We start from the raw sequence: 144,179 nt of genomic DNA on the forward strand, positions 1-144,179 counted from the left end.
GCTCAGCAAAGACAAATGTAAAGCCCTGTACTAGGGAAGGAAAAAGCCCTGCCAATGATATGGGCAGGAACTGGCAATTCTGCTGAAGATGACCTGAGACAGGCAGTGGAATTGGTTGCCCAGAGAGACTGGACTGTCTCAGTCCTTGGAGGTTTTAAAGACTCGACCAGATAAAGCCCTGAGCAACTAGTCTGACCTTGCTCCTGCTTTGAGCAGGAGGTTGGACTAGAAACCTCCTGAGGTCCCTTCCAACATAAACTTCCCTATGATCCTATGATAATGTAGTTAAAATTAATTCAACTAGTTCCTACAAAAGAAGGTGGGAACACTATTCTTGCTAATTGCTGGTGAAATAGCATATTTATTCACCTGGCAGTAAAATGAGATTATTGTCAGTGGGTTTGTGAACTATCATATTCATGGTGTCTGAAAAAGACTTCATTAACAAAATGTCACTTGCCTTTATTATTGCAAAGGTAACCTTTTGAAAATGAACTGACCATGAAGTAACACAGTTGTTTTATCTGGAATCTGCAGATAATCTGAAATAATAATGCATGACAGCACAAAATGCTTCTATTAATCTCTGTGGGATATTAGCAGTAAAGCCCAATGATGGCAATTTGTATATAAGCATTGTTAATTATTTAGTATTACTTAAAGTTCACAAAAGAGTCAGTTGTATTATTAAAATATACTCAGCCTAATGAGTGACAATTCTCTACTATAATTGATGGCTTTTACTGTAACAGGCACTGAGTAATATATTACACTTAAAACTATATATTGTGATAATAATAAATGAATCTTAAAACTATGAACCACCTTGGCTGAGGGTATAAGACCTTGTTGGTGGATTTATGGTGATTTTAGCCTCTCACTAAAGGGACTACTGGACTTATAAAGACTTGTCCTTTAGGTTTATATAGATGTGGTACTCACTTGGGAGTTAGAAGGACTTGTTAGCAGTCCCTTCTCATCTCTGATGCCATTCTATAAATTAGCCACAGGAAATTTCTTTCAGTACTTTCATGTTCTTTCATTATCTAGCACAAAAGGTAATTTCACAGAAAATCAAGAGCTCCAAGACCTGCTAACATAAGGACATCCTGAACTCATTAAGCTACTGCATCTATTTTCACAACGTCTGTAGGAACATTGGATGTCATGTGGTCTTGAGGGCCATCTGTTGTTCACTAGATGTAATCCTTTGTTATTATTTACCTAGTGACTGAATTTTTTTGGTCCCTTTGTAGAGGTCCTCACAAAGTAAAAAGCCATCCTTAAGTAAAAACTCCCAAATCCTCTCTGTTTGTGCTTTGACCTATGATAATATTTGCAGAGTGATAGCTTTGAAAATCAGCATCTCGGTACCGGTTGTACAAAAGCAGCACGACCATCTATCCTCCTCTGATGACTCTCTGTGAAACGGGGATCACACTGTATTGCAAAAAAAGTCTGCTTGATCCTCTAATTCCTTCAGGAACCTGCAATCATATTTTCCAATATCTATATGTAGTAAAAAAAATACTTTCTGTTTACAAATACCAAATCCAAACCACAAAACATGCTTCAGTGGTAACTGTAGCATTCCAAAGTTTAATCTGCCCAAGTAAAGCAAGGACCCTTACAGTCTTTTGTAAAACCCTTTCTCTGAAGGTTTTACAAACACACTGTCGTGATCTGTTTGTGTGTATTGTGGGATACAGCCTACAAAACCAGTTCATGTAAAAACTCGTGCTAAGAAGTGTTGTCAAGCTTTAACCTTGTGTGACCCATCAGCAAATACATTTAAAAGAAATAGCCTCTGGTTAAAGATCAGAGAACATAAAACATTTTTTTTTATCAATCTGAACATGAATTTACTTTCCATTTCTTACTTTCTACTTGGTCTGTGATTTGTCTCCATGCTTCAGCTGAATATTTTTTGCTGCTGCATTCCCGCGTTACAGGTGCGTGCTGCAGGGTGAGAGCAGCAGTCCCTTCTGGGAATGGCTTGGGAATATACGACCTGGAGGAAGCATGAGCATTTGTGAAATTCTGGAGACAGCAGAATGAAAGATGAGTTGCTAAATCTGACACTGGCTGCTAAAACGAGCTGCTGAACAGCAGAGAGCAAGGAGCAGGAGCAAGTGCATTTCCTAATGGATTGCTGCAGAACTTCTGGGCTTTTTGTTTCTACTAATAGAATAGAAACCTAGGTATGTCTCAATGTGTGGATGTCCTTTTGTTTATTTTCGGAAAAGAAGTGTTAAAATAGCAGTTTTGAAAGCAACAGTTTCTTTCTAAAGGTGGTTATATTCTGTATTTGTCTGGGGTGCCTATTCCAGATCCCTTCGGTTGATAATGCTGCATCCTCCGTTCTGGCATCTGTGATATGCATTATTTTGAAGGAGCACGGCTGGGTGCTGGACTGTAATTTCTCATGCAGCTAGAATCAGATCCATCAGTTCATTCGAAGGTTAGGACCAAGACCTTAGAAGTGGCTGGGGAGCTAATAGACAGACTGATGTTCCTGCTGCGTTCACAGAGGCTTAAACCCGTGAGAAAAGGGTCAGGCACATCCATATTATTTTCACCTTTTGCGTCAGATGCTGTGGTTTGCAGTATTATCGTTCAGAAATGACAAAGAACGGCTCTCTGCTGCGAGGTCCTCATGCCACAGAGAGCTGTAATGAGCTTGTGATGAGATGGAGATAAGGAGGACTTTTTAGTGATTACTGAGACAAATCTCAGAGATGTACTGAGCAAAGGGTAAGTCTTTGCACCACCCTCCATCACTTAGGTATCCTGATGGTATAATGTAACAAGAATTCAGTAGGACAAAAAGGTCCTAAACGCGTCTTACTAGATTTTCCTGTCACTGTGTATCAGAAACTTTTGTAATTAGTCAGCCACTAGCAATGATTAATGACTAGAAATACGGCTAATGGGCAATAGATGATTCAAAATCAATGTCAGGCAAGACACTGTGATCTTGGAAGTTTTGGGCTACAGAACTGTCCAACTGCAAAACGAGAAGCAAATATTTTGACTGTGTGTTCATTGAAGAGCTCCAAATACATGGCTGGAATGTAAATGACGATGAGAGACAGTGAAAAACAGGAGAATATTTACCTTGGAGTGCAGTCCTAAACTGAGATTTAAGTTTCCACTTCTCTCTTTTATGATACCTACAGTATATTTATCTTGGTATATATTATGTGTGTGTATGTGTCCATACATGTAAGTGCTCCAGAAAGAAATCTTTCATTTTGGTTTTCCTGGAAGCATCAGTTTTTCCGTGTTGAATCTTACCATAGGTAATATATATCCAGGTATTAAAGTAACCGTGGCAAAATAATAATAATAAAAATCTAAAGACTCCTTCTGTACCTCATTTACAGCTCTTTTCCAAATGTGTTGTTATGAATAAACCATTTGCTTCAGCAAGCATACGCTCTGCAGGATTTCAGATACAAGAGAATTAAAAGGTCAGAGAATTACAATGCGTTTACTGCATCCTTGTATGACAGCAAAGCTCATTACTATTTGCCGTGTTCTGTCCTTCTTAATTAAAGCATCAAATCACACGTACAGTCTGGAGCAGCTCGATTATAAAAGGTCACTTCCATCAGTTTATTCCTGATTGGTTTATTAATTACCAGCCTTGACTCTTCATTCAAATCAGCACTCTTTCCTCAGGATAAAAGATCATATTACCATCATTTTAAACAAAAATATACTGTAAACATTTAAAAAGAAAGCTTGTACTAAACTTGGTTTTGATGGAACTACGATCTCTTGTACCACGAAGTCTGACTTTTCACAGGTGACCACCTGCGAATTTCAGAATAGTTCTGTTACTGAACCCCCTTTTGTCAACAAAAGGATAGGAAAAAAATGCTGCAGACTGATTTTTTTTTTTTAAAGTTTTGTAAGGTTATTTCAAATACATAGCTTTCATCCATGGTTTTCAGGTATTTTTAACGGGACCTCCGGTGGTTCTGTTGGCATTTTCTCCTGAGAACATTTTGCTTACAGACAAACCTGCTGTATTGGATCTGCTGGTGTGCTTCAAAGAGGCCGAAGAACTTTTGATGGTAAGATCTAAAATGGATTTCCTGCAGAAACAGCGAAGTTGTGTGGAGACACTGTGGATGCTGTCAAAGACACGGTAGGAAAGCGGGGGCTTACCCTTCCTTCCTTATTTTAAACATCTACTTCAGCAATCTGGGTGCTGCGTAAACCTGAAAGCCATCAAGAGCACCCTCCCAGTTTGTGGCATTCAAGGTTCGGCTTTATTCACTCCAACAGCAAGCTCCCTTTCCATCTAGCGGGGAACGGCGGCCCGATCCCGCTCCACCGAGCTGCCCCGTCCCAGCGAACCGGAGCCCAGGCTCGGCTCCTGCCCCCTCTCCCTGCCCCGCCGCCGCCGCCTCGGCCTTCCTCGGGCCGGGCCGCCCTCCCCTCCCCGGCCAGGCCCAGGCGCCGGGGCCCTGGGGCGCGTCTCACGAGCTTTACCTGATCCTGAGAGGCAAACGTCATTTAAAAAAAACCCCGACCGCTTCAAGTTTAGGCGCGTGATTATCTTCTCAGGATTCAGCCTGAACTGCTCCCAGCCCACGCCCGTTCCTCTCACGCTGTCGCGACATGGTTTCAGTCACACACCGGCGACCGTGACGGCCGCACCCCGCACTGCCGCCCCCGCTGAGGGGAGCCGCCCCTCGGGGGCGCCCTGGAGGCGGGGGCCGCCCACCGCCGCGCCTCAGCGGGGAGGGGAGAGCGGCGGCGGCGGAGGGGCCGGGCCGGGAAGCCCGGGCGGTGAAGGCGCTGCGGGGGTCGGGGCGGGCTCGGCGCAGCGAAGGGAGCGGCTGTGAGGGGCGCGGCGGCCCCCCGGCGCCGCTCCCCGCCCGTCCCGGCTGCGGGTGCGTGACACGTCCCTCCGCCCTGAGGGCGCCTCGTCGCTTCGCCGCTTTCCCCGCTCGGCATTTCGGGGGTCGCTGGGACCCCCCCGGGCGGCGGCGGGGGGCGCGGAGGGCTCTCCCCGCCATGGCCTTCACCTTCGCCGCCTTCTGCTACATGCTGTCGCTGGTCCTCTGCGCCGCCCTCATCTTCTTCGCCATCTGGCATGTGAGTACCCCCGCCTTCCCCGGCGGCGGGGACCCTGAGAGACGGCTCCAGCCCCGGGGGGGAGACAGGGACGGTGGCGGGCGGGGGGCCGTGCTGTGAGGGGAGAGGGGGGCAGCAGGACGGGCTGGGGAGCCGAGGCGAAGCCCCCGCTGCCGGCGTCCCGCGGCGGGAGCGGGCGCTTCCCGCGCTTCCCCCGCCTGCCCGCCCCGCTCCGGCGGCCGTGCCGGGACGGACCGCGCCGTGAAACCTCTGCCTGGGTTATTTTATTTATCAAGTTCTAGCGGCAGTGCTCCCGTGATAGCTTATGAAAATGGGTGCTGCCCCAAGCCGTGTGCGTGCGGAGAGCTCCCTCCGCTGCGGGCTCTGGCTGCGTGGAAAGGCGCTCCCGGCCCCGGCTCCGGCTGCGGTAACGCGTGGGATCCCCTGGCTAAGAGCCGCTGGGTTTGTGTTGCCTGAGAACGGAGCCTTGTGAGGGGGAAACCGCCCCGCACCTCATGGAGCAGTTGGGTTGGTTTACCTTCAGTAATTGCTACGTTAATAACTTTTTTTTTTAAAGGTCGGATTTGAGTGTGGAACTTCCTCATCGTTCTGATGCGTGAGCCAGCTGGATGTTGGAGTCCGGCGTAGTTAATTCTGCTCCGAAGCGGCGGGGCTCGTTCCTTGCTGCGGACCGGGTGGCTGTGGTGGGCATGAGGGTGTTTATTTCCATGCTAGTGAAATTAATCTTATGCACAAATTGTAATTCTTTTAAAGGGTTATTACATGTTTCAGAATTGTTCATGCTATGTATGTGCAGCACAGGTAGCTTCATGCCATAAACATTCGGGGTGGAACAGGGTAAATTGAAAAACAGAGCAAGTCTCATGAATGCCTCTACAGATATCTGATAGAGTAAGATTAAAAAAACCCCTCCTTCAACTAACAAGCAAGGGACTTAGACTACTAAACAGAATTTATGTTTATTGAAACTAGAGTGAAGCTGTTACTTTGTTTCTTTGCCACTCACTCTGTTGTGAGAGCTCTTTGAAATGGAATTGGTTTGAATTCTTAATGGTGCAGTTACAAGTTTTTTCATATTAAGGAAACCAGAAAAGGGTGATGGTAATGCCAAGTACTGTAGTGATGTCAAGTACTGCAAGGCTGAAAAGGGTGTCTAGCAGTCAACTACTGGGCTCCTGTCCTCTGAGAAAAGAAGTTGTGAAATTTAGATGTTTGCACATGTTTTTGTCCCTCCTCTTCCCCAAACCTTTAGGTCCCCAAAAGTGAGAATTCTGCAGGTTCTTCAAAGGGTTTAAAGTTAAAAGTGTGTTTTACTCTGAATCTCTTGCTACAACTTAAACAGTTATTTTCTTCATTCCTATCACAATTTTGATGATATTTTTATATATTTGAAGTCAGTTACCGTGTTGTCTTTTTCCTGGACTGAAGTTGTTGTTATCTGAAGACATAGTACTTCTAGCAAATCTGGCAAATTATTCTTCCATAAATCAGTGTGATTACTGCAAATTTAGTGAAACATTTTGCAACTTTGTCTGCAAACTCACGGAGAGCAATCCATTAGTTCTAGAGCTCCATAAGACGCAACTAGGAAAAGAAACCTTTTCTCAATGGGCTTATGTTTATAATGCATGTTTCATACATCTGTTGAAAAATTGTTGAGGGATTGAAACTGAAAATAGCTTGAAGTGCTGTTCTCTTGTGATAGAGCAAGAACTGGTACTGTCTTTTCTTATAAATAGGTAATAATTCTATTAAAATACGTTGTTTGTGAAGGTCATACAGACTTAACACCCTGCCAGAATAAACTTTTAAACATACCTATTACCCACATATACAAGTCACAAGGATTTTTATTATCCTTTCTATAGGAACTGTTATAATCTGTTTCTTATTTCTTCTAAAATGTGGTGTAACATACATAGCTTAGGTGTTGAGTCGTAGGAGTTTCTTTTACCTTAAACAGCTAATTGTGTAAATCTTCCCAAGAAACAAAACTCCTGCTCCTTCACTGTGACTTGATCTTTTCAATGTAATGTACTTGTAACGGGCAGTAGATAAATAGGTTCTCATAAGGGCAGTGGAGGATTTTAATAATTATATTTTCCTGTTAAAATGTTTTATGTTGCATTTAAAAAAAACCAAACACATTCGGTTACTAAGAATAGGTTGTTGATTAATCTGATCGTCCCATCAGTTTGAAAGATTTCTGAGGTTCTAAGATGGAACAAGAGTTTATATTTTGTAAATTATTTTAAAGCATAAGAAAAAACTGTAGCATATGGACTTGATATTGTTCTAACCTGAAGCTGGCTAAGGTTTGGGCAGTTATCTGGAATGAATTAACAGTGGATCACATAAAAATCTCATTTTCTTCCTGCTGGGAAGTCAGATTAATTATAATTTGCATTAATATTGATGTAATAGGTTCAATAAAAACCATGAAGCCAAAACAAAGGATAAAATGAGGATTTTGATTTTTAGAAACTGGTTTTCTGATGCCTTTCCTCTGAGAAGCTAAAGGCTCTCTATACATTCCTGTGCTCTGTACTCTTTGGGGGCAGACAGAATGAAGCTGGTCAGAATATTTTAAGGGAATTGTAAATAAAATACAGAAACTCCCTCAGGCATCTGGAACATGTAATGATTTTTTTTTCCTACCTCTGAGCTATCTTCTTATATAGGTTGCCAGTGCTGTCTGTCAGGATAAAAAAAACCCCAAAAAACAATCAGATGCTATCAGAAACATTTGTTACATTAAGATAAATCTTGTGCATAGTTTATTATCGCTGGAATTTCACTCACACATATTGAATGAAAGAGAAGGGCTGAAAAATTGAATTCTACATGTACTATGTAGTACCAATACCACTCTCTGTGGTATGGGAGTTTTTTAAGCATTTAGGTTGTTCAGTGACCACATTACCTCTATCTGTAATGACACAATATTAGAAACATCACGTAGAAGTAGATATTTTCGTGCCACTGTTGTGGAACAGTGCTAGAGAACTTAGTAGAGAATGGTGACCTTTCTGCTTGGTTTCTTCTAACCAGCCTCTGGAATTTAATAAAACTTTACATTCCGATTGTAGAATTATACAGGCTGTTTCAAACAACTCTTGTTCGGAGTAAATGTAGCAGTGTGTATTAGTCCTTTCAAAATCCAGGAGAACTTTTCCACCTGAGGTCTACAAATTTTCCCTGAGTTTGAATTTTCATAAGTATACACTTTGATATGGCTTTGAAGCCATATTAGCCAAATGTGTATTGGCTAAATGAGACTGTCTTCAAAAGAAGTTAGCAAGCATCAAAATGTTGAGTGAACTTTGAGTGAATACCTTGTGGGGGGAAAAAGTAATAGATATTTTAGTAGATAATATATAATTAGTAATAGAATACCTGAGTACAGTTGATAAGGGTGTATACTGCGTGAGACTGTTGTTGCAGAAATGCAGTTACGCATGCGTTCTGTTTGCTTTACTACTTGAGGTATCACTAAATGTGTTTTGGCCAAGGTGTCATCTCATCTGGACTAAAGCAGCTGAGCATATTTTGGGGACATTGTGTGATTCAACTAACAGCAGAATTTGATCTACTAACTACTTAGTTTTATATTCTCATCTGATCATGTTGTAAACTCAATAACAGACTATGTGGTCTTCTTACTGATGATCACAGATACTTTTTTTTTTTGCTGTCCTCGGCTCCTGTTCTTCTGCATAAACAGTGTGTTACTTATCAGTTTTACTCCATTCCTAAGCTATCTTGAACTAAGATTTAGCTTTCTGTTAACATTTCACTGAGCTATGCCAAGTCTGTCTTAACTCCCAGCAAGATTTGACATACCACATTCATTTCTAGTGCAGCTCCACTGATTTCAGTAAAGTTGTGTCTGAAGTGAAGTTGGCTGAAGGTGACCAAATTGTGGTTTGTGTGTCATCACTTAAAATGTGACATGCTTGTATGGAGTCCCACAGCACTGTTATTCTCTTCAGATACATTGGTTTTGGGTAGTCTGAGTCCTTCCCTGTTTTAATATTTGAAGATGAGATTATCTGCTTTGAGATTTATTATTTTAGGGAAAGCTTTAAGAAAAGAGCTTTGCAAAGTGTTCCATTTTATACTACTACGGTAGAACAGTTCATAAATACCAAGAACATTACTGTTTAAAAAAATAATTTCTGTGGTCAGCCATCTCTTTATGAACTCATACCAGCATGTCTTTGAATGTGTGTGATTGCTTCATAACCAGTAGTACTTAACTATTGTCAGAAAGTATTAAGAATATCATGCCAGTGAAAAAAATAATAGTGCCTGCCTGAGAAGTTATACCAAATTTGATGGGCTTTTAGAGTATTCTGATATAATTGTGAATTCAAATGAATCTGGGAACAGCTCTCTGGTATGGCAAGAGTCATATACACTGAAATTGGTGACAGTTACTTGAACCAAGCGTAAGAAGAATAAAGCAGCAGAGCGTGGAAATTTTTTTATGTTTTATGCTCTTCTGCCCCCCAACACACTTCTTTTTCTTTTGAAGTGTGAGGATAGTATTAATCATGACAAACTACCTTCATATGACTTTGGCCTGAGTTAACAGTTACAGGTTCATAGGTACACTTAAAAACAGTGGAGAGCAGTGATTGAACAGAGTAATATAGGCTAAGACTGAATTTTAGTTTTAAATTAAAGCATCCTTTTTTGTGAAGACCAGAGAAGGAAGCTCTTGGAATCTATGTTCTATGCTGTTTCTGCTGTTGTTGGTTGTGTGCATTATGCTTAGCAGGCAGCTTGAATTATCCATGCCTTACTTTCTCATTTCCTAAGTGAGGATAGTAGAACTGAACTCCAAGTACTACATGTCATTTGATTTAACATATACCCCCAAAATGCCTTTGCTTTCTGACAGAAGGTGCTATTCACATGTAAGATGTTGCCACTTCTGTTATTTGTCACTCTACTGTCCTGGTGGTGTGGACTGTATTTTATTAGCACTCAAGTTGCAATAGTTTAGGTAAAAAATTCAAAAGCTCTCCAAGAGTGGAATTCTAATGAGTTCAAATGTGGAATTTGGTGAGTGCTCGGTACCTGACTCACTTAGGCTTCCTCATAAAATTCCGAGCCTAATTTTTGATAAATTGTACAACGTTAATTTTAAAGGTAAATAAAAAGTACACAAGAACATCATTTAAAGCTTAGGTTGATAGCAAATTCAGTTGAGCAAAGCACTTCGGTCACAAACTAGGTGCTTGTCTATTGATGTTCTCTGTGTATCGGTGTCTCATTGTTTTTGTAACTTTGGTTTGGAGGATAGCTGTCTGTCTTACCTGAAACCAGTAGAGAGATCCATAAACTCACTTGAACCCATGAAGCCTGCCAGTCAACTTAATTTAACTTCTTTACAATGCTTTAAAGCCTGTCTTGACAAGAAAGTAATTTCTTCTTACAGACTTGTGGTCAAGCTTGAATTTTCTTTCAGTTATTGAAGTTCAGTGCTATCCTTTAATGAGTCATTAATTCAGTTCTCTGAGAATGCTGGATAATTATGTGATTAAAAATAAAATCAGATTAAGAATTGATGAACAGGAGCACAAATGCTGTTGCTGTATGTCATACATATTTCTTGAAGATATTTTTTTCTTCTCTAAGCGGCTAAACACGTTGTCCCTGAAGGTTTCATAGTCATGACAGCTTAAGGAATGAGTCTGATATTTCCATCTTTTTAAAGACGTAGCACAACCAGATTGGTCTGGCTATAACATAGCTTGACAGTTCCCTTACAACTTTTCTTTCAGAAGTTTGTCACATTAATGCTAACAGACAGATATTAGCCCAGGAAGCACAGGCTGTGGAGCAAATTGTGTTTTATATCTTTGGAAAATAAGTATATTTCAGTTTAGTTACCTTGTCATGCTGAAATAATAATTAAAAAAATCATAAAAGTCTTTGGGCTCTACCACAGACTTAAATGCTGTGGAAAGATTAAATTGAATCTCTGTGTATGCTTGAACTGTCATGATGAGATTTATTTGGAGAAAGGTTTTAAATTGTGAGTGGTTGCCACAGGCTGTAATTCCAGATGCTTCACAAGTCACATTATCTGTGTAAAATAGATTATTCTGTGGAATCTTGTGCCTCCCACAAAAATGTGCAGAGAACTCTTTAAATGTTATTTGGTTGTCACATATCTGAGTTTTTTTGTTTTGTTTTTTTTTTTTGTCTAAAGATTAGTTGGAAAATCTACTTGCTAGAGGGATTTTATATCCAAATTGGTAAATAATGCATTTCTACTGCTTTTTTTAAACCACTATGCTTGTTAATAAGCAAGGCAATATCGCTGTCATATTTTATTAGACCGTTGAGTACAACTCTCATATTGAGTCTGAGGCATGAGGTTATAGCTCTTGTTACATATATATGTTTATTCGGCCACCACATACTGCATTAAATCACACTTTAAACATTCAATTCAACCCTCAGATGTCTGGCTTAGTTGACTCCCCCCACCCCAACATAAATATCCTTTTATCAAAATATTTTTCAGAAAGAGGAAGAAGCTCAGCAGAGAATAAGAATATATTCCTTACACATACTAGACCAAAAACATCAATTTGTGACCATGATGCTATGCAGAGAGCAAGATGCAATTTTATTGACATAATAGTTCCTATGTTCCTTGATAATGATTACAACTTCAGAAATACCCAGTTCCCGTTAAAAGAAGTAATAAAAGGTTCATAGAATAATTTTGATTGGAAGGGACCTAGGAGATCATTTAGTCAAATCTCTTCTTCAAGGCGAGCCTAATTTCAAAGTTAGTCCAGGCTGCTCAGGGCCTTGTCCAGGTGACTTACTGAACTCTCTGTGGGTGGAGAGTCCACAGGCTCTCTGGAAACATATTCCAGTACTTTATTACTTTCACTGTGAACATTTGTTTTCTTACACACAGCTGGAATTTCTCTGGGTGCAACTTGTGACTTTGGTTTCTTGTCCTCTTCGTGCATGTACCTGAGTAAAGCTTTGTGCTGGCTTTTGTGTAATCCACCCCAGGAAATTGAATGCAGTAATGAGGTTCTGCCATAGGCAAACCCACTTCCCTCAGGCTCTCCTTGTACTTCATGCACTCAGACTTCTTTTGTCCACCAGAATGGGCAGGTCCTTTTCTGCTGGGTTGCTCCCAGGCAACCCACTCTATCCCAGGTGCAGGACTTTGCCTTTGTCTTGGCTGACCACCATGAGGGTCTCGCTGGTCAATTCCTCCACATTGACAAAGCTGCTCTTAGTGGCAGCTATGCCCTCCAGTGTGTCAGCTAATCTCCCCAGTCTGGTGTCATCTGCAAACTTGCCCCATCTGTCTTCTCTTCCAAGTCATTGATGAAGATGTCAAACAAGACTTGCTCCAGTATCGATACCTGATGAACTCCACTCCTAACTGTGCATCAGTCAGACTTCAAACCAGTGACTGCTACCCTTACAGTCTGATGGTACAGTTTTTCACCTTGTAGCATGGCCATCCTTTCGCCCCAGTTTGAGTACAGAACTTTGCTGCCGGGACACAGCATCTTCCTCTTACTTAGTGTTTCATTGTGCGCCCAGGAAAATTCCAAGGAACATCAGTGCACCTTGTGAAGGCAGAACAAGAGTCTATATTTTTGCTCCACTTCCCATTGAAAAAGTATTACTATATAAAGCAAGGATTTATTTTAGGAGTGTTATTGTGAAAAGTTACATTGGAAGGCACGGAAATAAATCACAAAACATTTACAATGGAAGCAGGTTTTCTCAGCAAGATACTGCAGGAGTGCTGAACTTGCAGCTCCAGTTTTGATAATGTGAGCATATGAAGCAGAACATAAGGAAGATGAAAAAATAGTGCCTTCATTGAGTTGTCCCATAGCACGCTGCTTGCAACTCCTCACCAGCACAATAGATCATGAAAAACTTGGCTTTGGCCCTTTTGTATTTCTACGCTTTTGTGGGTCATGTCATATTCTAGTTATCAGCGGTAGATTTTATTTTTTTAAGTACAGCTGGAAGTCTAAGGTAAGCACATCACTGCAGGAACTGAAGTTTAAAAAATGAAGGAGATCTACAGTAAAATGTTGATAATTACTAAGTTACAGTCCTTGCAATTCTTTGATAACAGATACTGTGCGAGTGCCAGGCATTGTTGATACAAGCACCATTTTTTTTTGGTAGAATGACATTTCATTTTTGAATGCATTTTAATGCCAACCATCTTTATGCTCTGAGTCACTCTTTCAAGTGTTTGATTGTTCAGTCAATCTTCTGTTGCATTATTATTTTGTTGCATTAAGGCTTCTGGCTAAATAGTTCACATTGTATCACCATCTAAGTATAAACTGCCTTGTACATTCACAGAATGGGCTTTTATAAGGAAGCATAATGAAGGCTCCACTGAGATCAATTTGGCTGCGTGCGCTTCAGAATTGTTCTTCACTCAGTATTATATAAACACTATTATCAGACACTTTAGAAAATTGATTTGCTGATCATTTAAGTGGCAGGCCTGTTGGAGCTGTGCTGAAATCTAATCCTTAGCCTTAATCATGCTCTTGTAATTAAACTAATGAGTTTCATAACAACATAGGTGAACAGATGATGGTGCTTTTTGGGTTGCTGTTATTTTACTCGCAAAGTTTGATCATTTTTATTGGCTGCTGTATCCTTTCCTCTTGCCGTATTTCTGCAACCACAGCTGCATTGCTGCTGTATTGCTTCACCTTGCCTTATCTCTGCAAATACAGCTGTGTGGCTGATGGCCATTTCGTGTACTTTGTGTGTGTCTCTTGGCCTTGGAGTTATTTCCTCCAAGTTATGCCTAGCTTCCTGTTGGGAAAAATGGAAAACTTGGGAAGGTCTTGAATCTGGTCAGACCTGCCTGATGCGGCCTGCATCAGAAGAGCCCCTGTTCCCCTGTCCTGCCTCTTGCTGGTCCAGCTGGGCTCCTGCGGTGTCACTGGGAGGCAGGACACACAGGTCTGGCAGCATCTCTGCCTGCCGCAGCATGGCGGGCTCCTTTCTGAGACAGCATTGGTGGGACTCCACTGCCGAGTGGCTAATGAGGAAGAAAAATGGTGTGGAAAGGGGGGAAGGAGGAGTCCAGGGAGAGAGATGTGAAGGAAAGAGCAAATGAGAGGAAGAAAATACATGTGTGAGTAAGGGACTAACAAGAGGGGAGATTAAGAACACGGGATTCTTGTTTGGGAAGGAGTTGTTTGAGAAGAGAAGGCTGCCTAAATCCAGAAGGTATGGTTGAATTCAGGTGGTGGGCATTTCTGTGTAGTAAGTCTTCTGTGTGGGTATGATGTAATATGTGACATGGTTGAACAGATTTTTTAAGCAACAGAACCCAAATGCCCTTATGTGTTTCATGGATTTTGGTGAATGTGAATATATCACTGCTGGTGGTAGTGAGATAGGGCAAAAGAGGTAGCAGCAGTGATGTGAAACCTATGAGGAAATGGAAGAGACCTCAGTGTAAGAAGTGTGGGGGGGAACGGAAGGTAATGCTTCTCCCAGTCAAGTATCAGTGTAACTGAAATTAAAAATGTAAAAATAATAACTTGTAAAAATATGTAGGAATCTTTGAAAGCTCAGGAGTATAATTAATTGTGGTGTGGTGGTAAGATTGGAAACTTGCTTAGAGACAGCACTAGCCAGCTGTCCAGTCTCTCATCCATGACTTTTATCTTACTGATACTAAGAAAAAAAAAAAAATCTTCTCTTGATGTCTCATTCTCTTTCCTCCTTCTGTGGAGTAAATCTTTTTTCTAGGTGTATCTATTCTGGTATGTTTTCCCATCTGTTTACAACCCTTTTCCTGAATTTATTGTGCAGAAGCATCCTGCTTATTCTTAGCTTTGGGATTATCAGCTTCGTGCTGTTAACTAATAGAAAAAGTGCTTTAGATGCTTGTGGTAATAATTTATGGAGATGGAGCTTTGTGGCTTTAATGTGTCTGTGTCTTTCTTTTCTCCTATCCCCCATACTGTAGGTTTGATGAGAAGAAGAAGGTGAGTAGAAATGTTGCATGGGAGCACATTGCATTTAAGGTGTGGTAAGTTAGAAATTATTTGTAATTTTGAGGAGAAACGGGGACAGAGGAATATAGCCGGTTATATTGCCTCCATCCAGAATTAACCTGCTATCAGTCCAAAGTGACCAGGCTACCACTCTTCTGCCGATCTTCCACATCTGGCCAGGCTTTTGTATTGGGTCTTTCACCAGCTCAAGTCTAGCTTGTCCCTGGTTTGGTGTGGAAGAAGCTGGGTAGTGCAGAATTTGGCCTATGCAAGTAGATGTACATATTGGTTGCAATGAATCTGTGATACAGAGGTTGTGAGAAATATCTCTTAGTTGTTTCATTCCTTATTGTGCTTTCTTAGTTGGTATGGAGTTTTGTACAGAGAAGCAAGGGCAAAGCAGTACTCTCTCTTGTGCCGAAAGCAGAGCTTCCCAGCCTCTTTTGGGTGTGGATAGAAAATAATGCTGTTTTCTTCTCGCCCTGGTTGGTTTAGAGGTCTGCAAAGCAGTTTATCTGCACTAGCCATTACCTGAATCAGAGCCACAAACCTGAGGTCACCATCTCAGCTGTAAAGCTTGGATCCAAACTCGCATAATTTGCTCTTGGCCCATTGAAGACATCAAGACCAGGGTTGAAGCTTTGGTGTAATTTTTATACATCTGCTTGTTCAATTTATCTGCAGATACTATCTTTATTTGCATCCTTTCCAGGACAGAAGAAAAAGATGGTGCAGGAGTCTGTATGACCTTTGCTAGGATGCCCTTTCTTAGCTCACTGAATGTGTGGCCATGACTGGGAATCCACACTGTAACAGATTGTTAGCTTTTCAAGACAGTCCTGACTATCAGTTCAAATTAGTACCTAACTAACAAGTGACAGTATTACTGATACAACATGTCAATTTGTTGTCACTGGTGCTTTGTGGTAACTGATCTTGGGGTTTTGGTGCTGAACTGAAGAAATTGGAAGCAGCTAGATACTGAAATGTTTAAAAGGTTTTGATCTTGTTATCTAAATGGAAAAACCTGTTTGTTTTAGGAAGAATCCACACAAAATACTCCATTGCATGTAGGAGGAGGAGATCATATGCAGGGCAGAATATTGGCGGCATGATTGTGTCGAAGGTACAAGGAGCGTGGGAGATTAATACTCAGTTCCCTTTGCAGCAGAGATTTAACCCGTATTTCCCATTGCCTGCAAACGTGCATAGATTTTGGGCTGTTTGGGCTGGTGGGAAACATTGTCAAATTCTCTTAAGTTTTTCTTGGTAGGAGAAGAGCATGCATACAACCACTTGAGAGTGCCAGCCTCAGATTTGCTGCCTGTGGTTCAGACCCGGACATTAGCTTCACCACTGACCGGTAGGGACAGGCGTCCTGCAAGGTGGAATGGTCTCGCATTGTATAAGATTCTTGTATAGAAAAATAAGAGTAGGTCTCTTGGCTCGCTAATCCCTTAGTGAAATGTGTATTTATGCACAGTAGCATGATACCAGTGGTGGAAATAACACTTTTATGCATGTTTCAAAAAAATGAGTACCCTGATGGTTCAGTTTCTCTTGTGAGAGACAGAAGACGTGATTTTTATGTCAGCTGAGGCAGAATTGTTTCTACCACACTGAATGTAATTAAACTTGAGTAATGCATCTCAGTGTACATGCAAGCTTTTTTTTCCTGTTCAGAACAATGTGGTGTATTCACTGATTTTGTGGCTAATTGAAAATATGGGGTTTTTGTTAGTATCATTAACAACTGTTTGTGCGCCTTTGAAAATAAAAAAAGTTGAGGAGTGTGTGTGATTTGCAGAGTACTGCTAATTTTTGAACTGTTTCCCTGTACTGAATGCAGTAATGTAAGGTTTAGAAAAAAAAGAAATTCTGACAACAAAATGATGAAATCCTTTGTGGCAGGAGGGAAGCGTGGCAGTCTGGACTTAACTTATAAATTCCTCCTCAGCTTGAGGTCTGTTTTGAAATGTGTTCTAGCTGCAGGGAGCAAAACTATTAGCCTATTTAGAAACAGGCTCTGTACAGCTATATTAGCATCATCACTCCTCCACAGCTTGCTTGCTTGTCTTCCTTCTCTTAATGAACTGCAGTTTGTATGTGCACAGCTGATTTTTAGCTGGCTGCATTTCAGCTGGTCTAGACTGGAAGACAGTGAGTGGGTATAAATTTGTGGTACAAGCACAGGTAATCCCTGGAGAATAGGTGGGACATTTGTCTCTCTTCTGAAGAAGGTTGACATCTCTCAGTTTTGGTATACCTGGGGAACACATTTTAGAAACCTGTGTCCAGAATCCTGTTGATATCCAACTGCAAGGAGAAACAGTTTTACTGGCTGAAATGATTTTAAAAAGCCCATTTCATAGCAGATGTAGAAATCTGTCAATAGATGTTTGTCAGATCATCCTTCTGGGAACATTATGCTTGCAACAGTTTTGCAGCTGCTGAGGTTTTTTTAGTGGTTTTGTCAAAACTAATAACAAGTGAATTCTTTACATTCAGAAATCAGGTTGCTTTTTCAAATTGTTGTCTGCAATGTAGTAATAATAACCACTAGCTCATGGAGATAGTAACTTTCCATTCAAGCACTCAAAGCTCTGTACAGTATGGTTGTATTCCTGAAGATAAATTTCTGTCCTTTTCACAATGTGGATGGGGTTTTTCGTTCTTGTACTAATAGGTGGGCTGTTTCAGGTGATTGCCAAGTAATTATTCTTAGTGATTTCTGCTGCACTTCTCTGCAGACTTGGAAATCTGATTTGGCATAGCTGAAGCAGTACTAGCTTTTTGTTCATTTGTATAGTTTTTATTGATGCAGTGGAATACGGTGGTCTAACTGTACAGACTGGTACATTTGTACACGTGTGCCCTGAGCAAGGGAGCCTTCCTCTATGGATTTTCATCAATATTTAGAGCAGTGTAATTATACGTCTACATTTCCATAGGTAGATAGGAAAGCCTTTTGAATCATGTTTGCAGAATGGAGCTATGCATTTTTAATTTTGCATGTTGGAGTTTCTATTGGAAAAGACTTAGGATCTGGCTATAATACTTGAGAAATTACAATAAGAGTTTCATGACTCTTAAGTTAGCTTAAGCTTCCAATTAGAGCCTAAAAAGTTTAAACCATGTTGGCCTAAATGTGGCATCCTTTTACAGCCTAAAGAACTTCAGTAAAAAAAATGAAGACTAGATGCTCAGGTGTATGTTTGTGCAGCCCTGGATGGAGTCACGAGAGCTTTGTTTGCATTAGCAATTTAGATTTCTGCATGGAGAGTTGTTTAATAGTGGCAACATATGTAATTCCAGTTACATAGAGCAAGGAAATGCCATACAATTGTTGGTGTGAAGTCTGACAAATAGAACAATTTTCTACCCTTGAGTGATTTAAAACCATTTGCAGTCTTAATCCGAAAAGGCACTGCTTAAAGCAATGCTCTGCTCTTGAGATGAACAACAGTATGATAATCAGACAGAAATGCATAGTTTCACTTCTCCTATGTTATTAGTCTACTGACAGTATTCTGTTTCCCCTGTATGGTGCAGCAATCCAGAGGCTTTGGTGGTTCTGCCACTGATTCTGTAAATCATTTAATTTCTCTAAGCTTCATTTTTGCACCTGTATAAAAAATGGAAATTATATTTTCCTTGCATTTGTTAAGGCCTTCATTGCCTTGAAGGGAGATTTATAACTGCAAGGCAATGTTATTTATTATTGTCTACTTTTATTAATGTGGTGAATTAATAAGTGTAACATTAAAAAAAGTAAATACATTGGGAAGAGATAAGAGAAGAAAGGAATACCTTTCATCTTGTTTTCCTCTCTGCACTTTATTTGGTAGTGGTGTTAAGGTTCTTATCAAAACCAGCATTTCAGATACAATAGTCTAGGAAGCTGTGGAGTTACATGGGTAGGTATGATGAAAACCAAAGTTTGAGCCATTTTTTTCTTTTGTAATAGCAGATGTTTAACAAAAGGATATAGAGAAAGAATAAAATATGACAAAAAGGAAAAATATTCCCTGCCTTTTGAGGCAGGTTGCCCACCCGTTCATGCAATTTTGAATAATCTTTCTAGAGCTTTTCTTACCACTGAAAGTCAGGGGGTGTGATTTCCACTAGAATTAAACTTGACAGTGCAAAGATCACTCCAGATTATTTTGCTTTATATCCTGCCCTTGCTTCATTGATCATGTAACTGCAACTTCCAGAGTGATTTAAGCCTCACTTTAAATATATTTAGGATGCAAATTTGCTCCAGTATGGCAACTTGAAATACCAGGCAGGTTTGTGGCTGAGATCATGTGGAGAAAGGCAAGGAACTGAGTCATATGAGATAACATTGAGACATTGACTTATACACTCATCTGGCTATTGGGAGGTGCTGTTACAAATATCGGCTGGATTTCGGAGATAAGCAGTTAAAACAGTCAAATAAAGGGGTGAGGGAAGGAACATTGTCAAGGATAGGCAAGAATTAAAGGTTTATCTTTGATACTAATGTGCGACATGGAATTGCATATTTCACTTATTAGGATAATATATCCATGTAAAATTACAACAGTAGTAATGTTGAAGATGAATGACAGTTTTTGCCTTTGTGACTTTAGTACTTTTTCAGGGCATGTATGTTTAAACTTGTAGGTGTTTTGCAGTAGAGTGCCTGCTATAAAGAGACAGAGTTACTGCATCATTGGTGCATGTCATTGGGAGTGAAGACTGTATTCTGAAAGCTTGTGATTTGAACCAGGAAGACAATGTTTATTAACTCTGTCAATAGGTTCCTTATCTGAAGTACAGACCCGCACAAATACTGTAGGTATCTGGCCTACAGGGCTTTTCTAACACCATTCTCCTGGATCTGAACTGCTACCTAAAGAAGCAGATTTTAGTGCATCTTTGGGTTATCTTTTGAAGTAAGGGATATTGAAGTCCATAAATAGCAGTGGTGATATCTGCTAGTGTAAAACTTTCCAATTTCTAGATGGTGTACCAAATTGTATTCCTAATTTGGAAGCTCCTGACTGTTGAGACGGTTCCTACACCTGCCATATATGAATTCCTGCAATGTGGCTTTGATGCAGGGGTGTAAAGTAGAGCTGTGTCACCTCTCTGCTCAAACAGTTCCTAATCAAACTGAAGCTGTTCAGATGCAGTCATATGGGTAGCATGCAACCAGCTTTTCTTATCTCTTTGGCCACAGCTCGGCTGGGTAGATTTCCCTGCTGTCTGAGTCGTCTTCAGAGGAAGTTGCTGCTGCTTTTCCTTGTCAGGGACACCTCTTCCCTTGGGATGCAGTAGCAGGTACAGAGTTCGTTTTGGACTCAGTCCCTGCTTAGGTTGGCAAGGGCCAAGTGTGGTGCAACCTCACCCATCGAGAGCTGAGCCTGCTGGATAGCCCGGTGAAGCCCAAGACAGGAACCTTCTTTTGCCGTTTCTTGATTTCTCTGCCACTCGTTATTGTGCTATCACATTGTGGCACTTTTCTCAAGTTCATAAGAGTCTTTCTTCTTCTTGCTGCTGTTAGAAGTGAGGGGTTAATAATACAGGGATAATTTGGTATATGTAACTAATATATAAGGAATTTCTTAAAATAAATTTGGCAAGAAAAATGTTTAGACTTTTTCAAAAATGAGATTGGTTAGCTCTAGTTTCTATTGGCAGGTGTCAGTGTAAAAAGCTCCAGACACCCAAGAGTTAATGCACTATTTTAGGAAAAAAATGAAGTAGAGTTTTAGTGCCAGTATCATTTAGCTCTGCTATTAATTCGCATACAAGGGATGTAATGCATAAGATTTGTGTGTGTATGTGTGGGTTTGTATGAATGTCAATTAGCATGAGCTGGGATGGAGTTTCTGCTGAATTGAAGACAAATGATTTTGGAGTCATGCCAATTCTGATGCAAGTTCCTGCAAAATAAACTTTCTCACTGTACTAAGTACCTGTTGTAATGAAGCAGTCTTGGCAATGATATACATGGTTTGTTATCTGTGCAGTAAATTTGAAAGTTAGGAGAAGGCTCCCAACTTTCACTCTGCTGTGTTCCAAGTGGAGCAGTGAAAAGGGAAATCATATGACTCCTCCCTGTTTTAAAAAGTAAGCTTATTGTATTTACCACTTGGATCTTCTGATGTGGTGTCTTTAGAAATTGGGGTCTGAAGCTGGCAGCCCAGGAAGTCCCCTTCAGTTCTCTTTCCTGGATTCTGTTTTGACAATTAAGTGACAATAAATTAATAACATTTACTGTCATTACTGTTTCATTATAGGACAAACAAGAGACACTTTAATCTAGAAAGTAAGAGAAAATGTTTCAATCTGCACTAAGCAGTCTGTTTTCTTTAAAATAAATACAATGAAGTATTGAATTATGTCATATAATCTGATTTTCCTGAAAATAAATTCCAAAGCAAAAATTTAGTGTTGGAATAACATTTTGCTTTTTGTCTTAGTTCTAGAAATTCTTTCAGAATCAGTTTACTGGAAACATTGGAAACATTTTTCTTCTGACTTAGAGAAAATACATTCTTTTGAAACTCTGATATCTACACCTAATCCTCCTCTTACTAAAAATGAGGATGTGATTGCTTGTGCTGGTTAACAAAGTGCTAGTGTGCAGGATCATTGGTAGGTACTCTTTCTGGATGAAATAGGAGATTAAAATAGACCTATAATGTTTCCTTGAAAGTTTGTATGTTTCCTGACTTCCATGTCTTGGTCAAGATGTAGCTTAAGTCTTACTTTCTGCTGCATTAAATACTCTAGTCCTTCAGTTTCAATACGCATTTCTTCATTTCCTTCTCTGAACTGTTTGCATAATACTGGTAACAATGGTTACAGACCAGCTGTATGCCCCCCCAGTCCCTGTAAATGCTAGTGAATCTGTACTATAACACGTTTTGGATCCCCGGCAAATTGTAGGTTGTTTTATGAAGAACTCTTACTTTATTGGAGATCTTTTTACATCAAAAAAGATAGTCATTGGAGGCACGAGTGAGAACAGCTTTGTAAACTTGTAATATTGCACAGCTCCAGTGTTTCAAAGTCAATATACTTCAGTATCTGGCTTGCTGATATGTGGAGTTCACTATGAATAATTTTGTGCTCTTTCAGTGGATCATATATTGAGCTTGTGAACCTGAACATGAAACAGCTCTGAGGCTTAGCCTCAAGTTGTGTCAGGGGAGGTTCAGATTGGATATTAGGAATAATTTCTTTACTGAAAGAGTTGTGAAGCATTGGAGCAGGCTGCCCAGGGAAGTGGTGGAGTCGCCATCCCTGGAGGTGTTCAAAAAAAGGTGTCGCTATGGCACTTCAGGACATGGTTTAGAAGGCAGCGTGGTGATGGGTTGATGGTTGGACTTGATGATCTTGGAGGTCTTTTCCAACCTTAATGATTCTGTGAAAACCTTCATGAACTTGAAGTACAGATCCAGTACTGAGTACAGACCACTAGTGTTAAGAATGTGAGTGAGTAGCACCATAAATGCTGATCTTACTAAGTAAGTACAAAATACGAATATTAAAATTTAAAAAGTGAAAAGCAGAGAGTTATACTGATCTGGAGATTTTCCGAAGAGTGTGAAAGTTAACCGCAAGATTTAGAACAGAGATTGTTTTTCAGCTGCCTTTCAGCATATACGACAATGCTGTGCAGCACCAATGTTTGTTTAGCCTATTTCATTTCTCCTGAATTAAGTTACTGTTACTGAGCAGCAACAGCCTACTTTATCCTCTCTTCTGCAGACAGAAAGTGACTTATGAAGGTGTTTTGATTTGGCCTGGATAAATGCCAAGTGCCCACCAAAACCACTCTATCACTCCCCCTCCTCAACTGGACAGGGGAGAGGAAATATGGTGAAAGGCTCGAGGGTCGAGATAAGGACAGGGAGAGATCACTCACCAATTACTGTCACGGACAAAACAGACTCAACCTGGGGAGAAAAGGAAGTTTAATTTATCACCAATCAAATCAGAGTAGGATAATGAGAAATAAAACCAGGTCTTAAAACACTTTCCTTCCATCCCTCCCTGCTTCCCAGGCTCAGCTTCACTCCCATACCTCTAGCTCCTCCCCCTGAGCGTCGCAGGGGGACGGGGAATGGGGGTTATGGTCAGTTCATCACACGTTGTCTCTGCCGCTCCTTGTCCCTCAGGGGGAAGACTCCTCACACTCTTCCCCTGCTCCAGCGTGAGGTCCCTCTCACAGGAGACAGTTCTCCACAGACTTCTACAATGTGAATCCTTCCCACAGGCTGCAGCTCTTCACAAACCGCCCCAGCATGGGTCCTTCCCATGGAGGTGCAGTCCTTCAGGAAGAGGCTGCTCCAGCATGGGTCCCCCATGGGGTCACAAGCCCTGTCAGCAAACCTGCTTCAGCGTGGGGTCCCTTCCACGGGCTACAGGTGGATATCTGCTCCACCATGGACCTCCATGGACTGCAAGGGGACAACCTGCCTCACCGTGGTCTTTCATTATGAGTTGCAAGGGAAGGCTCGCTGCTCCGACATTTCGGGCACCTCCTCCCCCTCCTTCTTCACTGACCTTGGTGTCGGCAGAGTTGTTTCTCTCACATCGTCTCACTCCTCTCTCCTCACTGCCATTTTACCAAGTTTTATTTTTTTCTTCCCTTTCTTAAATATGTTATCACAGAGGCATTACCACTGTTGATGATTGGCTTGGCCTTGGCCAGCGGCGGGTCCGTCTTAGAGCTGGCTGGCACTGGCTTTATCAGACATGGGTGAAGCTTCTCGCAGAAGCCACCCCTATAGTCCTCCCGCTACCAAAATCTTGCCACACAAACCCACAACAGAAGGGAATCTGGGAACTACTCTCTTGTTGCATGTCTACCCAGCGCCAGGTGTTTTAAAAAGTGAGTCAGCTGATAACCCCTCTGTTACAAGGAAATGCAGGTACAATCTAAAAGCTTTGTGTATATTCTTAACTGTGAGACTGCAGCCTTTCCATGAAGTTAATTTTCTATTTAAGTAATAATTACAGAATGTTTATAAAGTGCATATGCACACATTCCAAATGTTTTCCCACCACTGCACCTTCATATTTTTATTTTATGCCCTTTTTTGAGAAGCTGCAGGAGATGACAGAGAGCAACAGCAGACTGTGTTTTTTGCAGTAGAAGTGAAGTTCTGTCTTTTCTGTCTTCAGAGGCATTGAAAGCTGTGGTGTGCAGCTCAGTGGGAATCAAGATGTTGTAGGAAGACATTGATATATTACGATAGAGTGTGACATGACAGCTGAACACTGCTTCCTCTGAGCAGCTAGCTCTTGGTTTCAGGGCCTTAAAAACCCCAGCCCATCAGATGTTTATTAATGTTTAGTAAAAAAGAATAATGACCAATACACTCAAGCACTGGCAATTAAAAAAAAAAAAAGATACTTCTTGTAATAGCACAACCTGCATTCCATCTTTTTCCTGCACTAATGAACAAAAGTAGGCCAAATTGCTCTCTGGTGTACTCAGGTATAGTTTAGTATTGTATAACAGGATTTGTTAGTATCACAGGCAGAATTTTTTTCCCAGTAATTTGATTTCATTTTTTTCACCTAGCCTAATGTCAGCACTTTATGGTGTTCTTAAAAGAAGATTGTCAGGTTGATTCAGACCTGGTTTCAGTCATCTGTGATGCTGTCAGTGCTAAATTTAGCAAGAAGTGGTCCTGGTGAGGGGGAGGAAGACTAGTTAAAAAGCAGTTTAAATCGCATATCTGCATTACTTGATGTGTCATTTATGACCTGTGGGCCATATCAGACTATAACATTAATAAAATCATTCTACAGTTAACACCTCTTATGGTTTATAGGGAATTAGAAGACTATTGAAAGTATTGTGACCAACAGCCACTTAAGCTGAAATGGCCATTCTCATTGGAGATTGCAGTGGAGGTGTCGACTCAGAGGAGCCCTTCTGGAGGATGAAGGGTTTTACTTGCTGTGTTTAGGTTGCTTGGTAGCAAGAACCAGATCAGTTCAAACAGAAGAGAAAGAGGGAAGAGAAACAAGCATCTTTAACAAATGTTCACCAATGTCAGCTAAATTTCTTGTTCAGATTCATTTCATATCATGAGAAGAATTGGGTAGCAAAAATTGTTCTCTCAGTCCACCATCACTTTGTTGGTGTCACCGTTCTCTGCATCTATCTGTGGACTCCACTTACTCCATCGTGTCAAGACAGTGACTTATCTTCCATTTGAGGTCCTTTTGCATTCTTACCTGACTTGCTCTCACACATTTTTTCTGTTGCTGCTGCTGTTCAACAAAATCCAGCAAAGTAACTCACCCAACTTGCATCAGCATGGTTCAAACATAATGGATGTTCAACACTCTTTCCCAAACACCATAAATATGTCTATACAGCAGTTGATGGGCAGGCATGAAGTTTAAGAGCACAGCATGTGCCTAAACCTGTCTACCCTCTGTCCATGTGCTGACTTGCAGACAGCCTGTGAACTGCGGGTGTCGGTGCTGTGAAAGCTTTTGTATGAGAGTGGAGGGCCAGACAAATTGTTTAAATGAACCATTAAAGGCAGGTTCTTCAAGATGGGATTGTGGTGCATTGACAGGGTGGTGGTGAGGAAGCATATGTTAAGTGTTACCGTTCTGTTCTGAGGTTAGTGTGTTTGTCATCAAGTTCTGTTTTATCTTAACTTTTCTAAGATGCCGATAAGAAATAATATCCAACTTCTTTGCTGCCACTGAATTCACACCCACGCCAACTCTACTGCCACCCTAAAACATCACAGTCTCAATTAAAATATATTTCTGGAAGAGTTCAGTGATTAAAAAAAAAAAAGTATTTTCCCTAAAAATGAGAGCTCATAGTTCGTTCCAAACAAATTAATAGGTGCATTTTTCAGTTTGATGGTGCATAAGCATAGGAAGAAAACAAAATTCAGGTTTAATCTTATGTCGTACTTCATTATTGAAAGCTGTTATTGCCTGGAGAGACGAGCACAGAGTGTGGGTAATGAAAACAAATTTTATAAATACCATTGCAGTTGTAGCTGTACTGAAACATACGTTGTCATCACAATCTCATCTGTTCAGTATGTGTTTAAACTGGAGCAAACTCCTCGCTAACTTACACTGGGAGTTAAGAGATTTGCAGATGGTGTGAATCACCAGGAATGTGCAGTATTTTTGTAAACCTTTAGTTTTATTAGGTGGATAACACCCTCAAGTACACTTCTATCAACAGACAGAACTGTGGCTAGGGCAGTGGCAGAACAAACTTCGTGCAGTGTTTTGCAATGTGGAATTACAGGGAAAGTTCCCCAAGTCAGAAGGTAGTTCAATATCCATTGCCTATTCAATCCCTGGCCCCTTTCTGCAGTAATTGTTAATGTAATGTAGTAGTTTATTGCTAAACACAATGTATTTTTTTTCTGATATATCTTTGCAAATGAACAGAGAACTTTTTTTTCTTGGAGTTTGTAAATAAATACCAAATGGTCCTTATTCTATTCTAGGAAGCTGTGTCCCATATTAATAATTACTAATAGAAATAAATTACTTCTCTGTGTAAGATCACACCTGGATGTTCCAGAGCATTCAGCAGCTCTGATCGGTTGATGTATGGGAAGCAGGTAGCTGTACTACATCCAGCTGAAGTAGAAACGGGCAGAAGATTGTTTCTCTGGAGTATGGCCAGAACGCTGCACCTCCTGTGAAAGCATGGTCAAATACTTAATGGAAGCAAGTAGTTATTTGCTTTTTTGTAGGGCAAAATGACAACTCCGTTCACGCATGCCCATGGGCATTAAACTGCTACAGGAGGCTAGTTATAATTGAAAGAGGAAGATGTCTCCTAATTAATTATGTAAACCACGCTGCAGCACAACCCAGCCTTTTTTTCAATAATACATTATAATTTGCTGCACAGTTATGTTGAATATTGAGAGTAACCACCAATCTTAAGAAGCTGCAGCTTTGTTTCCATTGTTTCTCATTAGCAGTTTTACAATTAGGACACACAGCATTGTGAGATTTTAAATAAAAACAACACAAAACCCCATGCTCCCCCAAAACTTCAGGAGTTTCTTTATATTCCTTCTAATTGTGAGCATGCCTAATGTTATGTTTTCACGCTTTTCACTGTGACTAAGAAATAGGAATGTGCTTTTTTTTAAATTAAAAGTGTTATCTTCATGTCATCACTGGATTTCTATTCCTGAGGATTTAACAAAATACAAACTTGTATGGAGCTTTTAGGAAATAAAATAGTAAGAATTGAGGAGGAGTTATTTCTGTCAGCCTCCTTCCAATGAGACACTGAAATTTTTACTGAAGAAACTTTCCTCCAATCATGTGTGCTTGATGCCAGATCTCAGTCTGTTTCTTGCAGGTATAGCAGGAATGTCTCTTAACATTGTCATAATTTGCAGGCATCCCAAAAGGCTTGTCTCTGGGACTAATGTATTTACACTTACTAATTCCATGAAAACAATGTGCTTAATACTGTCCGATTTGTTTCAGTGCACTTACATATAATGCAAACATAACATAAAATAAATTGCATGCCAGCAAATAAAGAGTAGGTTTTTGACTACAGAGTTGGGAATGCTGAATAAAAAAAGAAAAAGCAAAAAAATGAGGAAATCTGTATGTGTAGTATATTTGAGACTTATCTCTTTTCCAAGCTGGCATTTAGGATTTCCTCAAGACTTAGCTGCATTAGTTAAGGCTATCTCAACAGAAACCTGCTATAATGGTTCTATTTTTCAGAGCGACCTAGTTCTTTATCTAAACACGATTCAAGGTTATCATCTTATCTCTGTGTTCAGTGAATCTTTAGAGGCTTTCCTGGACTTCTTGAAGGGGGTCCATCTTATGATTCCAGTGTTAGGGCTCCTCATGGTGATGTCTCAGACCAGTCTTTCCTCACAGCATGAGCTGGATCTTGTACTGGCTTTCATTTCATGATTTTCTCAAACTCCAGCGTGCTGTTAGTGACTACCAAAAGGAAGAGCACAGCACATTCACTCTTCCCCTGTCCTCCGTTCCCCAAGGAAATTTCAGCTCGTCTCTACAACAGAAAAAACGCTGTAACCACTGTACATTATTAAAAACAGTTGTCACTCAAAGCTTTTAGCAGTTTTCTATCTTAAAGCTACATTGTAAGTACTAGTGCAGTGAGGCAAAGAGAATTTCAGGGAGATGTGTGGGATCCCAAAGTAAATCAGTGGCATAGCTATGAACAGAGGCAGCTCTCTTACCAGTTATAGAGCCATCCTTCCCCCTTTCTGTCAGTGCTGTCAGTGCCGACGTGATACCCAATTGCAAACAGAAGTGTGTGTGTCTGACTCGCATGGTTGTTACCCTCTTAACAGTTGGCCCAGCTTGAGAATATGAAGACCTGTTCAAGAAGTATTAAGCATAGAGATGTCATGAGCCTTACTGTTCACAATTCTACTCTGATCCTCTCACAGTTTCTATTATTTGCTCTTTCACCTTAGCCTAAACATCTGTTACAGACCTAATTCCGAACTTGTAGAGATACTGCATCCGTGGGGAGAAATGCTTCACTTATAATCATGCTTTATAGTTCCCTTTGTGGTTTGTTCTGGCACTTTGACTTGTCATAGTTGAATAAATTGAATTCTGCAGAGTGCTCGTGTAAAATGCCAGAATCACAGAATCACAGAATAGTAGGGGTTGGAAGGGACCTCTGTGGGTCATCTAGTCCAACCCCCCCGCCGAAGCAGGGTCACCTACAGCAGGCTGCACAGGACCTTGTCCAGGCGGGTCTTGAATATCTCCAGAGAAGGAGACTCCACAACCTCCCTGGGCAGCCTGTTCCAGTGCTCCGTCACCCTCAGAGAGAAGAAGTTCCTCCTCATGTTCAGACGGAACTTCCTGTGCCTCAGTTTGTGCCCATTACCCCTTGTCCTGTCACTGGGCACCACTGAAAAGAGCTTGGCCCCATCCTCCTGACACCCACCCTTCAGATATTTGTAGGCATTTATAAGGTCCCCTCGCAGCCTTCTCTTCTTCAGGCTGAACAAGCCCAGTTCCCTCAACCTCTCCTCGTAGGGGAGATGCTCCAGTCCCCTCACCATCCTCGTAGCCCTCCGCTGGACTCTCTCCAGTAGCTCTTCATCCTTCTTGAACTGGGGAGCCCAGAACTGGACACAGTACTCCAGATGAGGCCTCACCAGGGCAGTGTAGAGGGGAAGGAGAACCTCCCTCGTCCTGCTGGCCACACTCTTCTTGATGCACCCCAGGATCCCATTGGCCTTCTTGGCAGCCAGGGCACACTGCTGGCTCATAGTTAACCTGTCGTCCACCAGGACACCCAGGTCCCTCTCCGCAGAGCTGCTCTCCAGCAGGTCCACCCCAAGCCTGTACTGGTGCATGAGGTTGTTCCTCCCCAGGTGCAGGACCCTGCACTTGCCCTTGTTGAACCTCATCAGGTTCCTCTCTGCCCAGCTCTCCAGCCTATCCAGGTCACGCTGAATGGCAGCACAGCCTTCCGGTGTGTCTACCACACCTCCCAGTTTGGTGTCGTCAGCAAACTTGCTGAGGGTACATTCTAACTCTTCATCCAGGTCGTTGATGAAGAAGTTAAACAAGACTGGGCCCAGTACTGACCCCTGAGGGACACCACTTGTCACCAGCCTCCAACTAGACTCAGCGCCGCTGATGACAACCCTCTGAGTTCTGCCATTCAGCCAGTTCTCTATCCACTTCACTGACCACTCATCCAGCCCACACTTCCTCAGCTTCCCCAGGAGGATATCATGGGAGACTGTGTCGAAAGCCTTGCTGAAGTCAAGGTAGATAACATCCACAGCTCTCCCTTCGTCTACCCAGCCAGTCATGTCATCGTAGAAAGCTATCAGATTGGTCAGGCATGATTTCCCCTTGGTGAATCCATGCTGACTACTCCTGATAACCTTCTTTTCTTCCACTTGCTTCATGATGGCCTCCAGGATAAGCTGCTCCATCACCTTTCCCGGGATGGAGGTGAGGCTGACCGGCCTGTAGTTCCCTGGGTCCTCCTTCTTGCCCTTTTTGAAGATTGGAGTGACATTGGCCTTTCTCCAGTCCTCGGGCACCTCTCCTGTCCTCCAGGACCTCTCAAAGATGATGGAGAGTGGCTCAGCAATGACATCCGCCAGCTCCCTCAGCACTCGTGGGTGCATTCCATCGGGGCCCATGGATTTGTGGACATCCAGATCGCTTAAGCGATCCCTCACACAGTCCTCCTCGACCAAGGGAAAGTCGTCCTCTCTGTAGGCTTCCTCTCTTACCTCCGGGGCCTGGGATTCCTGAGGGCCAGTCTTAGCACTGAAGACTGAAGCAAAGAAGGCATTCATTAGCTCTGCCTTCTCCGCATCCTCCGTCACCAGGACACCCGCCTCATTCAGCAGCGGCCCCACATTGTCCCTAGCCTTTCTTTTGCTGCTGATGTAGTTGAAGAAGCCCTTCTTGTTGTTTTTGACATCCCTTGCCAGCTTCAATTCCAGGTGAGCCTTGGCCTTCCTCGTCGCATCCCTGCATGCTCTCACTACGTTTCTGTACTCTTCCCAAGTGGCCTGTCCCTCTTTCCACATGCCATGCACCTTTCTCTTCTGCCTGATCTCCGCTAGAAGCTCCTTGTTTAACCATGCAGGTCTCCTTCCTCCTTTGCTAAATTTCTTTCTCAGGGGGATGCATTGCTCCTGTGCATGGAAGAAGTGTTGTTTAAAAAGCGACCAGCACTCATGGACCCCCCTGCCTTCGAGAGCCCTGGCCCACGGGATTCCTCCCAGTAGCTCCTTGAAGAGGCCAAAGTCAGCCCTCCTGAGGTCCAGGGTTTTGATCCTGCTTATCGCCCTGCTTCCTCCACGCAGGATCCTGAACTCGACCATTTCATGGTCACTGCAGCCGAGTCTACCTCCAACCTTCACGTCCTCCACCAGTCCCTCCTTGTTTGTTAACACAAGGTCCAGCAGCGCGCCTTTCCTTGTTGGTTCCTCCACCACTTGCATCAGAAAGTTATCATCGATGCTCTGTAGGAACCTCCTGGATTGCACCTGCCTAGCTGTATGGTCTTCCCAGCTGATGTCAGGGTGGTTGAAGTCCCCCATGAGAACCAGAGCCTGTGACTGTGAGGCTGCTTGCAGCTGCCTGTAGAAGGCTTCATCAACCTCCTCCTCCTGGTCGGGTGGCCTGTAGTATACACCCACCGTAATGTCACCCGTGTGAGCCTGTCCCTTAATTCTAACCCACAAGCTTTCAACTCCTTCTTCACTTGCCCCCAGGCCAAGCTCAATGCATTCCAGTTGCTGCCTCACATATAGAGCAACTCCCCCACCTCTCCTTGTTGGTCTGTCTTTCCTAAAGAGTCTGTAGCCATCTATGACAGCATGCCAGTCATGCGAGTTGTCCCACCACGTTTCTGTGGTCATTTAAGTCATTTAAGACTTATCGTTTTAAATGTGCTTCAGTGTGATGAATGCAGCGTTAGAGTGGGATGTGGAGTAGTGCTTAGATTTGTGGATTGTAGCTCTAGGTTTTATTCTCAAGCCTCTCACCAGACTATTATATGAATCATGGATAGGCCATTTTCAGGATTTCTGCTCCTGCATGGCATATCTGTAAAATGAATGTGCTTTACCTATACAGCAGGTCTGTGTTGACACCCAGTTGGTTACTTTTTGGACAGCTATGCAGCAAGCATACTCTAACATGTCACAGAGTGGTTGTTGCACTCGTATACTAATTAACAAACTGCTACCTTTCACTTACGTCATATTTTTGTTGAGAACAAATACTTTCCTGGGTTGTAAATTGTGTAAAAAGGAGTCACTGTTTTAATGTCTATATATGTGGTGCCTGTCATAGTGAGCTTTCATTCCTTGGGTGAAGCAAGCAGAAGAAAACTTTTTACTAGAATGCAAACATAAAATGAAGTTAACAGCATGCTTTGAGATCTTTGAATGAAATTTAGTGGGGGTTATTACAGCTGTTTTCTTTCCAATAAAACATTATCAAAAATTATTATTTTTGGGGGTATTTTTATCTGCTGTACTTTAAAAGCAGGCAGTAATTACCAGTGTGTCTCAATCCATCAGTTAATGAAGGAAACTAAAGGACACAAGCAGAAGACATCTCTCCATTAATGAGGTCTGAAGTAAGGTTCTAAAACCTGACAGAATTTAGGAAGGGCATGTTTTGCTCTAGAGTGGTTTACCTTTTGAGGAGTTTGCTTGATAATGAATAGCGGCTTAATAATTAAGCTGATACTAATCCAGAATTAATATCTGAAGTGGGGTTAACAACTAGTAAAAAGGGACTGTTGTGTATGTATGAAACCTGGAATAGCATATCCGATGCACCTCTGTGTTTTAGGCAGCTAATGACTTTTTCCATCAAGTCTAGAGATGTATTCTTTTGTGAAATGGTTTTATGTCATTTGGAAGTGTGAGAAAAGAATTCTAGCTGATATGAGGGAAGAAATCTGGAAAGCAACAATGCTGAAAAGGCTATAGATAGGATTTTACAGAGTGACAGATTAGTGGATTCCAGGTGTTGTATGCAGGATTATCCCATGTTTTGTTTTAACTATTTAGTTGTGAAAGGAGTGTGTCAGGGAAGCTAGTTTCCCATGTTTTCTCTGGAAAGGGAGGAAGGGAGGTGATGCATAACTAGTCCATAAAGGAAAAATAAGTGTTTGAATGAGCATTTATTACAATATTTGAAAAAAATGTTTTTCAGATAATCGCCTTTGATGAACTTCGGACAGACTTCAAAAGCCCAATAGATCAGTGCAACCCAGTCCACGCAGTGAGTACAACCAGTGGCTTGCTAAGCAGCAGCTACTAAAGAAAGGGAGATGCACTGAGCTGTCAGTGAAAGTATGAGTGCAGAAATGAATGTAGAGTCTTTTGTGAAAGCTGATTTATTGGGCCAGTCTTAGGAAGCCAGATGGCAACTCTGTATGCTAATAAATTTCCTTTTTGCTGAAGGAGGCAGGAAAAAAATTTGGAAGTTCAAAAACTGAAGGATATATATTGCAATGGTAATGCTTTATTTTTATCTTTTTATTCTATGGCATAGGTTTTCCTTTTTGAAATAATTTGCTTTCTCTGCCTTCAAGCATGGGATGACCACCTTCTCCCATACTGTTTGTATCAGTGAGTCAAAAGCGTGAAGGGATTTGACAAGAGGTGCATTCCAAGACCTCTCTGTCCCATGGCAGGGCTGTAAATTCTCCCATGATGTAAGAGTAAATAACACATTCTGCTGCATCTGCTGTGGAAAAGGTTGAATATCACCCTGGGACTGTAAACTCAGTTTTATCTAATGAACCAAAATGCAACCCAGATTTAAGCATATGAAAATTCCTCTCTTAATTAGAGAGAATCTAGGGTGATTTAGCTGACTACAGTTAAACATGCATCAGATTTGTACCACCAGAACTGAGAGCAGAACTTGGCTCCCCGTCATCTGGCTGGGAATTACAATGAATATGACAGATGCTGAATTTGATCTCTACAGAGTATCAAGTTATTGAATTGTTTGCAAATGATAACCAGATTCAGTAGCTAGTACTTTGCCATTTAACCTTGTTTCATAACTCAGTAGAGGATTTGCAGTACTGCTTAGACCACTGATGATTTTTAAATGTAATCTTTATGTGAATCTTCGAATAAGATTTGTTTACTGTTCACTAACATATAAGCAAAGAGTGAGAACAGAAGAAAAAAATTACATTAAGAAGTCATCTAGAGGACTTCAATGGAAGTAATCTGATTTTGAATTCACTTTATCTGTTTTTACTTCCCATCTTGAGAAATTCATACCAAAAAAAGTGTATTTATATGTACCAAATCCCAGTAATTTGTTCTCTTCCTAAAACTTGTAAGATGCTCTGTGGAGATAATTTCCTCTGATTGTAAGATGGTAATGGAATTGGTCTCTAGGATAAAAGAAGTTAGTAAGTCCTTGTTTCAATCATATTAATGGTGTTATCAAAAAGTTAATCATAGAATTTCCAGTAAAACACAGCAAAGTATTCTGTGATCAGTTGACATATTTGACTATGAAACTCTGTGATAACTCAAGCAAAAATCTCAGATTGCTTTTTTCTGCACAGTAAAAGTGTTGATGCCTTTTATATTGACATAAAAGGAAGATTTTTAGCAGGTATTTCTTATATCTTTGGTTAAATGTATTTTCCTTTTTCTCCTATGCATAGTTGCTCCTGCCTATATTCCGTTTATGTGGTGGTGTAGTTTTCTTTATAAAATTGTCTGATATTTACTCATGTCTTTTCCACAATGTTTTCATGACAGAGGGCAGAGCCTTTTTGACAAGAGAAGGCTGTATTAAGGAGAAATCGGAGGCAAAACTGATGGCAATACTGAGAGTTTAATTCAAATTTCCTGGTTCACACTCTATTACCTACAGTTCAAAGACAGACTTCCTGCTTCTCCAAGGCCAGCTGCAGTTAGGCATCTGTATTCTAAAGGGAATTGAGAGAATTATCTTTCCCCCTCCACTTACCTCCTACTAAAGACAAGAAAGATTTTTGCAGCTTCACAGGCACATCCACACATGTCCATTCTCGTGTTTGCAGCCATGAGTTTAAAATTCCTGAATTTCTTTTAGATCACAGACACGAGAGAGAGGCATAATATTTGTCTGGTGCCTATCAAGCTACCACTGTCTCATTGTCTTTCCAAAATAATACTTCTTAAAAAAAATGGCTTAAACATGGGGACAGGAAAAGAAAGGGGACATTTCTTTGGAGAATAGAAATAAAACTCAAACTTGGAGCAAATTGAAAACATTTGAAAAGCAAAAAGCTTAGGGGAGAGTTGGCTTCTCACATCGGTAGATTACATTACCTCTTTAAAAAAGATGGTTGTTCAGAATATTTTTCCCATGTCCAAATGAAAATGTTACCAGGTAGTCTTCTGAGGACAACAAAACCCCTCTCCCTTCTTCAGAGTGACCAACAGTAGAAGCTTTCACAGTAACTCCAGTGATGGGGTTATGCAGAGCAAAATCTGTGTTACTAGTGAATTTCACATTAGGAGCCGTTATAAAGAAACCTGTCTTTGACTTGTCTTCTTTCTGCGGATCAAGCTTAGACCATCTTTTGAGTCACAGTGCTTAATTACAGTGACTTTCAGTATTTATGAATGCGTCAGCATGGATTCACCAAGGGGAAATCATGCCTGACCAATCTGATAGCTTTCTATGATGGTATGACTGGCTGGGTAGATGAAGGGAGAGCCATGGATGTTGTCTACCTAGACTTCAGCAAGGCTTTCGACACGGTCTCCCATAACATCCTCCTAGGGAAGCTCAGGAAATGTGGGCTGGATGAATGGTCGGTGAGATGGATTGAGAACTGGCTGAATGGCAGAACGCAGAGGGTTGTCGTCAGCGGCACTGAGTCTAGTTGGAGGCCAGTAGCTAGTGGTGTCCCCCAGGGGTCAGTACTGGGCCCATTCTTGTTCAACTTCTTCATCAACGACCTGGATGAAGAGTTAGAGTGTACCCTCAGCAAGTTTGCTGATGACACCAAACTGGGAGGTGTGGTAGATACACCAGAAGGCTGTGCTGCCATTCAGCGTGACCTGGACAGGCTGGAAAGTTGGGCAGAGAGGAACCTGATGAGGTTCAACAAAGGCAAATGCAGGGTCCTGCACTTGGGGAGGAACAACCCCATGCACCAGTACAGCCTTGGGGCGGACCTGCTGGAGAGCAGCTCTGCAGAGAGGGACCTGGGTGTCCTGGTGGACGACAGGTTAACCATGAGCCAGCAGTGTGCTCTGGCTGCCAAGAAGGCCAATGGCATCCCTGGGTGCATCAAGAGGAGTGTGGCCAGCAGGTTGAGGGAGGTTCTCCTTCCCCTCTACACTGCCCTTAGTGAGGCCTCATCTGGAGTACTGTGTCCAGTTCCGGGCTCCCCAGTTCAAGAAAGATGAGGAGCTACTGGAAAGAGTCCAGCGGAGGGCTACGAGGATGATGAGGGGACTGGAGCATCTCTCCTATGAGGAGAGGCTGAGGGAGCTGGGCTTGTTCAGCCTGAAGAAGAGAAGGTTGAGAGGGGACCTAATATATACTTACAAATATCTGAAGGGTGGGTGTCAGGAAGATGGGGCCAAGCTCTTTTCAGTGGTGCCCAGTGACAGGACAAGGGGCAATGAGCATAAACTGAAGCACAGGAAGTTCCGTCTGAACATGAGGAAGAACTTCTTCCCTCTGAGGGTGACGGAGCCCTGGAACAGGCTTCCCAGAGAGGTTGTGGAGTCTCCTTCTCTGGAGATATTCAAGACCCGCCTGGACAAGGTCCTCTGCAGCCTGCTGTAGGCAGGGGGGTTGGACTAGATGACCCACAGAGGTCCCTTCCAACCCCGACCATTCTGTGATTCTGTGATTCTGTCTCTTGTTTATAGCAACATTTCTAGGACATGTCAGATATTCTTCACTACTGAATTAAATTCGAATATCACATACTGCTCAGGCACCCTCATGGTGATAGAGGAAGGGCTACCATACCAACTTCATAGTTGTTTTTCCCATTCAGAATTACCTTGAAGCCAGAGGCTGGGTACCTGAAAACGCTCTGTGGTATAGATTAGCACCATTGGATAGAGCCACGAATGCTGACTTAAAAAGAAGTTGCAGCCTCTGGCTGAAGGCTGACACAGACTTGAATCCCCAGTTTATATTGTTACACCCAGTAACAGGTGAAATAATGACTTAATGGGACTTTGAAATGGCTAAATAATTTGCCTTGCAAGCAGTAGGTAAGAAGTGAATACTGTTGTTTCGGATTAATAACGTGTTGCTTCCCTACAGCCATTTATTATGATCTTGACCCACTGTAATTGTAGTATGTTGTCTTTAATTTATAGCACCAGCTAACCTACCTTTTCTCTATTTCTTCTTGACAGAGAGAGCGGCTGAGAAATATTGAGCGTATTTGCTTCCTCCTGCGAAAGGTGAGCATAAACTAGCCTAGAATTTGTGAAGTTTATGACAATTAAAGTCATCAAGTGGCAATGTGCATTCATTTGCACTTTGAAATGATCCTTGCACTCCATTGATGAAAGGCTGCATTCTACTGCAGAAGTGGAAGTCATGATGACCTTGTAAGGACAGAGTAAGGCAAATTATAAAAGGTTAACATAATAGAGGATTTCTGGATAAGAACTGAAACTTCAGAACATCAGCCCATTAATTCTGGAACATGCTTTTTGAAGGTGGTGAATTGTTTTGCAGTTGCAGCTTGAGGTGCTTTTATAACCCTGTCAGCTGGTAATAGTGTTGTAGTACTGGCTTTAGAAATACCCTTTTTTTTGAACAGTGGCTTACTATTTGATAAACTAAACATTTTATTAGCTACATACTTAAAGTTTAAGGTTTTTAGTTGGCTGAGTAGAAAAGTTGATGTAATCCTTATTTTAACTTGACACAAAAGAGAAGCTGAGTGCCTCAGTTTCTGAGGGATTTGGGGGAGCTGATAAACTGTAGGAGTGATATATTCATGGGTTACTCCTCTGTAGCTTGAATAAGGGTTTTCATAAACATTCTTCTCCTGACTCTGTCCCACTGAAGTGAAATAATCATAATTCCAAACTATTTTATTCTATGTGTTTAAGTTTCTATAAATTGCCTTCAGCAGAGTAGTAATGGAGGCACCCAAATTATTCTGCATTTTTGCTTAAAAGGTCATCACTGAAGTGTGGATTGCTGACTGCATCCTAATCAGGCTAAGAACTAATTTCAGTTATGCTTTTAAGAAGCTGATGACTTCATCCTTAGAAGTTTTGGGAAAGCCAGTGCTAGGGATAATTGGTTTGGGGTGATCCAAAGATGTAACCATGACTCCATGCAGAATCTATGAAGTGTTGTTCTCTGGTCGGTCAGAACTTGAATTTTATCTGTTTGACACCATTATGAGCACGTGACTGTTAGGAGCCACACTTAAGTACTTACTTAGCCTGTTTATGACACTAAGGATATGAAAATAAGAGAAAATACTTGTCACCAATAGCTTGCCATTTTGTCAAATAGGCAGCCAGCCAATTTCAAGCTGTGTCCCAGTTTCTTTGCTGTGAAGCAACTGGTTAGTAGTAATGTATTAATATATGTGAGCCTCATGGGAATGCCTTGCCTGCATTTTTATTGAGCCTCAGCCTCACTGTGAACAGCAAAATGGAGCATTTTGGCTAATTACAGACTCTGTATTCATGAGGGGTTGGCTTGCTTCTGGTTCACTTAAACAGTTTGTTAATGCAGCCTCTTCTTCAGAGTTCTTTGGGGACACATTTGTTTTAATTGAGAGATTATATGCAGGAAGAAGAAGGTGCAATAACTACAGAGATTTGTAGTCCTCAAATCTGATAATCACTAAAAATAGCTGTAGTTTAGGTAGCATAAAGGATTCAAATTCTGGAAAAATGGTAAAGAATTGAATGCCAGCTACATAGTTACAGGAAAATAGCAGTTAAGATGCTGTCAGTAAGCACTAGACATATCCTTCTTTACAACATTGTGTGGCTTTAGGTCTGTTTCTCTTTCTATGAAACAACAATCTATCTGTTTTCCTGTGTCTTGAAGTCAGGCAATTCTTTTAAAGGGTTTTGAAAACAGTGATATCTTCATATTTATGACATTAGAACTTAATGCTTAAGATCTGATATAAGTCTGTCTTTTAGAGAGGTTATAGGTAGGCTATAGAAATATGTTCATTTTACCCCAGTTCAGCTGGGTAAAAAATTGGCTGGATGGTCGGGCCCAAAGAGTGGTGGTGAATGGAGTTAAATCCAGCCAGTGGCCGGTCATGAGTGGTGTTCCCCAGGGCTCAGTTTTGGCGCCAGTTCTGTTTAACATATTTATATACGATGTGGACAAGGGGATGGGGTCCACCCTCAGTAAGTTTGCAGATGACACCAAGTTGAGTGGGAGTGTCGATCTGCTCAAGGGTAGGAAGGCTCTGCAGAGGGATCTGGACAGGCTGGATCAATGGGCCAAGGTCAATTGTATGAGGTTCAACAAGGCCAAGTGCCGGGTCCTGCACGTGGGTCACAACAACCCCATGCAACGCTACAGGCTTGGGGAGGAGTGGCTGGAAAGCTGCCTGGCAGAAAAGGACCTGGGGGTGCTGGTTGTCAGCCAGCTGAACATGAGCCAGCAGTGTGCCCAGGTGGCCAAGAAGGCCAATGGCATCCTGGCTTGTGTCAGGAATAGTGTGGCCAGCAGGAGTAGGGAGGTGATCGTGCCCTTGTATTCGGCACTGATGAGGCTGCACCTGGAGTACTGTGTTCAGTTTTGGGCCCCTCACTACAAGAAGGACATTGAGGTGCTGGAGCGTGTCCAGAGAAGGGCAACGAGGCTGGTGAAGGGTCTAGAGAGCAAGTCTTATGAGAAGCAGTGGAGGGGACTGAGGTTGTTTAGCCTGGAGAAGAGGAGGCTGGGGGGAGACCTTATAGCTCTCTATCACTACCTGAGAGGAGGTTGTAGTGGGGTGGGTGTTGGTCTCTTCTCCTAAGTAACTAGCAATAGGATAAGGGCAAGTGGCCTCAAGTTGTGCTACGGGAGGTTTAGATTGGATATTAGGAAAAATTTCCTTACTGAAAGAGTGGTCAAGCATTGGAAGAGGCTGCCCAGGGAAGTGGTTGAGGCACTGTCCCCCGAGGTATTTAAAAGACGTGTAGATGCAGAGTTTAGGGACGTGGTGTAGTGGTGGAATTGGCAGTGTTAGGTTAATGGTTGGACTTGATGATCTTGAAGGTGTCCTCCAGCCTAAACAATTCTATGATTCTATGATTATATGCTGGTTTTAGAAGGGGTTCTTGGGGATTACTAAATGGGCATACAGTAAGTCCTAAAAATCTGACTCCAGCGGGCAAATGATTTCTTAAGGATGGATTTTCGGTTTTATCTCCAAAGTACTTGGAGCAGATTATTAATAAACTGTGACCAGTTATGTGGTATGTCACCAGGTGTTACATATTTTCCAAAACAGAATGGAGGATGTAATTGTTCTGCAGCCAGGCATTTTCTGATGTTTGGTTTGGCAAAAATATTTACTATATCATTAAAACAAGTAAGGATTGTGTGAAATAGATATATATGGTGCTGGCATATGTATATGCATGTACAAATACATCCCATGTTTTTATGGTGCTATAGAATTAGATCAACTTAAGTTTTCTGGTTGCTGGAGAATGACTAATTCTGTATAAAGAAGCTATGAACTTTGTATAGCCATGGTCAAATCTCTTCTATCCTGAAGTAAATGAGGGGAAGGACTTGTTTTCTGAAGTCAGCACAAAGTGAGATTCTCTCGAGATACAGGTATCTCGTTTTGTTCAGTGATGTTATTTTGGGGGCTTTGTGTATGAATTTGTGATCATATGTGTGTGCTGTAAACTGTTGAATATTCCATTGTGTGGACATTGGTGTGTCATACAAGTGTTGCATGATTCACATAGGATATACGCTAGTATTGGCGAATGCTGCGGAGTCTGTATTTGTGCTATCTTTGCTAAATTGCCTTTGTTTCTGTAAGGATATGATTACATGACATACTACAGTGCTGTACAGGGGTACGCAAACTAGTTGTGAATGAGCTGTCCTGAGCTAGTGGAGGCAGTACAGTATACAGCAGCACAAGCTTCTTGGGCTCATTAGCCCTGCTGAGGAGTAGGATAGGTGAGATGTGCCATATAGGTCTACCGTGAATTTTGAGATCAAATATTTTGGTGGGATTATTAAAATATATTCAGTTAATGATGACAGCAATATTATTTAATTGCAATTGCAGTTGTGTTTCAATAAGTCTACCTTCCTGACTGATTGCTGTTGGATATACTTATTTTAGCACTAAGAAAAATTAGGAATTTCCTAGATTAAAACATGGTGTGCTTCATTAATCAACCACTGTAATATTATTACTTTACCTTTAGGAAAATTGAAATTAAGTTGTGATTAGGTTAAGCATTGTAATTTTTGAATTAATTTGATAAATCCTTACTAAGGAGGAGAGTTGAATGAACTTGCTTCCTCCTCAGGGAACGTATTTCAGACTTCAGTTTGTTACAAAACAATGCCAAAAAGTGTGAACAATAGAAGTGTCCTTTCTCAAATTATCAGCAAATACTCGTTTTTAAACCCCATTAAGCTAAAGTAAGAGTGATTTATGAACAGCAGAACTGGAACTTACCTTGGAAGGACTTGAGGTAGATAAAAGAGAGGCTTTTACTCATTATCCTACTGTAGTGGAGCATTTTAATTGAGTTAGACACAAAATTCGTAAAACTGCAAGTGTAAGAAAATATTGTATCCGAGCTCAATCCTTTTTCTTGATTTTTATTTGGGGTGTTTTTTTGTTTGGTTGGTTGTTTTTTTGCAAGCCCTGAAGGGATGATTGGAAGAGAGCAAATTCAGCAAGAAATCTAACCGCAGGCAAGGTGACATTAATCTCAAAGATGTTCCAGATGAACTTGAACTGTCTTGAAAAATACAAATACACAGACAAAAGACCCTGCAGGGGCAACTTTTGAATAACCAAACTCTAGCTAGTTCAGCACTCCAATACTAGCAGTAGGAACAGTAGATTGTAAATCAGGAGCTGGGGTTTTCAGAAAAAAACCCCAAACCAAACCCCCAAACCAACGACCAAAACCTCTTCACCTAACCTGTTTTGAAGCAAGTTTTAGCGTTTTAGTTAGGAGGTTGGGGGTTGCCAACGCTTGGTCTATTCTAGTACTTCTGTCACTGTGGTTTCTGGTGGAGCAGCATCTGCGATGGTAGTGGTGGAAATTTATTCTGTACTCAATAGTTCTGGTGTTTACCAGATTCAATTTTGGTTTTTACTACTTTGCAAAAATAAAATCTATCTTTTATATTCCATAGTGTATACTCTAATACACAGCACAATAATGTTTTACTATATTTACAGATTTTCATAAATAATGAAAATAAATGTTACCTTAAAGAGCAGCTACAGAAGACATTCCATTCTGACATCATACTGTAAATAAAATGTAAAACCTTTATCATAATATATAATTCCAGACACCTGAGTGTCTGCTTACAATTTTGTTCTGGTATGTTTCCGTACTTTAATATTCTGTAAAAAAATTAAAAATTACTTACATGGGTGAAAGTAACAGTAATTCAGAGGCATGAGCAATCAGAAGCTTAAAGGGTTGTGGGTTATCACCACAGGTTCAACTGTAGTTAGACCATTCCAAGGAAGAAGATAAGGCTTGATCCTGTGTTTGTGTGGTGCCTGTTTGTCAGTGTTGAATGCACATACTCAAAGCTTGAAAAACCCCCACGATATGTTCAGTGAAACATTACTGAGCTCATTGGATCAGCTAACAGGAAACAAGTTAGCTTTTTAGCTTTTCCTTAGTAGCAGATAAAAACAGTATTTTCTGACTGTGTAGGTTCTTCTGCTTTGCATTTAGAGAAGTATTATGGGAAATCAGTATTTCTAAAAAGTAGCCCTGTCTTTCCTTGTTTATCCTTATTCAGCTGACTTTTTTTTCCTGCATATTTTGGGTGAAGGAGGCTAACCAATGTGCACTAGAGTAGTTGTCATGTGAAATAATTTTTGTACTTTGACTTTGTTAGATTCCAGACCTCCACCTACCAGTAGCTCCCACCATTCTCTGATGCAGCAGCTACAGTGGACATACCCCTTTGAAGGGTGTCCGGTGTCACAGTAGCTGACTTGAATCGACTGATTGTATTCTTTTCTTCTTGATAAATTTTCTGGTTATTATGATGATTACTTTTTCCCTTGTTCTGCCTTGTAGTCACTGGCAAGCCTGAGATAATGTGACGAATTTTAGGTATGTGTTTCTGGATATGTCAGTTGATTGCTTTGGCATGGATTTAGGGATTTACAGATGTGTGACATTCTTTTAGCCAGTCTGCAGGCTGATAGTCATTAGCAGAGTATTTCTGTAAGCCTATAGCATGGTTCATTAAAACACTTAATGTAAGGTTATATAAGCAAATTAGCAAATGTGATGTATAATCACAAGGAATTTTTAAAGTGGTATATATCCATCATATGTAAGAAGGAATCATACTTGCTTCCTGAGGTTGAAAAATCTCATAGGCAGAAACTACAGCAATAAGACAATTAGTTTGTTGCAGAACTGGGAACAGCAGCAATAGCACTACAAAAGGTAAAACTATAAATCTTTCACAACCTCAGTAAAGTTGTTATATTTTCTCATTTAGTTACACTTGACAGAAAAATAAAATGTTGCAGCATATCCACACTAGAGAGATAAGTCTGCGGGGTAAATACATGCTACGTTTGTGGTATGCATTATATTCAGAACCTCCTAACTGGTAGTCAACATTTTGTCTTTGACGTTTAGGTGCTTGTGTTATCTGAGAGGAAAACAGAATTCTTAGTCTAGTCATAAGATATTTTTGGACTATAGAAATAGCAGTAGTATTCTGCCTCCCAGGACCAAGAGGCTGATCTTTCCAGAGTTCTGATGAACTGCTGCTATAACAAAGATTGCAAAGGGAACAAAAAATGGCACCATGTGACATTTTTCCCCATTAATAGTGATTGTTAGAATGATGGAGCACATGAACTTTCTCCACTCTGATTAGAGACCAGAGAGTTCATCTTTGTTACTGATTTCTCAGTGCATGTTGTATTTCTTGATGTATCTAATGCTCTTGCTTTTCATACCTCTTCAATATGAGGTGACATCAATGAGCTGACAGCGTGCACTCGCAGCCCAGAAAGCCAACCGTATCCTGGGCTGCATGAAAAGCAGCATGGCCAGCAGATCAAGGGAGGTGATTCTGCCCCTCTGCTCTGCTCTGGTGAGACCCCACCTGGAGTCCTGCATCCAGCTCTGGAGCCATCAGCACAGGAGAGACATGGACCTGTTGGGAGTGGTTTCAGTGGAGGGCCACAAAAATGAGCAGAGGGCTGGAGCACCTCTCCTATGAGGAAAGGCTGAGAGAGTTGGGGCTGTTCAGCCTAGATGAGAGAAGGCTGCTGGGAGTTCTTATTGCAGCCTTCCAGTACTTAAAGGAGGCGTATAAGAAAGATGGGTACAGACATTTTAGCAGGGCCTGTTGCAATAGGACAAGGGATACCAGTACAGGCTTGGGGTGGACCTGCTGGAGAGCAGCTCTGCGGAGAGGGACCTGGGTGTCCTGGTGGACGACAGGTTAACCATGAGCCAGCAGTGTGCCCTGGCTGCCAAGAAAGCCAATGGGATCCTGGGGTGCATCAAGAAGAGTGTGGCCAGCAGGACGAGGGAGGTTCTCCTTCCCCTCTACACTGCCCTGGTGAGGCCTCATCTGGAGTACTGTGTCCAGTTCTGGGCTCCCCAGTTCAAGAAGGATGAAGAGCTACTGGAGAGAGGCCAGCGGAGGGCTACAAGGATGGTGAGGGGACTGGAGCATCTCCCCTACGAGGAGAGGTTGAGGGAACTGGGCTTGTTCAGCCTGAAGAAGAGAAGGCTGCGAGGGGACCTTATAAATGCCTACAAATATCTGAAGGGTGGGTGTCAGGAGGATGGGGCCAAGCTCTTTTCAGTGGTGCCCAGTGACAGGACAAGGGGCAATGGGCACAAACTGAAGCATAGGAAGTTCCGTCTGAACATGAGGAAGAACTTCTTCCCTCTGAGGGTGACGGAGCCCTGGAACAGGCTGCCCAGGGAGGTTGTGGAGTCTCCTTCTCTGGAGATATTCAAGACCCGCCTGGACAAGATCCTGTGCAGCCTACTGTAGGTGACCCTGCTTCGGCAGGGGGGTTGGACTAGATGACCCACAGAGGTCCCTTCCAACCCCTACTATTCTGTGATTCTGTGATTCTGTGATAAGGATTTTAAACTAGAAGAGGGTAGATGTAGGCTAGATATGAGAGAAATTTTTTTACAGTAAGGGTGGTGAAACGCTGGAGCAGGTTGCCCAGAGAGATGGTAGACGCCCCATCCCTGGAAATATTCCAGGTCAGGTTGGATGGGGCTCTGAGCAACCTGATCTAGTTGAAGATGTCCTTGCTTGCTGCAGGGGGGTTGGACTAGATGACCTTTTAACTATCAGGAGATCCTTCTTATTGAATGGGTGGAAGCATAAACCCGCATCAAGAGACAATGTGGATAACTTCTGAAGAGTTAACATAGAATTAAGTATATAGAAAACATACTGCAGGTGTCCAGGTAGTTAGTCAATACTTTGTCTCTCTGTGACTCAGAGCAATACAGAAGCTTGTACCCAAGCACGTATTGCTGTGTGTAAAATGATTGGAAGTAAATACTACATATTCTTAGAATTATTTTTACCATCTCAGATGCTTCACATGCACACCCCCCCACCCCCCATCTATGCACTGAAATTCAGTGTTTCAAAAGAGAGTTGGTTTATATCAAAAAGCTTTCCGAACGTCCCTGGATTTAGGAAGGGTTTGACTTCCAGTTTGATGTTCATGCTTATCATTCATCTCTAAGATTGAACAACAACGAAAGCAGCTGTGATAGCCCTCTGTGGGCACTCTCAGTCCCTCCTTGACATTGACAGCTTGGAGCAATCTCTGTTTATCGCTCTGAGATGAACAACATGTTGATATTCAAGCACAAACCCATGCGGAATAGACCTGGACTTAGATATGGATTTAAAGTTTACAATTTAGACACCATTTAGATGAAAACTGTGTAGTTCATTGTTGGCGGTTACGACCACGTATGTCTGAATTGGTGTAGAGATTCCCAGTGAAACTCAGGAGATGTTACAAAGGTCAAACTCAAAGTAGAATGAGGGGAAAAATACAAGTTTTTGATTAGACAATTCAGCACATGCCTTCATAGCACTTCACTTGAGCTAGTAATGCTTTACTCCTTGGAAAATTGTCATTTTCTTCCCTTTGGGCCTGGCCATTACTGGGAGAGGACTGTGTCATGAGGGAAGGTGGCAGATACATACATGCAAGAAGTTGGGGTGGCTTTTGCTTGGATCACAGTTTCATTTCCAGTTTTATCAGGGTCTGAACTTTGTATTAACTGGCCTGATAAATAGTATGAGTATGACGCAGTTGTTCAGTAATCCTTTTTTTAGAGGTTTAAACATATGATGTGTTATGGAGACTACAGTGATATTCTGAATTAACATTATCATACGAAAAATCTTCACATTTTACAAGTGTCTTCAGTAAATTCAAAAGAGTGCTTTCAGGATGTTGTATTTGTCTTCTTTCTGGAAGAAAATGCAATACAGGAGCAAATCTTTTGTTATGATTAGGTGGATATTCTGCTGTTGTATGTTTTGCCACTGTTTGAGTTTTGCATTCTTTTTTTATTTCCTTGGTTGGATGCTTTGATCTTTTAAAGACCCTGTTGTACTTCAGCCAGAGATTCCTTTCAGCAAGATTTGGCTCTCCTTTTCTATTATGCTTTCATTAGTGTTTGTCTTGCAGCAATGCTTCCAGACTCAGTAAAGAATAAAGCTTTATTGTGTAAGGTGCTACAAAAACCACATGGTAATAAATATGAAGAGCATTTGTTTATACTCACAAGTCATGTACACAACAGGAAAGGAAGGTTGCACAGCTGATCTGGTGATAGAAATCTTGTTTTCGGAGAGCCTACTTAGTTTTCTTGTTAGCAGGCATAGTTTGAATCTCTTAGTTTTAATTGAAGCTAAAATTTTTGCTGTTTTTGAGGGGTCTCATGGTTCATGGAGTTAATAATTGCATGTAGTCTTCAGTCTCTACAGCAGCTGTTCAAATCCAGCCCACCTGGAATCGGACTCAGACTACTGTAGTCCGACTGATGACTGTTGGGAGTAAAATTATCTTGTGTTGTATGCTTAGAGACTTGTGATGCTTGCTCTACAGAAATACTAGTAAACATAGACAATATGATGAGATAGATCTCTGTCAACATCCTAGTGAGTATGAGCTGCACCCCACTGCTATAGATATGCACACATAATTAGCTCCTAACCTGCCTCAGAAGAAGTTCTGGAGTTTGCATGCAGGCACAGGAATTAAGGATATTGCTGTTTCAAAAGCATTAATTAGATCTGCAGATTTTGTAGGACGTAAGCTTGCCATGCTTTACGAATCCTGTCAGCTAGGACTTGGACTGTCAATATGACATCTTTCATAAAACTAAATTCATTTAAATTCTCTTTTGGTTTGAAGTGACCAAAGACTTTTTAAAGTACATTAGACTCTGAGCATGTGTGAGAGACATAGAACTGTAAAGTTTGTATTTCAGTACTCGCTACTTACTTGAAAAGTACTGCTAAACGGCGGTTGGATGATAAAGCCAACTTTCTTCTGGCCTTCAGAGTGGCTCTGACAAGGTAGTTTTATATTAGGAATGAGTAACTTTTTACACTCTTAGGATAAAATTGGAAGTGAGCTAAGAAGGTATTAGTGTGCAATTTGTAGTTTAATGAAATTATGACTTACGGATGAGTTATTTGGTACAGCATCTCTTATTAGTGGAAAGAGACATGAGAAATTTTAAATCTCCTATTCATGTAAACAGGGAGGCTGTCCATTGGACGAACAAGTGAAAGAAGAATGTCGCTTGACAGGGGAAGTGCAGATATGGGAAAAGCAAGTAAAATCTTTTTAACTGAATTATTGTACACTTTTATTAGCCATGAGTTGGTTTAACTGTTTTCTGCAGTTTGCCTAGAAGAGGACGGAGTTAACATATTGATAGCAATTCACACTTGATAGAGATTTTTTTTGCATCCGGAAACATAAGGGATATAATGATTTTCCCTGAATCTTGCAATATAAATTTGCAATAAAGGCCAAACTTAGACCTTTAGTACCTTTGTTGCTGAGCTGCCTTTTTCTTTTTTGCACTTTGCTGGGAAATTCGCTACAGATCATCTAAAAGCTTCTCTCCTTCCCTCTCTTAAGTCTTTTCTGCCTACTCTTTTGTTACATTTGTTATATATGAAGTGTGGAATGGCATAAAATGAAGGTATGCCCTGTTCAGTCAGTCTCTTGGGCACTCAGATAGTTTTAGTTTCATCAGAAAGAGTGAAACATGGCATGGCAGCTCTTCTGCAGAGCTGACAGTAGAACTGGGACCAAAGAGCTGGCAGTATTTATACTGTATGCACAATAATCCCATAAATGTTGTTTGACTAGAGAAACTGCATCTCTTCTTCACACTTTTTATTTTATTGTAAATACATAGGGTTCATATTTACTAGAAAGATATTACTATTGCAATAAAAATACTGAACGTAATCTGTTCTGTCCTTTCTTTGTACAGTACCATATCTGGAAAGAAAGTCCTTAAGACAGGACTTAAGAATTTAGAGGAAGTATGGTATTTCTGACAGGCAATTCATTCACTACTGACACTCATTGATTATGTGTATTGTGCAAGCGCTACTTTTAATCAAATTTACAAGTTACTGAGTTCAGCAGTTTTCAAAAGTTAGAACATAACAATTGTTATTTTTAGCAGTTGTTACCTAAGGACGTCTGTGTGCTTACCTAAGGGTAATGAAGAGATACATCCTGCTGTGCCTGCACAGGTGTTCAAAACAGGGGTAGATCATAAGGGGAGAAGTTACAAAACTATTGCAGGAGTGAAGGTTTCAAACTTGTGACTCAGTCACAATTTGGTCCTTACCCCACTTTCACTCCAGGGAGGAACTAAGATTCACCAGTGTGATGAGTGATGGAAATTGAAACGTCCTTTGAGGGGAGATATGTACGTTTTTTCATAATATTATTACTCATGAAAATATTTACATATAAAACTATTTTGGGTTACCCAAGTGTATTTTGCTGTTAATCTCATCTTTTAAATTATTCAATAATCAAAGTGGCAAACAAAGTATCACCCTGTAGTAGACGATCTCTTCTTGCCTTCTTCCAGTACTCTTCTGGAGGATATGTAAACATATGTCTTTACACTATCAGAATATCACAAATAACAGTAGAATAAGGCTGAAGATGCAGCAAAAATGTAGAAGAGTAAGTGTTGCCTGTAATGTACTCCTGAGAGCAGTGTACTTCTCAGCTGCCTGGGGCAATGTAATTTATGCGTATGTTCCTCAGAGCTGTGTTGAAGCTGTTGACAAAATATGAATTGCTAATTGACTGTATTTGCTGTAATTTGGTATGCAATAAAGTAAATATTTGCATTTTAAAAAAACTAAAGAAATCGAGGTTAAAACAAATGTCACTATTACGTGTAGCAGAATGTTCACTGTGGATTTAAGTCAGGATCAGACCCTATAAAGCCTCTATGCAATTACAAAAAGCGATATAATACCTAAAAATAGAGTGCAGTGATTTTATATCATACCTGTTACATGGATGAAAATTGTTTCTGCTGGGAGTTAAATGTCCTACCTTGCATTTCGATGCTGATGTTTTCAATAAACCTGTTACAATAGCAGAGCAGGGATTGTCTTTACCATGTCTGCACTGTACCATATCTGCTTCCTTAGACTGACAGCCTTTACATCCCAGATATGGAAACAGCCCTTTAGTGAACACTTAGTTTTCAGCATTTATGAAACTGTCAATCTTAGGCAGACCCCCGGGAGCAGGCCTGAGGGCCCTTCCTGTGCCGTGCAGCTGGCTGAACTTAATTTTAATGATCACGGAGATTTCTGCATTCATAGGCCTGCCTGTGAAATGAGGGGCTGGTTTTCTAGATCCTAATGAACAGCTGTGGTACTAATTGTCCTTCTCACCAGTTTTGGGTGAGTAGACAAAGACAGCATGAACTCTTGGAATAACCCAGCTGCAGGGTGTCCTGGCTGATTGTGTCTGAAACACAATAGTGAGGTAGGGCAAGAAAGCATTTGTTATCCTGTTTCGTGTCAGTGTTGTGAAAATTAGAGACGTTCACACTGCAGGGTTGCTAACCCAGCTCCTGTTACTGGTTCTGAATTAACATTAAAAAAAGAAAAATTGTGAAGATCTCTCCTGATTCCTGCTGAGTGGAAAAGAACAGTTAGCAGAGGAGATACACTTGTAAGATCACAGCACATTTGTCTTAAGGACACGTCTTCCAAGGACAGGGCACTTTTTGAACTGTGTTGGTGCCCTGCAGGACTTATAGTGGAGAAGTCTTTTTTTAAATCCATTTCATAACCTCTTTACCTGTTGGCTGTTATGACCTTCTGTAGGCTCTGCAATACAGAAATATTTATAGATATTCTTGATGAATGTTCCATAAAGACCTGATCTTCCTCTGTCACTCTTGTTAAAGTTATTACTTGTATTATGACAAAGTTTAAATATTCTAGGCATAAACGAGCTCCAGTGGAATCTATAAATTTTAGATATAATTATCCCCATGTTGCAGAAGGCAAAAATGAGACAATGAGAAGTCAAATGATAGGCCTAAATATAGACGTGTTTAGTAGCTGTTATGGAAGGAGCATCCAGAAATCCTGTATTTTAATATTAGATCTGGTACTGTGTTACAGATGGATATGGAGTGCTTTGTGAGAATGATAATTAGGTTCTTTGTGTTATTCATTTCATTGTCTGGTATTTGTGCCTTGGAGTGACATGTTCACATCCACTTAATACTGTTTAAAGAAATTCCAGTAGTGCATTAGAATAATGAAATTTCCTTTACAAAGCATTGGCTTTGTGCTGCTTTGCTTCATTGTGATCCTGAAAGGTGGAGGAGTGAAAACACAGATGTTATATCCTTTCTTTTATTTCTGCCGTTTAGTTGGTCCATAACATTGTGTCTTGCATGCATGCACCATTGTTCTCCCTCAGATAAAATGTAAAGCTGTGTATTTGAACTTAGTAGGATGTTCTTTTGATGATCTGGAATCCATTTTCCAGACATTTTCCTTTCAGCTGGTTGCACACATTTACGTAGCAATCTGCTAAATATTTCTAGAGGTTTGCATAACATGGTTTTGAATTACTTAAGGTGCTTTGGTTGTAGGTTTGTGTTATAACAATTTTAACTATGCAACTGAGTTTGTAAGTGACTGCTGCAAGTGACTAGAGAACAGAGCTTGTTGAGACACGAGCAAGTGTGGATTTTAACAGGAGAACTGAAAGAAATTGAACGTGAAAATTTGGACTGAAAACCTTAGTATATTTACTGTGACAGCATTGTATTGAGCTCTAGGGCAGCCTTTCAGAGGAGGATTTGGAAGTCAAGTAGCTCAAATCATTTAAGGTAGATTAGAAGGATACACTAGCAAATGTAAGTAGGAAGCCTTCCTGTATTTGAACAGTAAATTTAGTGTGTTTCATGTGTTTGATCAATGCAAGCAGTATGTTTAAATCTGTTGCAAATGTTAAGATGCATGATCTGTGTATTTAAATTATACACAGTTGACCCTACTTCTTTGGTTTGTACAGCAGCAGGAGGAAACAGATATGATTTGTTTCAATGTGTGTACATTCCACCTATGTGCGCAGTCTGGGCTCATGCACATACCACTGCTATTTTTCTGTGTGCGTCTGCTTTCTTCACTTGCTTGCACTACACTTCTGACTTTTGTGGTCTCTGTTGTTCAATTAGAAGAATTTCAGAGTCATGAAATAATTGTCTCCATTTGGTCTCACAATCTCTTTAACTCAGCAGCTGATACTCCTCAGTACCCCAGGTTAGCTCTGGTGGGCTGCATTAGGATGGGAATGACAGTGTAGTTAAAATAACTCTTGTGTTCTGAAAACCTTGGGTACATCTCCATCCCATCTTTCCCTGCTACTGATAAGGACAAATTCAGTATGTCAACTTTAGCAAGGAATATGGAAAAAAAGCAGCAAAGTGAGCACCTTAGTGACAAGCTGCAGCTACCCTTTAGTGGAAGTGGGCGCAGCAGCACTGACTGCTGCGAAAAAGAAGCATGATTCCATGCATGCACGATGTTTCCAGTTTCTTGTTGCTTTTAGGTGGATGGAAAAGGGCTTGTGCATTTGTCAGGTGAACAACTTGTTTCCACTTGGATAATCAGCAGAGCTCTTACATTACATGAAGGAGATACAACCTCCATTTCTCTTCAGTTTTTTTCCTTGCCATCTGCGGGAGGAGAAGGCAGGCATTAAGAAGGGAAGTTGTCTCAAGCCTCTAACAGCGTAATAAAGACTTTCAGAAACCCTGGGAAGGGTAGAGTGTCTGATGGCTGGCAATTTCTTTCTACAGTGTAAAATCTGTGGTTACAGTATGGAGGATGGTGTGCACAGATGGAGGCTGATGTAGACCCATATACTTTTTGGGGAAGAGACAGCAATTCCAAGAGAATTACTATTATTTTGTTGCACTTAGGAGTATTAGTCCTAAGCAAAGTGCTGGAAAGAAGCATGAAGTCTTGACATTTCAGTGACTAAACAGTGATTGGGAAAACAGTTTGATTCGCTTGTTACAGTTGATTTTCTAAGCATGAGAATTTAATAGTGCTGATGAAAGGAGACTACTATTCCTGCTATATCATCTTCCCAGTTTTGGTTTCTGTGAGGTATTTTATGTGCCCTGTTGACTGGCGACGCAAACTCTGAGTCATTCCGTGTAAAAATGATACAACGTTCTGTAAAGCAAAATTACATTTGAGAAGGAGGTATCCATATGTGATAAACAGAATAAGGAGGAAAAGTACTGACAGAAAAAGATGGGTTTATCTTTTGTATAAGAACAGCAGAATATATTTAGCAAATAGGAAACTGAATGAAATTATTTTATACTGAGCTTCCTGAGAGATGCCCTTCTGCAGCTGCAGTCTACAGAGGTCTTTGTATTCCTGTAAAGACAAAGAAACTTTTGACAGGTTCTTCAGTGCTTGTTTTACCATTCTTCAGTTCAGCCAAACCTGGATGTCTATACACAGCAAAGCCTGCCTTATTTTTCTTTTTTTTTTTTTGGAATTAGAGGGGAAGAATCTATCTACATGTGCATGTATGTGTGTACTACTTTGTATGAGGCTGTATTAAATATTTATGGTGAGATGGTAATGATATGAGTATGATATCCACCTAAGATTTTACATATTAAATGCAAATGATGGACTGTGAATAAGGATTTTCAATATTTACAGGTTTACTTAAATATATGTATCAGAGCAAAAATTAGAAAGGTATAGTAGTTTCCTTCCCTTGCTTGTGTTACAGAAAAGGGTGTTCCTAGAAGCTGACTTCCTTTTCAAGCTTTCCTGTGGTCTTCCACAGGTGAACGTCAGCAAACAGAATTTCTGGTGATAAATTTGTAATGCCATTCATTGGCTTGGGACTCGAAGTGGCCAAGTTGCAGCCCTTAAGAATTGTGCTGCCTTGACAGTCATCTCTTGTGTTCCGTAACCATCTTGAGACTTCATCTTGAGCAGTGTCAGAAACCAGAGGTAGTTACCTGAATCGGGGTGTTCCTGATTCAAAATAGAAGTATCCTGTTTATATCCTAACATATTTACTATCTGACAGCTTCATTTGCTCTCCCAAAAATGAATTGAAGGTGTTAGTTTAATTCCTTTTGCACAGCTGTCTGTGCAAGCAGTTGACTGCTTCAGCAGAAACGACAAGGATTGACTGTTGCTTGTTTCTCAATCAGCTTTCTTCTTTCCAGGAGCCAAATTCCATGTTTGCTAAAGTTGGTTGAAAGTTTCCACTGGTTTCAGAGGGCATTGTGTAAAACTGCAGGATTATTCTTAGAGCCAAGAACTGAGGCAATGTTATTTTTTAGTTATTTAGTTATTCAGCTGTTCAGTTTACTTTTCCTCACAAGTCTCGCTGTTAGTATCTTTCTGCATTTTATGCTGTCAGTTCTCTTGCCTCCTTTTAGATTTGGTCTCTTAGGTAGATTGCCTGAATATAAACTGTAATTGGCTTTGCAGGCTGGGCTTCTTTGCATGATTTCTCTCAGAAACTGTGATGAGCACTGATCCTTTATTTATTTATGTCCACAGGAAAATATCACTCCAAGAAAGGGGTGAAGAGACATGTATGACCTATTTGTTGTTCTATCAAAAGCATAGGCAGATTTAATTTATACCAGAAACTGTGACTGGAAACGAAGTCTGTTTCTGAGAGTCCACCGCTTCCTTTGTGTCCTTTCTAGCTTCACAGCAGAATTTTTTTTTCTTTTGTTTTTTTATACACTGCGTAAATTTTCACTATGGATTTCCTTCCCTGATATTACCAGCCAGCCCACCGATCAGGCACCAGGGTTGTGTTCTTGCTAAATTCATGGATTATGTTGGAATCAGAAATCAAATATGTGATAATGAATGTAATATGCTTTTAAGTGTTGTGATGTTTAGTGGGTAGATGTACATCACGAAGACCTTTCGTGTCTGCAATTTGTGATGAAGATGAATCATTCTTTGGGGAAAAGTTGTAGTCATATTGTAAATCACATTCTAAAAATGAAAAAAAAATCCAGCAGTGATAAATAACTGCCATCTGGAATCTGAACTATGTGATTGTTATGATTTGTCATCCACATAAGATAAGCTTTTGAGAATGTTTAAGTTGAAGGCGTAGACACAGAGATACCCAAATGTATTAATTACTTGAAGTAGTGAAGTTAAATGAAAGTGAAAAAAATACCTTCCATGTGAGGTGGAAAGATTCCTAGAACCAAGAAGATGGAATTAATTGCAGCACAGCTGTATGGGAATAGGTAGGCATTGGGAGTAGCTGTACAGTAGGTTTTACATTGTCCTAAAACATAGGGCTCACTTTAATTATTTGACAGATGGAAATGAATTTACATCAAAAGAAGCCCCTCAAATGCTTTTTGTGATTTCACTTGTGTTGATGAAGCTCCAAGATGCAGCAAGGGATGTAGATGAACTGTGTATGGGATTGTCTAGCTTCGAGAAAAATGTGCTGCTGGAAATTAATCTCTTCTATGACTTGAATGAAGAAGAGAAATAGAGATTTCTGAGAAAAGGCATTGGAAGTAAATGAGAGAGGAAAGCCAGCTGAGAAAAGGGAAAGCAGAGAAAAAAGTAAAATACCTTTAGAAATAACTGCTCTGAATCAACATCACATAAATTTCCGTTTCTGCCAGCTGCCCACTCACTTTCTCTTTTAATAGAAAGAATCATCTTGGGTCTGAAACGAGAAGTGTGAGGAGCCATGGGAAGCTCAGGAAGTGTGGGCTAGATGAATGGACAGTGAAGTGGATTGAGAACTGGCTGAATGGCAGAACTCAGAGGGTTGCCATCAGTGGCACTGAGTCCTGTGGGAGGCCGGTAACTAGTGGTGTTCCCCAGGGGTCAATACTCGGCCCAGTCTTGTTCAGCTTCTTCATCAATGACCTGGATGAAGAGTTAGAATGTATCCTCAGCAAGTTTGCTGATGACACAAAAGTGGGAGGAGTGGAGGATACACCAGAAGGCTGTGCTGCCATTCAGCATGACCTTGACAGGCTGGAGAGCTGGGCAGAGAGGAACCTGATGAAGTTCAACAAGGGCAAGTGCAGGGTCCTGCACCTGGGGAGGAACAACCCCATGCACCAGTACAGCCTTGGGGTGGACCTGCTGCAGAGCAGCTCTGTGGAGAGGGACCTGGGAGTGCTGGTGGATGACAGGTGCCAGCAGTGTGCCCTGGCTGCGAAGAAGGCCAGTGGGATCCTGGGGTGCATTAGGAGGAGTGTGGCCAGCAGGTCGAGGGAGGTTCTCCTTCCCCTCTACACTGCCCTGCTAAGGCTCCATCTGGAGTACTGTGTCCAGTTCTGGGCTCCCCACTTCAAGAAAGATGAGGAGCTACTGGAGAGAGTCCAGCGGAGGGCTACGAGGATGATGAGGGGACTGGAGCATCTCTCCTATGAGGAAAGGCTGAGGGAGCTGGGCTTGTTCAGCCTGAAGAAGAGAAGGCTGCAAGGAGACCTAATAAGTGCTTATAAATATCTGCAGGGTGGGTGTCAGGAGGATGGGGACAGACTCTTTTCATTGGTGCCCAGCAACAGGACAAGGGGCAATGGGCATAAACTGAAGCATAGGAAGTTCTGTCTGAACATGAGGAAGAATTTCTTCCCTCTGAGGGTGACGGAGCCCTGGAACAGGCTGCCCAGGGAGGTTGTGGAGTCTCCTTCTCTGGAGATATTCAAGACCCGCCTGGACAAGGTCCTGTGCAGCCTGCTGTAGGTGACCCTGCTTCGACAGGAGGGTTGGACTAGATGACCCACAGAGGTCCCTTCCAACCCTGAACATTCTGTGATTCTGAAGTGAGTTTCCTATCTTAGTGGGTTTTAGCTCGCAATGCTGAGTAATGGATTTGATCTCTTTAGGGTGTATAGATCATATCAAAATGGTAAAAGCAGCCTTTTTCCGAGGAGGCTCCTCCAATACAGAAGTGAAGCTTCAGTAATAGCTTTATTGTTTCCTTGCTGAATGCATCAGTAATAAAACTTAGTTCTCTTGAACAGACATTGATTTAGTCTCACAGTGCTTCTGTGAGGGAGGCAGTAATATGATCTACATTTTTTTTAAACAGAAATCTGGAGCACCAGCTAAGACAGTAAGTGATTTTTTTCCCATGCCTCTCAACAAGCCCCTGGAGTATAGCCATGGTTAGAACCTGGACAAACCTGGCACTGCATCTTGTGCTCATTACTCCTAGCCAAGCTGTCTGTCAACTGACATATGTCTAGGGACAGACAGAGACGCACAGGAGACTTGCAGAGATGGTTTGTTTTCTGAAAAACTGCTTAGGTAACTAAAATTGAAGAGGTGTTTTACTGACATCTATGATTTCTGTTCCTTTCTTTTTAGCTCGTGTTGCCGGAGTACTCTATCCATAGTCTCTTCTGCATCATGTTTTTGTGCGCTCAGGAGTGGCTCACACTGGGGTTAAATGTTCCTTTGCTTTTTTATCACTTCTGGAGGTAAGCCCATCTTTTATATGCTGACTGCTTGTTAGCCTTATTTGCCAGCTCAGCATATATGCAGATTGTATGAACTATGAAGTACGGTGATAGGAGTATGGCTGAATATCTTTTGCCTAGAAGCTTTTGCCTAGAAGCAGCTGAAACATACATTTCCAGAGAAGAAATAAATATTTTTCACGAACATTTAGGATGGGTAAAGAAAGCACATAATAGTAAAAATGTGGCTTTAAGTTACTAACTTACGTAAATATTCCAAAGGGTATCAGGATGTCCTCGCCAGAACTGAATGAAAAATTTGAAATGAAATAGGCTGAAATCTGAAAGTGGAAGTTGATGACGCTCTAAATACTTCACAGATGGGGAGTTCACCATAAGGCAGTTCATATCTGAAAGATCTTGGACCTATTCATTCAGCCCTAGCAAGGAAACCTTTCCATTGGAGTTGTGAAATAGAGCAGGTGGACAGAATTTTGCTTCTCATCTTCTTTGGCAGCTTTATGCTTTTTTTTTCCCAGTATAAAATAAGTTGTTTCTTGGTGTATGGTAGGGAATTTCTGTTCTGCAAGAGAAGTCTCTGTCAGAGACTCTTGGAGTAGGGATTGCAGTAGATGAAGAGCTGTTGTCTTCACCCTGCCCATGTGAAAAAGTGGAGAGTGCTTCTGCTCTGGATCTCTGCTGTGTGCATATGTTCACTGAGGGTCTTTGAGAGCTGATCAGGTAAGACCTGCTGTTGAGCAGCTTTAATGTTTTCTGGACAGGCAGTGCAGCTGTATCTTCCTTACATTCTAGTGGAGAATCAGCCTTCTTTTGCCTCTGAAGATAACCAAGAGACATCAGTTTTTGTGGCTGTCAGTCTGGAGTCTTCACTAGTTTTGCATTTCCACATTTGTAAAAGCACAGATGATTTTTGCCTGTCAGGGTCTCTTTGTGTTACAAAGTTACGTATGGCAGCAAATAGCTCTTGTTGTGAAGTAGCTTGAAGAATAATACTGTAAAGAAGGCAAAACCGTTATCTCAACCAGGAACTGAAAAATAGTAGCTTTTTTACACGATTTTCTGCAAAAGGCTAGTCATATGCAGAGTCATATGACAAAGTCTATTATTCAGAAGTTAGAGTCACAGTATAATTCCCAGAAAGCTAAATGGAGTGAAGCTACAAGTCCTTTTCTCACTATTGGTTGGGTGCAATAACAATAATAATGTTTTATGTTGCTGTTTTACTAAGAATTAACAATCAAAGTGAGACAATAATACTGATTTAAAAAGTTAAAAAAAATAATTGTGTTTTATGTCCAAGGTGAAAATGTTCAGACTCTAAATAATGGTATCAACCTTTGGAGACAACTTGTGATTTTCTTTGTTTCCATGGTTCTCCGTATGCTTTTCTATAATTACTCCATGATTTCTGCTGTTTTAACCACAGACCAGTGTGAGTTCATTGTGAAAAGTTCTGCACAAAACCATGGGAAGATACTGTGTAATATCTTCATCCTGATGAAGATGACTAAGCAAGGTGTCAGCTGTGGTCTCTGTAAAAGATTTTGCAGGGTTATTAGAGATTGTGAATGGATGTGACTAATATCAGAAAGGAGGAAGGGAGGAAGACAAGGTTATTATGAGAACATTTACTTTCAGAGTTTGCTCCTGGTCACTTGTATGTGGATTTTATATCTATCTATGTATAAACAATACCAGCAATCTTCAGTGGTTACATTACTGTTTCAGAGCAACAAGAATAACAAAGTTTCATGTGATTCATGCTGATCTTAAAGCGGATGATTAACTTTGAGGACTTCATTTTTTTTGTTTGCTTTTGCTTTTTACTGCAAAGTAACGGGGACAAAAGCTTCTTTGTCAAAAATGTTCTTTTGTCAGGATTTTCTTAGACATCCAGTCATTGCTGAGAATAATTAGAAGTTTCTCCTATGTAAGAAGGAAAACATTTTTCAATTAAAATTATTCGGATAATAAATTTTTGAGCACTGCTACCTGTAGAAAACATTAGTCAGTCAGCTCTTATATTACTCCATATTGACTTTTCTCCTTTTCAGAGTTGGAGAAACTGAGCTGTCAGTTGGTTGAGACTGTCAGCTTTCATCATGTCTGAAATGAGTTGTGTAGATGCAGTTAAAGCCCAGTAATCCTTCCTGCATGCTGTGATCACAAGCCACCATATATTGTCACTCAGAATATGTAAGTTATTAGTGAGTAAACCAGAAGTAACAATATAGGAAGGGGGAAACTTTCAATCTAAATAATTAATAGAACACAGAAAGTCCACATTGATGAATTGCTTGATTCTGTAAGAATGGTCTGCTTAGACTAACGTCCTGATTTTAACAATGTCCAGAAATATGACGCTTGAAAAAGAGAGGAAAATTCCTCCTATATCATGGAAGATGGTTGTCTTCTGAGCTGGTGATCAGGAGGGTGTATATCTGTACATATTTAATACAGAATGCTACAGAGTCATTCTAGATGTCTTTTCCTGCTCTTTCAGATATTTTCGTTGCCCAGCAGATAGTTCAGAGCTAGCATATGATCCACCTGCAGTCATGAATGCAGATACCTTGAGTTACTGTCAAAAAGAGGCCTGGTGTAAGCTAGCTTTCTATCTCCTTTCCTTCTTCTACTATCTGTACTGGTAAGTCTGGTCATTTCACTAAGGAAATAGTAGCTGCTTTTCATGTGATATGTGAAATTTTATTTAGGAATGACTGGTAACCAATTGGCTCATTTCCTTAGTCTTGTAAAACTTGCTTCTGATCTGGATTCAGGGAACCATGGCCACTTACAGCAGCATGTGCTTATATCTGCTGACACCTCAGTACAGAATATTAAGTGTTTTATCTAAGGCCTGAGTCAGGCCCCAGGGCCAACCCAAGGTAAAAATTTTTGTTCCTCTGCATAGTCTCTTAGGATGGATGAAATACCAAATGTTATGATAATTATATTATATCAAATAAAAATTATAATGTTATTGTGATTCAAGAGAATCATAAGAAAAATACTATATCTACTGGTGTAGTGATGCTCAAGATAGTAAGTAAATGGGTAGGTAGACAGTGGGAAGCAAAGTGGGGTGCACCATGCCTGTAGTCATTCCTACAGCCTCCCTTTCATTACAGGGTAAGTCTGTCCATGGTCCAAACCCCTAATTTAAGTACCTTCTTGAAGATCTATACCCCAATTGTGTGTTTTCCCCCCTGCCCCTTTCAGCTGTCATATGTCCTTAGTGCACAGTCACAAATGCCCAGTGCAAGAGTATGTGAGGATCCTATTTAAGGTAAGGCCCTGGCAGAATCTCTGTGCTTTTAGTCACCTCTGTAATCACACCACAAAACTATTTGACAACAAAAGTTAAAACACTTTAAATTGAGGTGTTGTTTTATGATGCCTTTCTTCTGCTCCTTCTTCCATGATGCATTTACATAGAATGCCTCTTGAAGCCAGTCTTGCATGCACTAATCCCTCTGTAAGGCAGGTTTGTACGTTAGTAGAAGAAGATAAATGTTATTTCCCCTGTGGTCACTGGTCCATTATCTGTTCTGTTGTTCCCCATATCTTGAGAAGTCATTGCTGCAGGTTATTGTTCTCAATATTACTTTTAAATATTATTGACAACAAAAGTTTTTTGTCCGTGCATACATGTGTATGTGCCTGTGTCTGCATACATGAGAGAGAGAGAGAGAGAAAGTAGAACAGCACAGACTCACAGAAGCTGGTAGGTGCCTAGCTCACACTGAGATCGATGGGGCATGAGGATCTGAGCAGGAGTTTATCATCCAGTAGCTTTATGGGTTTGGGCCGAGCACCTTTGCCCACTAGTCCTCTTCATGGTGACAAGAGTGGAAAGCATGGCAGTTATGCTAGACAAGTGCTGTTGGTAGTGCAAGGAGAGATGGCAAGGTGTGGCTGGAGAGAGAAGCATTTTTAAATCCACATTTTTGTGCTGGCTAAAGGACCCTGTCAAAGTCAGCTATGTAGTGTGGTCTAGCATTTCTGCTGGGACTCTACTGTTGTGCAGCTTCCTCTGAGCCCTGCTTCCTTCATTCTAAAATGTGGTCATAAGCCAAAATCCACTGCCTGGTGCTAAATAAAATAGTGTTAATGATATTCAATTTTGCTGTGCTTTCCTGGGTATTGTCAGAATTAGAATTGCAGTAGAATGGAGCTGTGGCAATATACTGCGATTTCTTCACTTTTCAGAGTTGCATTTAGTATGTATGGATTCACTCCAGCTGGTGTCTGCATTTTATGTTTCTTCTACTGCATGGAGTTTTTTCCAAAGGAAACAAAACAATGCAGTTTAACGGGAAACTGTGCTTGCCCTGCCGAGAGCTGCTGGTTGAAGCCTTAAAGATCACACACACTAAAGCAAAATGGTTTTGTTTCTTCACTGTTCAAATTCAGACATCAGACTGCGCTTTAATGATCTCATACACAGCTTGTGGTACAGTAGGATGTTGATAATGAATTTGTTATTTCTTGAGTGCTTTTTGATACCCATCTTGAGTACACCATCATTAAGATGCTTTAGAGAGAGAGAAAGAATTCAAAGGAACGAATAGGCCATTACAGTCAGACCTGAGGAACAGACAGTAAAGGGTTATAAAAATCAAAGTGCTCTGTATGCTTCAAAAAGATACTTTCATATTGTGTCTTTCTTTTACATTCAGCATGATCTACACTTTGGTGAGCTCTTAACTGAAAGATCATCATTAAAGACTGAAAACAACAAAGGCTGGAGGTGCAAGGATGAGTGAGCCAAGTGAAGCATGATAAAAAAAAAACAAAACAAAGAGAGGAAAACTTTGAACGCAAGAAGTAAATAGAGTACATGAAAGAGAGACCCAGCAAGAAGAAGGAGAGTACTATGGGAGAATGGCTGAGTTAACCAAGTTTATCTCTTGTTTCTCCATGTGTTGCAGTAAATAACTTTCAAAACCCAAACAAAAAAATGCAACAAGGTGGGCCAAGTTACACAACTATTCACCTCTCCAGGGATAGCGCTGCTTGGTTTAGTGGATTCATTGTAAACTATAGTCCCTACTGTCTTCCAGGGAGCAAAGTTTTTCTTAATGACTATTGTGGACTGAGGAAGCAGAGGAAAGATCATCTTACACAGAAAGAACAGCTGTACAACATATTCTGAAAATGAGCACTGACTGGAGTTCAGATAAGATGTGTGACTGTTCTGCAGGGATGTTCACATGACACTAATCAAACAGGGATGTCAGATGTAGTGGAACTGTTTTTTTTTCCTCACCCATAACAACAATAACAAAAGAATTTGAAGTTGCAGTGTTCTGTTTTCTAATGATATGCTATTCCTGTAGGTGAACATCCAGTATGTTTCTGTACTTCATTTGTGATGCACCAATAACATACAGTGATATGTATAAATACATTGGGTTTGTTCTACTCATGCCAAGCACTTACCAGAATAGTGTTGCTCTGACTGAAAAAAAAAAAAAAAAGGTAAAAGCTACATATACTACATATATCAAGGAGGCTTGTAACATAGGTATTATATTCATCACAATGCTGGATAACAAAATACAGGACCAGCTAATCGTGGTCTGTAATTCTGTTTTGCATCTTTATTTCTGCTATCAAATTTAAACTGAAACAAATACGCAGAATGTTTTTGTCTTGTATGAGGTTCGTATTGAAAGATGTTAAATTTTTTTATAATTTAAGTTTTAAAATTTTATCATATGATTCTCACTTAAATTCGTATATATGGGCTGTATATCTTCATATATATGTATATCAAATATACATCTACATAAATGCTCACAGTCTATTTGTATTTTAGCCTAATCTGTTTGATTAACAGGTTGAAGCCACCAGGTGTCCAGAACTGCTGCTAAATATAATTCAACACTGAGCCTAGTGGAGCAGGGCTGGTTCCCCAAAGTCACTAAGGTATTTCAGTGCAGCCATTGGTGCTCTGGGTAGCAGGCAAGCCTGTAAGATCAAGACTAACACCAGTGCATGCACAGAGACCGCTTGGATCTTGCATTGTGGATGAGCTAATAAGGTATGTTGCTACCAGAGATGCTGCAGAAAACAGTGCAGAGGCCCATCTGTACCCCAGCTTGGTTACAGCTGGTCTTGTTAGCACTAGCTCATTGCTGACCCTGCCAAATTTGGTCTGGCTATTGAGTGCCAATAGATTGTTCCTCTGCCAAATTCTGAGGACTTTTTAATCTGGGCACAGGACTTCAGCAAGAGATGCAGTCTCACATTCAGTACTGCCTCTGTGCTAACATACCCTGTTTCAGAGCATGGTGCAGAAGCAGTGGCTGAATGGAGTCATCTCATGTCTGGCAAGATGCAAACTGACCTGGAGTTACTGCATGCGTACAGTGCCAAGACTCCTTCTGGCTTGATCTGGCTGTGTTAACAAAATTAAACCCTGTTAGCCTGAGAAGCACAGGTGCAGCATGCAGACTGTCTATTCCTGGACCATGCCAACTCCCAAATCATGCCTTGGCATTGCTTGGAAGAGTGTTCCCTGGATTGCACAAAATTATGGCAGGGGTCATTCCAACAATATTTTGATGATCTAGTTGTTCCAAGTGCTGACTTTCTTTAATTTACAAGTACAGACATAGCTAGTAGCTCTTAGTGGATGTACTTTAGCTGCTTACAACACAGCTTTCTCAGTTCTGGAAGCGCACAACAGGGCTGCCAAATCAGGTTACTTGGGAAGCTAATTTGGGCTGTGATGGTTCATTAGTTTGGGTTGTGTACGCTACAGAAGTGGCTAAACTGCTCTTGAAATCACACTGATCTGGCAATCAATACAGATGTAGTCACTTGGAGTGTACTTGAGATACAGACTTTGCTAGGTTGTTACAGAGGTCGCTAATAAAGCTTTGCTGCCGTGGTATAATTAACGCACAACCCATAAAAAGCTGACAATTGTCTGTAACCAAATTCCTGCTTTACATCCTAACTAAAGCATCTAATTCTACAGAAGTATAGGAACTAGATTCACAAGAGCAAATCGCAGTGAATAACTTCTAGGTATCTTGCTATCTCATAGAATGCTCAACTGTGAGCAGGTCATTGTATCTTTCCGTGCATCTCCCAGGATGCACAGGAGGTGGAAAAAATTTAACTCAGTTTGCTACATTCCAGATAGGTGCTTTAAACTCAGTTTCATTAAAAGGCTTGTCATCTTTTTGTGAGGCTGGATGGGTGAAAGTATGACCACATCTTGCCTGAAAACACACAATTTTCAAATCCTGAGATTTAGCCATGAGCTAGACTGCCAGCAGGTGAATTGCTTGCCTGCTGAGCTGGGCAGAAACACTGTGAGTTTTTGTAGCTGGCATTGGCATCAAAGTCTTGACTTCACACGAGAGGCACTTACATCCGTCGGTCTTCTGAATGTACCTTCAGGTGACTTCAAGGAGATGATGCTTGAATGGACTTGCTAGGTCATTTAAAAGAGGTTCTGTATTTCAGGCAACTTCATCAAGATAGTTATTGAACTCCACTTGAAAGCAATACACTTAGTTTGATCCCACTACTGCTATAAGCAAGCGTTTCAGTATCTCACTGCTCTGGTACGAGAAAGCTTTTCCACATTTCCAGAGTATATTAGTTCTTGGATAATTTATTCCACTTGCTTTTGAGCCAACATTAGCCTAAATGCACCTTTTCTCATAGTGCTTCAGACCCTAATATGTGGAGAGCAGTTCTTTTCAGCCTCCATTCTGTTGGAAGTGAATTGTCTCTTTTTTCCTTCCTCCCGCAGAAAAGCTCTCCTTTCTCCATGTTGTCTTTAAAGGATTTCTCTGTTGTCTTTCCACTGAAGTTAATCTATCTTAAGAGTGGATGGTCACAGCTGTTGAGAGTATGCTGAAGAGTAACTGGTCCTTAGTATGAATGGACAATGAAAGTTAACATTCTGAGTTCTTACCAGTCCTTATTGAAAAAAATAATTCCACTGCTCTCAATAACATTTTGTTTCTCTTCAAGAAAAATCTTAAAGTCAATGGAAAAATTATTTATTATGAGGATACTTTCCCTTTCATTGGATTTAGTGAAGCTTCTCCTTAGCAAAAATAACTTATGAAACTGGCCAAGGCATTAATTGGAGGAAGTGTTTGGTGTAAGACATGTATCTCCAACCCAGAGGCTGAGGAGTAATGAGACCTTCTAAGGTGTCTGGCAGTATCAAGAAGCTACTAATGCTGTGGACAACAGAGTAAGATACAGCTCTCAGCACGTTTCTTGCTCTGTGTTGTTACCCAGGTGGGTTGGAGGGTTACTCTAACAGACTACCACTGCTTGGCTGCAGTCCAGCGCTAAGCTGTTACCTGCTGTAGTGGCAGGTACCATATTCACACTGGTACTCAAATTAGTAATTTTCTTACAGTGACAGGGTTATCTCCCTGGATTTGTCAAAGGGTACAAAAAATCCAAAGTCTTTTTTCTACAGTGAAATAACAGGAAGTGTGTGGTTACTGTAAAAAGTCCAGAAATTTACCCTGGATTCTTCTGTGTTGTGCTGTGTGGTCTGGCCTCTGAACAGCTGTACCCACATATAGTGGGTGTTCTCAAGACCAGATTTGTCATGTTCTCTGTTAGACTTGCCAGCCATGTAAGAAGAGAAGCAGCACAAATAGAATAAGGAAGAATGAGGGATACGAGGTATCTGTTGCCATCTTAATCTGTGGCCATATGTCTAGCTAAATACAAGCTGAGCATACTTTGACCAAAGCCAGAGAAGTAAAGAACTGCATAGCTGTTGGTGAAGGACAGAAAAAATGCTGTAATCTTTTGTCACAAGGCAGTCTCTTCCCCATGTCGCACTTTTAAAGGAGAAATAATCTGTGGTATCCCTTTTGTCTCCAGTTCCTCCTTGTTGGTTGGTGGAGGCTAGAGATTTCCTCCCCAATCCTGCTCTCTTCCTGCTGCTTTTCCTGGAAGGGTGAATGTCATTACTTAGGAACAGCAGTTTTCTTCTCTCACATCCTCTGGTGATACAGGTAAATCACATAAGAGTAATAAGAAAACACGTCATTTCCCTTTGCTCCTGTGCAATGAACACATGCTTCAATGAGTATTCATTTTCCTCATTTGCACTATCTGTAAAGTGAGAATGGTGATACCTAGTTAGTGAAAAAAAATTTTTTTTTTTCCATGACTGTTGAATCTGCTTATAGGAAAAAGGTAGGAGATGGGAAAACAAACTGTGAGAGGATGAGACCTGGATGAGCTGCTTACCAAAGGTGCTGGCCTGTAGCTGCCTGTTACTGGAAGCTGAAAAGGCCTTAAGAGGCAGCCCCACTGGCAAGGTGTTGCTCTGCGTTTCTGTCTGTCCTATTTATAGTCAGGTAATTGCAGCAATGCTGAATAAAATTGTTGCTGCTATGACTGTTTCAGTTTCAAATCCAGCAAATCAATGCTGATAGCAGAACGCTTCGCCTACAGATAATTAACTGCACTTAAGCTGTCAGAAATGTTTTTCCATCTGTTTCCTTGGGCCATACTCTTCCTTTTGCACTAACTCACTGAAAGTGGAAGAAAAAGTTCTTCAAGGTACATCTTCTTACAGAAACTGCACTGAGATGGTTGTGATCTGGCACTGCTGTTGGAGTCATGATTACTCATACATTAGTATGGGTAATGGCTATCGCTTTGCCTTTCTCCATTCTGTCTCCACAGAAATATTTTTGTAAAAAAATTTTTTTACAGGGCATGATCCAAAATACTTGAATTGACTGCAGATTTTCTGTTGTTTCCAGTAGACTTCAGTTAATGTCCATTACTCTAGAGCTGCATGGGAAATAGGCCCACACTGGAAAGTCCCTAGAGTTTTGCTGGTAGAGATTCTGTCTCTTAGATCTTGGTATCACATCCATTAATATAAATGAATTATATGAATGGAAGAGGAGCATGCAATTCAGAGGGATAAGTGTAACATTTCAGTGCTCGTGCCAGACTGTCACAAAAAGTTTTACAACTTGATAAAAATCATGGAAATAATTGGCTGCATGGAAATTAACGTAAGTCTTATCTCTTACTTCATGTAAGCCCCACTTAGCATTGTGCAATTTCCACCAAAAGGTCAATGGAAACGAAAAACAGAAAAAGGCCCAAATAATTTTAGTTAATAAAAATGTTATTGGATGTTAGATAAAGCTTGGATTGTTATGAATAGAGCAAGAGGTCAAAAGGTTGAAATACAGCAAGATATTTGGGAAGCAACAAATACTGGACTGCCATCCATGCTGCACCGAACTTTGCATTGGTGATCTCAATCCATATCCCTACTCTGGTGAGTTTTTTGATCATTCATTGATCATGAACACGTTGTTCTGATTTATTTTTATTCTGCACAGTAATGCAGTTGTAGGTGGGAAGGAGGGAAAATTCTACTGTGAAGTACAGCATTCCCCCCTTTTTTTGTTCTCACAGATAAGAAATGAACATACTGTAACAAAATTCTAATGATGTATTTCAGTGGTAAATCTCAACCTAAGAACGAAGCTGTTTGCAGATGATGCTGTGCTGCAATTTAATAAATCACAGTTCTAGAAATATTTTTAAGTGCTTATACAATTAAAGTAGTTGTTTTCTTACTGTTAAATTGCTGACTATCTTCTCGTGCAAGAGAAGAATATACTTCTGTGGCCCAATTTCATGAGTTTCTGGGTAGTCAAACTCTCAGTAAAACTCTGAGGGATGTAAAGTACTTTTTAAAAATTTTTTCCTGGTAATGGGACTCCATGTTTACGTCATGTATTAAGGAAATGGAGTGAAGAGTTAAAAAGCCAAAAGCTCTTTTTTTGTACAAAGCTTGAATAGGTGTTGCTCCTTTTTTCCTGTGAAGTATCTCTAATATCACCAGTTTCCTGACAGATCTGAAGAAATCTAGCTGTCCCGCTGTTCTGACAGTTTCAGTCTTGTTAAGCAGATTTGCAGCCACCAATCATTAGCATGAAATACTGACTGGAAAGCACAGCTCCTACAAACCACACCAAGATTTATGGAAATGTCTTAAATAACCCAACAGAGGTCTGGTCATGGAATAGCTCTCACCTGTGCATAGTAATACATAGTACCAAGCAAATAATAGTACAAGTAATATATAGTACAAGTTGTATATTACAAGCAAACCAGAATTTCTGCTCCATCTGTAATACATTTTTTGTAATACAGTATTTTGGCTGGTGTAAAAAGCAATATAAATTACAAGACGGAAGATAATCAGGCTGTGGCGGTTAAGAGGAACTCAAAGTTTTACCAGTTATAGAATCATAGAATGGTAAGGTTTGGAAGGCACCTTAAAGATCATCTGATTCCAACTCCCCTGCCATGAGCAGGGACGTCTTCTACTAGACCAGGTTGCACAGAGGTCCGTCCAGCCTGGCCTTGAACACTTCCAGGGAGGAGTAGCCACAGCTTCTCTGGGCTACCTGTTCCAGTCCCTCACCACCCTTGTGGTGAAGAATTTCTTTCTAATGTCTAATCTAAATCTGCCCTCTTTTAGTTTACAGCCGTTCCCCCTTGTCCTATCGCTACACACCCTTGTGAAAAGTCCCTCTCCATCCTTCCTGTAGGCCCCCTTCAGGTACTGGAAGGCTGCTGTAAGGTCACCCCGGAGCCTTCTCTTCTCCAGGCTGAACAGGCCCAACTCCCTCAGCCTGTCCTTGTAGGAGAGGTGCTCCAGCCCTCTGATCATCTTCGTGGCCCTCCTCTGGACCCGCTCAAACACATCCATGTCTTTCTTATGTTGGGGGCTCCAGAGCTGGAGGCAGTACTCCAGGTGGGGTCTCATTTCTATTTCTATTTCTGTCTTATTTCTAAACATTTCAAGTAATTACTGTTTCTGACAGAGTTATTGGCAGCTCAGAGTTACTAGAGGTGCAAATTCTGATATTAATAGTAGCTTTAGCCATACATACTTTTGCTTCATTTGGAAGAAGAATCCATGTTTCCTCCTAAACATATTTAACACATTTTCAGACCTCACCTGATTCTCTGTATATAGCAAATTTAAATGTATTACAAAAAAACCCCAAATGAAATGCAAACACAAAATACAGCAAACATGGCAGATTCATTAACAGATTTCTAGAGAGGTAGGTAATTTGTAGGTTTGATGTCATTTATTGCGTGCCTCTTGCCTGTTCAAGCCAACTTGATTGCTGCCGTTGTCAGTAACAACAGTTCTTCAAGAATATGGGCAAATACAAGCTTGGTTATGTCTTCCCAGTTGCCCAGAAACCTCTCGTCATGTAACAACATTTACTACAGAGCAGGTGACACCCACTTTGTCATTTTGAATCACTTGCCCTTTCAGAAGGTGAGAGCATCACAGTCTAAAACTCTTCTTAGCCATTTGCAGCTGATGGTGTTGACCTACCTTGTCTTTAGAAGCACACGCTAGTCTCCAGGCTGAAAAATACCATCAGACAAGAGCAATTTTCGCTGACCTGTTCTTGAGCTTCCGCTTTTACTGTTTTTGCATGGGGTTTTTTTGTCTGAAAGGAAGGTTTGTTTCCTATGCCTAATGACCAGCATCACTACATTGGTTTTGGAAGCCTTCCTCCCACTCACCCTTTCGTTGGGTGCATTTTATTAAATATCAAAGTGTGCTAAATCCATGTCTTTGAAATGTGTTTCTCCTCTGTTGGCGTGGGTTACGGATCCGTTGTAACGATGTGACCCCAATATGAGTATGATCGTTCACCTTTATTAGTCAGCAAAAACAAGGTTTATATAGCAAAACTATTACAGCATCTGAATGGTTAAACCCCCAATCCATATATAGGCAAAACTACTGCAACTCGTTGTGATTGGTGCAGAGCTGCATCTCGATGTGAAAACAGTACTGTGGCAGCAAACAACAGCGTGGCAGGAAGGAAGTGACAGTGTGGCAGGAAATGGTGACGTTCCGCCTGCTCCAGTGTCCCGAGCTCGTCGCTCTACCTTCCCAACAGGGTTCCGTGTCAGCTGCTCCCAAGGCTCACCTCCGGATCGGAACCTGGGTTGCTCAACGGCACCAAGCTATGTCCCCTCTCATCCAGCCAGGACTCCACACTCCTCAGATCTGGTTTTCAGCATTTATGGTCTTTCAGGGCTGAGTAGTCATCCAGCCATGAAGTGGTAGATAAATGAATTATAAAGTTGTATAAAATAACCAGTGGAGGGAGGAGGTCTCTTACCTATCCTTTCTTATAATATAAAAACAGTGGAAGCACTGGAAGAAAATTTGAAGGCAAAGATGTGAAACATGAGAAGAAATATATGACCTATTTTAATCAATGAACACATTGTCACTAAAGATACAAGTATCAGGACACAAAATATTCAGTATTGTTGCAAGTGAACCTATACCCCTCTATAGATAACAAACTTCCGTCATTACAACTGAAAGAATGAAACCGTGGAAGAGTTAGAAACCCACAGGTTTCAGGAGCCATCCAATTGCCAATGGTTTGAGTTCAGCAGGCTATTTACTCGCTGATAACCTTATCTATTACAAAGTATTTTCCACTTTGTTCTGAAAGTCTAGAGGTAGCTGCTATCAGAGATAGCAACTGAAGCCAGATGGACCATTGCTGTATTTATTCAAGGACTTGGATTCTATTTTCAGATGACCATAAATCCAGAACATCTAATGAATTAGAAACTCCGTTTTCAAGTCACTAACTTTTCAACGCTGAGGATAAAAGTTTCAAAAGCTCCTAAATTACTTTGGAGTGTAAGTCTAATTTTCACAAATTATTTGGATATTTACTTAATAGAGCTAGAGATCCTAAGAACCTCTTGAAAGTGAGATGAAACACATGTCCACATACCAAGACTTCAGTACACGGAAGCAGTAAGAATTTGCCACATGGTAACTGTTCCTCACCAGGTCCTTGTATTTGCACTGTGTATACACTACAGCCTTGTCAAGTGAAGTCTGTAGTTTTACAGGTAGTTTGCACTGGAGGTGCTCACGGAGGATAGTTAATGTGGAATAGCTAATATATTCTTCAGTCCTTCATTCCTCTTCAGATTCATTTTCCATAAAGAGGAACTCTTAGACTCCTAAATACTTCATGCACTTTAAAATGTTATTTGAGTGTGGTCTACTCACTTCTGTTAGCTGAAGGGTACATCCTCTAATCAGCTAACCAGAAAGGATATAAAAATAAGGCAAAGCCAGATAATCCCTCTTTAAGAAATGGAGGTCTCATGGTTGAGTTATCAGAACTGAGAGAATGAGAGTTCAGTTCTTGCCTGTTACACAACCTTCCTTTGTCACTTTGGGCAGGCACTTAATCTCTCAGCTCACCGTCTCCTAACTGGAGGTGATAGCACTTCCTTTCTCCCTCATTTTATCTGTCTTGTCAGTTTAGGTTATGAACTCTTGTGAGACAGAGCTGTTTCTTTCTCTGACTGGCACTGCATAGGTGAAACTGGTAATTACATATCTAGATGGTATTATAATCATAAGTAATTAATACTTTTTCTCATGGGAGGAAGCAACTGAATTCAGTGGAATTCGTCAAAATGTATTTGTTCCACTGTTGCCAAGATTGGTACCTGTCCTGGTATGTTGCTGTGCCTTAGGGCCTACTGACAAACTGAAGTGTGCTTTAGCCTCTGAATACATGTGATGCTGTAAACTGATGCTGCCAAAAAGCACTAAAATGTAAAGAATAAAAAAATCCTAAAAGCTCCCCATTTTGGTATTTTATACCCTTTGAGTACCTCTTTGCTCTAATTTTTCATCCTCTTCCTTTATTACGCAGTGACATCCTGTTTTAGTCATCTTTTGGTGTTGCATTGAGAGCAAACCCAGTGCAAGCTCAGACTAAAATGGTGATACCAGTTCTAATCCTGACAATTTGTCTGCTTGTGGACATTTATTTGAAAATGAAATTATCCTGTTTTGGTTTTAAGTAGGTACAGACAGAAATCAGCTAATTAGATAGAAATCCTTTTTATTCTGGAATACAAATAAAGGCACATGTGTACAGGAATATGATATTTAAATGTATTTATCTGCATTAGCACAAATTTTTTATTAGTCTAAATCAGAAGTTGTCTCCATTTGGCAAAGGATGATACATTTTTATAGATATAACCCAGCTGTGAAACAGCAGAGCTGTGTTCACAGGCAGGAACATGTCCCAGTTGTAAGTACTGGTGTAAACACGCTCTGACATTTCATGGTGCGGAGTCATGCTGGTTGCTGGTGGGTATGTGGCCTTCAAGCCAATGCACTTGATTTTGCACTGCAGTGGCTGAGGAGTGTTCACAGGTTAACTCCACTATGGGACCAGCGTTTAGAAGCAGAAGGTAAAACCACCTGGGAAGTTAGTATATTGAACAGTGCCAAACTTCTGCAAAGTGGATACATGCTTGACCCTTGTTTCTTCCACCAGAGTTTATATCACACTTGAATTTGGCCATTTAATATTTCAGTTCTAGACCCTTGAGTTCAACACTCAAGTAGACTGGACTTTTTTATGCATACACATACGTTTTCTAAGAGATTGCATGAGATGAACTATAAAGGAATCTAAGGTTTTTCTATATCACTTTTATTGTCCATTTATAAGCCTTTAAATACTTCAGTATTTATGCTCCTTGATATGCACGTACGCACACTATCTAGAAGCTAAATAAATTCTTGTCTATTAATATAATGAGCAAAGGGAAGTGCTCTTCTCTCATCTCTGTGTACCTACCACTTATAGCAGGTCCAAGCAGTAATACTACTTACAGAATTATACTGAGAAAGAAAAGGAAGCTTCATTTCTGGACTGCAGTGGCTTTTCTAACAAGTTTATTTAAAATTCATTTCTGACAAGCGCTGCTGGCGGGTTCAGAGGAGCTGCTGTGCGGTCACTGAAAGCCGCAACACCTTAGGCTGTTTGAGAGCGTTTTTTCAAGGGATGTTGAAGACATTCCCTGAATGTGCTTCAGCTCTTTGGCCTTGAAAACCTAAATGCTGTTAGCAGGGTCTGCAGGAGAAAAATTAAAGCTGGTAAGTTCTGCATGTCATCCGGAGCACTGCCATTCTTACAGCAGTAGACAGCGCTTTGGCTTTGAATATCTGTGAAGGGTTCGGTTGTATTTTCTATCATGGCTTTGCCTTACGAGAGCAGGCAATGTCCCTTTAAGTTAATCATTAAATAACTTTGTTAAATTGTATTGGAAAATGTGAATCACTCTTTCAGAACATGTTGCCTTTAAGTAGAAGCAGTATTTATCCTCCAAAAGCTTCCTGAAGAGGTAGCGGCAGCAGCAGAATTTTAATGTACCTTCTCTCATTCATCATTTGAAATCTACAACAACAAGTGATGAATCTCTGATGAACCTTGTCAAGCTTCCTTCAGATTGTAACAGCATTTCTATAAACTTCAAAAAAGTTCAGAAACAGTTTGTTATGGCTATATCTACTTTTTTTCTTTATGAGCACTCAGCCCAGTGCTGAGCCCTGATACATCTCTGGGTTAGAAAGTCTTGTTCTTGTGTTTGTAGTGTAAATGAAAACCTATGTAGCAAACATTAGAAGGATATTTTCCAGAGAAATCCTAATAAAAGCTGCCAGACTACAGGGATCCTTTTAAAGATTTTTTGGGGTTTTTTTGTTGTTGTTGTAAGTGTGATGAATCCATTGACTGTCTAGAGACAATCTCTTATCCTGGTGCACTGAGAGTGATTATCAATTGGTGATGCTTTTTTCATGCAATCCTAGGGCTCTGTTTTTTCTCTGCAACATGTTTTAACATGCATGGAACACCCTTCTATCTCCAGTAGATATCTGGTTCCCAGAGCTTGGTACAATTTTTATCAGAGACAAATAGTGTGTTCTTCAATGAGGACATTAGTTTTGTCATTTCTGGTTTCGTCATCTTGTTTTTGTGCCTCACCCTGCTGGAGGCTAGAGTACTACATGCAAAGACCTGGAAATTTGTTTACTGTTAGCGTAACCTTTGCAGTCACAAGTATTGTTGGCTACAGAAATAACCTGCCCTTTTAAAAGTTTGCCCTGGAACTTCAGGACTTGCAGAAATTCTGGATATAGTTTCTTGCCTGGATTAAGGCATCTCTGTGTGGTTGCCTTGTTTCAGGGCTTTCATAAAGACAGAACAGCTGTTCAACAAAAGATTCTTGACACCTTGCAAAGCCCAAATGGAGCAGAGCTGCTTTGCCATGTCCTTGCCAGTGATCAGGAGCTATGGGCTCTTGGCAGGGCTCTGTCCTGCGTTGCTGATTCTGACTGCTGGAGTGGCTCCTTGGGAACTGCCGTTAGCTGGCCTGTGCGGAGATGAGCTTTGTTATTATGTTAAAGGGTGGGCTATTCTGCCAGTTCTGGCTTTATTTCTCCAGTGTTTCCGTTCAGCAGTACATTTAAGTGAAACAGTAACCCTGGAAAGGTGGAGCAAAAGTATACAAGTTTAATGTTCTTTTGCCAATTGATAGTAAGGCTACAGACCCCTTGCATCCTCTCAGGATAGACAGGTGTTTATCAGTTCTACCCAATTATGAAAAATTCAGTCACTGATGACTTAACCTGCAGGCTACATGCGCAGAGGTGAATCTATCAGGTAAGCTTTCTCATCAGTAGTGGGTGAAAGAAGTTACCATGTGACACTGGAAGTGATGTGTTCTCCTCTTGTAAGCCTGACTTTCGAATCTGTGGTTTCTCCAGTATATTCAGAAAACTCTCGTAGTACTGGTCTGCGTAATTCATTTGACTGTGACTAGTGACCCCTCTTCATACAAGGATCCAACTCACTGGTTGGATTCTTGATCCACCTGCAATCAGTTGTGGTGGCTGAACTTTAACTGTCTGTCTCTGTCGCTTCTTGGAAAGCTTCCTCCATTGCCTGTCTTCTCAGTTTCTGCCAGGTAATGTCTGGAGCTACAACTTTTCTTAAAAATGGGAAGTTGTATTTACATGAGCTGTCCATGCATAGCTCAGACAGCAGCATCCCAGGAAACTGGACTATGGTTGAGGCGGCTGCTCTGTGTCTTCACTCCAGGCAAAGGAGGCTGACCTCATCCTGTGATAGATGCCAATCTTTGGTAACTGTAAGGCCTGTGATGTGCCTGGGATGATCAGATCAGTGGATGGTCAAACCTGTCTGTTCATACCAACTGTCCAGCTCAGTAACTTATTTCCTGGGGGCCCTTAGAGGAACATCTGTGTTAATAGATGTGGTAGGATCTGTCAATCATGTTGAGTCTCATGCTGACCTCTTATAGCTGGAGCTTAGTACAAGCTCCTGAACATCCCTGAAGCATTAATTATAACTACATTTTTTATATATGCAAATATCCAAACTTGTTTATTCCAGCTACATTTTTGGGTTTATGTTGCATTGGGCTCTAGAATTTTATGAGATGTTGTTTGGGGAAAAAAAATTCTTTTGCTGCTTTGGACCGTATTCTCAGTTTCATTGAAACTCCTTATTCTCTTTGTGTATGAAATTAACAAGACAGAAATTGCTAATGTATCACCTTCATGATATTCATTATCAAATTCTATAATGAACCACTTTGTCTTCTTTTGTTAGTGATCAGAACCAGAACTCTCAGTGTTTCTCTGCACTTTTTCTATGCCTCATCTTGACCTTTCTCCCTTTCTGTGGTAGCATCACTGCGTATGTTTTTAGTTTGGGTGAGTTGAATATTTTTGTATTCTCTGTGTTTTTCGTTGTTCTGCTTCACATGCAACTGTGCATGTTTACTTTTTTTGTGTTTAAATTATAGCTGTCATGAAGTAGAAGTCTTCCTAGAGCTCTCCAACTATGATAGCCACTTGGGCAGATAGCCAGCTGGGCAGATAGCCAGCTGGGCAGATTGGGCTGAGATATCCAGTTGGACCAATTCTTTATTTGTGTTTGGAATCCAAACCAGACACTTTTTGAACTGAAATAAAGCTGTGCGCTAGCCCTTGCAACATACAGTCTGTGGGCTAAACAGAGCTGTAGGGCAGCTTCTTTGCTCTGCTGTGATTCTGCAGCAGAAGCATTACTTCTGACAAGCCACCTGAAAGGCACACACACCCCCAACAGCAGTATTACTCATCCTGATTTCTCAAGTCGAGAGGTACAGCATTGTAAGAGGGAAAGGAGAGAGGGAACACAGAAGTAGATGAAGAAAATTACCTTCAGAGGGGAACAGGATGGAAAGTTGGTATGTTCTGAACCCATCTGTCACCCATAGTGGATAAACTGGAGTATTTAGTAGTCCATCTGTTCACCCAAGCAAAGGTCTCTGCCCACCACAGGAGTTGCTTTTGCAGGTCTCATTGCAGTGATTTATCAGTACTTAACCGAGCAGCTTGCCTAGTTGCTTATAACCCTTACTCTTCTCCAAGCTACTGCCCCTGCATCTCTTCTGACAAGGTGGTTTGTATGAATGTTCCTTAATCCACACGTGTAAAACGTACCAGCTCACATTTACCAGCCCTTTGAACTCGTATGACAATATTGAAGACCTTATTGTCTGGGCAGCCTGCACACATGTGCTGCCTCTGCTACTTCTGGCATGGAGCAGGGTGGGTGGTCACAAATAGAAAAGTCTGAAACCATGGCACATAAAACTGCTGGAGCTCCCACTGGAGTCATTAAAGACACTACATGGACAGTAATGACTCGTTTTTCTGGTATTCAGGGCATTATGTAGTAGGAGGGAATGAGAAAAGGCATTCAGATAAAATCAAAACTACCTAGGCCTTAAAATCTGGACTGAATGTTTATGGAGAGTCAGAGAATTTAGATCATGTCTTTATTCTCTTGTTGCTGGGACTGGAAGAGAAAACTCAGAAAATCCCCCCAAAAATCTGTTCTTCTCAAACAGCCAATTCTCTTCCTCCAACCGGAGGAGGGTAGTTTATTTTAATAATCAATGGAATGAGTGGGTGGTCATCTGAAGAGTCCCACCAGATCTTTTGAGATACATTTGCTGTGTCATTGCTGCAAATTTGAGAAGCAGGTGAACTATTGTACTCTGACATAGGTTCAGTATGTGATCATGGTTAAATGGCCTAATGTTTCTACACTTCTGTTATTTCATCCTTATAGTGGAGATTAAGGTGTTGTGTCTCACCACTGCAATGTAAGGTTATCTATAGCTGGCAAAGGAATTTGAATGCATTGAGTGTGACACGTTACACTAACAAAAGAAATCCTTTTCTAATGATGAGAGGCAGCACAGTCTAATATTTTAAAATACGTAACAGGGAAGCCTAGGTTTATTTCTGATTGTCATAATGTCTTATTGTCAATGAGGCATAACTTTATTTTCAAGAACATTGATTTTCCTCTCTCTCTCAAATTGGGTGGCTGTTGAAATATGCAATTCTGTAATGAATAGGGAAATTTCCAGATGTAAAGTATCAGAGAGGAAAGAATATTGCCAGTATCACAGCTGACAAATGCTGTGTATCTTGAAATCATGGGATTTTGAATGGTTAACAAATGGCATGTCCATAATATTTTACATCACAAGAACTGCCTTGGAAGCAGAAGCCTTTAAAATGGTATTGTTGAATTACTTTAAGAAATTGTAAGTTATTCGCGTAATAGCCCAGCAAGTTCATCAACTCGGCTCCTGTTTATAAGAAATCAAATGCATTTTGTTAGCACTCTGAGCAGTTCATAGACCTGTGAATTGTGACACATGGCAGAGAAGTTTTTGAAGGTCTGACTGCATGATAGCTGTTAGGAATATAATAGTTGACTGATAGTTGTCAGAATTACTGAGTTTTATTCACACTCAGCAAGGGAAGGGGGAGACAATGGTTAAGGCAGTCTGTAAAATAGTGCTCCTGTAATCCTCTGATTCAGGTCAGTGAAGTTAATTCAGTTGAGAATCTGAGAATGAAAACTCACATAACTGATGTTGGTACCTGACAAGTGATCACTCATTTAAATTACCAAAGAGCAATTTTTGCTCTCAGCAGCACAGCAGGTGGAGTTCTGAATTACAGAAACAATTTGTAATAGTGGATCAAAAATGCATTCATTTTTATTTGGCAAGTTGGAGTTGCACAGTGGTATAGCAACTCCATTGCATTTCCAGCTCAAAAAATGTCAGTCAAGGGCAAAAAACATGACATGCTTGCTATTTATTACACTATCAGAAAGTTTGACTGAAATCTTGGCAAATCCTTAAACAGATGTAACTGTTCTGTTCTCCAAGTTCTGAACTGAGGCTCCCAAGCTGGGACTGGGTCATTCACACCAGTGATGTGCAAAAGCCAAAATTTCTAGGGGTCTTTAAAATCCTGGAGTAAAGACCATAACTGATTTGTTGGTTGGGTTTGGTGGTTGTAAAAGCATTTCATTTATTGTAGGAATTCCAGGTCCCCCTCCTATCACCGTACCAGAAAACATATTAAAAGCCACTGCTACAAACTTTTAACATAACTTACATTGTGCTCTGACACTATAGTAAGAGTAGAATTACCTCTAATATATTAAATTTACTGTCTGATAGAGATCAAACAACTCAATTTTATATTTATTTATATTTATTTTTGTATGCTCTCAGAAAACAATTTTGGTTTCACAATGAGACTAATCTCCTCATTATTTGTAATTTGAGACTATTCTGCCTGAGATTTGATTTGGTTTTCTGGTTTCCAAATTCCTTCCAGTCATTTGGAGAGGGAAAAGCTTATAAATACTCAGTAGAGACGAATGAAAAAGAAGAAAAAAATTCTAATTTCTTTGTGTAAATTTAAAAAAAAATGCGATTCTTGAAAATGTTTTCTCTACTTTTCTCTGTTGCTTTAGTAGTACCTTGTGAAAAATCTGCTGGTTCATCTTCTGAAATGAGTTAATTGCAGATTAGGCTGATGTAGCCAGGGGACAATCTCACTTCCCTGCTGTTTTTATTGCTGCTAAGAAGTACCCCATGGCTTGGAAAAAGAAAACAGGATATGCTCTACTGCTAAAACTGCTAAAACCACTAAAAATGGAAAAAAATGCAAAAAAGCCATAAAATGCACAGAAAAGCTATGGATGCTCTGGTAGACCTGATAAGACATGCCAAAACACACGAAAACATACAAAAATTGCTTAAAACACTATAACACTAAAGCACACAAAACACAGCGAACACAAACCCACAATAAAACCAGGACATGCCCCCTAATCCAAAAAAGCAAAAAATGGAGGAAACAGTGTAACAGGCTAAATCACAGAACACATGAAAATCACACAAAACTCACCAAATCAGCAAAAACAGTAAGAGCCACACAAATGCTAAAACTGGAGGAAAAAAATGCAGAAAATAGTAAAACTGCAGAATTCCTAAAAGCTAAAAAATGCTAAAAATGCAAAAAAACTAAAGGTGCAAGAATTCAGTCTGCAGAGACTATTCAGTCCCTTCCCTGAAGCATCCATCAGTCTGGAGGACTATATTTCATGAGTAATGCCCATTTCTCCATACTGGAGCCACTCTATTGTTTTTATAGCATAGATCAGTTATTTCTGTAATACAGATAACATTACTTCTATGAATCCAGGGACTTTGAACTTCTGTTAGTGTTTTCACAGAATCACGGAATGTTCGGGGTTGGAAGGGATCTCTGTGGGTTATCTAGTCCAACCCCCCTGCCGAAGCAGGGTCACCTACAGTAGGCTGTAGAGGACCTTGTCCAGGTGGGTCTTGAATATCTCCAGAGAAGGAGACTCCACAACCTCCCTGGGCAGCCTATTCCAGCGCTCCCTCACCCTCAGAGGGAAGAAGTTCTTCCTCATGTTCAGACGGAACTTCCTGTGCTTCAGTTTGTGCTCATTGCCCCTTGTCCTGACGCTGGGCACCGCTGAAAAGAGTCTGTCCCCATCTTCCTGACACCCACCCTTCAGATATTTGTAAGTATATATTAGGTCCCCTCTCAGCCTTCTCTTCTTCAGGCTAAACAAGTCCAGCTCCCTCAGCCTTTTGTCATAGGACAGATGCTCCAGTCCCCTCATCATCCTCGTAGCCCTCCGCTGGACTCTGTCCAGTAGCTCTTCATCTTTCTTGAACTGGGGAGCCCAGAACTGGACACAGTACTCCAGATGGGGCCTTAGTAGGGCAGCGTAGAGGGGAAGGAGAACCTCCCTCGTCCTGCTGGCCACATTCCTTTTAATGCACCCCAGGATCCCATTGGCTTTCTTGGCATCCAAGGCGCACTGCTGGCTCATGGTCAACCTGTCATCCACCAGCACTCCCAGGTCCCTCTCCACAGAGCTGCTCTTCAGCAGGTCTGCCCCAAGGCTGTACTGGTTCATGGGGTTGTTCCTCCCCAGGTGCAGGAACCTGCACTTGCCCTTGTTGAATTTCATCAGGTTCCTCTCTGCCCAGCTTTCCAGCCTATCCAGGTCATGCTGAATGGCAGCACAGCCTTCTGGTGTATCCTCCACTCTTCCCAGTTTGGTGTCATCAGCAAACTTGCTGAGGGTACATTCTAACTCTTCAGCCAGGTCATTGATGAAGAAGCTGAACAAGACTGGGCCGAGTATTGACCCCTGGGGAACACCACTAGTTACCGGCCTCCATTATATAATGGAGATGTGACACACAGGAGTAGTGCTTGCCTTTGCCACACCGGATGAACTGGCCAAGCAAATGGCTGTATTGCTGTAGCTTACTCCAGCAGCTACGTTACGTCAGCTCTTAGCCCTGTTTCACAGCTGAGAGTCAAGAAGACAGAGAGGAGAAGTTCAGACAGTCTGAACTTCAGAACACATCTCTGCAACTACTTTAAGAATTCTGTCTTACTCATTAGATATTTGCTGTCTGCTCGAGGCCTTTGTGTACTTGTGATCCAGGTCATTCATCCCATGAAGTGATGATGTTTGACGTTCTGTGGATTAAACAGCAGGTAATAGAGAACCTAAGCAACGTTATCAACTATGCCCTAAATTATTGCTATCAGCTATCCACTAACTGTAGCAAATGTTCTCTGAGAGACTTAAAGAATAATGACACTATTTTCCTAATTACTTGTTGCTGCTTAGTTAACTGCTTGATTTTAGAGTAAAATTATTTTTAGTGTAGATGTGTGATCACATAGAATGTCATTTTTTAATTTTAATCCGTTTGATTTCGTCACTTAGTGCCCTACCACTATTACATTCTGTGTTCCCATGGAGTTTGCCCTACCACTATTACATTCTGTGTTCCCATGGAGTTTAATCCACATATCTCTAAAATACTAAAGCCACTTGAGACAGGAGGTCATTGTTGCCATGCACACAGTGAATCCTAATGAAGGTGCTGTACTTCATATTCCAGACTGAGTGACGAGACTTCCAGGAGGAGGAAGGATCAGAAAACCTTTTAAGTGCTGCAAGAGCATGACAGCTTTATTATAGTGTAAATCAAATCAAAGGAAACTTGTTCAACAAAACTTAGAGTTCGTTAGGCGTTTTTTTATTAATTAGGAAATACCACATAGGAAATGTAATTCTAGTTTGTGGTCTGTATTAACTGTATGTCTAAATGCAACTGTGCATTTTCTGTAAATTTGATGTATACAGAGCATGAGTTAACCGTTGCATAAAGAGGGGCCGAACACTTGTGTGAATGGCAAAATACATACACGATCTAACATGTGCAACAGACTCTGTTCTACTTCTTAGCATGTAAAATTGCTTAAGTGGAGTTCAGAGTTGCCTGGCACAGGTCAGCAGTTACTGGTTCCAAGAGCTGCTGTCTTACTTGCGTATGACCACAATATCTGCACATAACGCATACATATTTGGTGGGTCTTCAGACTGTCTCACTGAACTAAAAGGGCCTGGTGACAAACGTATAAATTCAGGGTCTGTGCTCTGCAATCAGGAGGAAAGAATAAAGATAACAAGAGAAGCAGACAGATAATCAGGCTAAATTAATTGATGGAGTAGTGGCAAAAGTCCACTTAAGGGAGAACAGACGAGTAGGAAGGAGGATTTAAAATGATAAATAAATTTGTTCTGTCTTTCCATATATGTTTCTTTCTGGTCATCTGAATTCCAAGAAAACACAATTCCAAGTGTGGAGACTGCGAAGCTTGTCTAATTACTCAGAGCACAGGAGCGAAATAATCATGGTGAGTACAATCCTGAACTCGAGCTTGCTGATCTCAATTTCTAATCAGCCCTGTCTGATGGAACAGAATAAATGATAATTATAAGCACTGCAGGAGCTTGTTGCTGTCATAACTGAAGTCTGATCATTCTGTATCTGTTACTTAATTAAATTTGCTTATAAATTCCACATTACATGACATTAAAGATAAGATGCAAAGTAGTTGTTCATTTGGTTTCCTTTCACCTTTTAATCCATCAAAGTTTCTAAGCCCAAACTGCTCCATTATTCTTTCTTCCCTGAAAAAAATCTAGTATTTAAATCTGTTACTGTTATCACAACAGCCTGCTCCTTCCAGACTCCTTCATCAATTGAAGCAAAGGGCTGAGTATTCCATGGTGACTTACATTTTAACTTGTTTTTATTAAGCGTAATGGGTCTGATTAGCTATTTATGGAGGTAATCATTTGACCGCTGTTGCATTAGCGTCTGAACACCTGAAATACTGCAAAAATTATGACACAGGATATGCAGCCTTTGGGGATTGTATTTCTGGTTTCAGATTTAACAGCTCACAGGCTATACAGAAAATGTGGGTGTACGAGCATCTCACAAGTTCTTTCCCTACTAGAGAGAAATCTGTAGATGGAAACTTCGGGCAAAAGAACAGTTCAGAGAACCAAATGAGGCTCAGCTCTGCTACTAATCTGCGCCACCCCCCTCCCCCCCCCCGTTTTTTTTTGCCATGAACTTCAACATAGCCTGAATTTTACTTAGAGAATTGAAGGGACTGAGCAGTGGAAGTGACCACCTCTGTGGAGGTTTTGTGGTTCTATGCAGCTGTGCTTATTTGCTTATTTGCTGCTACCATTTCTTAGCTTCTTGAGTAGAAGCCTTAACATCTCAGAGTTCCCTTTTGTTAAAAATCTTGAAGTATGTTCTTGGTGGTAGTAATCAGACAACATCTTTTATTCAAAAGAATTAATATATTTTTTGTATACTATCTTCTCTTTACCTGAACTGACTGTGAATTGTTTTATTCTTCTTATAGTTTTGGTGTCTTTATTCCTAACAGAAATTGCAAACGATCAATTTATGATGTTTATATGGTTTAATAAAACTCACTTCTTTTTCTTTTAGCAGAAAAATTTATCCCAACACATCAACTAATCACAAATTAGTTTCACATATAGGTCATCTGTTGTAAAAACTATTTCCTAATATGAAGTCCAGGTCTGAAATTCCTTATTCTGCATTTGGTGTGGTTTGCTTTCAAAGACAGTTTAATGAGAAGAATCACAGAATCACAGAATCACAGAATAGTAGGGGTTGGAAGGGACCTCTGTGGGTCATCTAGTCCAACCCCCCTGCCGAAGCAGGGTCACCTACAGCAGGCCGCACAGGACCCCGTCCAGGCGGGTCTTGAATATCTCCAGAGAAGGAGACTCCACAACCTCCCTGGGCAGCCTGTTCCAGTGCTCCGTCACCCTCAGAGGGAAGAAGTTCCTCCTCATGTTCAGACGGAACTTCCTGTGCCTCAGTTTGTGCCCATTGCCCCTTGTCCTGTCACTGGGCACCACTGAAAAGAGTCTGTCCCCATCCTCCTGACACCCACCCTTCAGATATTTGTAGGCATTTATAAGGTCCCCTCGCAGCCTTCTCTTCTTCAGGCTGAACAAGCCCAGCTCCCTCAACCTCTCCTCGTAGGGGAGATGCTCCAGTCCCCTCACCATCCTCGTAGCCCTCCGCTGGACTCTCTCCAGTAGCTCTTCATCTTTCTTGAACTGGGGAGCCCAGAACTGGACACAGTACTCCAGATGAGGCCTCACCAGGGCAGTGTAGAGGGGAAGGAGAACCTCCCTCCTCCTGCTAGCCACACTCTTCTTGATGCACCCCAGGATCCCATTGGCTTTCTTGGCAGCCAGGGCACACTGCTGGCTCATGGTTAACCTGTCGTCCACCAGGACACCCAGGTCCCTCTCCGCAGAGCTGCTCTCCAGCAGGTCCACCCCAAGCCTGTACTGGTGCATGAGGTTGTTCCTCCCCAGGTGCAGGACCCTGCACTTGCCCTTGTTGAACCTCATCAGGTTCCTCTCTGCCCAGCTTTCCAGCCTATCCAGGTCACGCTGAATGGCAGCACAGCCTTCTGGTGTATCTACCACACCTCCCAGTTTGGTGTCGTCAGCAAACTTGCTGAGGGTGCATTCTAACTCTTCATCCAGGTCGTTGATGAAGAAGTTGAACAAGACTGGGCCCAGTACTGACCCCTGGGGGACACCACTTGTCACCAGCCTCCAACTAGACTCAGCGCCGCTGATGACAACCCTCTGAGTTCTGCCATCCAGCCAGTTCTCTATCCACTTCACCGACCACTCATCCAGCCCACACTTCCTGAGCTTCCCTAGGAGGATATCATGGGAGACTGTGTCAAAAGCCTTGCTGAAGTCAAGGTAGACAACATCCACGGCTCTCCCTTCGTCTACCCAGCCAGTCATGTCATCGTAGAAAGCTATCAGATTGGTCAGGCATGATTTCCCTTTGGTGAATCCATGCTGACTACTCCTGATAACCTTCTTTTCTTCCACTTGCTTCATGATGGCCTCCAGGATAAGCTGCTCCATCACCTTTCCCGGGATGGAGGTGAGGCTGACCAGCCTGTAGTTCCCTGGGTCCTCCTTCTTGCCCTTTTTGAAGATTGGAGTGACATTGGCCTTTCTCCAGTCCTCCTTCCAGTGGAAGAAAAGAAGGTTATCAGGAGTAGTCAGCATGGATTCACCAAAGGGAAATCATGCCTGACCAATCTGATAGCTTTCTACGATGACACTGATAAGAATTTGTTATGGTCTGTGAGAAGTATAGTGGGTTCACAGATGTCTAAAATATTTTGTGGATTTCATACAATACATTCTGCTCTTAACTACAAAGGCTTCTTTAAGCAAATATGACCTTTCATCTTAGCATTCATTGATACATGACAACGCAGTGGCCCTGAAGAGCATTTCACACTTCTGCTACTTCTCTGCATGTTCATGTTCATATTTTAATTGGCACTGGACTGCACTGAGGTATCAATTTCAGTTGACTAAAACCAATTTATGTATGAGATGTTAGTACAAAAGTCTGTATTAATTCAATTAATGTGGAGTTTGCATACCTAGTCTTCCTAAAACACTTTGTTATATCTTGCATTTGATTTTAAAGAAAAGTATGATATTGCACCACTTTAACCTTCTTTGATGAAAACTAGTTGCATAGTTGTAGTAATGTGTCATCCTTTTTATGAGTTGAAAGTCCTTCTTTAAAAAGGTGAATACAACAATAAAATAGAGGGAATTAAATATATTTATTAAAATAACTGTATTCAAAAAGGATGAGATTTTGGATGGGAGACCTACCATTTTCAGCAAATAATAACAGTAAATGACAAAATTAGGTACAACTTAATTTCAATTACATCTCTATTTAACTTCAATTTCAACTCAGTCATGTCTTCTGCAATCTTGTTGTATTAGCACTGTAGCTTCGCTAAAATCTGTCCTGGTCAAGTCCAGAAAACTTACTCTTCTATCTTTAACACCAGTAAGACACTCATCCTTCTTGGCTTAACTTAATGTAGAAACAGTTTTTTCAGACCCAGTCTTTTTTCAGCATTATAGTTCATCACCTTTCATGTACATTTTGCTCTTTCTGGTTTATATTGTTGGAGGCTGAAGTGATAGTCCTCAGACACTGGAGAAATATTTATTGCAGAGTGCATGTAATGTAGCCAGAATGAAGAGTTCACATATTCACATGATTGCAGAGAAATGAACGCTGTTATTCTGCTGAACTGACAGTTGTTAATAATTCAAGACAGCAACAGTTGAAAAGTAACTGTATAGCAATTACACCAAGCAGGTTCTCCTAATAAAGCAAAATGGAAGTAATTTCACTACTGAGTCAAAATGAGGACTAACTTTGCATGAAACTAGCCCTGTAGTACCTCTGGGTTACCCAGAGCATTTCCTTTTTACTCTCCACATACAAGTCTGAATAAAGTATGTGGGACCAGACAGTTGATATGGCACTTCTGGGCAAATAACCACTGCACAGGAACAGATAATTCTGTAGCAATGGTTTCCTTGCGTTCTGAGACACTGAGCACAGTACATCGTGGTTGGTTTGCAAAGTAGGCAAATAACTCACAGTATGTCAGAGCAAGCTGTGTAATAGGTAAAGGGCAGAGAAAACACCTCCCATTGTGTTTGACGTCGTATGTGTGTGAAGCCATGCAGTGGGTGAGGGACAAAGCAATTCCACATAATGAAGCTCCTCTCCCACTGGCTATTTGGAACCTGATGCTGCAGAGGTCTTGGTTGTGTATTTTGTCTGGACAAACCTGAAAGGAAAGCAATGGCTTATGAGTTAGTTTTTGCTATTCTGAATTGCTTAAGAAGTGCAACTGCCAAGGAAAAACTTTCTAGCTGCTTTGTTTTGAGCAAGCATATACACACATGCTGCCTAGATACTTCATGATTAATTAATGTTTTGTGAGTCTGAGACTCCTTAATTAGACTAACAATTTGAAATTGCATTCAACAATACAGGATGCAATTTATATCAGAAATGCCCGTAGTCATTATTAAGAATGTAAAAGAGATTACCTAGATGTGATTTATCTAAAATACTTTCAGCAGAAGAAATTAAATAAACACTCGGTGTTCCTGTGAGGTGAGAAAAGTGAGTCCCTGATCACTCTCGCACTGTCTGATTTTATGCAAAACTGGTCTGTCGTGCTAATTCAAGGATTACTTCTTGCTATTTAACCTCCCCTTCCTTGTCCTCCACATGGTTTCAAATGATTAAATCCTCTAACAGCATACCTGTAATATTAGTGAGAACGTATCTCAGATTTCGACATAGAAATAACTGCATCTCAGGTAGTGACCTCTGTATACACTTACTGAACCTTCCAGAGGAAGCACCTGTAAAACTATCTATCTAACAAATATTTACTCCATACATTAATCATAATTAGGTTTTGGGTTTTTTTTAAACAGGTTATGTTATGTGATTAAGGGCTCATCTCCATGACACAGCAAAGGATAGAAGCACCATGGCAGATGGGGGAAGCCCCAAAAACTCAGGGGGTTACTGCCTGGGGATATGGGACATGTTATGGGATGTGGGGGAAGAGCATTTGGGGATTGTACAAGACCTATGATGGGTTGTTTAAAAGAGGAATGAAAGATAGGGAAAGGGAAAAAAGCTCTGCGGAGAGGGACCTGGGTGTCCTGGTGGACGACAGGTTAACTATGAGCCAGCAGTGTGCCCTGGCTGCCAAGAAGGCCAATGGGATCCTGGGGTGCATCAAGAAGAGTGTGGCCAGCAGGACAAGGGAGGTTCTCCTTCCCCTCTACACTACCCTGGTGAGGCCTCATCTGGAGTACTGTGTCCAGTTCTGGGCTCCCCAGTTCAAGAAGGATGAAGAGCTACTGGAGAGAGTCCAGCGGAGGGCTACAAGGATGGTGAGGGGACTGGAGCATCTCCACTACGAGGAGAGGTTGAGGGAACTGGGCTTGTTCAGCCTGAAGAAGAGAAGGCTGCGAGGGGACCTTATAAATGCCTACAAATATCTGAAGGGTGGGTGTCAGGAGGATGGGGCCAAGCTCTTTTCAGTGGTGCCCAGTGACAGGACAAGGGGTAATGGGCACAAACTGAGGCACAGGAAGTTCCATCTGAACATGAGGAGGAACTTCTTCTCTCTGAGGGTGACGGAGCACTGGAACAGGCTGCCCAGGGAGGTTGTGGAGTCTCCTTCTCTGGAGATATTCAAGACCTGCCTGGACAAGGTCCTGTGCAGCCTGCTGTAGGTGACCCTGCTTCGGCGGGGGGGTTGGACTAGATGACCCACAGAGGTCCCTTCCAACCCCTACTATTCTGTGATTCTGTGATTCTGTGAAGGATCGAGGTGGTTTGAGGAGGGCCAAGTATGAGAAAAGAGAAGGATAAGGGGATAAAAGAGGACAGCCATATGTAAGCAGGGCTGGTCAGCATGCTCATCTGACTGCCCCACGTGCCTCATCAGTGCAGTCTGCCCCGTCTTCTCGTTAAAATCCATTTCTGACTCTCGTCCTGAGTGAGGGGACTCTCTGTTCTGCGTGTGTGTGTGTGTGTATGTGTGTAGGTTGAAGTGCCAGCAACTGGGGTAGGGACCGTGGGTCACAGCAGGGGCCATGTATCTTTGTGTCCGCAATGGGAGGGATGGGGATCTGTGCCCATCGTCTGGGTGCGTATGTCAGGGTGTGATCACTAGCAACTACCAAGTAGGACCAGTGGCAAGCAGGATAAGAGGCTTAGGGGCCAGGTATCGAGGTGGCTGTAAGTCTGAGTCAGATACTGGAGAGATGAATGTCACAAGGCACCTACTGGAGGGACCAGGAGGTCCTGGGCAGCTACAAGTGAAGCTGTGGGGTCTGGGCCTGACTAAGACCAGTTTGCATGTCCATCTCTGTGTATGAGGCAACTGGAGATGAGAGGATCCAAGGGCAAGCTACTGGGGCCATGATGTACATGTATGTGTAAAATCTCCACCAGTTCCCAGAGAGGGAACAGGATGAGGCCATTCGTACCATCTGTGTGTATGTTAGTGTTTCTGTCTGCAGTAACGTGGGTGTTATCCTCTACTAGCAAGAGAGAAGAGCAGTTTCTGGTATTTCCTGGTTACCGTAAGGTGAGCTTTCCTATACATCAGGTACATTGAGTACTGGGGGTGAGAGGGAGCAGTGCTGAAGCAAATATGTGGATAAATAAAAGCAAGATACCGTGTTTGTTCTGGGCCACAATTAAACCATCTCAGAGTACCTGTAAAAAAAATGTTACTTTTTCTGTATCTTTCCTCGGGTTTATCTGTAAATATTGTTACATATGTTCAGCTGTTATTTGAATAACATTCTGTTGTTTGATGTTTTGATTCCCTCTGTAGTTGGTGTCCAGAGAGAGATTTCTTACTGGGCACTCCCTATCTAACGTAAGCTCAGCTGCAGTTAGGCACACGCAAAGGATGCAGCTCCTCAGGTTCAGCAGAAGGGTATGCAAAACGCACAGCTCGTGGGGGGCTACGCTGCTGCAATGCAGTCCTTCATGTATCTCCGCTTCTCTCCTTCAAAATGGGACTTGTGCTCCGAAGAATGTGTGATCTAATGCTCTTCTGCTGACTGAATACAGATGATGCCCTGACATGATTACAGTTAATGGAAATACAACACAGTGCTTAGGCTTTGTTTCTTTAAGAACAAGCTACCATGTTTACAAAGTGGGTTTATATAAGATTCAGTGAGGAGTTTCATTTCAGAAATGCAGGATTAGTTTCAATGACTAGCTTGTAAAAACTAATGTGATATTTCCTGAGAAATCTGGAAGTTTCAAAAGTTTCTTTTGATTGAGAGTTAAAATCAGTCTACTGGAATTTTGTGTGCAGCTTCATCAGTTTTATTTTACTGGATGCACAATCGAAAAAAACTTTCATTAAACAGTTTATTACAGTTACTATAATCCTGCATTATCATCATCATTATTAATACCAAACAACTTCTTCATGTTCCCTTAGATCATTTCCTTTTCTTATGTGGATAATCTATGCCAACAACAGTGATGTTTTTACTGTATTGTGAATACACAGTTTTCTCTATGAATATAAAAATTATTCATAATACTGCTTTCAGCTTGGATCTTCCAGCCCAGAGAAATGAGAACATTGATGGGCATGAATAATCAATCAGTGGTATATATATTTGACAGCTCAATATTTTTTCAGCAATCTTCTGATGGAAGTGAGAAAAAATTCTGTATGCGTGTGTGTATTTATGCATTAATGGATGACAGTTTTAATTATTATTTAATATTTCTATTTAAGGCACCAGACATTTAATCGTCTGATTGCCCAGACTCTTCCTCAGTATTCCGTCAAGTTTATGAATAACCTGTAATGACAGATGGCAAAGGGCATTTCCTGATAGTTAATGACTGACTGGAATTGCTGAGGGATAGAGGCAAATAGCTGCAGAACCATCTGTAGGAAAAGCACAATACTGACTTCTCAGGATAAAATCTTTGGCTAACAACTCACTAAATTTTCCTTTTTTCCTAATCGTATCTTTCCTAGGTTTGGTCTTTCAGAACCTCTTGGACTATTATGGAATGAAAGCTGTATACTTTCAGACCAGTTAGCCAAATATGCTGCTTTTAGCATTTTGCACCAATAGAGAATAATGGAAGCCATTGTAAGCTGTGGATCAACAACATTTTGCCGACATATTGGTAAAATACTGTTCTGTGAAGAATTTCAAAGTGTTGTATGGAACACATTCATTGTCTTACAACAAAATAGCAAGAGCTGGGCCACGTACCTCACTGCATATTTGTTGCCAGTGTGTGCTTCTCTCTATTGGCTTCTTCAAAGATTAGAACATAAAACAATTTAGTGGAGTCTAACATCAGTAGCTTGACTAGCAGATTACTGTGAAGCTATGCCTTTAGAGAAGATAAAATTCACCTTTCTTCTTTAATAATACTGTTTGAAGGATCTTCTTTGACTGCCTTTATTAGGTTCTAGACTAGCCTTGCAGAACGTGAGAAATTCAGCCTCAGTTCAGTCTGCAGAGCTGACACATATCAGCCTTTGTTAATTCATCTTCAATGAAATTCAGAAGATAAAATGAATCCTGCAGAAGGCAAGGTCGTGCACAGCCTTGTCAGTTTACTTTAAAAGAAATGGGAGTTTCTGCCTTTTAGGGCAAAAACTCAGCTCTCAGAAGGTGGAAAATTTCAATATATAACAGTAAGTGGTGTTTATTTGAAAATCATAGGGATTCGGTCTACATGGCTTGTTTTCTTTTTTTCTTTTTGTTAATAAGAGTTGCCATTTTAAGTGGTAATTGTTGCTGACCTCTGTAACATGTTTAGGCTGCCTCCCAGTTCCCAGCAGGATGTGGTCTGCCAGCTGAGCTGACCATAAGGTTGACAATTAAGGCCAATTCTGAGGGCATTTTCTGTGCCGTTGGTACCTGCAAACTAAGAAAGGAACCATAAATGAGCTTCACACTGACATAGTGAAATTTGATTAAAGCATAAATAAAGGAATAATAAAGTATTTATTTCATATGAAAAACAGTACAGAACAGTACCACCAATGTTTCATGACGACAACAATGATTGTTTATCAGGGAACAGTCTGATCTGTAGTCTTGTCAGTTCTGATGCAGTATGTTTAGGGTTTTGTTCACAAGTTTCCATATCTCTACCACACATTGTTATTACTTTTGTTTTATATCATATCATTTAAGTATATAATCCTGTTCCTTAACCTTTTTGTTCTTCTCTTGAAACTCACAGGTTTTCTCAACAGCAGGGCTAAATACATACCCAAAAAGTTTTGGAGGCAGATACAACAGCAGCTGGACTGCTGAGGCTTTCATGCTTCCCAGTGTGATACGGGGGAAGCCCGCACCGTGACGGAGTAGGGAAGATGAGTGTTCTCACCATCAGCTAGGTAACTATTTTGCTCATAGGTGCATAAGTTACAAGCTAGTTATGAACTGGGGAACTTGTGAGTTAGAAAGCTCATGAATTAAGTGGTGAATTCATGTGCAAAGGGGATTGAGTCCTTGTTCGCTGTGTTTGTTTTCTTTCCTAGTGAGCTCATGAAGTAAGGTTTAATTTACAGAGTATACTGTCCTGCAAATTTGAGACATCCAAACAGACCATGACGTTCTGTGCTTGAAGTCTTTTCTGTGGAGAGAAAATACTTCATTTTGCTGTGAAACAGAGAATCTGTTGGAGCACAATCTGTATGTCACATCCATGGCGCAGTCAAGTTAATGCAGTCTGGTCAGTGTCACTGTAATTAAGGCAAAAGCGATTCAGCGTGTAGTACCAGGCTGCACTCATGATAGTAAAAGAACCGCTCAAAAAAAACCAAAGCCAGAGAACCCGACACTCTGCTGGCACTATGTCTTGTATGTGAAGACTCAGTATGCTGTGAAGGTAAACGGGAGCAGTTGTGCAGCAGAGATACCCACGGGGCATTTGAGCTGGCTTGGCTAGGAGAGCCGCAGAGGCTGCAGGGAAACACTGGCTTCCACTATTTTTTACTGAAAATCAGTGGACACTTTTTATTGCTCATACCTCTGCAAAAACCACTCACAGAGGCTTCTTCAGGAAATCTCTTCTTCACTGGATCCTGCCTGAATGTCAGAAGGCTTGCGCCACAGAAGTTCGGCAATACACTTGCATAGTCTTTGCTGTTTAGGGCTGTACTTAGGTACTTCATCACCACTCTAAACAAGGTGAGATACAGCTTTTTCTTTGGAGGGGGTACTGGTTTTGCTGCAAAATACATTTGATTCTAGCTTCTTCATTTTATACAAGTGAGTAAATTTTTCCTGTATCAGTTCCTATACTAGCTGGCTCGTAACTGCAAATAGGTTTCTTCTGAGTCTGTAGGTATTTATCCATGTTAATGTTGGGATTCCCAACAGAGTGGGAACTTCATGTGTTACAAATATTCCTTCACATGACTACAATACAAAAAATTCAGTGAAAATCTGCAGGATTCCGGTTGATCTAGCTGCTTTGCTGATTAGTGTGTTCTATTTATTTTTGGTTATATACACTGAATGCACTATTTAAAGATTTTAAGATTTTTATTTAAATATATTTGAACTTATGAATGATACTGGAAAAACATGGTTCCTCTTAACATTCCCCAGCCATCGCTGAATGCTCTCAGACTAGTTTTGTAATGTTTTAGGGTCAAAGTTCTTTTAGAAATGTTACTTTATATCCCCTAATGAAATACAGTGCTTGCTTTAGCAACTTTAGCAAAATTTGTCAGCATGTGTCCATTTTATTTTTGTTTGCTTTATTTGGTTAGGAGCATGTTATCCTTCAATCAGTTTTGCAGTAATGTTATTTATCTCAGCATAAAATTCCCACACGAAGAGAAATCACCCTACACAAATGTACAAAACAATGTGTCAATACAATCATATGCAACAAAAAAGGGTAAAACACTGGACGTTAATTTCAAAGCCACATAGAATGTTTCTGGTTACAAGATTCGTACAAGATATTAACCAGATTCATGCAATTATTTAAGCCAGCAAGCATAATCAGAACCGCTTTTCAAATTGCATCCAGATTCATAGTAGCACTTGGAAAAGAATGCTTTATCCTTGGTTGAAAAGTGAACATTTGTCACCTGAACCTGTCCTAGAATAATAGGGTAGTATTGAAAGTCTCAGTTCTCAGGAGTCATCCTTTCTAAACCTCTCATAAACCACAAACATTTATAAAGAGAAAAATCTGCAGATACAAAGTAAGCCATAAATTTTAATGGCTGAAAAATAATACCTTTTTTTCAGCATTTCTGTTTTCTGTATTCTTATAACTGCTTGATGTTAACTAAAAGTAGCTTCAATATGAGCTTTGTGTGAAAATCTCCTGTGCATAAGTGGAAAACCAGAGGAGTTTCCTGCAAGTAATTGTTGTATCTCTTGAGATTCCATTTCCTCAGTATGACATTGTTACTGATTGACCAAGCCAGACTTATTCCTATTAATGTGTTTGAAAAAAATGATATTTTATTTGAGTATAAGCATTTCAGGTTAACAAATGAAGGATTAGTCACCATTTACATCTTTAGGGGAAGCCATGTATGGTGAAATGAAGTATGGGCAAGTTAGTCCTGAGCAGTCTTTTATTCTCCTGTTCACACTTCTGATAGTCTGGCAGTTCAGTTAAAATATCCTTAAATTTCTTAAAGGATACTTTGTTCTTTTAGGCATGGAATAATGTTACAAATAATGAGAAACAAGTTGAAGGATGTAATCTGTATACGCTGGGAGCTCAGGAAAACTTAGAAGCAGACTGATTTCAAGATACAGAAACACTAAATAGTTTCACCTTTAAAAAGTCCCCTTGGGTGGATCTAATAAGTATTTGCCTCACTGATTTGTTCTTCAACTTCCTGCAGCTTAAAGCATCTCTCCGTGACACGGAGCGATACTACAGAAATTTTTGAGAGAGGTTAATTGAACTCCTTTACTACTGGCTTTACTCAACATTACCACAGAACAGTTTTCACCAAAAATTGGATGGTTTTCACCAAAAATTAAACGGTTTACACCAAAAATTAACCTCACTTCATGTCTCCATTGCAGGGTTTCATTGCTGCAGTGACTGCTTTCCGGTCAGAGGTTGGTACATATGAGCCAAGGCCGTGTGGTACAGCCCACCCAAGGAGAGCCGTGAGCCCTCAGCACCCCTGACAGCCCCCCCCAGTGACCACCCCCAACGGCCCCCCAACAGCCGCCGCTGTGGCCTGGAGCCCTGCCCAGTTCCTACCTGCTGGCTTCCAGGCCAGGTCAGCGGCCGTGGAGATGGTGAGTGGAGCCGGGGTGCTCTGGCTGCTTTTTTGTTGCGGGAAGAAAGCTTGTGCGATTGATCCCTAAATGCAGAAATACTAAAGCTGTTGTCTGTAGTGGAAAAGTAGGTCTTGTCTTTGGTCATGGCTTAGATTAGGTTATCTTTTCACCTTTCCTGTGTTTAGAGGGGGCTCCAATACATTGAGGGGGCTGGAAACAAGTTGACCATGCCCATTAAGGTCACTGAACCCTGCAGGACAGTAAGAAAGCAAAACTGACCCTGAAGAGGCTAAGGTTGTGTGAGACTACAGGCAATAAAATAAATTACTGGTTGAGGGTTACTAAATCTGTGTAACATCTGATTCAAGGGGTGTCTAAGGGCTGATTGTTGCCAACATTGCTGTATGAATATCCTAGTGCTTGTGGGCTGTCTTTGAGCTTGTGTTCCTGGTGTTTGTTAGAAAAAGCCAAGCAATTAAAAAAGATCCGTTTTGTTTCTTGAAAGTATATTGTAGGTCAGCTGTCAGAAGCCATTAAATAGTGTCTTACAACTGCTGAGGAAGAAGATAGCACTCATATGTCTTGGATATCCTGTCCCTCTTCATTGCAGCACCAAACGTGTAGGTTTTCATTTACACTTACGCTTAAATTTTGACATGCATATACTAAGGTATCTACAGTACAGGTAGAGACTATTAACAAATCATATGTTTTTTAAGCAGATATGTGTTTTATTAGTTTCTCAACATTTTTTGCTGGCAATTGAAAAGATCAGTATTTCCATTGACCGTCACCTGGGTTTAAGACCTGGGTTTAAGTCCTTATATTATTTGATCAGCGGAGTCATTAATAAATTATTGATTATTTTCAATACTTTGACTGATAAATTATGATCCTTGTGCTAAAAGAAAAGGCAATTTAATTTTTTTTTTCTGTTCAGGTAAAACGAATGATGTCTTCAATCTTCTTCAGTTTTCTGCTATCTTGCTATGCTCTAAAAGTTAATGACCTGTGGATCATGGTCCTCCCCCCTGTTTTCCCCAGTGGAGTTACACCTCAAGCTTTTACAGGAGGAGCTTGGGGGTGCAGCTGGAAGGGGGTCTGTCCAGACCAGTAACAGCAGATTCTTAGAAAAGACATGAGATATTGCTGTTAGAGGTATTAATTACTTCTGCATGGCTATTGCTAGTATAGCTACTTCTCTATCAAAAAATGCTTTGCCTATATAGCATTATTAGTGTATATGCCACATCGAGGCATGATTGCAGTCGTTTTGGATCTAGCTGTTATGGGTAAAGAGTTTATTACTACTCATTTGGAGCTTACCACTTCCACAGGTGAGCTAACTTTGCCTGTGAACTGCCCTGATCAATTCTCATGCACAATTAGGCTTTGCATTGGTTTGAACCGTCTGTTCGGCACTAAAAAATTGAGGAACATGCAGGTGATGTCTGGAAGTGTATTGATTATGGGAATATTAGCTAATACTTCAGTGATAAGAAATGGTAAGGAAACAGCAGCACTTTGTAGTCTGGGGGTGTGAATGGATGTCCCAGATCTAGTAGTAGTGGTTTGAAGGGATTATTGTAACCATTTGTTTGCAGCTGCCTCAGCTAATTCTCACAGCACTGCCCTGCTGAAACTGTTCTACACTGCTAGAAACTTAGCTTATAAAGCAGTTCTACAAGAAGGGGGAAAGGGCCACTTCTCAACACGATGCTTGTATGTTGTCAAAAAAAGTAGTGTTACTAGATGTTCAGAAATAGACTAAACTTCCACATAAATATTAGATCAGGATTCAGCAAACCTCTTCAGCACATGATGAAATTTAAGGTATGTTCATGCTTTACCATCCTGCTCTTCATGTTTAATCCAATGAGCATAGTGACCTGCTGCTGCTGCGGATGTAGCTAGATCTGAAGAAGATTGTGTGGTTTCAGAAGAGATCTCAGCCACTGGGATAAGACACATTCCTTCCACCATTTCAAAATTTTAAGATCAACAGAGTGACCTTGGCCCTGATGCACAGGGCTACTTGTGGATCCTAAAGAAACGGGAGAAGAAAACTGAGCTCAAGGGATCAGCTACACTTGCAGCATCATAAAATTAAGTTCTGCTGTTGAGTTGCCTTAACTCCCACTGGAATGAGCAAGCCTGTCTCATTGACTTGTTAGACTGAGTTTCAAAATCCCAGACAAAAGGCACTGTTGCCAATGATTAAGCCTCTTGCAATCTGAATGTGAAGCAAGGCAAAATCTTTATCTCTTTCTATTTTACCTATATATACAGTTCCTCTTAAGTAATATACAGTAGCTACTAACACTTCAAGAGGCATTTATTCTTCTATGATGTACTACGTTTAAATCACTGAAAATGCAATATGTGACTCAATTTCAATGATGCTTCTTGAATTTAAATATTTGGCCTAAATAGTTCATAAGGTTTATAATGGAATGCAAATAAAGCATCTTCTAGACAGCGGCTGCTGGGACATCAGTCACTTTTCTGGTGGGAAATGAGAATTTAATTCTGGGAGATATGGGCTGTAAGCTAATAACATATGAAATGAAGATAATCAAGGAACTGTGTCTCCTGTCAGACTACTTTCTCCTATTACGTATCGATCTCTTGCCCATCACAAAGGCCAAGTCTGTGGAAGGAGGGAGCTGCTTTTCCTTGACCGTTGTAAGCATATGTCAAGACAGAGCAGTATTTACCAGTGGTGAATACAGAACAGGCTGGTTTTATGCAGTGAACTAGCATATGTTGAGCCAGATCCTAGCCCTAGTTTTACAGATGCCGATCTGCAGTAATCTGTTTTGATCTAAATTTGATTTTATACATACATATTTGCGGTTCATAATCAACTGTTGCAAATCAGCTTCTGGAGATAGAGACACCAGTTAGAGTTTGTAATACTTCATAGTTTTAGCACGTTATGCATTATCATGTCTGGGCTTTGATGAGGCTGATTCTGAAGCATGTAGGGAAATGGAGAAGGGGGACCTAACTGGAAAACTAAGCTAATACGGTATCTGAGTAAGACTTGCAAGTCAGGAATGAAGACCTCTGCTCTGTCCTGGTTTTGAATGCTTTTTTTACTTTGCGTTAGAAGGTACAATGGTCTTTTTGAACTGGATTTTTTTAGATTACTGTTTTTGGCCAGATTCAGCATTTTAAAAAATCCTCGGAATATCTTTTCAGACTCTTTAAAATGTCTGTGTATACTGTATATAGTATACGACTCTCAAAAATTCAGAAATTCTATTTTTTTTCTCGTAGAGGTCCTTGTAAAAATGTATGTTCTTTTTTATCTAAGTTATGATTAATGCAGTAAATATGCTTGCCTTTATAGTTCTACATTATTCATTTTTCAAGGCAAATAATTGTTTGATTTGCCACTTAGTGTACAATAAACTGTTTTTAATTTGTCAACTGTGTGAACTTTCAGTTCCAGCACTGCAGAAGCAAATATCCAAACACCACTTGATTTCTCATAAGGCATGCAGATCTTCTCAAGTACAAAGTTCACTTTGAGGGCATAGTGGGGAGACAGTCATTGCTGCGAATTTAATACAAGATGTTTTCTTACTGCTAGGATGAAGAATACCTGCCCCAGATGGATGAGCGAAACAAAATGCTGAAAAAAATGTTAGTCTCTCGTCTCTGGTTTGAACCAGAGAGGACAGAGGTACTGCTTATGGTAAAAGGCAGGTATATTGCGTGTGAACCGGCTGACAGCAGTGAAGAAGACAACAGTGAACTGGTGAGCATGTGCATGTTTTTCAACTAGACTATCTGTTCATATTTTAATTGCAGTGAATATGCTCCTAGCTATAGTCTCACTGTACTAGCATTCTGACTTCGAGTTAACTGTTACAATTATATAGTCTTGAACTGAGTTAAATACAAAAACATGTACGTTCCTGAATCCTTTCTAAATCTGGGTGCCCAAAAGCCCAAAATTAGATGTTTAAAAATTCTGGCCAGTTGCTGCTAATCCCAGAGTCAGGATTAGCACGTGCACTCCTAAATTGAAGCCAGCGCTGCTGCGTGTGCACCTCTGGACTGAGCTCTGGGCCTGGGTAGCTGTGGCTGTTGAAAGTGTAGCGCTGCTGAGCTGCCAGAGGTGTCTTAAGAGTGGTCCAAAACTGAAATATAAACAAACTTATAGGCAAATGTACGGGCTTGTAGAGACTCTCTGGGAGTTTGCAACAGTGTTAATATCAAAGTAATTTTTGCACAACTGCATTTGTTTGCCAGTGCAGCTTTGGAGATACTGGGATGTTTTGTAAGGCTGAAAAAACTGATGTTAACCTAATGTGCAGACAGGCATCCTTTGTTTGGACAGCCTTGGTATACATGCAGTATTTTTACATACAGCAATTTTTTTTTTTTCAAATCTGGCTTCTGCCTGGGAAAATGTTGTATGAATACATGTGGCTTACATGGTTAATGCCTGTGCAGTTGTGGGGGCTAAAATCTTCCCCCTAGGAACCCTGTAAGGAAAACTTCAGAGGCTGCCATTTATCTTGAGGCATTTTCCTGGAGGGACAATCTGATACTGAGTAACAATTCAAATACAGGAATTTAGAAAAAAAGTGTTTTTACTTAAAACCCTACTGCAGTCCTGCCATTGTTGGTGGAAGCTCCGTAATTTGTTATAACCCGCTACTCTCTGTCTTTCCAAAGCAGAGGACAATGGAGGGTCTCACATGACTTCACTGCTTTTACCAAATATGCTACAGTAGGAGTTAGCCTTCATCAACTAAAATATCTTCTCGTAACAGTAAACTGTAGCTCTGAAATATGAAACAGATGTATTATATTCCAATTTCCATTATCTTTGCTTTTTGTTATCCAGTGTAAACTGTGTATTCTCATCATTCATATAAGGTACCAAAATTCTGTTTTATGATGATAATTTGAATAACAAAAATCAGGCCTCTACATTTTATATCTGTGAATTCCTTACTCTCTCTATAAAGCCATGTATATTAATCTAATTTACATGATTAATGGAAGTATTTTCATTTAGTTAGTGTTTGGCTCAAGTGTCCTGAAAAACAAGGATTTTGTTGTTCTAAATTTAAAATATATTTTTCTGAAGGTTTGTAACTATTTCAGGCTTAGGTTGATGGCAACAGGAGAAAGCAATTTTATACTCTATGTGAAAATACTGGACAGTAATGTTAGTGCTCTGAGCACCACTATTTTTAAGTCTTTTATCATGATTCTTTTTACAAGTCAGTTCTCATGCACATAAAATGCTGCATATCTTAACACAGAAAATTTCTGTAGTGAAAGATAAGGTAAGTTCTCGGTTTGAAAGTGTTTCCCATAGCTGTTAAATAAAAGCCTTCTTTGATTTTTTAAGTTTATAATATATGACCACTCACGGAATAGTTATTGAAATAAAATATTTCTGTCCTTTGTTCCCAGTTATCCTCATCAGAGAAGACATACCCTGCTCTTCACACAGCATTTTATAGAGCAAGCACAGAAAGGAAACACAATGCAACAACAAAAGAGGAAGATGTGTGTTTTGAAAATGTGTATGTGAAATTATATTTCTTTATGATAATTTTTTATTCTCTGCTACTTAAGATTTGAAACAGCAATGGATGCCTTCTACTGAATTATTTGACTGCTTCCCTGCAAATTCTGTGAAGCTTGGATTGACACTCCAGCATAAACTTCGTAATTTTTGCCCATTGCAATGAAGTCTGTCTCCTTTATGTCACTGACAATTTGGGGAAGTGCTAGTGAAGTCATTGCAAATGGAATACAGTCTAGTCAAAGGGGAATTATATTAACCTGGGCAAATGTATTCCTATGTACTGTGTTGCTTTCACCTGTATAAAAGAAGACAAGTATTAGTATTTTTCAAAATTAATGATGGAATGTAATGACTGAGTTGATTTAATTGCTTAATGTTTGTTGTCTTGAAGTGAAACTAAAGGAGTGTTCATGTTGCTCTCAAAGCAAGAACCTTTGAACTGGCATGACAAGGTGAAAGGATGAAGTATACTTGCCATGAACTGAAGGTTCAGAAAAATTGCTGTAGTGGGATCAGTGACGTCCAGGATTCTGTCTCTAACATTAGCAGGAGTAGAGGCTGTTTGTGGAGACCACACAAACCTGCCTGACTACCTTCTGCTGTCCATTTCACTTGTACTCCCTTAGCATCCATAATTATTGGATTATGAATGTTTGGGGCGATAGCTCTGCTATGTATCTGCTTATGAACCCACTGACTTTGAACTTGTCTTCTCCCTTTTTGAACCTCCTCATATACCTCATAGACATATAACCTCAGATACTTGTGGCAGGAAGCTCTAGAAGTTTGTAATCCCCAGTCTTCTAGCACCGTTCATATCAGTACATATTGCACATGTATTTTTCAGAGTTCTCTAGCTTAACCCTGAATTACTTTTTCGTGCATATTGAACTTATTTGAGAGATTTTCAGATTAGTCTACAAATCTAAGAATGAACTTGAAAAAAAAAAACCCTGACAAATCCTGTATTACGGTATTCTTATTTTTTATGCTTTCTCTAGGAAAGAATTGAATTTTGAAAATATAAATTATTACAGTCTTTCTACTTTCACAGTAGATACCACACTGCTGGAATTACTAAGAATGAGAACAAATTATACTATTGATTTTTTAAAGTATTATTTTCATAGTTGTGTTTCCCAGACCTTAAACTTAGTTTAATCTTGAAGCTCTCTTACCTTTGAGGCTACTGAAAATAATGATCAGGTTCTATGTAATACCACTTCTGATGCCTATAGTGTCAGAGCACAAGAGTTAGGGGTGTAATTTTTTTTTATTTCTTTCCCCATGCTCACTCTATATTTTATTCATCATTAATAAAGTTCTTATTCTGTGACATAGCACAGCTGTATCTTAGCCACAAGTGAAAACCATTATACAGGTTGTATTTTACTTGATGGTTGTGTTTTGCCCATATGACTGAATCTTCAGTTTTTTTCTAATTGGGTATATTGTTCAATTTTAGGCTCTCACGGATACATAAGGAGGGAAGAGAAGAAACTGTTTGTGAGCCTACTACCGTGCCAGAGCAGGAGACAATGACTTTAAACAGGAGCATAACAAAAACAGTGTCCTTAGTGTCAAAGAATGAGAACTTGAAAAAGACATTTCCCACAACTTCTGCTTGCAAAGGAATTCAACATGGTTTTGGCACATCATCTTCTTCTCTTGTATATGGTAAAATACCTAAAATGACAGAAAGTGTAGGAATAAAAGATAAGGCTTTCTTTCCTCATCATTGTAACAATTCTTTTCCAAGTACTTGTAAATATACAGTGTCCTCCAGTGCATTTCTAACAAAGAATACTGTAAGTCACGAGCACTCCAGTTTTTACTTCAAGTGTGATCTGATCTTGTATTTTCTGGTTTTCTACTGAAAACAGCGGTTTTACTGAGCTTCTAGTATTTGGTGAGATACAATATTGCAGTGGGCAGTTGTGGCATACGCTCTGTCCTTCTCTCTGAAGCCTTTAGAAGAGAATGCTCTTCTTTCTCTGGGCATTACAGGGGATGTGAACAACACTTTCTTTGTAGGTGGTGAATACATAAAAAGACTCCTGCAAAATTTCACATCTTAAAAAAAGAAAAAATGGAATAGTGGCGGAGTAACACTGACTTTAATTCAGTATACCAACTGCAAAGTGCATAAGAGTATGTGTTTATTGTGGTTTTAAAAAGTTAGTTATCCATACTTCTTTTCTGTGCAGATTTACCTATTCAAAGTTTCTTTAAGTGAGAAGGCTGTGTAATGATTCCTGAATATGCTTTTTCTAACAGAAGTTAATGAAAATTAAATATATGATTGTCTTTCCTGTTGTCCTCCAACCAACTTGGGTTTCTTTGAAGCGAGATCATCTCTCTAAAATACAAAATCATATTTCATGGAAGTTGTATGTATGGGAAAATGAAACTACTCACAAAGACCTGGTGGCCTTGTGATCACAGTTTTTGCTCTGTGAAAGTCATTGCAAGTTTCATACTGATTTCAATGGGTCAAAATTCAAGCAAGTCTGCAAGCTGGAGTTCATTTATGTTGGTAATTTTTGGACTAAGCTTTGAGTGTCAGTACTGGGCCCAGTCTTGTTTAACTTCTTCATCAACGACCTGGATGAAGAGTTAGAATGTACCCTCAGCAAGTTTGCTGACGACACCAAACTGGGAGGTGTGGTAGATACACCAGAAGGCTGTGCTGCCATTCAGCGTGACCTGGATAGGCTGGAAAGCTGGGCAGAGAGGAACCTGATGAGGTTCAACAAGGGCAAGTGCAGGTTCCTGCACCTGGGGAGGAACAACCCCATGCACCAGTACAGGCTTGGGGTGGACCTGCTGGAGAGCAGCTCTGCGGAGAGGGACCTGGGTGTCCTGGTGGACGACAGGTTAACCATGAGCCAGCAGTGTGCCCTGGCTGCCAAGAAAGCCAATGGGATCCTGGGGTGCATCAAGAAGAGTTTGGCCAGCAGGACGAGGGAGGTTCTCCTTCCCCTCTACACTGCCCTAGTGAGGCCTCATCTGGAGTACTGTGTCCAGTTCTGGGCTCCCCAGTTCAAGAAAGATGAAGAGCTACTGGAGAGAGTCCAGCGGAGGGCTACAAGGATGGTGAGGGGACTGGAGCATCTGCCCTACGAGGAGAGGTTGAGGGAACTGGGCTTGTTCAGCCTGAAGAAGAGAAGGCTGCGAGGGGACCTTATAAATGCCTACAAATATCTGAAGGGTGGGCGTCAGGAGGATGGGGCCAAGCTCTTTTCAGTGGTGCCCAGTGACAGGACAAGGGGCAATGGGCACAAACTGAGGCACAGGAAGTTCCGTCTGAACATGAGGAAGAACTTCTTCCCTCTGAGGGTGACGGAGCACTGGAACAGGCTGCTCAGGGAGGTTGTGGAGTCTCCTTCTCTGGAGATATTCAAGACCCGCCTGGACAAGATCCTGTGCAGCCTGCTGTAGGTGACCCTGCTTCGGCAGGGGAGTTGGACTAGATGACCCACAGAGGTCCCTTCCAACCCCTACTATTCTGTGATTCTGTGATTCTGTGATTCTGTGAGTGAATCTTGCAGAAAACATTTTTGAATGAATTGTGTCCTGTAGGTCTTCAGCTCATTAAAAATAAATATTGAGAAACTATGCCTTGTTAAACAAGGCACTGAAGTGTAGGGTTGTGCTGGATCTGGCTGGCATGGAGTTAACTTTCTTCGAAGTAGTCCATATGGTGCTGTGCTTTATATTTTTGGCTAGAACAGTGTTGATAAAGCACCGACATTTTGGCTATTGCTGAGCAGTGCTGCATTCATGGGGTCCAGGCTTTCTCTTTTTCAGAATAGATGAAAAGGTTTTCTAGTGACAAACAGGGCCAAACAAATGACAAAAGTCAAAGTCAATGTTATCCTCTTTACCTCATGGGATACACAGGAAACAAGTATTACGTATCTTATCCAACCATACTGGCATAATTGATGTCAAGTGATGACCTGAATACAAGTTTTAACCTATTGTCGACAAAAAGAAACAGCATCATGTGTGTGTGTTGAAGTGTCTCTCTCTATACAAATATTAAAACATCAGAATGCATGTGGGGAAGCAGAAGTTGCACAACTGTAAACTTGTAGGAAGGTTAAATTAAATTAGAAAAATATTGTGCATAGTGATCTGTTTTAAATGACTAATCCTTTTTAATGTGTCGGTTGCAGATAATATTAGAAAGACTGAAACGCAAACAGCTGTTTTGGAACCAAGTTGCCATAAAAAGATTTGTGAGCAACCAAATGTTGAAAGATCTTCTAAAAAGCCCTTGAGAACCAAAGTTCATTCTTATGATAGAACAGGTACCTAAGTTATAGCATCGGGGGGAAGACCATGCTTTAGTTATGCCTGTATAACTAGTGTATTTACTTCAGATTTACATTGATATGATGGAGAATATACTCAACTGCTACTGTCTTTCCTCATCCCTTTCCTGCCTTTAGAGTAAGAGTGTATGTGGAGGGGAGAGCTGATACAGCTGGAAATGAGAAAGGGCTGTCATTTCAAATCTTATTTCAAAGGCTAACAACTTTATCCTCTGTAGTCCCCTTCTGATGGTTTGCTTTTTTATACCTGATCTCAGAGCGGAATTTACTTTCAGCCAGCATTTGAATTCCTGTTTTAAGGTTGTTTATATTTTATAGTTAGCCACAGTAAGTTTTCTTTTAATTAGAAAATCTATAAAGAGCAGTCATGTTTTCCTACCTATCTTTGAGGATTAGTGTGGGGAAAAATAGATTTTGATCATTATTTCTCCATTAAAAATATCTGTCGCTGAGTCTGAAAACTGTGACGGAGCGATAGCACAATTGGATTCTATTTTGTTTTTCTTATTTTGCAAACTTTTTTTGTAAACTGTTTTCTATGCACATTGTAATAGGGATTAAAAACCATGGGAAGAATATTTTTAATGCTTTCCAGGACTTCCCAAATTGTTTTCAGTAGTGTTATGGAATATTTTATTTGACTAGAGTGTTCTCCTATACAAGACTAGATTGCTGTGATTTCTAAAGGGGTAGTATGTTTCCATGTAAAAAGGAATTTTTTTTAAATGTTAGTAAGAAAAGTATTATTGTTATTCTTTCATTTTCAATATTCTTTCTGTTTAGCTGGGATTCTGCTCTGCCTTCAGAAGCCTTTTCTCATTCTTTCAGTCTTTTTAGCATTTGAGAAGGCCTTTGGCATGTAAATATATTTTTCTACAGAGTGCTTTGAATTTTGCTGTGTAAATTACACCAAAGATCAGTGTAAAATCATCAGAAGTTGAAATTACTTTGAAGTCAATTGAGAAACAGTTCTTCAGTTGCAGGAAAACACACTTGGAATATATGATGCCTTTTTTTTTTTTTGAGGAAGACTTTCTAAGACATGTTTTCAGTGTCTTCCAAGTTGGTCTGAATAACATTAGACCAATCCTCCACACTTGTTAAGGCTTATGCAACGAAACTAAAGAATGAATGGCTGGCTGGCTTGTGCAATGAATCTAAAGATTTTATGTTTCACGGAAAAAAAGTAACTTTCTTTTTTCTTTTCTTTTCTCAATGTACCAGAACCAATTGATGATGATGTTATAATGCATATTTTGAGGCTTCGAGGCAAACTTGGCTGGCAAACCAAGTTACCATCATGTGAATTACTAGCTAGAGAGGCTGATGTGTCCAGACTTCAGAAGTTCACACTTATGATGACTTTTACTTTCCCTTCTCCACATCCTGTGCAATTATACATTCTAGAAATGATGTTGGTTATAAATGTTAAATACTTATTTCCTGGAAGCTTGTGCCTTTTAAAAAGGATGGATCTGTTCTTAGAATCAAGAAAATGTTTAAAGAGAATAAACTATTAGGATTCTAATTAGCAGGATTGAATTCTAATTCTTAAAAATAGAATTGGAAGCCAAATTACATTTTGTAATGGTCAGAGCCATAGCAGAGTTCTGAGAGGAGACGGTACCTAGAATTATTCTGGGAGGAGAATAGTTGTGGCTAGAATTATTCATTCCATCTCTGGGTGCACAGCGATCACTTGAATTTAGTACTTAGCCAGTGCTCCCCACAGTTGAGCTATTCTAGCACTAAGTAGAATCGCAGTCACATCTGTCCTGATCAGACATGCCAAGCAGGAGGCCAGCATTTGCTGCGAGTAGTACTGGGCAGTCTGCTCTTGATGTAGCCAAATGGGACGCTGCCTGTGTTCTCTTACTAGTTTGGTGCATTCAATGACAGGCAGATACATATCTGGTTTAATTATAATTTTGCATACACATTTTTTCATGAACATCAAAAAATAGGCAATACAGCAAAAAAAAAATCAGCATTTTTTCAATGTGCACAATGTTGTGAAATATTTTGGATACACAATAAAAATAAAATCTGTGTTATATTTTATCCCTTGGGACTTTTGATTTCAGATATGGCTGCAAAATTTTTAAGAAGCGTTACAGTTGTTCACAAAACTAAAATTTCTTCCAGCTATAATGATGCATTTTTAAAACAACTAGATACCACTGATATCTACAGTCTTTAACTGTGACATGGTTGCTACTTAAGAGCCTTCTCGTGGTTTTTAAGCTTGACAATGCTTACCACTTTTTATAGATGGGGAAGCTTAACTCCTAAAAAGTTTCTTCAAGTTTGGATAAAATTTTGGAACACTAAAAGGATTATATCAGACTTTTCTCAACAAGAAACAGTAATATTGAAGTAGCTGCTGGTGGAACTGAAAAATAATTATTTAGAGTGGAAATAATAGAATATAAAAATGTGATGATATTAGAATAACTTTCTAGTTAATTCAGTGTTATTATTAAGCTTGTTATAAGAATGTTTGGATACTTCATTTATCTTTTCATAGTAAAATATATAGATATATAACTTGAAATCATGAAAAACAAATTATTTACCTACATATAAACAATTTTCTCTTTTGACAGAAACCTTTACTGCTAAAAGATAGTGGGGAATATATATATTGTCTTCAACGGAACAGGGACAACCTTACAGCTCCCTACAACCCATACGATTTACAGGCTGTCTCTACGAATACAGCTATGCAAAGCAAAGAATATTGGACTGTTACAGCTTCATTTGTGTCTAAGGTAACATATCATACAGCGCACAGAGCAACATGAACCCAGAGATTTCCACAGGAAGAACACTTTTCTTTCCACTTATTATCATGTTGCATTCCTGTTGCAATTATTTTACCTTCTTTGCTTAAGAGCTTACTGGTCCCTCCTAAAGACAAGTCCTCCACTGGCTTTGAGCTGAACATAGCTCATCCTTTTGCTCAGGCATGTGTTTAGATCTTGAGCCATGGTATCCAGTTTGAACTTTAGCATGATAGGTGTATCAGAAGATGGGTAAATTAAAACTTGGCACCCTACTAATCCACTAACTATCTGCATGTCTGGAGGTAGTAATGCACGACAGGGAATACGCTCCCATCCTGCATGTTCTGATCTCAGACAAGGGCATACCCTCTGCTGATAGCTGTGCATGGCAGTTTGTGACATTTATAACTTACCTTCACTTTTTCTGTTCTTTAACTCTGCATTGTAAATAGGGAATCCCTTAGTGACTTGTTGATTAGTCTTTCTTTAGTCTTGACAGCATTTTCTTTTTAAAAAATAAAAGACCAAAGTTTATTCTCTAACTCAGAATGACATCTTGTGACTGGTTTAAGCCTGTGTGACGCTGCTGAGAGACTGGCTCTGAGCCACCCTCTCCATTGCATTGCCACTGGTGATTTCACGGACAGTATATTAGATTGTCCCACTAATTTAGCTGAAAATGAATGAAAATACTTTATATGTGTGTTTATCTGCTTGTCAGGTTAATTTTCATTCAGATTAGAGAACTAATCCATCTCACCAGGAGCAAAGAGTACTGATATTTCTGAAAGAAGCACTAAAAATAATACCTTTTAAGAATATGAGCACCATATTGCATGATGTTTCATCCATTCTTAAATGTCTTTGAAGACAACTCCTCTTTGAAGCCCTTTTTCTCTTTAGCATCAGTAAATTTCAGAACTACTGTGACACTAAACTTGCATGGAAGAAGTGATAATTGCATGATTTTACATAATTGGATTGTTGCTGGATGCTAAAGTTAAACTTTTTGTTGTATGTATGAGACACTTGATTTGAATGTCAGAAAATTGCAGACGTAGCTTAGAAACTGATGCAACTACAGTTGTTAAAACTGGGAAATGTATTTTCTACCAGTGGAGGTACTAAGCTTTTATAAAACCAGATTGGAAGGAAAGCATAAATGTTGGGAACCTAGCTGGGAAGAAAAGGCTGTGACCTTGTTCCTTTGCCTTCAGAAAGCTTGCTGTAGTACAGAAATATGAAGTAAGGCCTTGATTTAAATACAAAATTATTTGTTCCAAAACATCTGTAATTAAAGTTCTACTACTTGCTTTGGCTAGACCACAGAATGATTCATTCAGAACAATTAATGAGTGCTTAATAGCCAGTCTTCTCTTTCTTATACTCCTATGAAAGATAATGAAGATTGCTACAAAAGTACATCTGCCCATTGCCACTTTACTGTATTCTTGCCAGTCAGACTCTAGTCCATAATTTGAAAAGAAATTATGCTAATTTACAGTTCATAATTTTTATATCCTTTCACACAGGTGTGAGCATTCTCTCTGAAGACTGAAAATCTATTTGCTTACCCTGTTGTTGGTTTGGTTCTAAGATGCTGTTTGCCTACCTGAAAGATATGGCAGATGTTCAAGAAAAAGGCTTTTTTGATTTTACTGCCAGGAGGTGTTATGGTGACCACTCTCTGGGTGGGTGTATCTGCCCACATTGTGTTGAAAATCTTTACACAGGTCTAATTCTCTTTTCCTTTTATTCAGTATTGGATCTTGTAGTGATGGGGAGAAATTGATATTCCGTAGTTTTACTTACTAACAGTGTGTGAGATTTCTCCTTCTTACACACTTTGTGTGAGATAAAGCACTTTTAAACAAGAAAGGTATTCAGTGGGCCTAAATAAATGGATTTTAAAATGTGCAGAGGGCCTTTATTAACTATGGACAGACTTGAACATCTGCCTGAATACTTTCCTGAATAGTGGGTATGTGCCATAATGACATATTTTGAATGATAGAAATATCTTAATATTTAAAATAATAAAAGCATGTAGTAACTGTAAGCTTGTTCAAAACTGAACAAAAAATACATTGGTAAAAAAATAGAACGTGGTGAATTTTGCTACCAATGAGATCATCAGTATTTATGCTTTTTTGTCTTTGGTAATGAAGATTTGATAACATTTTTCAAATTCTTTTTGAAAAGAACTTGTATATTTTGTCTTAATTTGTCCCCTAGTTTTCTGCAGGCCATAAATTAGGAGAAATGGAAATAACACCGGTGCCACAATAGCTGCGTGAAAGACAGCTGTATTATAAGTTACTCAATTTGAATTTCTTTTCCAATTTCAGGTAAGGAAATGAAAAAAAAATTTAACCAATTACAGTAATAACTTTCAGTATCTTTGTATGATAAAATGCCAACTTAATACTGTGTTAATTCCTGCATAGCATTCGAGAATTTCAAGAATTAGAGTATCTACAGACTACTCAAAATTTTTTTGGTTCTTATGTCTAAGTCATTAAAGGAACTAAATATCCTCTTTTCTCTTTTGTTATTTTTTGTTTTGTCTTGTTTATTTAACCTTAGAAAAAGTAACAATATCTCTAGTAATATCTTCCTATGCACTAAATTTTAGGAGGCCAGTTAATTCTTTTGTTTCTTCTCTTTAAAGTTAAACAGACTTTATGAATTAGCTAGTACTGTTCACTGAATGCATTCAAGCAAATTCTGTAGTGTAAAATGGAAGAAAATATTTAGTGGTGATATTCTCACATTCTTCTGGCTGACTGTTTTGGAAATATCAGTAAAACCATGATAGCTGAATTTTAACCTCTTGCTTAGACAAGTATTAAACATCCATCTCCTACACATTTGTTTCAGTATTTTATTTTTATTACTTTTTAGTGGGAGATGCTTGTTTCTGGTTTATTTTTGACTTTCACCTATAGAATATTGCTGGAAGAGATTTACTTTTGGTGCTTGACCCTGTGTATCATGCTGAATTTGTGCATGCAATGTATTTGTGTCACAGTCATGTCAGTCATCACAGTGATGGCATCACAAATTTCACACATTTTTAAACCGCATTTTATGTTTGCCAATGCCACATTTCACATATAAAAATTAACCAAAGTAATCATGACCTTATTTCATTACATTGCTCCACAAAATTCTGGTCACATTGTTTGTTACTGAATATGTGTGTATGTGTGTCAGTTAGAGAATTAAAGATTGCTGTGATGAGAACATTTAGAAGAAAGATTTTAAACTTTTGAACAAAATGTTACTAGATTGGCATTCTTTAACTACACGCTTCATGCTAATGCTGATTTCATATCCGTTATCAGTCATTATCTCTCCACGGTCAGTCAGCCCTTCACAATCTCTGTCTGTGAGTGTGCAGTACCACAGAGCTGATGCCGTGAGTTTAGCACAGTTCTGGATTGCCTTGGTCACTGAGGTTGAGGAGAGAAGACTCACAGCCTGTCTACCAACGGAAGCTGAAAAGATAACGAACATGTCACATCTCCCTGCCCAACCACACTGGGGATCCTACCCATTTGTAATTGTATTGTGTTTCTATTGTTTCTAGACAATTGGCCTCTGCCTCTGGGCTAGGTGTAGGAAAAGCTTAATGAGCACTTTCCTAGGCTGCAGCACGTGGTTATCGTGTAGCTTGGCTGGGCTTTTTTTATTTTTTCTTTCTTTCTGTTGATTTTCCTTAGTTAGCTGCTATTTCTTTTCTTAAAGCAAAAGTAATGTTTGCCCAGCTCTGGGGGTTGTGTTTTATCACTGCCCAGTAACTGTGAGTTATGAGTTCCAGGACCCTCTGCTTTCAACCTGTGGCCTTATCTTCAAGGACTTTACTGTTATCCTGTGCTTAACCTACGGCCCAACAAGAAACATCTGGTAGCAAGGTCCTATTTGCACAGGAAGTTCTCAGAACAAGTTGGTAACAAGCTTAACCAGCCAGGACTGGGGCTTGGTGCAGTTAACATAAGGCACAGTTAGCTTAAAGCTTCTGGTTTATTATTGACAGTGGCAATGCTATTTTTACTGGGCACAAAAATGCTTATGCAGTTATGGTCTATTAAATATGCTGATGCTTCGGTTTAAAACAAGCTAATATTAATGGTTGCTTCATGTACTTTTTCTTTCGTGGGTACAACAGGCCTCTGCTTTAGCTATACATTTCATATATGTGTCAAGATAGATGAAGAGGTGTAGAGGCAATGTTTGGGAGCAGTTTTGGAAAGCAGATATTGGCTAAATAGATCTGCATCTGTCTCCCAACAGCAGAAGTGCTGTTAATGAGCTGTTGTGACAGCAGGTGGGACAGTCTGTAAAATTTGCACGCAGAAATAATTATTTCTGTTGCTTCTAGAATGAAGAAATACTTCCTAGTCTGGAAAATCAATGTTAGAAGCAGCAAGACGAACAAGACCAAGTCAGTTTGAATGTAGGTTTTTCATGAAAAAAGAATTAAATAAACCTCATCTCCTGCTGTACACTTTACCAATTTGTATCTTATTTTCCCTAAATGCTTTTTAGATCAACAAAGACCATTATACAAATGCCAGATTACCTGTTGATAACAGCACGGCAGACTTACTCTAATAAAATTTTTATGGTACTTCTGTCTTGCTGTGAGGGAGCCTGGAATTTTAATGTGGAGAAACCTGAGCTTTAATTTGATGTTTACCTAGTACCAAGCACAGTGGGATTCTGCTTTATGACTAGGGATTTTTGCTATAAATGGGATTAAAATAATAATTAATACAGTGTTACATTGTAAAATGAGAGTGGGTGCACCAAATCCAGGCTGAATATGGGCTGAATGAGAAGATTAAATTCAATCTGTATGTTGAGGTGAGTAAAAAAAATCCCATCACACTTCCATTCTCCTTAAGGCCATCCTTTATTGGCATGTAAATAATATTTGCGTTGTGTAGGTTTGATAATGAAAAAGACATTGTTAACTCTTCACAAGAGATTTTTTTCCCCTTTTATGTATCCTATAGTAAAGATTATTCTTACAGGTTTTTAATTAGCCCTTGTGTTCAGAAGAGACTTCTTTATGGGTTTTATATCAAAATTATTAGCATTGTGCTGAGGCCATATGGATTAGAACTTTCATTTGTACCTAGGGGTAAGGAGCTGGGAAAAGCTTGATGGCCTTTTTCTTCTATTTGAACAGTCAGGTGGAAAAGGCATCACCTGTCAGGTAGTCCTTTGTCTGTCTGATTTTAAAGTTACTGAAATAGGAAAGGTATTCCGAGTAAACAGGGTTTTTAACGGCGTAAAATCTGAAAACTATGATTTATGGAATGTATCATTGAAAGTAATATATGATGAGTCAAATTCTGAAAAAAAAAAATCATGTTTTCTCTTTACTTGGTGTTAGTCAGAGACACGTTCATTAATTCATACATTAATGCTTAACAGATACATAGTGCTTTCCCTAAAAGCAGATTTTTTGTAGGTGGCAAGTTCATCAAAATTCAGTTGGGGCACTTTAAATGTCCTGACAATAGAATATTTTTAGTATGTTTTGTCAAAATCAGATTTGTCATTTGAAATGTTTTTATGTCCAGGAATCATATGACTCTAACCCTTTTATAAACTAGAAAGTAGTCCTGATGCTCTCCACCCTTCAGCATTTGGATAAATTTGTGGGTGAGGTGTTCCTGTAAAAAAAGGTGGTGAAAGAGAGCGTAGTCCCTATAGAGTCCATAAATTTGTTTTGTTGAGGTTTTGGGTTTGGTTTTATGCCTCAGTACGTTGCTGCTCACATAAAGTTATTGGACCTTCATATAGGTAGGGTAGTGCATGACACTTTTTTGAAAGGAAGTCACAAAAGGACTTCTAATGCTACGTTGACTACACAGCCTGTTCATGCAGCTGATTTTTCCTGAAACGATTTAGATCCCTATGCGTTAAGAAAAGCAATTTAAAAGTTGTTTTGATGAATTTGTTCAAATTCTTTAAATTTCTTAAATGTTATGTTGAGATAAAGCTCTTTGAAGTTTATTCATGCAAATGTGAAATGCAAACACATCTGAATGGCACATTCACGGTTTGCTGTCTTTTCTCTCTTCTACACAGAGGTGTGCACATTGCTTCACACAAATAACAAAACCAAAAGAAACCTCAGACTGGCTGTGTTGTGATCTGGAGGCCAAATAATGGCTTTGTTGTCAAAATTACAAGGCTGTGATCTTAGCCCACTTATATATTTATTCTGCCCATTATAACGCTCCTTTTTGGTGTGTATTCCCCCACAGAACTTGAGCTGAAGATTTTGGTATCAGGAGCATCTGCTGAAGAGACACCCTCCATTTCAACCAGACATAAGACTCAGTGCTGCTTCTCATCACCTTACAAGTCCTTCCTGGTGCTTAGTGTGACATATTTTAATGGTGTCATTATAAAGGAGTTATCTGTTAAATAAAAGAATATCTGATATCATTTTAGTTGTCCTAGATTCTCAGATTTTGGATTACTCATGGTTTCAGTTATTTATCCCATTGAACATTTGGTTATATTAATCCAGAAAAAACTCTCTAAGATTTATATAAAATATTTTCAAAGAATAGAGAGAGTTTAAAGGAATCTTATGTAAAATAAAAAAAACACAAATATTCTAGAAAAATCTGAGCAGCTCTCTGGACTTGCTAGGGTAGAACACAAGATTATGCCTCAGGGAAAAAGTGCTATATCTAGTTGTTCAAGGATTTTCACAAGTATTAAAAACTGGTCCTTCACCCTTTTAAAAAAGATTAAAACTTCAGACAAAGAAGGTAATCAGGAATGTCAAAACCAAAGCAATACTGGTGTCTTGGCCATCTCCCTTAAAACGTTTTAGATTCAAGGTCCGTAAATCTTCTATAGCCTGACTGATCTGGAGGATAGCTCAGCAAGGACCCATTCAGCAGCTGACGATAAAAGCCACCAGGACATCATTTGGTATCTCAGTGCTCACTTACTACTGACTGCTGTTCTTGCAAATGTGGTGAGAGTGGTCTAAATCTTGCTAATTCCACTGTTGATTGTCAGAGTGCTGTTATTCATAGTAACTGCTCCAGTACTTTTCCTATGACAGTCCATAATTTGTCACTGTTCCCCTGTAGTACCATAATCAATAACATTCTGCTTGATCTGAGGACTTAACATTGAGCATCAGCATTTTTTCTTTTTTATGGTATCACACTAAGCTCTATTCTGCTCATGTCTAAAATTATTTGTAGCCTGGTACCCAGTGTTGGTGTTAATCCTTCTAGAGCATGAGAGAAACTCCTCAGCTTGTAATAGCTACGTCAGTAACAAAAACTAGATCCTGACCATGTTTTCCTTCCTTGCCAACCAAGAGGGACTGATCTAGGACGAGTATAATTCAGATGAATAAACACAAGAAAGCTGTCTTCACAGTGTTTGATAGCAGTCTGCATACTTGCTATAATAACGTCTGTTCTGGAGGTATGGGTTGTGGATAAAATCTTTAACCACTTTGTTCTTATTTAGGACTTCCTCTGTCTCAAGTGTAAGGGTCTTGGTTATTTTGAATTTTGAATTTGGGATTTGCTTTTTTGGGGTGGGTTTTTTTGATGTATGAATTAGATGTATACTATCCCTAGTATATTGCTTACTATGACATTCTGGAGAGCTTTTTAAAACTCCTCTCCTCCTACAGCAAAGTGTTTAAATTACATGGAAACCTTTATGTAAACACACTGGTAATGTGATATAGCTTCAGTAAGGGACCTGTGTGCAACCCATGTCAACCACCCTCATTTTATGGTGAAGGAATTGCGAAGTGAAGGAAGAAGACCTGCTTTTTACATTGTTTACTGAAGCTTCGGGAACACTCACAGTACAACCACTATCCTGAAGGATGCTCCAGACCAAAACTTTAATTTTATATACAGAAGATGCACAAAAATAGAATAAGAGAATATGTAAGAGAAAAGATACTTACCGTACAGTAACTGTAACTCCTTGAGATAATTCCCCAAAAGTCAAGGCTGAAGTTTTTGCTGTGTAAACCTTCTCCATCTCATTTGAGTAACTCTACAGAACCTCGTCTCGTGATTCTTTACTACAAAGGCTGCAATGAAGAAGGGAGAAAACAATGTCTGAAACCATGACCAGATTGGGAACTACTTGTAGGAATAGACCTATGCTACCAAAACAATGCGTGTGTCACAAGGTGAAGAAATGAGGCTCAAATGGCAATGGTACTTCAACTGTAGAAGAATAATTTCAGAAAGTCTGCATTAAAGCCCCAGAAGTGTGTGCACTGCTATATAAAATGAAGCAATACTCATCCTGAAAAGTTAACATTATAACAAAAACAAAACCATTGCGGAAGAACCTGAGAGAAAAGCAATACTGAAAATGTTGGTATCATAACTAAAGAATTTTTAGGCAGGCTTTGAAATAGTTTAAAAGGATTGCACGGAGTAACAAGTTGAGCAAACGTAAGAAAATACAATTTTGTGCTCTTTACAGCAGTTTGCCTTTTTGATAATGCTATGTCTCAGAGCTGCAGTAGTTTAGAATGTGTTTAAGTAATTGCTTGGAATTGAGTTTCTTATTCTATCTCCTCTGACATATGACTGTGCACACTTCAAGAACATTGCAATTGCAAGTAGAATGTGTTAAAATAGTCCTTACCCTAACAAAATCCTAACAATCCTTAGTAGGCAATTCATTGCAGTTAAGAGTTAGACATTTTTAATGCACAGAATAAAACTTACAGTTTTTTCTCGTGCAATGTTAAATCCGCAGATGGCAAGTCTTCTGTCTCTTAGTAGTACAATGGCACAAGCAGAATCTTACAGCAGACAATTTATATTATTATCCTAGCATGGTGAATAATGGTAACATTGCAAACATCACATGCAGTACTACAAAAGGAAGGATCTTCAGAATATTTCAAGAACATTCTAGTCAAGCATACAAATACTATGAAATAAGTTGTAGGAATGACTACTGAAAAACATATCCATATGATCAAAATCAAAAGCTTTAACTATCAGAAAGACTGCCTTCCATATTTTGACAGCCTTCCGTTTGGTTAACAGAACACATTAGTCTATGAATAATAAAATTGAAGAAATTAATTCACATCTCTTTCAATTAAGTGGATTTATAGCTAGTAAGACCTAAACACTGATGGAGATAAATGAGAATATGTTATGTGATTGTATTCCGCATTTAAAGTTCAGTGATACTTTGGAATCAAATGCTTCTTCTTGACAGTGATGTCGTTAGACCTTTATAACATTTGCTTGGCACTCTGAACTGCATGCTGTGTAAGTCACGGTTCTGTCTCAAAGAGATGCATACTCATATTCTGCTGTGTCAAGACTTTTTATTAGGATGGTCTGTGGTGGGCACACTGATGCTTCACTTCCCTTTCTCCTGCATGCATGAGCAATGTGTCGTTCTAGATCCTTTCAGTTACTGAGCAGTGACACACCATTTCATGTCCATGTTCTTCAAATGATTTAGCCACCTGTGACTAAATGCCTTCTTTTAATATAAGACTATTGCTGAGCCATCCAGTGCAGACACAGTACTTGACAGAGTGGTCCCACAGTTATTTCTGTGAAGGATTCCCAAACAAGCTGCCTAACACAGTTTTCTAGAGGCCTACTTTTGGAATTATCCATCATGCAAATACACATTGCTCAAGCAAATTATGCCCAGTAATTTTATTTTTTGAAGTCTGTAGTCTACATTTCCTGCTCTTCTCCTCCTCATGTAATCTCAGAATAATTCTGATGTATTTGCAGTTCTGCATGTGCTAAGACTAAAATGGCATTACATGTGCTGTACCTCGTATCTCAGGAATAGACAGGAATTGCAAGGGATAAAAACACTGCATTCCATTTTCCTCCTTCTTTATCATGACAAATTTCCAGTGTTCCATAAATCTGTCTTCCAGAATGTCTCACGCTGCCTGTCTTTGCCGGGGATTTCTGTTTGCTTGCTTTATTCAGTAGTCCCTCCATGTAATCTTACCCTCTCACTGACACGTTTGTTCTTGTTAGCAAAATTTGTGCAATATTTATTGAATATAAGCCTTATTTTATTTTAACATTTCATACCTCTTTCACTCTTTAGATGCAAAATAGTAAAAACTGTCTGGTAATGTTGAGATTTCCAGCTTGTTCTCATTACCTTGTTCATTTTGGCTTTTATATTGCATTCTTTTGCTCATTTCATAGCAAAAATCCATGAAGTTTTAAACACTGTAGAATCTTTTTTTGTGTCCTGGATAATATTCTGAGGGATTAGAGTTCCATGTATAGACAGAAACGTTTGTCCACACCTTTTAAGATTAAGTGATCGTACCGAGAGCTCTTGGGAAAATCCTTTCCTGCACTTAGGCCTTGAGCGGTACTTACACTGATACAGGCTTGAAGCATGTGTGATATCCCACTGACCTCAGTTACACTGAAATACTGACCTCTGTAAACTCAAAATCTAACAGAATATAAATAAAGAGTAGTTCAATTTGATCAAAGAAATTACATGTATCTAAAAGTAGAGGAGAAATTATAAACTTGGAAACCGAAGATATGTTTTCCTCTATTGCATGTCATTGTTTTTAGATTTTCTTTTCATATAAAACATCAAGGAATGTTTCCACAATAACATTCAGTATTGATAAGTAAATGAAAACATATGTACAGCTACAAAATATAAATTTATTATTTAAATGCAATAAAACTTATAAAATGTTTAGTGACACACAATCAGACAACTGAATAATAAATTAGCTGTTATTTTTCTCATTGCAAACCTCAAATTTACAAAAAATGTTTCAAGGGGATAATATAACAGCTTACTACATTGTAGAAAGAATGAGTTCTTCAAGTATATTAGTACTCCTTTTCAAATATAATCTACTGTTTGAAATTACTGCCTCTTTATAAAGACTTTTAAATGAAATGTGAGTAAAGCATAATGTGTTTCCTTGCAGTTTTAGGTATTTTTGAAATATCACTATGGGATTAGCTGCATACATTTTCTTTAATCTGAGAAATCAGTATGTGTAGGACAGCAAGGACAGCAGTTACTGTTGCCAGTAACTGGCCAACTCAGGTAGAGAAGTTCATGTAGTTTCGCAATCAAATTTTGGTAACTGTGTCCATACCAAATCAGTAACTCATTACATTCTCGTAGCTGTGCTTCCTTGAAAGCATGTATTTGGGTTAGTGAACAACTATTAACAATTTCAGATTTTAGTATCATTTCAGTAGAATCCAATGTACCTTAACAACAAAATTGAGTTTAACATTATTAATTTATGTAAACACAGGTTACTGCCAGCATCAACATTTTCGACTTAAATTTCTGCCAGTAATGTATATTAACATCTATTATTAACACATAAAATGCCATGCATTAGAGGCATGAGATCAGAAAAGACGTAATTAAAACCTGAAATTTTTTCTCTGATGACTTTTTTGTTCAATCTTTTTTCCTTAAAAGAGGACAAAAGGTTGTGTGGTTTTTTTCCAGAAAAATTTATGTCAGGATTTTTTTCCTGACGAAGTATAGAAAACACTCCAGACTAGACAGTAGGTCTGCTAGCTTAGAGCATTTGTCTGTTATTTGAGATATGTGTGTTGAAATCATTGTTTTGCCTGATGCATTGCATTTTAAAATTAAGCAATTTCTATTTCTGATTAGGAATATTTCTTGGGTATGTCTGCCTAGTGTTTTGAATGCAGATATGACCTTGTCCTATCCATGATTTGAGTTAGTCATATGCAGTGCATCAGAAATCTTTTTGAAATTTTATCGGTTAGTTGGTTTGGGGTTTTTTTTTTTCCAAAACAGAATTAGAAGGGAGTGCTGTATGATCTTACCTGTTTCATTTCAGAATTTTTTTTGAGACAATGGTTTCAATAAAAGAGGGCAAAAACTCATGATGGCTGTTCTTTCAATGCCACCTTAATTAATACTGGTAATCTGTTTTCAGGCTTTAATACCACTTTGGCCCTTCAGGTGGAAGGAAGACTATGAACTGAAAGGTTGTAGGAAAATCTTAGGTACTTTTATGTACTAGAGATTTTGAAAAAAAAATCAGATGCTGAGCTTGAAGGTTTTCAGGATGTTTGCTGCTTATAGTTTAGTTTTAGGAGGATGACTGTAGAAAAACAATACTGCATCGTTTATGCAGAATTATGAAACAAAGTTTTAAAAGTAAATAAAATAACATGTATTTGTTTGAGTTTTTCACTAAAAAAGAATGCTAGAAATACCACACTGGCATCTCTTTATGGTTAGGTTTCCCATGCAAGCATTGGCCCTTATAAATATACATCTGTTCCGTTCCCTGTGATGGTTGTGATTAAGAAGGTAGGTTAGATGCAACAGTGAATGGAAAAAGAATGAGCAGTGCGTGACATCTTTAGGAGATCCTGGAAGAAGAAATTGTTAATGATCTAGCAGGGAACCTGCAAACACTTGCCAAAAGTGAATCAGTATATACATACATAGATGTGTAGATATATCACAATGTGTTGTCATGCAGAGATTCTGCATGAGATACTCCTGTAATGGAAAGAGCACAATTCCCTAAGTGAGGTCTTCTGCACAGGCTGTTTTGCCAGCACTGCCTCTGGAGCTCGAGGTATGTGTAATTCTACTTGTCACGGTTAGCACAGGCATTTCCTGAAAATGATATCTTGGACACTACACATCTTGACCTGCAGTTGCTTCGAGAATAGTAATTGTTCTTTTTTGAACTTGATTTTTAAAATATCCAGGGATGTTTTTGTTCTCAAAGACTTGGCCTATTAGTGCATTTGATAAGACTCTGCTATGGCATCAGAATTCTTCTTCTTGTCCACTCACCTTAACCTTAAACGACAGCTATTTCAGTCCTAGAAGGCATTCCTACAACATTTGTGGACGATATTGAACAAGATCTGGAAGTGAAGATAAATCTGACAGAAATCAATTGTTATTTTCGTAAGAATTATGTTTTTGTCCTGCATAACATGATGTTGCCTTGTAAACTGGATTAGCTATAGACATTTTACAAGCGTAATCAATTCAAACCTTTTTTCAACTATGATTTGAAACGATTTTGGAAGTTGCTCTTCCAAATAAAAAGTTAATCTAATAAATTAACCTATTGTGCCACCTAAGAGCCATTGGATTTTTAGTATTTATTAGAGTGGAATCAATATTTCATCTTCAGAAAGCTTCAGATACATGTCGCGTGTCATGTTGCACATTTCTAGGCACAGATGCAGACACTGCAAGTATCAGGACAACTGATCAGCTTCTTTATTATGCATAAGGGATGCAGAAATATTTCTGATTTCTGAGGAGAAGAGTGCTAAGTTTGGCTGTAAGGCTTCATTTTGTTTTCTTGCTGGATCTCAGTGTTACTTGGTCAGACTTAAGAGCTTGTTTTAATTATTGCCCCTAATAATTTAATTATCAGCCTCCCCAAAACCTGCTGTGCTTTTTGGGACCCTGAGATTGCAGGATCTGTAGACGTGCTCCAGATATTCCTGTTCTGCTCCAGCAGGTCACCTTTGCCAAAACTTGTGAAAAAAACTTTCAAAGAAAATATTTCTGACTGTATTAGTTCTTCACAGGGGAATTTTCCAGCCTCTGCTAAGGTTAGGAACTGAAATCCTTTGCTTGTCACAGCCGTCTCATCTGGGGTAAATGACTGGCATGAGAATAAGAAACTCCTCCAGTATAATCTTTTGGGAACTTCAGCACTAGGCAGTACTGTCCAGTTTATTAACGTGTTCAAGGAAATCTCTAGGAAGGGCACAAAATTCCAAGCTAATAGCTTATGCAGTAGAAAGAGAGCTTTGAAATGTCTGACCATAAGAAATATGTACATCTGGCATAACTCTTCCTGGTGATGAACTTTTGTTATGCTGCTAGTAACGTAAGTTCAAGCACGGACTTTAGAGTTCTGTTTTACAAATATAGTTTTTTGTCCTGGTTGTTTCTAGAGTGTGATACTTTTTTTTTTTGAAAATCAAATTGTTAAACTAATACATATGGAGAAAAAAAATCTGTCTCTCAAGAAAAACCAAAATTAATAATCAAATTACAATTAAAGAATGCAATGAAACCTTTATTTGCCTCTAGCTCATTTGCAGAATGTTTCTTTGACCATGCAGTTGTGTGTGTGTATGATGACTTGATACAGTCTACAGCTGTATGGGAAGGGGAAGCATTGTCTAACTAAAATTAACAACTTGATTGCAAAGACTAACAGAGTTTGCTTTGTTATTTTTTTTCCATTTTTTTCCTATTAAAAGATAGGTTCTATTTATGGGCCAGAACTGGCAGTCCTAGTCATGCTATATAACCTTTCCCACCTCCAACAGCTATTTTTCTTTGCCGTTTGACAGCTGTAGGCCACGAGGTGAGGGAAAAAACTTCTGGCAAAAATGCTAAAATAAGACATGTGGAAAAATTTGACTTTGCAGTCTATTATTCTATATACTACTTGCCTATTCTGAATTGTACTCAGGGTGCTTAATAGCAATATGGTTAACTGGGACAGAGCATAACCTTTCTGTCTTCAGGTGACATTGTACCTGTCCATTCTAAATGCAGGTGCCTTTGTACTCTTTGAGAAAAGACCATTTTCTCAAGTCTCTGCAGAGCTCCGGCAGCTCTGTCGGTACCTGAGAATGTGTTGGAAAGAAGGCTTGCTCCAGACTTGGCCTACCCAGCAGCAGAGCAGGTAACATAGCTCTTGGTGCCAAGCCATCCATGCGTCAGTCCTTCCTTTTGTGCCCACAGACATCCCATAGGAGGTTGTCTGCTGATGTGCTTCGGCTTTGAAAATAGCGTTCCTTCTCCAGATGTTTTTAGGGCTTCTTGGGACTACAGAGCTGATTGTCTTGTAAACTGTGCACAGAATTTAACAGGCGACCTACTGTAGGTCCGTGCCAAAAGACTGGATGGCAGATAGTAGATCTATGTGACAACCACTGATTTTCCTTTCCTATGCTTTCCCCTCACTTTGGTTAGTAATTGCAGCAAAGGAAAGGTCAAAGGCACCTGAGAATGACTCAGGCAACCAAATACACTGGTTTTATTCTTTTCATTTCCTAAGTTCAGACTCACTAGTTATGAAAAGCTTTTTGTCAGATCTGAATTTAATGTCATGACATTTTAAGGCAATATCAGTGGGCTCCAGAGACAACTTTCCTCTCTTTCAGGCTGTGATAGGCACTGATTACAGTCTCTTGTGTGTTGGAGGTAACAGCTGCATACCTGGCAAGTCTGGCTCTCTCTCACAGGATACTTGAACAACTGCAGGCAGTTCTTGTCCCTTCAGAGGGACTGATTTTTTTCAATGACAAAACAAATCAAATAATCGTGTTTATTTAAGTAATTGCAGGCATCTTACCCTGAACTATTTCCTGCTGTTCAAGTCCTCAAACGCCGATGTCTGCAATACCTGTTGTTGCTGGCATGTCTGCCATCACAACCCTCTTACCATCATAAATTTCAAGGAGAAAGCAAAAGCAAAGCCACCACCAGGCTGTTGTGGCTTCTTCTGCTTTAGTTAATCTCATCTTTCTCTTTCCCTACCTCAAGGTGTGATTATTGCCATCATCTTCTGACCCTCATAAATGTAATGGTTCCTCCAGGAGACACTGTCCCTCTACAGTACTGGAGAGACCCTCGGCAATTTATGCATTGCCATGTCCTCCCAGCCCTCTCTCACTGATCCAGGTCAGTGATGACAGATAGATCCCTTGGTCTTCAAACTGGGTGCCACATGGTCAGCCTGAGAACCCGAGACATGCAGGAAATAGAGGAGAGGAGTCTTAATAGCCAGATATCCTTAATACCGTGAATATCTCTTCCAGAGCTCAGAACTCAGAGAAGTCAACCAAAGAGTCATGACTGCTGTCATACTGCACTATCTTAAATTGAGAAGCAGGATGGGGAAATGGTCTTTTGCTCTCTGCTGAAAAGCTGGTGGTTTGTTGGGTGGTGTTTCAGTTTTAGACTCTCAACAGTCTGCTTCACCAGCAGCATGGAACACGTTGACAAACAGCCTGAGCTCATTTCAGATCATTAGCAGAAAACAAAGGAGGATGTTTCTTCAGACATTTTTAAAAACAAGTCTGTTGTCAGGGATGACTCCTTCCATGAAATTTGCTAATGTAGAGAGGAAGACTTCACATTATAACTTACATAATTCATGTCTATAACATTATAGCTAATAATCTTGGATCCTAACAAGTCTCACATATAAATGGAAATTTTTACCAACAGTAGAAAGCAATTCAATAGATATAATGAGCTGGTTATAGTGAAATAACTTCTTTTTATATTGTTCTACCAAGTCAAAGTCCATGCTTTAGATCTTCATTCCTCTCATACTAGACTCCCTGCTTGGGCTGGAAGAATTCAGATTGTTCATCATTTTGGACTGCGTTTAGTTAGCAGAAACCTCTGCCCACTCTAGTGAGATGCTGAAATCCTTCTTTCTTCTCCATTCCAGTTTTCTTCACCTACATTAAAGTTTGTGGGGATGTTTCCTTTCACCAGATATTTCTCCTGACTAGTAACTGCTGAGTAGTTCTTTATGTCCTTTTTTATTCTCCTAGTAATGTGTTAATTGTTGCAGCTTTTTTTCCTCTTCCTCCAGACTTCGAAAAATCATTGCACCCTGTGAACATCAGGAGAAGTTTGTCATTTTACATCCAAGGTCAAATCTTTCGGATGCTGCCCCAAATCTTTCAATTTAATTGCCAAGGACTCTAGCTACGTTTGTAAAGGAACGGTTAAGTTGGACAAAAGTCTGTATTATTTATCACCACTTATACCATGATCTATTTCCAAATAATCACCACACAGAGCTGCAGCTATGTCAGCATTCTTGCCCAACAATCATTCCTTCCTAAGTATATTCAGAGAAACCATCTGGATTTCTGCACCCCTCCAATAATCAGTGTGTCATCCAGGGTCAATGCTGTATTGGGCAAAAGGGTGTCAAGGTTTGTGTTTGTGTGAAGAGTTCCAAGATCTTCCTCTAATTTATTGTGCCTGTATGGCATTTGGTATCACCTAAACGTAGGATAAATACATGTAATATAATAAATAATAATACGTAGACTATTACTCAGAGTAGAGAAAATTATTACCAGTAGCTGGAGTTCTTCAAGATACATAGTCTTACACTGTCTTACACTACATTCTTCCTTCCCTTCTTTTTGCAGGTCAGTGTTTCTCTTAAACTCCGTGCTCAGAGAAACTTAGTATCTAATAGTGTGCTCCATACTGCACCCAAATCTGCCAAGGCAGGGGAAAAGGCCTTGGGTATGCCCGTATGTTAATGGCAGCACAAAAATGCTTTTGGACAGAAATGCTCGTGTTCTACCATCCTCCAAAATTAGAGCATCTATAAGGACTGTGTGTGGTAAACTCAGGGTAATGATAAAAACAGGTTTTATGTTTTAAATATCCTGTGTTTTATACCTTGCATGAATGTCTGTAAGCTCTCATAATGCTTCACTACTGACCACTGCCATTTGCTCTCGTTGAACACTCTAGGTCAGGCTCACGCCGTTGTGGCTGCGAGAAGCAATCAGGTACCAGAGCCTGCCTGTGGTCACCATAACTGCTCATACATAATTATGGAAAAAACGTCAGTCATTTAATGAAATAAATTGACTTGACTTTAGGTAATTTCTACTTCTTTTCCTCCTCTTTCCACAGTGATCTAGCCAGAATCTCAAGCAGATTGATAGCGTAGATATGTAGCCAGGTGCTTAGCAAGTTTTACTGAGGTACTTCAACTGGAAACTCCAAGATCACCTCAAGACTGGCTTCGTTGGATTTATGTATACACATTAGAAACTTGCTTAACAGATAGATGCATGTTATTAAATTGTGCAAAATTTTTTGTTTCTTAGAATTGGGAGAAGTTCAGCAGAAGTTGATGGTTGTTTATGAAAATAAAAACCCACTACAAGGAACAGGCAACTATATCCTTGGGCACTACTTTTGCGCTACCACTCTAATCTGCAGTCTTCCTTTTCAGGCATGTTAGAAACATTATATATGAAGAATGCTTCTGAGACAATAAGATTATTTTAAATTTATAGGTAGATGTGCTTCTACCTGAAGAACAGATCCTATGATCTTCTAAGGCCCCTTGGACCCACGGCAGTTTTTGAGAATGATTACGTCCTTTCTGTCAGTGACAACGGTGTTAAAATTACTCATTTCCAAATCTAGGACAGACTTGATTTAGTGGTTCACTAGTTCTCTTTTTGTCTTTTTTCGGCTTTATTTCGACACTGGGTCCAAAATTCAGAAAACTTACTATAAAGATGTTTTATAAAAATTACTACTAGTAAAAATAAAAAAATTAGAAGGAAAAGTATTTCAGCAAATATGTTAATAGGCTTTGTCTGGCTCCAGTAACAATATTCTATAGGCAATAGGTGAAGCAAAGCTGAAAAAGTCTGTTTGTGACTATGATATAACATAGACACATAATAAATTTAAAGCTTGAATTCTCTTGTCAAGCAGGAAGCCCAGCAGATGGATTTAATTTGCTTTTTAAAAGCTTTTTCTGACAAGTGTATTTTTAAATTAAAATCTTTAAACTGTTAAAATGCTTTTTTTTTTCCACTGAGACAAATACAGCATCTTTATTTTTTCATGTATCTCATCTCTCTTAGGACCAGATAGTCAACTAAATACAGCATTAGAAAAAAATGTTTTTCTGTAAAAGAAGCATTATAAAGTCATACTTTTCTCTACAAGCAGCATTATAAATGCATGGGGTTTTAGTACCTTTTTTTAGCTATCAAATAGTGGATTGGTATAATAGAATTTTTCAGTAACAGGGAATGATCTGTGTCTCACTTGCAATACCCAAAACACTGTTACCTTATTAGACAGATTCTGCTGCTTGTGAGGTCTCTGTGTCTATCAGTCATATGTATTTGTGATTATGCATGTGTGTATTCATGTATTTATATACACATGTACATGTATATATTAAAAATTTACCATGAAGAGTCAGAATGATGTGTGAAGTGGGAAGTCTTTCTTGAGCCAGTACTTTTACTGTTAGTAGATTTGCAATCACTTTTGCAGTAAGAATGTAAGCTTTTCTTGTTTTAAACTACAATTTACTATTTTAAAGGTAAAAGGCAGACAAGACACTAAGACGGTAAGACACACTAAAATTTTAGTCTCAGGTAAATTTGAGACTTGATGGGATTTTCAGGTTTTTGTGCATTCTCTGCAATATTCATGTGTACCATTTTGCTCTGACAAATACGTGTATCTTTTTTGAAATTTAGGAATCTCTTTTGCTATTGCAATTTTACACTCACAGACTATGTTCACATTGCTAGGTTGGGCATAACTATCGCCAAAGTCATTGTTGTGGGTTTGCATGGCAAGGTTTTGGTAGTGCGGGGGCTACAGGGGTGGCTTCTGTGAGAACCTGCCAGCAGCTTCCCCTGTGTCTGCTAGAGCCAGTGCCAGCCGGCTGCAAGATAGACCCACTGCTGTCCACGGCCGAGCCCATCAGTGATGGTGGTAGTCCCTCTGGAATAACATATTTAAGAAGGGGGGGGGGGGGGGGGGGGGGGGGGAACATGCTGTGTCACAGCAGTCGAGGGAGAGGAGTGAGACGATGTGAGTGAAACAACTCTGCAGGCACCAAGGTCAGTGAAGGAGGGGGAGGAGGTGTTCCAGGCGCCAGACCAGAGGTTCCCCTTACAGCCTGTGGAGAAGACCACGGTGAGGCAGGCTGTCCCCCTGCAGTCCAGGGAGATCCATGGTGGAGCAGATATCCACCTGTAGCCTGTGGATACCGGAGCAGGTGGATGCCCGAAGGAGGCTGTGACCCTGTGGGGAGCCCACGCTGGAGCAGGCTCCTGCCAGGACCTGTGGCCCCATGGAGAGAGAAGAGCCCAGGCTACAGCAGGTTTGCTGGCAGGATGTGTGACCTCGTGGGGGACCCATGCTGGAGCAGCCTGTTCCTGAAGGACTGCACCCCGTGGAAGGGACCCACGCTGGAGCAGCTTGTGGAGAACTGTCTCTCGTGGTAGGGACCCCATGCTGAAGCAGGGGAAGAGAGTGATGAGGAAGGACCAGCAGAGACAAGGTGTGATGAAGTAACTGCAACCCCCATTCCCTGTACCCCTGCACCACGTGGAGGGAGGAGGCGGAAAATCAGGAGTGAATTTAAGCCCAGGAAGAAGGGGGGGGGGGGGAAGGTGTTTTTAAGATTTGGTTTTATTTGTCATTATCCTATACTGATTTGATTGTGATAAATTAAACCTTTTTCCCCAAGTTCAGTCTGTTTTGCCCATGATGGTAACTGGTGAGTGATCAATTGAGATTGACAGCCCAGCTCAAATGTGTCTATACCAACGCACATAGCATGGGCAATAAACAGGAGGAGCTGGAAGCCATTGTACAGCAGGATGGCTACAACTTGGTCGCCATCACAGAAACGTGGTGGGACAACTCGCATGACTGGCATGCTGTCATGGATGGCTACAGACTCTTTAGGAAAGACAGGCCAACAAGGAGAGGTGGTGGAGTTGCTCTATATGTGAGGGAGCAACTGGAATGCATTGAGCTTGGCCTGGGGGCAAACGAGGAACGAATTGAGAGCTTGTGGGTTAGCATTAAGGGACAGGCTCACACGGGTGACATTACGGTGGGTGTGTACTACAGGCCACCTGACCAGGAGGAGGAAGTTGATGAGGCCTTCTACAGGCAGCTGCAAGCAGCCTCACAATCACAGGCCCTGGTTCTCATGGGGGACTTCAACCACCCCAACATCAGCTGGGAAGACCATACAGCTAGGCAGGCGCAATCCAGGAGGTTCCTACAGAGCATCGATGATAACTTTCTGATGCAAGTGGTGGAGGAACCAACAAGGAAAGGCGCTCTGCTGGACCTTGTATTAACAAACAAGGAGGGACTGGTGGAGGATGTGAAGGTCGGAGGTAGACTCGGCTGCAGTGACCATGAAATTGTTGAGTTCGGGATCCTGCGTGGAGGAAGCAGGGCGATAAGCAGGATCAAAACCTTGGACCTCAGGAGGGCTGACTTTGGCCTCTTCAAGGAGCTACTGGGAAGAATCCCATGGGCCAGGGCTCTCGAAGGCAGGGGGGGTCCAAGAGCGCTGGTCGCTCTTTAAACATCACTTCCTCCATGCTCAGGAGCAGTGCATCCCCCTGAGAAAGAAATCAAGCAAAGGAGGCAGGAGACCTGCATGGTTAAACAAGGAGCTTCTAGCAGAGCTCAGGCAGAAGAGAAAGGTCCATGGAATGTGGAAAGAGGGGCAGGGCACTTGGGAAGAATACAGGAATGTGGTCAGAGCATGCAGAGATGCGACGAGGAAGGCCAAAGCCCACCTGGAATTGAATCTGGCAAGGGATGTCAAAAACAACAAGAAGGGCTTCTTCAACTACATCAGCAGCAAAAGGAAGGCTAGGGACAATGTGGGACCGCTGCTGAATAAGGCGGGTGTCCTGGTGATGGAGGATGCAGAGAAGGCAGAGCTACTGAATGCCTTCTTTGCTTCAGTCTTCAGTGCCAAGGCAGGCCCTCAGGAATCCCGGGCCTCGGAGGTAAGAGAAGAAGCCTACGGAGAGGATGACTTTCCCTTGGTCGAGGAGGATTGTGTGAGGGATCACTTAAGCAATCTGGACGTCCACAAATCCGTGGGCCCCAATGGAATGCACCCACGAGTGCTGAGGGAGCTGGCGGATGTCATTGCTGAGCCACTCTCCATCATCTTTGAGAGGTCCTGGAGGACAGGAGAGGTGCCTGAGGACTGGAGAAAGGCCAGTGTCACTCCAATCTTCAAAAAGGGCAAGAAGGAGGACCCAGGGAACTACAGGCTGGTCAGCCTCACCTCCATCCCAGGAATGGTGATGGAGTACCTTATCCTGGAGTTCATCAACAAGCAAGTGGAGGAAAAGAAGGTTATCAGGAGTAGTCAGCATGGGTTCACCAAGGGGAAATCATGCCTGACCAATCTGATAGCTTTCTACAATGACATGACTGGCTGGGTAGATGAAGGGAGAGCCGTGGATGTTGTCTACCTAGACTTCAGCAAGGCTTTTGACACAATCTCCCATAATATTCTCCTAGGGAAGCTCAGGAAGTGTGGGCTGGATGAGTGGTCGGTGAAGTGGATTGAGAACTGGCTGAATGGCAGAACTCAGAGGGTTGTCGTCAGCGGCGCTGAGTCTAGTTGGAGGCCGGTAACTAGTGGTGTCCCCCAGGGGTCAGTACTGGGCCCATTCTTGTTCAACTTCTTCATCAACGACCTGTGTGAAGAGTTAGAATGTACCCTCAGCAAGTTTGCTGATGACACCAAACTGGGAGGTGTGGTAGACACACCGGAAGGCTGTGCTGCCATTCAGCGTGACCTGGATAGGCTGGAAAGTTGGGCAGAGGGGAACCTGATGAGGTTCAACAAAGGGAAATGAAGGGTCCTGCACCTGGGGAGGAACAACCCCATGCACCAGTACAGCCTTGGGGTGGACCTGCTGCAGAGCAGCTCTGTGGAGAGCGATCTGGGTGTCCTGGTGGACGAGAGGTTGACCATGAGCCAGCAGTGTGCCCTGGCTGCCAAGAAGGCCAAAGGCATTCTGGGGTGCATTAGGACGAGTGTGGCCAGCAGGTCAAGGGAGGTTCTCCTTTCCCTCTACACTGCCTTACTGAGGCCCCATCTGGAGTCCTGTGTCCAGTTCTGGGCTCCCCAGTTCAAGAAAGATGAGGAGCTACTGGAGAGAGTCCAGCAGAGGGCTGCAAGGATGATGAGGGGACTGGAACATCTCTCCTACGAGGAGAGGCTAAGCGAGCTGGGCTTGTTCAGCCTGAAGAAGAGAAGGCTGAGAGGGGACCTAATATATACTTACAAATATCTGAAGGGTGGGTGTCAGCAGGATGGGGCCAGACTCTTTTCAGTGGTGCCCAGAGACAGCACAAGGGGCAACAGACACAAACTGAAGCACAGGAAGTTCTGTCTGAAAGTGAGGAAGAATTTCTTCCCTCTGAGGGTGACAGAGCACTGGAACAGGCTGCCCAGGGAGGTTGTGGAGTCTCCTTCTCTGGAGATATTCAAGACCCGCCTGGACAAATTCCTCTGCAGCCTACTGTAGGTGACCCTGCCTCGGCAGGGGGGTTGGACTAGATGACCCACAGAGGTCCCTTCCAACCCCTACCATTCTGTGATTCTGCGATCTCTCCTTGTCCTTATCTCGAGCCACGAGCCTTTCATCATATTTTTTTCTCCCCAGTCCAGTTCAGGAGGGGGAACGATAGAGCAGCCTTTGTGGGCACCTGGCATTCATCCAAGCTAAACCATGACAGTCTTTTTGGCACCCAACACGGGGCACAAATCCACAACCCTGAGATTAAGAGTCTTATGCTCTAACGACTGAGCTATCTGGGCAGCAATATCTTGCCACAACAGGCACCATGCAGTTGCCCTCTCACTCCTCCCCCTCCCAGGTAGGATGGGGAGGAGAATCAGAAGGAAAAGACAAAACTCATGAGTTGTGATAAAAACGGTTTAACAGAATGGCAAAGGGAGAAGAAAATAACAATAATATTGAGAAAAAGAATATACAGCATGCAATGTTCTCACCTGATGCTCAGCTTGCTCCTAAGTAGCAAATCCCCTTCCTTCAGCCAGCTCCCCGCTTAAATACTGAGCATGACATCACATGGTATAGAATAACCCATTTGGTTGGCTGGTTTGGGTCAGCTCAACCAGCTGCTTGTGAAAATTAACCCTATCCCAGCTGAACCCAGTGTCTGAGACCATATCTTGAGATGGTTGCCTCAAAGCTTGTTTGCAAAGCTTGCTGCAGGACCTCTTGGCAGGCCAGCAAAACTTGTTTGCAGCACAGCTCAACCTCCTGGCAGGCCGGCCAAATACCAACCAGACAAGGAATAAACAGCCACCCGAAACCAGCTTTGAAGGGAGTTGGAGGACAAGGTACATTGTTGTGGAAAATGTGTTTAGACACCGACCCCCTTCCTGACCTGCTGGACCCAGAACTGAGAAAAAACCACATGCACAGGACTGGGAGAAAGTGGGGCATATGCCATTGCCTAGGGAACAATCTCCCCAAACACCTTATAAAACACTATATGACCAAAAGATGAGGGGACACTCCACCGCTGACGTACGCAGGAATTATATACCGATGGGACACCACTGGATCCATGGTGGTGACTACCTCTTGTGACTCTATCCCAACTGCTTGCTAGGTTTCTTTCTTTCCTGTCTTTTCCTGTCTTTCATGTCGCTGTTTCCTCGTGCTTTTGTTTGAGGAAGCGATCAATACACCTGTTTGATGGGTGGCATTTGACCTCATTTGTATCTTAATCTCATCCTGGGAATAACAACGAATCTCTACGGCTTGGGTCTTCCTGGACTGTAACACCCAGGACAGTCACAAAGCCGAAGTCTAAAAGGAATCATCCCAGGAGTAATTCTAGGCAGCCTGGTCACTCAAGGATATATATCTGTGTAGCAGTTCTTGTCCTGGTTTTTCTTTACTGTTATTGTTTGCCCTTTATAAAAAGCAATCCACTGCGCCCTAAGGGACAGTTAAATGTTGTAGCAACGAGGTAGCATGATTAAAGCTAGGCCTCTGCTAATTTCTGCTTCCAATTACTAGTGGAAAATAAGGAGCAAGTATTAATGCAGTCACTTTAAGTAACTGGTGTCTAATTGCTTACTTGTGTCTGTTCATGGTGTTTTGTAATCTTTAATAACAACAAGCATTTACTTCAAAGGGAGCAAGATTAAACTTAACTATATGTATGCATTTATATAGATTATAAATATATTTGAAGACATCATGAAGAATACATACTTTTTTTCATTAACAAAATCAAAAAAATGAAGGATGGGAACCCTTCACAAAGACCTGTTTATTAAAAGCTCCACAAGTAATTACACAGAAATATGCAGAACATCTTGAGAGTTTGTTTCAAAGAAAATTGTTAAAGGACTAAATTTTTTCTATAAATGCAAAAAAAAATGTAGCCACATCTGTACATCAGAGGAGTATTATAAAGAATCTCTGCAGAACCCTGGAGGCATTGGACAGACTAAATAAATAGTGAATAAGTAAATTCCTTCTGACAACAATGATCAGGAGTTGCATTTTTAAGAATGTGTCTCCATGACACAACAGGAAAGTTCCTACTGTTGGCAGTGAATTCTTATCGCTGAAGTATAGAGATAATTCATGTGCTTATTAATCTTACACGAGCGCCATTAAAATAGGTGAAGCTTAGTTACACTGAATTTCCTAATGGTAAGTTCCATGGCATGTATGGGCCCAGCACTCTTCAGAGTAACACCAGCGGGGATACTGGCTTCTGGAGTCCCTTTCCTATCTTTCAAGAGAAGCCTCTGATTTTCTACTGTCTTGTTCCAAATTTCCCAAGATACGGAACAGACACACGACTGAGCTTTATCTCCCCCATATTGTGTACTGAGTTTTCTTAAAGATACGTAGGTTGCTCCAACCTGCTGAGAATGAAAACTGGAATATTAAATGACATCAGCTAATGGACTGTTTATAGCTGTTTCCAAGTTAAGAATGTAAAGACTTAAATTTTATACTTTATTCAAGAAGAAATCAGACTTTTATGTATTTCTGTTCCATTCTAGTTTTGCTGACAGCATGCAGTGATTTTCTGCAGACACAGAATTCTGCTGCTGGGAATTAATTAGCCTTCTAGTTCATATCTATAGGTGGAGGTATGTGTAAAATCTGCTATTGAACTGGGTCATTTTTTTGTCATAACAATATCTGCTCCCTACTCTGCAGTGAAATCATATAAGAAAATATATCCTTCTAATTATAAAATTAACTACGCTTGTCTCCAGAATCCTTACTGCGCATTCGTCTGGCCTTAGCAACACAAAGATACTTCTTGAGCTGGAGGCTGCATCCAGAACATCACCGCAAACAGCTAAAGATGTAACTATCTTCCAGGAATTTCTGTGATCCTTTTGAGAAGACAGCTATACTTTCTGCTTTCACAGCATCTTATGGGAAAAGTGAATGAGCTCTGTAATTTAATTAACAGTTGTGTAAAAAATGTACTTTTATTTGGTAATTTTAACCATGATATCTAGTAATTTCAGTTGGGCCAGTCTAGTTTTCACTGAAGATTCCCCTTCTAGACATTCTTGATTTTTAACGATTGTAAAGTGTTCTGGGAGATAGCAAAGGTGAAGCCCAGATGTCAGTGAAGGACATTCTGTAAGACCCTAAGCCACACACATAGGCTCAAGAACATCTCTGGAGCTCCTGGTTCTCTGCTTATATTTTCCCATGTATTAGTACTTTACAGAAGTTTCAAGACTGGATTCTGTATCTGGGAAAGTGATCCTGTTTCACCCGAAGACTAATTAATATAATAACCCATGGGTTACAGGTATCATACATACAGGACAAACACTTGAAAGAGAAAACATAGCTATTGACAAGAAAGGTATCTGAGATGGTGATATCTTTGCACAGTCCGCAGTCTGTTCCACTGCCATCTGGTTTTCCATGATAGTTCACACAACCTGGGATACTCCAGCTGGAAAAAATAACCAACCCGAAATCCCAACTGATGATATGCATGGCTCTTTATGATCTTAGCAAAGCATATGGAAGAGCAGTATGTATATGCACAGTGTGAGCACTGGTGGGACCAAAATCAAAAGAAAACTAACCAGAAGAAACCTGAGCCTCAACCAGGTTAAGACCATGTGCTGCCTCTGTACCTACAGTGGAGTGCTACTGGGGTAATTTACCCTTTTTTTTCCCACCTGAAAATACGGAACAGTAATTCAGAAAGCAGCAGAAATCTAGAACCATATTTTTCATTTTCACGCGTTTTGAATTTTAGTAGCACTATTGCAAAATTATTTACCTGCTTACTAGTGATTTAATGTTTCGCGCTCCATTTGGCTTCTAGTAACCAAGCAGTACCAAAAATGTCAGCCAACTAATGTATACATTTACAAAACTACGTGAAATCTATTGAAAAGTTGTAATGTATGTTAGTTTATGGCAGTGAAATATTTGAAGATGATAATGATGTGCTTAAATTACTGATTTTTTTTTCTGCTTCATTCATTTCAGAAAAAAAAAAAAAAAAAAAGAAATAATTTCTGGAAAAGTATCCTGATAAGTTGCAGTAATTATCAGTGAAACTTCATATATTTGCATTTACTTGGGTGACTGGAGGTGTTTTAGGATGAGAGGATGATTATGAAGATAACTCTCTGATCAGCATAAACACCCTGTGTGAAACTCTTCTAAAGATAAGAATAACATTTCGTTTCAATAATCTTGTGCATGACATATTTGAAGGAGAACCACCCCTTTGTATTTTTTTGTAGATGAAACGTATCATGTCATCTATTAATATTATCATGTTTCTGCTATGCTATTTAATTTTTGCAAGACCAAAACCTTCAATTAATATGCATGATTGGTTTTAAAAGCTGTCTATTTCAATATGATTTTGTACATTTAAGAAGAAAATCCAATGAGTAATTCTCTCTGTTTTCAAATTCCATGCCAGATCATCTTCCACAAACAACATCTGTCATTATAAGGATTAGACACAGTCAAATTAAGAGCATGACTGAGAAAAGGTAGAGCATTAGGTTATATCAGCCAAGGTTTCTATTTCGAATGGTGGTTTTTGTGACTTGATGAACATCCTTCACAAAGCAGCAGATTATTAAATTCTAATAATTCTAATAAGTTGTGCTTAACAACGCATGTAGTCCAATATGTCCAGAAGAAAATACTGTGCCCAGCAGAAAGTATGAAAAGCACCTGGTTTTTAAATCAGATTTTCAGTGAGTGTTAAAGCTATTGCACTCACACTTGTATTTACATTTGTAGGCAAAGTTACTGGTTTATCAATTACTTGACTTCTTTAAGTATCTGGGTCTAAAGTCCAAAAATGATCATATGAGATTATGTTACTGGATAAGACTATACCATATCTTTATTACAAAACAGAAAAATTTGTGACTCTATTAGAAGAGCGAATAGCTTCTGTTGAAATTTACTATGAAGTGCTTTTGTATCGCACAGCTAACCATCTTAGAAACTTTATTCTACACCAGGCATGCCTGTCAAGTGCTTGCTACAGTGGCACTGTGGTCAAAGTTGTTTCACAATATAAAGCAGACGTCATCTGTATTCTGCTTGTTCCTCACCATAGTGGTTTTTCATATTTATTCATATGAACACTTACCAGCAGGCATTTGAGAACAGCGTCTTCGGCACCGGTGTATTAGAGAAATCGGGGGTTAACTGGGAGGTTAACTCATGTCCTTCTCCTTCATATTTCTGAGAATTGAAAGACAGCAAAAGCATAAAGAGTATTTCTTTGACCTAACGATAAGTCACTGACAAATCAACAAAGTTATGATAATAAATACCAAAGGCCATTGAAAGACTCTGCCTGATCTTCTGCTTCTGTCCAGCACTAGAGGGAAAATACCTGCTGAAATAACGGCTTTTTGGTTTTTATGAGTTCTGGATCTCTATATTTTTTGCACAGATTATATAAATGTGAGAAATGTAGATGACAAATTCACAGGAAGCAATTCTTGTCTACATACAGAAAAACACAGTCGTTGTTTATAGTGAAGGTTGGAATCGTTATCATTTCTATCTTTCTGGCAGCCAGCTGATGTTACAGTATATTTTTATCACAGAATGATATATCAACTGGAAAAGATATACTATTTTACAGTCCTTTAAGATAAGTTAATGTAGGTGACGATGCAAATAGTAGTGCAAGTGATTACTGAAAATCTGACTTTTCCTACTTCACTGTAATTTTGATACGGAATACATTGAAAACCTTTACTGTTAAAAGTAGTGCTAAAATATCTATTTGGTCATTGTCTGGGAAACCATGTACAAGAATCAGAACAGAGTTAAGAAAACAACTTTGACTTCTAGATTTTTTTTGCCACTTAGGAAATAGTGGTAGTGGAATACTAAGGATGTAATAAAACAATGAAGAAAGTAAGATCAACCATTTATCAGCTCTCTGTAACTTTTAACTTTGCGTGTGGCCCAGAAGTCAGCATGAGGCTGGCTAAACAGACATTTTGGCAAGTGAAGTTAATTATTTAACATCATTAGTTATTATCTTTGCCCCTCATAGATCCTTTTTTTAATACGAGCTTTTAAGAAAAAAAAATAAATATTTGTGTTAATAACAATGGTTTTCTGCATTCAGAATTAGGTTAGAAATATTTAATTACTCTGAAAAATAGTTTCAAGTGAGATTATTTAGTTGTTGCTGAACAGTTTTGTTATGTCTGAGAACTTTTTTTCTTTCCTCCATTTAATCTAAAGTTTATATATTTTCAGACAATATTTTAAAGCTGTTATCTGATCTTCTTTCAGAAATAAACTTCCATTTATTCCAGATGAAGCAAGAAGATTTAAAAGTAAAAAAGCAGCAGCAGTTATAATTGCATTTTTTTTTCTAAAATTTGATTTTATTTTGAAATGTCACCTCAGTTGTTTAAGTTTCTCTTCTTTTCCTGTCTTTATCCATAGAAGGCCTAGGATGTTTCCTTGGGCACAGACTGTGCCTCTCCAAGTGATGGAAGAAATGAGATCAGTTACCATCTCTCATATTTTTGCACATTAGTTCTCCCTCCACCTTCTTTACAGTCCTTGTAACATGGTTTTCCAGCAATACGTCAGATATTTTGGAGGAATCAGCACATCAGATGGATACTTTAAAATGAATGAATGCTCTCTAACATTTTGAGCAAAATAGTTTTTTTCTTCTTCATAGTGCACTCTGAAGTTTTATGTACTGTTGGTACAGTAAAGGGGGAGAGCTTTTAGATATTAAGAAATCAACTCTGGAGGATGAAATGCAGGGAGACATTCAAGTATCTCCCCAAAACAGATGTGAGAAAATTGCCCCTCAGCACTGAGAAAGATTTTGAAGTCTGAAAATAACTTCTATTTGAAAACCTAGAAGCTGTTTCATTTCTCTTTGAGTGAAACTGAGAAGGCAGCTAAAGTTTGAGGATCCATTCTGAAAATTGATTTGGTTTATTTGTATTTCTGAATTTATGATTCTATAAGCCAAAATGTTGATGGAAAAGGTTGAAACAGCATATGCTGAGTGCTGTTTGGTTGCCGCAGCTGTGCTTGGTCACATACATCTCACTGCGCTCCAGATATTTCTGATAAACTGTGTCCCATCTTGAGCCGAAATGCCATCAATCACTGCGAGTTACGAAGCCAACTGCACTACACAATTTGGACTGTCTCCTAGAAGGAATTTAGATGGATTCATTTTTCATGCTCTATTGGATTTCTGTCCTGATGTTGATAAAACACCCAGTTGAACCCATGCATAAACGTTGCAGAGCCTTTCTGCAGCTTGTACCTATTCAACGCAGAAGTTATTCTCTGTGCATGAGAAACTCAACAGAAAGGGCAGAGCCATGGATGAAAAGTGTGAAGAAACGTACTGAAATATCAGGTGGCATTTTACTGCATTAAACTGCTGTCAATTTAGTCAAGTGTGTCTTAATGACTAGCTTTTAGTTACCCAACATTCACAAATTATTAGGAAGTTAAAAAAAAATAAATCCATTTAATCAAATTAATATCTCAGGGGCCCAAAATATCTGGCCATCGATTTGCCATGTCATGAATGGAAATTTGCAATGATCTTTCAACAATTTTTAGGACTAAAAGTCATCCAGGATCAAACTTTTTTCTTCAGAGGCCAACAGTAGACACACAAAACTATTTTCCAGAGGAGCTCCCTTCTCTAGATCTGTTCCTGATCCTATGGCAGGGAAGATTATTCAAATTTCTCTGCTTCCTACCAGGAGAAAAAGCAAAGCAAAGCAGGCTAATGATCCTGCTGGCCACAGCCTGGCCCAGGTTGTTTTTATTCTGGGAGCCACAGGTTGGTGAATTCAAGTGCCCCAGAGACACTGGGCCAGATCTTTCTCTGTACATTTCAGTCAGCTTGAACTTCAGAATCTGTTTTGTCCCCCTTCTGATCTGGGTGTTGGCACACCTTCAGGGTTTACTATAGAGCTGCCATAATCCATGCTAGTATTATTAGGAAATTGTTAAGAAAATATTTTTGTCAAATTGGTTATGTTTTACAGCAGGATTTGCAATCAGATTGTGTTCTTCTGTGTTACCGTTCATGTCTTCCACTCTGACCTCTCTCAGAACTGATAATATCTCCTGGACCTGAAAATATGAGGTTTCCGTTAAATCACTCAGAGTTTATTTCGTGACTTTTTCAGCCTTGTGTCTCCAGGTTTGGGGTTGGGACTAGGTGATCTTCAAAGGTCCCTTCCAATGCAAACCATTCTGTGATGCTGCTATGAGATTGAAGACTGTTCCCTTTTTCTCAGGTACATTTCTGAGGAGTTTGATCAGAGTTGTTTTTTTTCTAATCCAGTACACCAATGGGACTTCAATCTTATGGGAAATTCTGTTCACTTCTTAACAGGAAAGTCCTTTATAACCCTGGCAAAATTTTCCCATCTTCATTAGTCTTTCTGATAGCAATTATATTTGCTAGAGAAGGAAAAAATCAGACCTCTGGTAGCTGATATCCTTTATACTGTTTTTTTGAGGATGAATGCTCAGAACACTTCCAAGCGTCTTGCATCTGTCTGTATTCTAAGTCACAACAGAAATTTGCCTGTGCTTCCTTCCAAACCCATATGAATCCACTCCAGGAGCCTGCTGTCGTATACTGAGCGTTAGTTGTGCTTTATCTTTTTATACCAACAGCGCAAAATCCTTTAAAGGCATTCCTTATCTTTGAGTGTCAGATGCTGAAAAGTCATAAGATTTACATATTTCATTAAAGAGAATTTCTCCCTGGCATAACTGACTTGTGCAAACATATTACGAGATCATGATCATTGAAAGGGGATCCTCTGCACCAGTTAGGGCTCATTCAGAACTCAGGCAAAATGGGATATTTTTTTTTTTCACGGCATATGCCTGCAGATGGAAACTGTAAAACAGCCCTTTGAACCTCCACTTAATTCTTAATTTGCAATGTGCTCCCACTGAGCTTTAACAAGCCAAATCTGAACTCACAGACATCAGGACTACAGTTTTGCCCGTTCCGTTGCTTTGGTGCCAGCCTGGATGTTGGCTTATTCTCAATGTTAAACCACTCTATCCCTCTTCTGTGATTTAAAATACTGTATACGCTATAAAATAATCCCAGAAGTATAGTTAAATGGCCACGCAGAGTTTTTGTGGGATGCTCAGGAAGGTCCTGTTGCTTCTTGAGACCTCTTCCAGCAACCACAGGAACTGCAAACCAGGGAGGCTGTTGGTTAGCTGCGCGAGGGTACATCTCACAGCCACGTCTGCTCGTCACCTGCCTGAAGATGAAAAACAGCACTTTATTCCCCGGCCACAGTGAGATTCCTTGGGGGCTTGCTCAACCAGCTCAGACTAGGTAAGGCTCTGTTCTCAGGAAATCTAAATTCACTTCTTTTAGCCCACATGGGGAAGCCCTTCATTCTTCACTTCTTAGTGTGCTGTCTTGATGCTGCCTTGTCCAAAGCAGAAAGAAAAATGGTTATTCCCAGGATGCAGCCTAAATTTCTCCCTACAGTAGACTCCAAATTTTACCTTGCTCAGGAATTAATTTGCTGGTGGTCGTTCCTGGCTCTTATACCATGGCTGCTCCGGCATCTTTTAAATTCCTAGGTGTCAGACATGCCAAATCATTCTACTTACGACATAAAATGGGTTTCCTCCTTGCTGCATTTTTTCCACAGAATAGATATTTGGATGTGCGTGTGAAGAACAACACTTCTTCATGGGCATCCAGATACTGACAGCAATTGTTCTAGTCTTTATGTCCATTTTATGTAAAAATGGGTGAAAAAATTTGTCATTTGTTATTTATTTTTATTTTAGTTTACAAAATTATCTAGGCTTTGGTGTTTTTGTTATATGCATATTCTGCCAGCATGATGACGCCCTTAACTATTGCAGTAATACAAACCCAGTGATAAATACTTATCTAGTCAGCCTGAAGAGAGACTAACTTCAATTTGTTTTTCATGAACATCAATCATACTCCTGACCTGTGATGACACTTGCCTCAAGTGGGAGGAAGCTTGCAGGATGCTTCCTCACAAAGCAGCTGAGAATCAGCCAGTCCCATAAACCAGGCGTGGAGCCCAAACACATTTCTCAGGAGAGGCAGATTTGGAGACTCCAGCAGATACACTATTTCAGCATCTATTTCACATGTTCTCTGCCAGTTGCTATTTTAATCCATTATTACTTAAAAGCTGATTTTGTTGATGGGATTTTTTATCCTGTTTTCTTGTTTTCTCACTTAACATTTCACTTACTTATAAGAAGCTGTGAAAATTATGTATTTCTGTAATAACATACATAGGCACAACACATGGCTAATTTGATGCAAGAAATTTTAGGCAAACGCATTTAAGGAGAAGCTTATGGATCCCTAATCCAATATTCTTTAACTTCTCAAAATAGAGGTGTATAATGAGAGACCAGACGCCATCTCAAACACAGTACTGAAAATGTTACACTACTGTAATGCAGTAAGTCATATTATCTGTAGCACTATTGTCATTTCAGTGGTAATGGTGAGTTTTCATAATATCATGAAGAAATACTTATTTTGGTTTCATTTAGATACATTCTGTAAATGGCATAAAATAACACCAGGTACACTTAGTAAAGCAACTGTTATAATGGCATAGACTGCATTTTTATATGACCTTTCTTTTTCTAGAATTACATCTCCGAAAAAGACATATGTTATCAGAAACAATAATGAATGCAATTTGTGTATTTTATACATATACAAGGTATTGGAGTCACATAGACAAATGGGGAGTCTTTGCACTATGGTTTTATATAGTTATCGGTTTCAGAAAAAGTACATTTATTTCATTTAGCCTACTTTTTACAGCTCAGATAATAGCTCATTATAGGTAAAAGTTGCTATAAATTGTGTGGACCATGAAATTGCAACTGGGGGAGCACTGCAGCCAAGAAGTGTAGGACTTCGTAAGGCACAGCTACTGTGGCTCAAACCATACAATCAAGCCCTTACTTCAGAAGTTAATGAGGTTTGTAGTAAAGTACAGTTTAGGCTGCTGACAAAAATTATTAGGACAGTAAGCGATTTGTTTTGTTTACAAGTACTCCATAGATAATCAGCTGCATTAAAGGGACTGAGCACATAAAAATACAAGGTAAAGCATGGAGGTAAAGAGTAGGACTGGAAAGTTGTAGGTTTGCTGTTAAAAAAATGGTGAAATCTACAATTTTGCTTTAATAAATATATTTAAGAAGCATATGTACATTTCTTTAGGCAACTCTGGGAGCGTACCTTTATAACAACAGATTTTTACCTGAGGTTCCAAGATGTAAGAATTCATCAGCATCTTTGTAGCTGTATTCAGCGGTGTGGGTCACAACCTGCCTCCAACACCAGCCGAGTGCTATCACTCATTTAATCAAGAAGATCTCTTCAAGATATGCTATATCTCTCTATGCATTCAAGAGCAACAATTTTGGGCTGTGTGTAGCCTAAACAGGAAAAAAAAAGAAGTAATTTTACTTCCGCAATTGTCAAGGCTGTTCAAAATGCAAAAGGAAAAGGGAGGATAGGAGAGCTCCAGCAGTAAGCCCCTGCCCCACAGAGACTCCAGCAAGTGCTTGAGGCGGGTGGGAATAACCTTTGCTATTGCCGTAAGCCTTCCGGCTCCGAGTCCAAGGAACAAAACACTCCTGGTGTCCCATCTGTAGGCAAACACGAGAGGACCTGGGCCAATTTTGGCCACCTTGACCAGAAAGTGCCCTAGATGGAGCTTTTGCTCCCTAGTCAAGACGAGCCTGTGTGTAACCGACTGCAAACATTTATTGTACCTGTTCTCATATGATGGGCGCAATGCAGAAGCTTACAGCAGCACGCGTTTTACGTGATTGTGTATTAGTAGGGTCAGTTGCATCTAACCTTTACTTTCACAGAGTTAAGGGATATACTGGGGAAAATGGAATACAGTGGAACTACAACATCACCAATGACATGGTACTTACAAAGAGGAATGTAATTCACGTTTTCTTCATATGCAAAAGCTAAAGGGCATCAGTTGATACTTCTGTCAAAGGACCTGTATAATTATGTAAAGGTAATTTTTCAACAAGAATGCTCATCTGTGAAATTTTAGAATTTTAAAAAATATTTTAAAGATTTTTTATTATTTATTTTTAAAATATTAATATATATATGCATAGAGGAAGGATTATAGTTTGCTCTTACATGCTAAGAGCTAAATTTGAGGAGAAGTTCAAGCTGTTCTTTCTATCTCCTTAACTTCAGGCAAGCAAAACAATCACAGAAAGCCTTGCAGGTTTCAGGAATGCCCTCAGGGAAGCCTTGTGGAACTGGGACCACAGATCACAGAATCATAGAATGGTTTGGGCTGGAAGGGACCTTAAAGGTCATCTCGTTCCAATCCCCCTGCCACGGGCAGAGACACCTTCCACTGTCTGATACTGCTTGAGCAAATCCTGTGCTTTAGAAAAGTGTCCCCCACTCCCAGACTTTTGAACCCAGAGGCAGGAGCACTGATTGACTTCCAAAGTAAGAGAAGCTGAACCCAGGTATGGGCCCCAGACCTTCACAGACATACCCTGGATTTAAAATGGCCACAGGCTGGTGTCACTTGTCACATTACACAAGAAAGCATTGGCTGAAGAAAGCAGCCAAAAAAGGCTCAAATAAATCTTCTCCAGAAAGAAATCTCCATTCCTACGATAGCCCTGCCACGAGGATTTCTGAGCTGCCCCAGGCTGAAGCTTAGGTTGAGGAGCACATCTCCAGGGTGATGACATATTCCTGGCCACACAGAAGGGACGGGGCCAGTGGGCTGCAGCAGATCTGGGGACATCCGGCTTTGCTCTTCCCAGCTGCCTTTGGATGACGTTTGATGGATCAGCGCCCTTTGCTGGGCACACACAACAAATGGGCGACGCTACCAAAATGCCTTCGTTTCAACAGGGGAGCACAGGAGTTCTCACTATACAAAATAAAGACACTATAAATTTTTTTGTTGCGTTAGTAAGACAATGTCTCTTCTTTTGTGATTTAAAATCTTGGCCTGATACTCACTTTGAGAGTGTTGTTCTCTCTTGGATTGCTCTTTGTCCAATGTCTTCAAACTTCGCTAATGTACAATGACTGGGAGTTTATATGGATTCAAACAGTGATTGGGAAAACTCATAGAACAAAAATCTACCGAATGCTACGAAATACAAAGATAATGTCTTTCATTTAGGCAGCCTTAGAACCATGAGTTTTTTAGAGACAAAAAAATACCCCTGGGGATATACCAGTCCAGCGGTAACATCTGCTCTCCCTCGCTGGTTATGAGACTAAATGAATCTTTGCTCTGATCCAGTGGAGTTTCTCTTTTGAATAGGGAGCATGATCTATTATTTTAACTTTTCAGTAGGTTGCATGTTAAGCATTAATTATTTGAAGTGTTGAAACTTCTATTTAGGCATTTACTAATTTTTCAGAAGAAAATTACTCTCTGAAGTCAGTTTATTCTGTTTCATTTATGATCTTTAAAGCACAAGTTTAATTCTTCTGTATCCAAAAAAGTACCACAACTTGGGCCACTTGATATTTGGTATTAGATACGCATTTGATATTATAGATGTGTTGGGGTTTTTTATTCATGAGAAGAACAAAGTGGTGGTCTACTGATAAACTTCCATTGTAGCTGAGGTGAATTCCTAATATTCTTACGAATAATGGAAAACCAATTGATTAAGAACGATGCTTACATAGGGGCTGCAGGTTTAAATAGAGCTATAAGAGGAAACTTTCCTTAGCATTTAATATGCTTAATCTTTCTTTTAGGCAAGGTAAATAACATTGAGAACCCTGGGTTTGCACAGTCAGAGTGCACGATTTAAA

The 144,179-nt window shown here is 40.3% G+C and overlaps 2 protein-coding genes across 2 annotated transcripts; both read left to right on the forward strand.

The window, feature by feature from the left end:
• Positions 1 to 4,828: 4,828 nt before the first annotated feature.
• On the forward strand, positions 4,829 to 62,733 carry CNIH3 (cornichon family AMPA receptor auxiliary protein 3). Its single transcript, XM_075413097.1, has 6 exons — positions 4,829 to 5,112; positions 32,877 to 32,945; positions 37,073 to 37,120; positions 56,853 to 56,965; positions 59,469 to 59,612; positions 61,648 to 62,733. Exons 1-6 carry the CDS (start codon positions 5,032 to 5,034, stop codon positions 61,673 to 61,675), a joined length of 483 nt encoding a protein of 160 aa, XP_075269212.1. The 5' UTR covers positions 4,829 to 5,031; the 3' UTR covers positions 61,676 to 62,733.
• Positions 62,734 to 62,883: 150 nt separating this feature from the next.
• DNAH14 (dynein axonemal heavy chain 14) lies at positions 62,884 to 113,538 on the forward strand. The gene is made up of 14 exons (XM_075444330.1): positions 62,884 to 63,014; positions 81,969 to 82,040; positions 90,162 to 90,316; positions 91,391 to 91,547; positions 94,219 to 94,440; positions 98,021 to 98,188; positions 99,865 to 99,977; positions 101,448 to 101,659; positions 104,164 to 104,298; positions 105,547 to 105,740; positions 106,929 to 107,093; positions 109,344 to 109,456; positions 111,493 to 111,567; positions 113,393 to 113,538. The coding sequence occupies exons 5-12, from the start codon at positions 94,438 to 94,440 to the stop codon at positions 109,395 to 109,397; spliced, it is 1,044 nt and encodes a 347-aa protein (XP_075300445.1). The 5' UTR covers positions 62,884 to 63,014; positions 81,969 to 82,040; positions 90,162 to 90,316; positions 91,391 to 91,547; positions 94,219 to 94,437; the 3' UTR covers positions 109,398 to 109,456; positions 111,493 to 111,567; positions 113,393 to 113,538.
• The last annotated feature ends 30,641 nt before the right edge of the window (positions 113,539 to 144,179 follow it).

The sequence above is a fragment of the Opisthocomus hoazin genome, chromosome 2 (assembly GCF_030867145.1).
Source record: "Opisthocomus hoazin isolate bOpiHoa1 chromosome 2, bOpiHoa1.hap1, whole genome shotgun sequence".
In the NCBI taxonomy this organism is placed as follows: domain Eukaryota; kingdom Metazoa; phylum Chordata; class Aves; order Opisthocomiformes; family Opisthocomidae; genus Opisthocomus; species Opisthocomus hoazin.

Bases quoted from the DNA above. Each gene is read 5' to 3' on its own strand.
- CNIH3 (XM_075413097.1), top strand. From the start codon at position 5,032: ATGGCCTTCACCTTCGCCGCCTTCTGCTACATGCTGTCGCTGGTCCTC. The intron at 32,946-37,072 runs GTGAGTACAACC...TCTTCTTGACAG, and splicing joins AGTGCAACCCAGTCCACGCA to AGAGAGCGGCTGAGAAATAT. The intron at 59,613-61,647 runs GTAAGTCTGGTC...TTTTACATTCAG, and splicing joins TTCTTCTACTATCTGTACTG to CATGATCTACACTTTGGTGA.
- DNAH14 (XM_075444330.1), top strand. The intron at 101,660-104,163 runs GTAAAATACCTA...TGTCGGTTGCAG, and splicing joins ATCTTCTTCTCTTGTATATG to ATAATATTAGAAAGACTGAA. The intron at 107,094-109,343 runs GTAACATATCAT...TTTGTCCCCTAG, and splicing joins CAGCTTCATTTGTGTCTAAG to TTTTCTGCAGGCCATAAATT.